Below are 144,179 nucleotides of genomic sequence, written 5' to 3' on the forward strand. Positions count from 1 at the left end.
AGGAAGATAGGCGAGCGCATGAGCTCAGCCTAGGTGATCGCCTGGCTTGAGGTTCATGCATGCCCAAGCGCTCGCCTGGCCCTTGCTTTCTCTTCACATAGGCGCTCAAACTGCCCCTCTTGTTTTCCATACCTGGGCGATTGCCTAGCCCCTCATCCACACCACACACACGTGCTCGCCTGTTTTCTCTCTTTCTCTTTAAATGCATGTGCCCTACTCATTTTTCTTCTTCTCTCTCTTGCGACTCTCTCGCAGCCCCTTATGATAGCACCGTCTCTCTCACAATCTCTCCTTCTCACCTTCGACCAACACTATAACGTCGCCACATTGCTTCTCCCTCTCTTCGCCAAGCAATGTTACTGCCTCCCTCCTCTCAAGAACTAACTTTTTCACTCTTTCTCTCTCTAAACCCGTTGATTTTCTTCTCCACCGCCACCAATAGGTAACAATCACCTCTTCTTTTTTATTTTCTTTTGTTGCTTTTTCATTTTTTTTACAATTTTAGTTGAATAAATTTTCATTTTCCATTCCTTTCTTTCTGTGAATTATTTACACACAAATAGAAATATAGCCAACAAATATTTTGGGGTGCGAAAATGGTGCGAACCAAAAATATTATCCCCAAAGCAACAATAAGACACCTAGAAACGAGGTAAGTTCACTGCAACTGAAGCTGGAACCTCTTCACAACGTAAAGGGAAAGCTATCGCTTCTCAACCTCCCCTAATACCATCTGTCATTGAAATCAAGATAACATTTAAAAGTAACACGCAGAAACAATTTTACGCTTCCTTGATGAAGAGACATGTTATACTATCTCAATACGTAGAATTGAAAGATTTGAATGAGATTAATATGCTTGAGCCTGTTACTGCAATGTTTAGAAGTATGGGATGGGAGACATTTTTGGTATAGAGCTACCCGACTTACTAGGAGTTGACATTAGAATTTCTTAGCTCTTTCCATTTTGAGTATACACAGCCAGCCGATGGAAAAATACGGTTTAGAATTTTAAGATGAAATATTAAAATATGCTTTGGTCAATTTAATGAATTATTAGGACTAGCCAAAGCGCCCCATGAACCATGTGTGTTACCATCAGATTTTGACACTGAAGATATTTGGCAGAGTTTAACGATTGGGGCCCCTCCTTATAAAAATGGTGAGGCAAAATCCTTGTTCATTGATAGATTCAGCCTTAGGATTTTGCACTGACTGTTGGGACATACACTGTTACCTATAGAGAATAGTCCAGGATCAGTTTCTAAGATCGATCTTTTTATCCTGCACTGCTTTGCACATAGACAGCAGATTAATATGGACCCTTTATTTGTGAGCATATTGTCACCACCCTACTTGATAACAAGGCTATGATAGCGATTGGTGGTCTAGTGATAGCTTTAGTGACAGGATTGACTGAGTTTGATATCACGGATCCACCCTATCCACCTATTGAGGGTAATACTAGGCTGGATATTGGGACTTGGAAATAGACATGTATGATTCAGCAGCGGAGAGCGAGATATGAGTTTATTAATAGATTTCGTCGAGTTTTACCGGTCCCTGAGGATGGAAATCCACTTCAGAGCCTCGGAGGAGGAGGAGAGAATGATTTAGAAGACCCTGGTAGAGTAGATATTTCTCCTGCGATAGTACAGATCACCTAGTGACTCGACCGCCTAAAGTGTGGTTAGACTAATATTTTACGAGTCCTCGAGAGTCAGAGACAGCAGTAGATGGAGATTTATCGACTGCTCCGACAACCCCATCCTACGTCTGCCAATCCACCTCTAATATTCTTCCCTCCATAGACCAACCACCACCTTACACCACCTGATGCTTAAGACTATTTTCAGCACATTTTCATTTTCTTTATGTACCGTACTATTTATTTTATTTGTATGTTTCAAACTTATTTCTATTTCATGTTGTTCTTTTATGACTAGCATAGAACTTTTATATGAAGAATATTTTTATTTAGTCCTTTTAGTTGATCCTACACTTAATTCAGATTTATTTTTACGATCAATATCGACACCATCAACTATGATTTTCTCTCACCCTTAATTATTCTCTTATTAAAGACATTAGGGGCAATGTCCGATTTAAGTAAAATTAGAATTTCAAAAATTTTCAAAAAAATATTCAAAAATTTCGCTTAATATTGTTACTATTCCTCAAAAATATTATCAAAAATTCTTTCTTTTAAATAAGTCAAGTAAATCATAGAACTCAAAATTTTATTTTCTATTTTCAAAAGAAGAAATAAATTTTCTTTCAGTAATTAACTCCGAAAGTCTTGATTATGCATCATTATTTCTTGTGGTTAATTCTAAAGAATTGATCATAATAAGTCGATTAGCTAGTAGGAAAATATTCACTCCTTTAGATTCTAAAACCTTCTTTATGACTCTTTGAGGTGAAATAGAAAAGAATTTTTTGTATCCTTAGGAAAATGATCTAGGCATTCTTTGAATTAGCTTCATCAAGGACCATTAAAATTTTTCCCACCCTTTGAACATTAATCCCTTGATAAGCCCCTTTTGAGCCTTAAAAACCTGAATTCTTTCTTGAGAAAATCCAAAAGTATAAATCACTAAGCCTAAAAGCCTTTATCTACCCTTTTATGTGAATTATATTTTCTGGTTAAAAATAAAAACTGAAAATGACAGGAATTTGAGATTCTTGAGGAGGAAAAAAATGATTCCCGAAAATCCATAACCAAAGGGAAATTCGAAGAAAAAGAAAAAGAAAGAAGAAAAAGAAGAAAAAAAGAAAGGAAAATCCAAAGTTCCTAAAAACAATAAGGGAATAAGAAAAAAGAAATAAATTCTAGGAAAATATACAAAGAGGAAAAGTGAGAAAATGTGATTGAAAACGAAAGAAGAACTGCCAAAAGTATTTTAACTAGAAATATCAATCACATATTACTTGAGCTTAAAGATCTTCTTTTTTTTTTTTTTTTGTAACCTCAAATTTTACAAGAGCCCCGTTATAACCTGGAAAAGACCTGTTGATTCTAAGGGATGCACAAATTCTTAATTAGTGGAGAAGAGTTCTTAAGGAATGGCTTATGAAATCTAAACAGGAGTTTACACCTAAAAACCTGTTACTATGAACTAAGTACTTGTTATGGCCATTCTTTAAATTTTCTACAGTATTTATAATATCAACATATAGGAATTGATTATTGGATGAATTTTTATTCTTCTTAGGAATTGAGCTTAACAAATTGAGTTCCTGAATTTAATATTTAGTTTGCAAGATTTAAAGAAAAAGAAAAGAAAAGAGCTTAATTGCTTGAGGACAAGCAATAGTTTAAGCATGAGGGAATTTGATACGATGCAAATACTTATATATTTTTACACCAAAATCCCCCTAATTTAACAATATAATGGCTATATTTGAGCACTTATCTTAGGAAATTTGTAGAATTACAGTTTTATGCAGGGAGGAATCTCAGAAATTAAAAAAGATGTATTCTTCATAAAATCTGCAGAAATATCGGCAATTGGAGCCGAAAAAGACCAATTTGAGAGCTAATATTATAAGTCGATTTCATAAGCCTAAATCGAGGTTGATTTGTGGAGAAAAGGAGCCCACAAACCAAGCCGGGAAGGAGAAAAGCCCAAGTCCAAAAAAAGCGTGAACTCAGGCTATCGCCTAAGCCATAGAAAAAGAGAAGAATAGACTTAGGCTATCGCCTAAGCTAAGAAGAAGAGTCTAGGAGACCACCTATGTGCACTAGGCGATCTCCTATGCCCAAACCTATATGCAAGCGATCTCCTAAGGCCATCTCACCCCCTAGGTGACCTCTTATAGCCAAGAGACCATTCAAGCAATCTTTTAAGGTGTTAGGCGACCTCATATGGCAGGCTTGCACTCATGCGATCTCTTATAGGTGAAACACTACTCCAAGCAGTCTCCTATAGATGCTAGGCATTTTCCTATGTACCAAAGCCAAATCAAGCGATCGCCTACACTAGTTCCAAGGCTAAAAGTCTCCATTCATTGAATGATGGCTCATGCTTAGCTATAATCTGATTGGACGCGATCCACTTCCCCACTTGCCGAATTGCACAGAGAAGAGTAGCCTCCAAGCATCTGAGTTCTATAAATAGCAGTGTAAGTCAAAAAAGAAAGGGGGCTGGCAGAAAAATAAAAAAAATAGTATATCACTTTGTAAAAATTTAGCATAGTTTCATGTTCGTAACCTCAGAGGTCAGGAGAGGAAGGTTGTGTGATAAAGTCTCAAACTCAACAAAAATCATACATGATCAATCATTCTCCTTTGTATTATCTGTTATGTTTATCTTCTTTGTTCTATTATCATTTTTATAAAGAAACAACCTTTTTGTAACTCCGTTCTTTTACTCTCAATAAAAGATATGGATTGCTATTTGGTTGTTTACATTGTTTTATCTAAACTGAGTGAGTAAACCAGTCATTCTGGGGATGGATTAACATTTATTACCTCCGGAATGTTGAGCGACTTTATTAAAAATTGAATCATCTATAATGTGATATAGATTTCTAGTTCAATTTATGTAAGACAAATGCTTGTAAAATAAATCCGAATCCCTTTATTTACTTGACATTAGGTAGGCAAGCGAAAGATCAAAAGATGAAGTTCAAGCACTTGAACCACATAAATTGAGCATTGATTTTATATTTACAAATAGAATAAAAGGGGCAAGCTTATTACGTATGCAACATTTGAAAGGCATCATATAATTGTTATAGTTGACTATCTCAAAAGAGGAGATAACTAACTAGAACATTCCGCCCTTCAAAAAATATATCACCGGTGCTTACTTTGTTATCGCCCACTTCCGGATGGTAATGGATCAATCCATCACTAGAATACTTTCTCATTTATAAATTCAAAAAGAAAAAAATATATATACTTCTAACTACTAACTTCTAACTGCTAACCTCTAACTACTAACCGCTAACTTTTATTTTGTTATTTAATTTCTTTTAATTTCTGCTCTTTACTTTATTACACTTTAATTTCCTGCAATTTAGTTTAGTACACTTTTATTTTATCGCATTTTACTTTTATGCACCTTTATTTTATTTAATTTCAGTCATTTATTTTTCTGCTATTTAAATTTTTGTTATTTTATTTTACACATATCTCACCCCTCTTATTGATTTTGCATGATAATTAAGTATTCAAAAGATTCTAGTACTCAATCTTTCCAATCCATGTGGATACGATATTTTATATACCACTTGAACAACCTGTTAATACTTGCAGTATAATCTCGCCACCCGTTATTAGCCGTAATGGGCCCGTTATCAACGATTTGATATATATAGATGGCCAAGTTTTACAAAAGAAGATGTCACAGTTAAAGCAGCATCAGCACAAAAGGTGCTACAAGGTTGGATCAGAAACCACCTGAGCGTAAATTAAAGGCCTATTCTAGAAAAGCAAAAAATAAAAGCAGTAGGGCAACAGGCCCAAGGCATCAAGGGCATCGGAGCTCCTCTCACAGCGCCTTGATGTGGCTCCTAAAGAAACTCTCCCACGTCAAGGCTTCAAATAGCGCCCCACAAAGATGGCCAAATTGAATGGTCACCCCTTCACACTAACCTAAAGGAGGCTACGCGGTCAAACATTAAGTTTAAAGTTAATAAACTACACCAAGAGTAAGAATTGAACTAGCAGAGAAAAAGGGAAGATATTGACACGCCCTCGGGATACTCAAGTTGTGATCTGGAACATCCTCCGGGATGGGGTAAGTGACACTGCCATGCAGACCAACGAATCAGATGTGTTGCATGCTCTCAGATAGTATATCCGACACAAGAGGAGTGACAACTCTCTAGCTAGCCCCGGCACTAATGATGGAGAAGGGACCCGCCCTTGCTCACATCTCCTGGAAGGAGGATAGATCGGGGAGGTGTTCCCACTTTGCTCAGACTCACTGAGCGAAAAATAATAAGTCATTGGTGACTATGGGTTCATTTTGGCAAAGTCTTGGTAAGGAAACAACTTACTAAGATAAAGAAACAAAAGAGAGAGCAAGAGAGTAGTGTGAGCAACTGAGGCTCCACTATTCCCCCTTAGTTATAGAAAATGGGGAGGGCAAGCCTCGCCCTCGCCCAAAAGATTAGACTTTTCGGGACTCATCCAGACTCGGAATCTCGCAAGGTTTTAGCTAATGCAACCCTGACAAAATTTCAAACAAAGTTTTATCCTCCTTGATGATGAAATTTTACAGAAAAGACCTGAAAAATTAGATGAGATTTTTACAGGATGTTCAAGACATTGCCACGACTTGCAAGGTATGGTTTTCATATCGAAATTCTAATCATAAGTGCTGAAATCGGGGTCCTAAAGATCTAACCAAGATCAGCTTTGATCTTTTGGGGCACAAACTGTTGACCATGATTTCAGCACCAAGATCTCGAAAATTCCTCTACTGATCCAACAGTGCTAGAATCGGCTTGATTGGACGTCATTTGGGCCTCGAACAAACTCCCCAAAGTCAGAAAACTCAAAAATCAAGCCAGAAAAGCTGGGCAGTAATTTGCCCTAATCAGTACCGACCTGCCCAGCGTCGATACCGGCTGAGCTCCTTCGAGCAGCCATCACGAGTACCGTCGCTGACATTACCGATACTAGCGCAGACATGCTCGGTACCAACTAGCTCGGGCTCAGCCTATAAATATGGCACTCCCGCTCATTCCAGGCACCTCTTGTTGCTTGATTGAGTGCTTGTCAAGCTTCAAAGACTCTATTTCTCCAATTGCAAATGATTCTAAGGCCTTAAAATCCAACTTTGCTCTTCTTCCTTTGTTGAGTTAAAGCTCGACTTGGTTCAAAAGTCGAACATTTTGACTTTGACTTACACTTTGGTCTTCCTTAGACTAAAGGTAAATATATTATAATATATAGGACTAATTTTGGGTCCTCGTGGCTTACCTTTGGTATTTTTGGAGAAAGACTCGACCTCCTTAGTCGTTTACAATCGTGGAGCTATGCAACTGCACTCTTGCGCCCCTTGACCTTCAAACCCCTCGACCTAGGGTATACATCTAAACTTAAAACTTTTTCAATTAAGCTCGGTCCATGATAGGTGTCATTTTTGCAGTATTTTTAATATAGTTTTAATTTGAAATTTTAGTAATTTTTATCACTTTAACTAATTTTTACTTCCTTTTAATTATAATTTTGTTCAAATCTTCCTTGAATCATAATCCACTTGATCTTAAAGAAATTTGCAAGGTTTTGGCACAGAAAAGAGCATTATAAAGCAAAACACTCAGGCTCTAGCACGCCCAGCCCGTGCACATTAGCACGCCCGTGCTAAACTTAATGGAAATCAAGTGGAGACTCAAACTCTAGCACGGCTAGCCCGTGCCTAAAAGGACCTCCGGGCGTGCTTGCCTAAGCATGCCCGTGATGCATTTTATCTTGGAAAGTCAGAGCCTAGCACACCCTGCCCGTGCTATGGCGCACGCCCGTGCCACAAATACTTCTTTGGGTGTGTTGTAGAGCACGGCCCGTGCTGAATCATTCATAGAACTCAGACTCTGGCACGCCCAAGCCGTGCTATGGAGCACACCTGTGCTACGAATGTAATACTGTCTTGAATCAAAAACGCAAGCCAGTCTCTATAACTTACACGGGCCCACCTCAGATATTTTCCTGACGTGCAAATCAAGATCTAAGCCTATTTAGGAAGATGAAAGAGTCCTAATTGAGAAGAAATCCAAGCCTAAACAGTTTGTGATCTCTAAAAAAGATTTCGTACTTAATAAGGATTCTATTTCCTAAACGGAGTCAGATTTTCTTCCAGGAGGTCTATATAAAGAGAGGAACCATTCATTGTAGAGGCATCTCTTGTTCTATTATTTTTCTACATAGTTCTCTCTCTCAAAGACTTCAAGCATCTAAGATTTGTGCCAAGATTCAAGGAAGCCATCCACGTATCTGTTGTCTAGTTTTTATTTCTAAACTCTTAATCTTGTTTTATTTTTCATTATTCACATTAATTATGAAGTTTGATTCAAGAATTATTGAGTTTTATTTAATTAATATGTCGAACTAAATCCTCATACTAGGGATTTGATGTAGCTTAAATTCTTTTTCAATTATAATATTATATTTGTTTTTCTTTGTTCAAAGTATAATTTATTATTGCACTTAATGCTTCCAGGCAGAGTTCCTCCCCTGGATTGATCTATTTCATCTATCGCTATCGGGAGAAGGGTTTTTAATATGAAAAGGGTACTAAATTACATGAGAATAATAACTTGATGCGGAAGCTATATGGTTTGACTCATGGGGGTCTTCATAAGTTAATGACCTTAGGTTATGAATTCACAAAACAAACCACAAAACTTAATGATTGAATTTATGTTTAATTGCACTGTTGGAAGATAGGTAATTAGACCGGATTAGAATAGCTAACAATACATCGGGAGAGCTTGTTAGTGATTTTAGAGTTGTTTCCCCTACTTGAATAATTAAAATTGATTAACAAACTAATAAAATAAATTGGGTAAAGTTAAGTAAAATCAAAAACCCTAGTAGTTTTAAAATCCTTGATTTCTTTTCATTTGAATATTGTTGCTTGATTTATTTCTGTTTTCTTTTTTTTTTTTTTTAGAATTTACTTTCCTTACAATAAATCTCTTATTGCCGTTTAAATAATAGTAGGTTAACACAATTTTGGTACCTAATATACAATCCCTGAGGAGATGATACTCTACTTACTTTATATTACTTGCTACGATTTCGTGTACTTGCGAAAAACCGCTGTCAGTCCATCAGGCATACAGCATGCTTTAAGCCTAGTCCGTCCAGCACCTCATAAGTCCACTTTAAGAGTGGCACCTCAAAATCCTACCATCCTAATTGAGTGCCCTAATCCTTATACAAATGAGGTAAGAATGCATACCTACGGATTTCAACCAAGGTAGTGAACCCCGACCAAACTGACCGATCGAGATATAGGGAAATGTGTCACACAACCTAGAATCCTCAATAAATGAGGCTAGAGTCGGGCTTCTCTTCGAATTACACAGTTTCAAGTCATTTATGCTTTTAATATTTGTCTATAATTGTCATGCATTATAAGTATGATCATGCATCGATAAACTGACATTCACGCAAAACGACATTTTAATTTCTTGATTAAAACCCAAACCATTAATTCAAATCAAAAGAAGCCAAAAACCTAGTCCCTGAACCCAATGATTCAAGGCTAGTGATTTTATCCTAAAAGGCAAAATTAAAATGGAATCAAGCACAGGATTTTTCTCCTTAATATTTTTCCCGAAAACAAAAACAAATTAAAATGGCGACTCTAAACACATCAAACACCATTAAAGCACTCCAAAGAGCCAATCCGACCACATAAGCGCTAAGCCGAATCATAATCAAACAAAGGGAACCGTAAGGAGTTCCTACCAGTTCCATGAAGAACCGACCAATGGGCCCGTCTGGTTAGAATCTTCGAATCTTTCCCACGGCGCTCGAGAGGGGACTCAAAAGGATGTCATAAGGTTAAAGTTATAAAGTTCATGGTGAATTTATATATTCAACCAAATTAGTCTTACAAATCAAAATTAAATTGAGGAGGAAATTAATATAACCAATTAAAATTAAAATACTTTTATTTTTTAACCAAAAAATTAAAATCCTTAAAAATATTATACTTTTATACCATATTTAATATATTCTTTATATAATTTCTTATTCCTGTTTAGAATTTAGATTCGAATAAGAAATTAACATAACAAATCAAAATTAAATTTGGACAATTTCATATTTAGAATTAGATTAGACTTTCTAATAGAATTTAGATTTAAATAGAAAATTAACATAATCAATCAAAATTAAATTATTTTTATTTTTCAACCAATAAAATTAAAGTCTTCAATGATATTTTTGTCAATCCATAAACTTTGCAAGGGTGTTTTAGAAATCCAATGCCCCCTCTATTCGAACTTTTATATATACTGGTCTTTTTTCTGACATGCGTTGCACGTTAATTATGCTCGTTATATACTCATTTTTTACATTTTATTAATTTTTATCCATACAATATTAAAGTAAAATAAATGCAATTAGTTAATTTGTCTTAGACTTTGTCTTACAAGCTACTTCTGATACTACTTCTTGTGCACTTAAATTATATCATGAAAGAAGTCTCAAAATAAACTTCAACCTCATCCCTAAACCTTATCATTCAGTCCCTAATTTATTAATGCAGATTCTTAAATCATTATCGGTGTTAAAAAGAAAACCAAACCATCACTCAATCTCTAATCCACTAACTTCAATCCTACATCAATATCTATATACAAGTATAATGAAAAAATAACAATAAATTATTTTTACTGCTAGATAAAAAAATAAGAAGATGGTCTAAGTTGATAATGATAATCATTTTTGCTATAATGTCAGTATTACTTACCCAGTACATTAGAGAAAGAAATATATGCACATACACACAAATTCTTGAAACTCCAAAAAGTGACTCAAAACAAAAATATATAGTTCTAGTTCTTTTTCAGTTTCATAAACGCTAATTTCTTTCATGTTAAACAGATTTAGAATATAAGAAAAAAATATAAGAAAATTAAAAATGCTTAATCATCAAGAGGTCATCATTTATTTTAAGGATATATAATCTCTTACTAAATTAAAGTGATGAAGTAAAAAATTAATTCAGTGACCAAAAAAAATATATATATATATATATATATATATATATTAAGAATAAAACTCTTTTTAGGACTTAACTTATGATAAGAAGCAAATTATATTAAAAAATTACCAATTGGAATTTCAAAAATCAATCCATTCTTCACTGAAAGAGCCATAATTTAATAAATTTGATGTTGATGAATAAGAAAAAAAAATAAAGTCAATAAATGAAAATTACAAAACAAATCATGCTAGGATCCAATATTGAGAAGTTAATGAATTTATTCAAGTATTTTGTTTCATTATTGTTCTAAGTTGTAAAATTAAAATAAATAAATAAGTTAATTAATTAATAAAAAAATATTACATAAAAAGAAAAGTTTTATCCTCTCCAAATAAACCATTATTTTTCCCTACAACTATAAAAAAAAGAATATATTTTTTTCTTTTTTATCTCTCTCCTAAATAAAATATTATATATATTATATTTGAAATCTATTTTTTAAAAAATATGTCCAATAAAATCATACAAACAGAAAGAAAAAAAGAATATACTTTTCTTTTTTATCTCTCTTAAATAGAATATTTTAAAATTACAATCAGAATCAACTTAAATTTTTAAAAAATAAAATATAAAAATTTTTAAATGTCTCATTATCATATATATTTATTAAAAATAATTTAACAAAGATAAAATTTAAAATTTTGAAATTCTTAATTATCTATGTGTTAATTAATAAAAAAAAAAGATTATATAAAAGAAACGTTCTATCATCTCCAAATAGACCCTCAATTTTCCTACAACCATATCAAAAAAAAAGAAATATAGTTTTGTCTTTTTTATCTCCTCCTAAATAAATATTCTATTTAAAATTTTATGTTTTTTAAAAGTATATGCAATCAAATTATACAAACATAAAGAAAAAAAATATACTTTTTTCTCTTTTTATTTCTCTCCTAAATAAAATATTTTAAAGTATAATCAAAATATTAAAAACTAAAGTATACAAATTTTCAAACCTCAGTATCATATATATTTATTAAAAAATAAATATAAAAAAGATAAAACTTAAAATTTTGAAATATTTAATTATCTATATGTATTTATTTAAAAAAATAAAATTTATATAAATTAAATGCAACCAACTAATAAAATGTAATTTTCTAATTGGTTATGACTAAGACTATTTTGGGATATTCTAAATTTCATTAAGGCAATATCAAAAATCTCATTATCCCCCTATTCTCACATTTATATAGCATAGAGTAATCTTTTTATGATGTGTATTGCACATTAACTATATTTTCATTATTCGTACTTATTCAACTTTTTTATGTTGTTGCTCATTTTTACTTGTTAACTATATTTTCATTATTCGTACTTATTCAACTTTTTTATGTTTTTGCTCATTTTTACTTGTTATTTACACTGGATCTTGTTTTTTAATATTACATATTGATTATAATTTGTCTTATATTACTCAGATTTTTATAATGTTAAAATAAAATTTCATATGAGATTAATTTAAATGTAATGGTTAATTAATAAACCGCAGTGTGTACCACGCGATATAGCAACACGATATAGCAATGATAATCCTGCAGCGGGAAAGCTATGCCGTTATTTCCTTCTTTCCCACCAGTGGCTTCAACCTCATACGATATAGCAACACGAATGAAAAAGTCTTGTAATGTATCAGTTGTGCATGAAAATCAACTGCAAATTATCTCTAATGTCGTCATCGTTAAAAATTAAAATGAAATTATAACACGTTGCTTGTTTTCGGCCCAAATTTATGTACCACACGCTGATGCATAAGAGAAGCCACATAATCTCAATATTTGCCGACTTCAAGATTTGACTACAGATTAGCATAATCTCAATATAAACAGTTCACTTGATCCGTCGTGTATATGTAACAACAAAAAATAATAACAGATTGATACATTCCGAAAGTTACAATGTTAAAGTGCTACAATAGGTAGGTAGAACTTCATATCAGCAGCTGAAATACTTGTCCTTTTTTTCACCGAGCAGGTATGTATCGATGTTTGCCAAAACCAAAATAGCAGCCAGTAGCACGTACAGTGAAACATCCATCAGTCTTCAGATTCAAGTTAAATATGGTAGAATCAGCTACAAGTTAATGCCTCCCATTTAAGCATGAATGTACATGGGGGGGCTTAAGATCAGACAATAGAAGAGCTCGACGTATCCGATGATGTATGAAGAGCCATCCAATTCCTAAAATACACAAACTTGCTCCTCTTTCAGAATAAATATATTAAATCCAGTCCATGTTAGGCCAAAAACAAACAGCACTTTCACCCGCAACTTATGTTCAATCACGAAACTTCTTGAAGAGCTAGATTTAGCTCTTGCGTCGACTTGGCAACTGAGCCCCCTCTTCTATGGCACAAAAGAAAGAAGTAGAAACAAAATGAAACTCTAGCAGCTAATCAGAATAGGCAACAACCTGAACAACGGAAAAATAAAGTATTCACCTCATGAGTTTAGGCAAGCAGCGTTTGACCTTTTCAAGTTCTACAAAGCAGAGGTTGTAACGTTGCAACCTATGAATCGAAAAAATTAAAAAACATCATCTAACTTACCATCATCGCTCTTAATAACCATTAGTTTCAAATCAAATGAAGCTGCACATACCTTTGCTCTGCTTCAATATCTACACCAACAGGTGTTGATGCTGAGACAGCTGAATAGATCATTGAACCAAATGTTCTGACCAGTTTAAGCAGCATGTCTAAAGTGATGCTCAAATGCCTAAACAAGGCAGTCAGTTAAAACAGTGGTATCTCAATCCACAAAATAATGGAATTTTTATGAAGCTGAAGCTAAACATCATCAAATTACAGTGAAGACTGAATATAGAGGAAAGTGGCATGATTGCAGTGTGAGAACTGCCAAAAAAATGCCCAATAATGCATTGACTTGCAGGTGGCATATCTCAACATAGTAATCTAACTGACCACAACCTCTACTTGCACCATGGTCTCAGATTTACTGCCAAGATACATGGCTATTTAGATTGTAATGGTTCAGGATCCAGATCTTCAAATTGGGGATCTCATTTCTGTTTGTTGCATTCAAAATCTCCAGCCAAACATTATGTGCATTCAATTTTTTCCAGCCCATCAAACCAAAGAGGAAAAAAAGGACCAACCATATCTTATTTCACGAAGTGTCCATTTGTGTAATCATTTGAAATTAAGATGGATTTGGATGGATGTAAATCATTAAGAATTCAGCATGATATCGAAACCAAATATTTATTTGAATGACTAACTATCCAAATGGCACCTAACAGAATTGAGCAGAAAACATTCACAAAGCAAGTTGTGCAACCAATATGTCTATGAAGTTGATTTAAAACTAATGCGTGATGATCAAGACACTGATGTTTTGGAGTATGGGAAAAACCAGCAGCATGATTATTGAAGCAGAAGTTATGGCATCTAATCTGACTTTTGGGCATGAAAGGGAAAGATAAGACAAGATGGGGGCTATTGAAGAGCCAGATAAAACCAAATGAAGCCTAACATACTAGACAGAGTCCAAGAATACAAAGCTAATGGAAGTTGATGAGGTCCTTTTTTAATTTTATGCAGTAGATGCTAACCATTATATTTTTATCATTTTATTTTTCAACAAAAAAATTCTTAACTGAAAATCATGTACATAAAGGTGCATTTACTGGGCCTTGTAGTCCTTGTTATCCCCAATCAAAAAGAAGGTACCACTACTACAGTGGTAAGAGAATTGGACACAAGGCTCTTAATGGTTTTTCAGGGCTTGGATCATCTTGCTCGTGGAATGGATTCCTCTTAAGACAGATTGATAACTCCTAGAAGACTTGATGGCTTAGCAGAATAAAAATAAGGTTGCCACCTCTTCCTGGTAGAACCATTAGGCCGTTGCGTTGAGCCTCAGGCATTCTACAGGTGTGCCTATAATGACTATGCAATATTTGTTCAGTAAAATAGCATGTTGAACAACTATTGACATTTTGTAGTTCTAACATTCTATCCTCTAAAGAGTTACAAAGAGAAAATATTATATTGTGTCTGCGTCCTAGAGAAAGAAAATATTGTGCTAAGTGCTGCAACAAGATTTTGGTAGTATATATATTACCCTTAAAATTATATTTATATGACTTTCATATATGTGTGTGTGTGTGTGTATATACTACTTTCCACAAAATTAACTCCTCTACAAGCAAAATTGCAGCAAGAAAAAGCATGGTAAGACATACCAAAACCTAGCATAAGAGATGTACCCTATCCTGGTACCTGCATCATGACCTAGGAGGTACCGTACATAAATTAACTATGTCTAGTGGAACTAAAATGGTTGCTCTTTGTTCATCCCCAATGGTCACAACGAGTACTTTAATCTTCACCTCCTATTACGGAACAATCTTATTTGTGTTTAGCTTGCATGTGCGGACCTCTAACTACTCAATTTCAAACTGAAAGAGAATAAAATTAAGTCCAGTTTTTCTTGTGAAAACTTGAAGGGTTGAACATGCCTTTTTACTTTATCTCCTTCCAATTGTCATATGTTAGGACTACTAAGTTGCTTGAGAGTTGCTGAGTACCAGTAAAACAATCATCTCATTAGAGCATTTACAAAAGGGAAAAATTAAATGCCATGCAATTAAATGGGACAAAAGATTTTCCTAATCCCAATGAAACAATGCCTCACCCCAGCATTTTATCCCAACCATGTAGCAAAAGCTTAGCAATAAATACACTCCAGCAGATATAAATGCAGCTGAATACAGAATCAGTCATGAGACATGTTAAAACAGAAACACTTCTGTCTTGAAACTTATATACTTGTCCACAAGAAGCACTATTTTCCTATAATGTGAAACACAGAACCTGAGATGCAGGGCTGAGTAGCAAGAATCATAATCCAGAGAAAGAAATACTAAAAAGTTTCTTACCTATCCATGTCACTTTCGAGGAGGCCAGCAAGAAGTGGTAAAAGACCAGTACAAACATCTAAAGTGACAATGTCAATTTTCTCAGTCACAACACTGACTACATCAGCAAGGACCTGTAATTCACAGCATATGAAGAAGAAATGAAATAGGTTAATTCAGATTGAATATTAAAGAAATCATAGAGCCCAAATAAAATATTAAAGAAATCATAGAGCCCAAACAATTTTGAGATTAGGATCTTCCCCTGTTTTCTCTCTTTTGAGAGATTAGGGAGTGGATGGGTGGAGATTGCTTACACCATGATCAGCCATCTTCTCCATTGCACCAATGGCCCCCTTGACATCATTTCTCTCCCAATATCTATATACAGCCTACAACGAAAGGCAGAAGAATCAGCATTTTTTCACTGGTAATATTACAATCCCATATTCCCCTATATTATCAATCAATTCTATCACTATTACTTCAATGACAGTTAATTTATGTCGATAAAAAATGGTGCCATGTGATGTTAAATGCAGAGAGCACACTACCACTTTATTCTGGCACCTGCTATAATCTCTAATACAAACTTCATGGTAATGTAATTATACACCCGTTACAGAAAACAAAATTCCTTAACCAAATTATAGATTTATGATGGAAAGGTTACACCCTTGGGTTGTATTTAGGCCCAATGGAGGACAGGAGCAATGAGAGTATACAATGTACTTTCAAAAGTAGTTCTTAGAAGTAACACATTCATGGAGAAGGTAAGTATGGGCATTTTTTGGGCTCAAAGGAAATGAATGAAGCATGCAAACTCGAGGATTGTTATACATGGAAAGGTCACTGCTTGATTTCGTTGAAATAGAATGGTACCCTCTTTATGGGAGTGGGAAATTAATGCTGTACTCAGCGGACAGTATTTCATGCACAGTTTTAAAAAGTTCAATTTCTTCAGCAAAAGCAGAAAGCAAAATATCTTTCTGCAAATTTGACCTTCATATTGCTTGGCAAAAAGGTATGTAAAACACATTTAATTATTTGTTTACATGCTTCTCACAATGATTTTAAGCTGATCTAAAATTCAAATTGTAAACTCAGCCACAATTCATAAACCAGATCTCCCAAAAGATAAAAATGGTAACAAAATTCTAGCTCCATCAGTAAGTCATTTCTATCCAACAATGACATGCACAACAATACCAGCTTAATGTCAACTTCAAATCGATCACCTGTAATTTTGCTAAACGAGACTGCATGGAGCCAAGAAATTGTTCATGTGGTTCCATTGCATCTGCAATAGCATCCTCGTCACTAATGGAAACCATTTCTTTTTCGGGAGGAGGTCCTCTCTGCTTAACCTTCACATGTTCACATGAAAATGAAAGCATATTAGCATCTTTACAGTGATATATATATATATATATATATATATATATATATATAAGAGGTTAAAAATACATGAAAAAGCATGTATTGGAGAATATCATAATAAGAAGGGAGTAAAAACATTTCAAGAAAGGATAATTCAAGTTAATCTATAGAATTCACAACCCATGTGCAGAAAGAGCGACCAAGAGAGAGACAGAAGGAAAGAAGGAAGAAGGGAGGGAGGGAACAAGGGAGATAAGAAGAGAGAGAAACTTGCTGCGGATAATCATCAAAAAAGTCCAGTTGATTGCAAAGTGGTAAAAAAAAATCCCAAAATTTAAGAACCTTCTTTGGAACTCCAGTTATAGCCATATATTCATAATGTTCAATCGCAGCAGACTTAATTTTTCAAAAAACTGAATAAGAACTTAGATGAAAACATCAGAAGAAACAAGAAATTACCAAAGTACTCTTCACATAAAAAGTTCATTGCAAGTTTTCCGCCAATGCTTACAAATGGTTAATCTCAATAATAATAATAATAATAATAATAATAATTTGATGACCAAGATAAAGCACTGGAACTTCAAATTTTCATATCTAACAGTTTAACTACGAACTTAAGACCAGTAAAACAGGATATACTGTATTGGACAGGTGCTAGGTAGGTAGTCAGGCTAGGACCTAATTATTTAATTACTAAGGGCCTCTCAGTGTCTCTTACTTTCCTAACCCTGTCACCATTTCCAAAATTGCCCCATTAGAGAGAGGATAACTCCATGCAAAAATGAGGGGTATTGCTATCCTTATTTATTACTGCAAAGCATAATTCGTAAAAATAGAAATTGGATCAGGAAAAGATTGAACAGGGGCTTCTCTGAAACAAAGGTGAAGGACCAGATAATGAAGGAACCATCAATTAACTAATATGCTATTTATCCTCCATCAGTGTGATAAACAATTTATTCTCTCTCTCTTATTTAATTCCCATCGAACAACGAAATAAAAGTACTGGAGAATCATGCACTAAGATCATCAGAAAACTTTCTTTACATAAATCTTTGCAGATAAAATTGGAGATAAAGTTTTCAATACAGTGATGACACAATTATCAAGTCTTCAGACATTGTATATTCGATATCCTTCGCAAAAGAATAAATGTGAAATGCAATTTTCAATTCTGGTATCAGTCATATAAGCAGGATAAACTAATAGACACCGTGATACCAAAGAAAAAAAGCACTAAAATCAAATTCATACAAATGACAACTTTTATTCTTTTTCACTTTTCCACGAATGACATGTGCCATGCTTCATTAGAAAAAATGCATAACATCATTATGCTACAAAGGAGTATGAGACACCAAGTTGTCAAGAGGTTGAAAAAGATATAACAGCAAGCATAAAGTTGAAATTTATTCATACAGTATTGAACGAAAGCATGTTTACTGCAGATGCTGCCCCTGGAGAACTCTCAGAAGTAGGACCCTCATAATTAGGAGATCTTCCCCTTTTCTCCCAATTTATAACAAGCGAACGCATTCTTCCTGCATATAGAGCATGTAAGGTAAGTTCAGCTTTAGGATTATCCATAAAACAACTAGCAATTGAGGTCAACCATACCTCCTCTTTGACTTTCTACAGAGATTGCATCTCTGTTTACTTTATGCCCCCGTGTCTCAACTGAAATAGATATTGCAAGTTCCAATATGAGAGCAAAGATCTTAAAGAATTCAACGCAGAGATTAGAACTGAGCGGTAGAGAAACATAAAGAAACAGCTATGATCCAACAATTCAATGCACAGTTGAGGATTCTCACACTTATAGCATATTCAACCGCAGAAATCAGCTAACTGGCCATTAGGATTCCTTTACAATATGCATTCACAGCCCTTGTTACTCCTCTCCTTCAATTAGTTTACATGTTACCACATTTTCTCTTAATTGAAAGGAACACGACATTTGTTAACCTATTTGATTTGCTAAAAATATATGAAATTGAAAGAAACATGTGCTGTTTGTGGCTTTAAACCTTAGAGCAAGTTATACTTGGCTTGAAAATTTGTAGCTGGGTGCCAAACACCAATAGCTAGAAATCATAGCTTTCTTACATATTAATTAACATTTGACAGTGCCAACTTCTGGAATTTTGAAATACTGTTCCAACCATTATGGTAATCCAACAGTGCAAACATGCAGTTGGGATCCAAGCAGCAAGTGCCAGTCCAAGCACCAATTGACATCAAAACTTCTGTATTTCCAAGTATAAATTGAAAAAAAAAATAATCTCCAGAAGCCACACATCTTAGATATTTAGAGACTAGTTGCACCAAGAAAATTTCCGCAACAAATTTCTCCTCTTGAGCAACTTAGATACAAGCAAAATGAAGACTTTTCTATGTATATAGTTCATTGATATATCACTATGTCCACATCTGTTTGCATTTTACAAAGGGAAGCCAATCAAAGACAAAACAATTTCTTTAAAGATGGTAATACTTACAATTTTCTTCCTGGTAGCTAATAGGTGGCTCTGTCATCAAACTTGGATACTGTTTTACTAGCCCTATAGGTCTATCATCTTTAATATTCCTTTCTCCCGTTGACATTCCATGAATTGAGCCTTTAACTGTAGGATAAGCAATCCTATCTACAACACTGCTCAATTCTCCGGACTTGGAACTTGGAGTCTCAGAAGAGACAGAAATAGTTGGCTGGTCCATTTCATCTCTGCTATTAGGAAACTTTCTGTAATCACTTGCCTTTGACTGCAAAGAAAATGGCATTGTTCTGCTGGCAATCCCAATTTCTTTTCTAGATTCAGCTGCTGCTGGCTCCAGCCTCATACTAGTTCTAGGGACAATTACAGGTGCAACATCTGCCTTGTTGAATATTGGAGCATTAACTGCAGATTGGGTCTTTGTGGAATTTCTCTTTGGCGCTGCTGCATTAACTGTTATTGTGCCAGCCATGGTTGTCTTCAGACCAGAGTTTAAGCTGACCCTTTGTGGTGTACTAGGTACAGTTCCTGTGGCTTCAACCAGTATGTAACACCGCAAATGAGAAATGAGTAAGAATACATCTTAGTTTAAACCAAGTTATATAAAAGCTAGAAACAACACAAAAAAGATATTAAAGCAACATACATGCCAAAATCTTTGACTCCTTGGTAGGCTCCTTAATAGGATCTGAATTTTGAGAAACTGACAACCTTCCAAGAGATTTTGTTTCCTTCACTATGGATTCTGAATTTTGTGAAACAGATAGCCTTGCCAAACTGGTCTTTGCATTAGATTCAAGCAGTATTGATTGATTCCCACTCACACCTGACTTAGATTCTGAATACCCATTGAACCGATCATCATTGGCAATTGCATACGGTTCTATGCGCTGTACAAAAGATTAAAAAGGGAAGAGCCAATACTTCAGATTGCCATTTAAGTAAAGCCACCCAACAGGTAAAAAACAAGCAAAAGACCATGCACAAGTAGAAACAGCAATAGTTACCGAAATATCTACAACCCATACTCCAACACAGCTTTGATTATATGAACATCCAAGAAGCTTCCCTTCATGAACATTGAGATCAGATAATTTGGACCATCCCACATCAACGGCATCATGGCATCGTATTGGTTCCCAAGAGAAAACCTATAAAGGCGCATATGAAATTTGCAACCTAATAAAGCTGGTGTATCGTGTTCATAAGCTAAAGAAAGAGCTTACTTTCAGATTTTCATGCAATCCACAGAGCAGTGTCCTCCCATCAGGATTAAATGTCAAACAACGCACTCCGGTGGTCTGAAACAAAAAATTGAGACAATATGCTTCCTCATTCAGGAGATAATAATAAAATATCTAGTAATGTCAATTTGTCAACACCAATTTTTCCTAAATCCTAAAATTACCTCAGGCCCTGCTGAACCAATTAGTTCAAAGGTCTCAAGGTCCCAAAACTTGACAGTCCTATCAGCAGAACCTTTCAAAAACATAAAAAATACGAGATACAAGTAAGACATGAATTCTCCAGGATACTGCAATATTTCACAGGTATGGTTTCCAACATAGTGTTCCCATGGAAAAATACAACTACATTAAAAGGAGGAAAAAGAAGATAGAGTTAATTCGCTTCAAAATTATTATATTTGTCAGGAGAAATTTCTGCAGTTAATTCAAAGTTAAAGAAGATCGTTGCTCTATATGTGAAAATGAAACAAAGAGTTAGATACATCATCATCTCGTTATGATTAGAACATTGTTGTGTAAGTTGCAACTAATTCATAGGGGAAAAGCATATAGAAAAGAATACAGCATGAGGTAACTTGTAGTATGAAATGCAAGTTACAATTGTAGAAAATATGACAAAACTAACCTGTTGCAAGAAGAAACTCATGTGGATGAAAATCTATGCACTGAACCTGACCTTCATGACACTTGAAATCATGCAATAGCTTTCCAGCAGTCAGATCCCAAAGCTACACAAAAATAGTGCCAACCACAAAGCTTATCAAATGAAGTACGAAAAAAAAACAAAAACACAAGTATAAGTGTAGGCACTTCTTGCTTCAACAAGATTTACATGGTGCAGATGGAAACAATAAATCAGCTCCTTCTGCATTGATCAAAGGGTTTTGATATGCAGAACTTGTGCTAAACACATGAAAGTATCAGGTCTAAATGCCAATCCCAAAGCATGTAAGAATAACAGAAACAGAATTTTTGCTCAACATGGATATAAAAGATGGCCGAGTTATTAGCCAACAAAACCATAAACTGCAAAAGTGAATTCCCAGTCAAAACAAGATATCCTCAGCTCCTGTTACAATTCATAACATAGAAACTTAGAAACTCCAAGTTTGGTTTTCAATTCAACACACCAGCCATGTAATACACAGCCAGAACATTAAACTGAACCTACAGAAGAGATCCCACATGTTGAACACATGCAGATGATATAATAAGAAAATGCACCAGCAGTGATATCAGAATGTCTACAATTGAAGAAGGGTTAAATTAAGGTCTGCCTCACAAAGATACCATGGAACAAAAAAAAAAAATTGATTTTCAACTTCCCATCAGAGAAAGACAACAAAAATAAAACATCTGAGCATGTGCACGTGCGTGTGTCTCCGAGTGTGTATTTGATATAAAACAAGAAAAGAAAAGTAATTAAACCTTGACAGTATTGTCCTCTCCACCAGATACAACCCAACGGCCATCTGGGGTAAATCTAATTGCATTGACCCCTCGAGTGTGGCCCTTGTATGTGTGAATGCAACCCTTTTTTCTGATATCCCATATCTTAAGATTTGTGTCCAGAGAACCAGATGCGAAGAACTCCCCAAAAGGATGAAAGTCCACAGAAATGCAATTGGATCTGTGACCAGTCAGTGTGCGAACAACTGCCATGAATCAGATTAAATATGTGAACTGAAGACACACAAAACATTACATAAGCATGAAAAATAAAAGAAAGAAATCAGCAAGTAAATTTCCCTCTATGAACTTTTTTTTTTTTTATTATTGGTAAATTCAATCAATCAATCACTGAAAAGAAAATTATAAGGAATTGATAAGCATACTCTTGGCCTCCTCTAAATCCCAAAGCTTTATGGTACCACTTGCAGCTCCAGCAGCTACTAAGACTTCTGAAGAATCAAAGCTTACTGAATCAATTCCACTAGTATGTCCAGATAAACTCTGCATATGAAGCTCGAAATGTAAGATCAGGATTTTTTCTGAAAAAAAAAAATACAAAGAGGAAGCATTTGTTGTCGAAACTCGAAACAATTTGCAAATATGCATAATTTGGCTGATAAGACTCCCATTATTAGTCATTCAAGCTACAGAAACCAGATAACAACTAACAAGACAATCAAAATAATACACCCATCAAGAAAAGAAGCATTGAAAAGCAGCAGCACGAATTGAAATTTGCCAGAATTATTTAATGAAAAGAGGAAAAAAAGAGAGAAGAAATGTGGATGAGAGCACTGACCAATATGGCATTGGGCTTACCAATAGCCCAGAGATTGACCTTGTGATCTTCTCCTCCAGTTAGAAGAACTCTCGATGATTTCCTCCCAATTTTGAGGCAATTAACACTGGAAGAATGTGCCACAAATTCCTCTTTTCGAAATTTCAAAAATGTGGTTAAGGCTAACAACTTGTGTCAGTTAAGCAGTTTTTGCAATTCATTAAACAGATAAATCAACAGAGCAAAAACCAAAAACAAAAGCAAAAATAAAAAAATAAAAAAAAAAATAAAAAGAGAGATCCAAATTGAATGAATGACGCAAAAGTTTAGATCAACCTAAGAAATAAATGAGATTTGATAGAATAAATAAAACCCTAGACAAAAAAATTAGGCGAAAACAAACAATTATAGGAGGATACGCAGCTTGTAGGCGCGTTTGGTAGTCATGGCACAAATGTAATAGCACAGAGAAGTAAAAAACCTAACAATAGCAAAGAAAAGGGGCTTTTCTCTTGAGACATTCAAATCAAATATGTTTGAATCTTCTCGGTCTTCTTGATCCCATTAATAACAACAGCAACAAGGTTCAGATCTTGCCAAATCCAACATATAATCCCCTCATTGCTGGAAAACAAGAGCAAAAAAAACACAACAAAAACAAAGCCTTACCAACTGTTTGGTAAGGAAAAAAAATACAATATAACAGCAGAAAAAGAAGAGTGAATAGTGAAAGAAACCTAACTAGAGGGGACATTGTCAGAGCAGCTCAAAAGCTTCTTCTTCGTCTTCTTCTTCTTCTTCTTCTTCTATTTGTTTGTCTTAAAGAATAGAGAGAATTTCTGTTTCTTCCTCTGTATCCACACTCAAAAATGCAGTGTAGAGCACAACATGAATACTCTAGTCGTGGTAGTGAGTGTATTATTCATTTATGTTCAAAAAATGAGAAGAAGAGGGATTTTACTAATGGGATTGAGTGTCGGCTTTGTTTGTTTCCAACAACAATAAATTTGAAGAGGAGAAAGAAATGTGAGAGAGAGAGAGAGAGGCGCTTTCACGCAATGTGTCCCTCCGTAATGATTATTTGCGGCACAATGAAAATAAATTCTCACTGATAAATACTTAAGCGTTCAAATTTATCGCTCCCAGTCGAGGGAGTTGGAACCAACAGTACCACTCCAAATCATACTAGTATGAGATTATTTTTATCATTTATATGTTTAATTTCACTCTGATCCAAAATTTGAAATTAATATTTTTTTTAAATAAATTAATATTTATTTAGTTTGTAACAAAAGATTTATTCTATGTTAATTTGTAGTTTATAAATTAAAAAGTTAAATTTTACAAATTTCAATTACACAAAATATTTTTCCACGTCTTGTAAAAAATATAAAAAGTAAAAAGTCTCAAATTCGAATTCCATTAAAATATTATTTAAAAATATGATTACTTGGATAGATAGCTCGCAATGTTAATTGCAGTCGATTAAACCTAGGTTAAATGAATTATTTTAAATAAATTAATATATTATAGATTTTGTCTCTCTCAATTATCTTATTTGCCTGATTAATCACTTTCTCACCCTAATTTATCATTTCTTATTTATATTTTTTCTTATTGAGAGAGTTAGAAGCAAGAATTTTAATATATATGTCATTTTTATTGTTCTAGCATTATTAAAATTTATAAAATCTGATACTAGAATTTTTATTATTACACAAATTAATATTTTATATTTTATATTATAAATTGAAAGTTGAGCAAATTAATATGCACTAACAATAATTGATACAATACTGAGTAGGGCAAGTGATACGGATCCACTACCACCAACCACCTATGGGGCTCAAGGGAACAAGAACCACAACAATGGCAATCCATTAGCACTTCCTAGTGGACCAATTACAAGGAGCCGTGCAAAGAAGTATGGAGCAACCATGTCCTTACACATACAAGAACAAGTTACAAAAGAGCTCCATGACCTTGCTTTCAACAAGTGCTATGAAGAACTTGAAGGAACACCTAAGTTTCTCACATTAATAGAAGCACATGTTGAGTGGGAACATGAATTGGTTAGCACGCCCGTGCTAGATGGCACACCCCAGGCCGTGCCCTCGTCTGACTTGCTGAGGAAAACAACTGCCTTGAAGCACCCCCGTGACAAATAGCACACCCTGGCCGTGCTTCCCTCTGACTCTGAAGCACCCCCGTGCTAAATAGCACACCCTGGCCGTGCTTCCCTCTGATTCTCAAGAGGGAACTCCTACATTGAAGCACGCCCGTGCCAAATAGCACACCCAGGCCGTGCTTGTCACTGCCTCTCATTAAGTTAGTTAGCTTATTTTGAGTTTTTGCTTTGTTAATGGGTTGGGCCTCCAATATTTCGGCCACCCTTGAATAATTAGCCTTATTTTGTTTAGATTTAGTCAATCTTTAGTAGATTTGGATTAGACATCCAAATCCTTAAGTTGTTATGATTTTGTTAGTCTTATCCTTAGTTGGTTTAGATTTGCTAAATCCTACTCCTTAGCTAACTCTAAATCCTTTAAGGATCTGGACCTTTTAGACTAGTATAAATAGCTTGTTATTTTGTAATTATAAACAATCAATTATTCAATGAATTAAAGACTACTTCTTCATGCTTAGGCGTGTTCATGTTTTTAGAGAGTGTGAGATTGCATTCTTCTAATTGCATCAAGAATCAAGGTAAACTTATCAATTCTTTGTGGCGTTTATCTTATTCTTTTTCTCTATTATTGGTGTTCTTGCTTCTTTAAGCTTTGGGTGCCATAGAGAGGGGTTTAGTTTGATCTTGGATCTCTTCCAAAACTTGTCATTGAGTTCATGAAATTTATTTTCATTGGGTTCCGCGTCAGTTTGGTATCAGAGCCAAAGATTAAGGTAAATTCTTATTTATCTTAGCTCTAGGATCTGTGTTTATTTGTTTTCTTATTCTTATTGTTCTTGTGTTTGTTTTCTTCTTCATCTTGTTTCTTTGTGTGATTGTTTTCTTTTGTTTAGTTTCAATTCATTTTTGCTTCAATTAAATTTAGTAATTTCGTGCTTGTTTCAATTCTGGAAGTTTAGATCTTAGATCTTGTTGACTGAAAAAAAAAAAAAAATTTCGTCCACCATTGAAATTGCTTGTGTGGATCTTGATTTTGTTCCTGAATCCAAGGGATTTGATCCTAATTCAAAGGGATTTTACCTTATTTTGTGGGATTTTGCCATATTTTGTGGGATTATTCCTAATCCTTAGGAGATTTGACCATATTTAGTGGGATTGTTCCTAATCCTAAAGGGATTTGACCATATTCTATGGGATTTAGTTATCCACTATAATCTTGTGATAAAATCTAATCTTAACTACTTGTGGATAAGATAACAAAAATTAGTTGACCATATCTTTTGAGATTAAGCAAATCTATTACAATCCTTGTCAAATCTAAGAAATCCTACTTAAATTGGGTTGTAGTTGACCATATCTATTGAGATTAAGCAAATCTACTACAATCCTTGTCAAACCTAAGAATCCTACTTAAATTGGGTTGCATTAAAAGGGACACAAGGCAGCACTCCCGTGCTTCACCTCAAGCACTACCGTGCACTTTTCTGACTTCCACTTGTTGGACTAAGATCTTACACGCACGCCCGTGCTCCATCTAGCACGCCCGTGCACGGTTCTGAACCTATTAAACAAACTGTTTTCTTTTGTTTTTCTTTGATTACTTGCTTTGTTTTGGGTAGAATTAATTAGGTCCATATTTGGTTTGCTTTGTAGTAAGCTAAATTCATACATTATATCCTAATATTGTCTTTCAAATTCTAGTTTCTTTGTTTTTGTGTGAGCTTTCTGTTGCTTCTATTACATTATTAGGGTGTGTTTGCTTGTTCACTACACTCTAATTGATCATTAAAGTAGTGCAATTTTTATGTTCTTGTGCTACTGTCCATATCGTTTTGAGTCTTCATTCTAGAATTTGTGCTTGCTTTTCATTGTTAAGTTTTATTCCTTGTTCTAAACGTGATCTTTGAGTTGATTGGTTGAACTAAGATTCTGAAGTTCAATTGGAAGAATTGCAAGGAGTGATTCAAGAGTGTAAACACGTGAGGGAGTGATTTATCAATAACCCTAAATCTTTTGTGTTTTCTTTTGAATACTAACCATGAGTATAGGCAAATCTGGAGATGGTAATGATGGAATTCCAATTAAAGATCCTCAATTAAAACTCTTCATGGAAGCAATTCAAGGACAGTTTAGAACCTTCAATAATCTTGTCCAAGACATGAGGGAAGAGTTGCAAGAGATAAAAGCTTCACAAAGCTCTAATACAACTAGAACTCGTCCACAAACTAGATTTCAAGACCATGATGTTGAAGAGAGTGAGGAGACCAATCCAAATAAACTTGATGGAGACTTGGGATCAATTAAGATGAGGATTCCAGAATTCAAAGGCAACAACAATGCTGAAGAGTACCTTGAATGGGAAAGGAAGGTCGAACAAATCTTTGAATGCCATAACTATTCTCAAGAAAAGAAATCTCATCTTGCAGCTGTTGAATTCAAAGGGTATGCTATGTTTTGGTGGGAACAATTGCTATTGAAAAGAAGAAGGAGGGGATTACGACCCGTACCACCATGGGAGCTCATGAAAGAACTAATGCACCAAAAATTTGTCCCTACTCATTACTTTAGGGATTTACACAATAAATTAGCTAGAATGGTGCAAGGAGGAAGGAGTGTGGAAGAATACTACAAGGAGATGGAGATTTGCATGGCAAGAGCCAAGATTGAAGAAGATGAGCTAATCACCATGTCACGTTTCCTTGGAGGTCTAAATAAAGATATTGCAGATGCCTTAGAGATGTATAGGTATGATACCTTGGAGGATATGATAGATATGGCCATGAAACTTGAAAGACAGAAAAGGGGGAGATCCACCAATAAGTTTTCCAACAACACATGGGGATCTAAATGGCCTAAAGAAGGTGAGAAGAAGGAATTTAGAGGTTCTAATTCTCAAAGGACAGATTCAACTTCAAAAGGTAAAGAAGCTGTCCAAACTCCATTCAAAAGCAACAAAGGTACCTCTAACTCTATAACCCCTTCTAGAGAAATTAAATGTTTTAAATGTTTGGGGAAAGGACATTATGCATCTCAATGTCCTAATAAAAGGGTTATGATTGCTAAAGATGATGGGAATATTAGTTCTGAATCTGAATGTAGTGATTATGATGATATGCCTAATTTAGATAATGATAATGATGATTCAGAAAATTTAATACTTCCTGAACATGGGGAAGCTTTGGTTGCTAGACGTGCTTTGAACATGCATGTAAAGGAAGAAAGCCTTGAGCAACGTGAGAATATATTTCACACTAGATGCTTGATTAGTGGAAAGGTGTGTACTCTTATCATTGATGGGGGTAGTTGCACTAATGTTGCTAGTGTAAACATGGTAAACAAACTGAACTTAACTTGTCTCAAGCATCCTAAACCTTATAAATTGCAATGGTTGAATGATTGTGGGGAAGTGAAAGTAACCAAACAGGTACTTGTGCCATTTTCTATTGGATGGTATGAAGATGAAATCTTGTGTGATATAGTACCTATGCAAGCTGGACATCTATTGTTGGGAAGACCATGGCAATATGATAGAAGAGCACATCATGATGGATTCCACAATCGATACTCATTGATTCATAAGGGGAAAAAGGTGGTTCTTGTACCTTTATCACCTCAAGAGGTTTATGAAGACCAAAGAAAGATACTTGAGAGAGAGAGAGAGGTTTCAGCCTTAAGAAAACATGAGAGTGAGAATCTGAGATTGAGAGAACAAAAGAGAGAAAAGAGTAAGGATGAGGGAAAAGAGGCCACAAAAATAACAAAACAAATTAATGGCCCAATTGTGAGAGAAAAAGAAAGAGAGGAGAAAAAGAAACAGACTTTTTATGCAAGAATTAGAGAGGTTAAGTGTGCTATTGCCTTGGAGAAGCCCATATTGCTTCTAAGGTACAAAGAGGTTTTATTTGCTGAAACTAACACTGACCTTGAAAGTTTGCCTTCTATGTTTGTTTCTATGTTGCAGGAATTTGATGATGTCTTTCCTAGTGAATTACCAAGTGGTTTACCACCTTTGAGAGGAATAGAACATCAAATTGACTTCATTCCTGGATCCACCATTCCAAATAGGCCTGCCTATAGAAGTAATCCAATGGAGACAAAGGAGTTGCAAAGGCAAGTTGATGAACTTATGGAAAAAGGTTTGGTAAGAGAAAGCATGAGCCCGTGTGCCGTTCCCGTGCTTCTAGTCCCTAAAAAGGATGGAACATGGCGCATGTGTGTTGATTGTAGAGCGGTCAACAAAATTACAGTAAAGTATAGACACCCTATCCCTAGACTTGATGATATGTTGGATGAATTGCATGGGGCAACTTACTTTACTAAAATTGATTTAATGAGTGGTTACCATCAAATTAGAATGCAACCAGGTGATGAATGGAAAACTGCTTTTAAAACTAAGTATGGTTTGTATGAATGGTTAGTTATGCCTTTTGGACTATCTAATGCACCTAGTACTTTTATGAGGCTTATGAACCATGTATTGCGTGCCTTCTTGGGAAAATTTGTGGTTGTATACTTTGATGATATACTCATCTATAGCAAGTCTCTTGATGATCATATTGAGCATGTTAGGATAGTGTTACAAACTTTGAGGACAGAAGAGTTGTATGCTAAACTTAACAAATGCACATTTTGTATAGATAGACTTGTGTTTCTTGGTTTTATTGTGAGTGCACAGGGTATTGAAGTAGATGAGGAGAAAGTGAAAGCTATCAAAGAATGGCCAACTCCCAAATCAGTTTCTGAAGTTAGGAGTTTTCATGGGTTAGCAAGCTTCTATAGAAGGTTTGTTAAAGATTTCTCTTCAATTGCAGCACCACTAACAGAAATTATCAAAAAGGAAGTTGGGTTCAAGTGGGAAGAAGAGCAACAAAAGGCGTTTGACACGCTTAAAGGGAAGTTGACTTCTGCACCTATACTTTCTTTGCCTAATTTTGAGAATACTTTTGAGATTGAGTGTGATGCTTCTGGAGTGGGAATTGGGGCTGTCCTAATGCAAGAAAAGAAGCCAATTGCCTACTTTAGTGAGAAGTTGAATGGAGCACAACTCAACTATTCAACCTATGATAAAGAGTTGTATGCCTTGGTAAGAACTCTACATGTTTGGCAACACTACTTACTACCGAAGGAGTTTGTCATCCATACAGACCATGAGGCCCTAAAACACTTGAAGGGTCAAGGTAAGCTTAATAAAAGGCATGGTAAGTGGGTTGAATTTATTGAACAATTTCCATATGTGATTAAATACAAGCATGGAAAAGATAATGTTGTTGCTGATGCATTGTCAAGGAGATATACTCTAATTACGGCACTTAGTTCTAAATTACTTGGATTTGAGTATGTTAAAGACTTATATGCGAATGATTCTGACTTTAGCAACATATATGTAGCATGTGAGCATGGAGCATTTGATAAGTTCTATAGACATGATGGATATTTGTTTAAGGGTGGCAAACTTTGTGTGCCTAAGTGTTCTATGCGTGAATTGCTTGTGCTTGAATCTCATAGTGGGGGATTGATGGGGCATTTTGGAATGCATAAGACTTATGATATGTTGAATGAACACTTTTATTGGCGTCATATGATTAAAGATGTAGAAAGAGTTTGTAATTCTTGTATTGCTTGTAAACAGGCCAAATCTAAGTCTATGCCTCATGGATTATACATGCCTTTACCTGTTCCTAGTTCTCCTTGGATTGATATATCTATGGACTTTGTACTTGGATTACCTAGGACTAAGCGTGGTAAAGATAGCATATTTGTTGTTGTTGATAGGTTTAGCAAGATGGCTCATTTTATTCCTTGTCATAAAACTGATGATGCCAATAATGTTGCTGATATATTCTTTAGAGAAGTAGTAAGATTACATGGGGTACCAAGAACTATAGTTTCAGATAGGGATGCAAAGTTCCTTTCACATTTTTGGAGAGTTTTGTGGGGTAAGCTTGGAACTAAATTGCTTTATTCTACAACTTGTCATCCACAAACAGATGGACAAACTGAAGTTGTGAATAGGACTTTAGGAACATTGCTTCGTGCCATTGTGGGCAAGAACTTAAAAACTTGGGAAGATTGTTTGCCATTCATTGAGTTTGCATATAATCGTAGCATACATTCTACCTCAGGTTTTAGTCCATTTGAACTTGTTTATGGCTTTAATCCACTAACTGTATTAGATCTTGTTCCTTTACCTTTGAATGAACTTTCTAATTTAGATGGTGATAAAAAGGCAGAATTGGTGAAATCTTTACATGAGAAGGCTAGAGCCAACATAGAAAAGAGGAACAAGCAATATGCTGAAAGAGCAAACAAGGGCAAAAAGAAGTTGGTGCTTATGCCAGGTGATTGGGTTTGGGTACACTTTCGCAAGGAAAGATTTCCCAACCAAAGGAAGAGTAAGCTAGATGCACGTGGAGATGGTCCATTCCAAGTCTTAGAGCGCATCAATGACAATGCCTACAAGATAGACTTGCCAGGTGAGTATGGTGTTTCTGCAACTTTTAATGTTAGTGATTTGTCTCCCTTTGACATGGATGCAGATTTGAGGACAAATCTTTTTAAAGAAGAGGGGGATGATACGGATCCACTACCACCAACCACCTATGGGGCTCAAGGGAACAAGAACCACAACAATGGCAATCCATTAGCACTTCCTAGTGGACCAATTACAAGGAGCCGTGCAAAGAAGTATGGAGCAACCATGTCCTTACACATACAAGAACAAGTTACAAAAGAGCTCCATGACCTTGCTTTCAACAAGTGCTATGAAGAACTTGAAGGAACACCTAAGTTTCTCACATTAATAGAAGCACATGTTGAGTGGGAACATGAATTGGTTAGCACGCCCGTGCTAGATGGCACACCCCAGGCCGTGCCCTCGTCTGACTTGCTGAGGAAAACAACTGCCTTGAAGCACCCCCGTGACAAATAGCACACCCTGGCCGTGCTTCCCTCTGACTCTGAAGCACCCCCGTGCTAAATAGCACACCCTGGCCGTGCTTCCCTCTGATTCTCAAGAGGGAACTCCTACATTGAAGCACGCCCGTGCCAAATAGCACACCCAGGCCGTGCTTGTCACTGCCTCTCATTAAGTTAGTTAGCTTATTTTGAGTTTTTGCTTTGTTAATGGGTTGGGCCTCCAATATTTCGGCCACCCTTGAATAATTAGCCTTATTTTGTTTAGATTTAGTCAATCTTTAGTAGATTTGGATTAGACATCCAAATCCTTAAGTTGTTATGATTTTGTTAGTCTTATCCTTAGTTGGTTTAGATTTGCTAAATCCTACTCCTTAGCTAACTCTAAATCCTTTAAGGATCTGGACCTTTTAGACTAGTATAAATAGCTTGTTATTTTGTAATTATAAACAATCAATTATTCAATGAATTAAAGACTACTTCTTCATGCTTAGGCGTGTTCATGTTTTTAGAGAGTGTGAGATTGCATTCTTCTAATTGCATCAAGAATCAAGGTAAACTTATCAATTCTTTGTGGCGTTTATCTTATTCTTTTTCTCTATTATTGGTGTTCTTGCTTCTTTAAGCTTTGGGTGCCATAGAGAGGGGTTTAGTTTGATCTTGGATCTCTTCCAAAACTTGTCATTGAGTTCATGAAATTTATTTTCATTGGGTTCCGCGTCAGCAAGCAAGCACATAGTTTTGATTTGAAGATGTTTTAATTAATTTTTTTTAAATATGCTAATTAATTAAATTAATGTTATCTTAAAATTTCAATTATTATATTTTGTTTATTGAATTTCTAATATTTATTTCTTCATATTTAACTTTTATAGTGAAAGTAACTTTGAGGATGAATTTATTATTCATTTAGATGATGATGTCTAAATATTAAAAACATTATGTTCAATTTTCAATAGTGAAAGTGAACGTTGAACTCGATCAAAGTTAAGTTACAAAAGAAAAAGAAAAGAGACAAGTTTATATATTTTAAATTTGTCAAGTTTAATGTATTAGCTAAAACAATTTTTAACAAATAATAAAAAAATTTTTAGTAATTATAAGTTTTTTTGTTTTTTGGAATTAGTAATTTATATGTAAAATGTTAATAAAATTGCACATTCATTTCACTTTTTGATAATTTTTCAATGTTAAAACTAGATAAAAGCTTTGGGCTTAATGAAGCATTGTAGAGCGGCTTATTCCACCATTATGCTATTGATTTATAGTGGAAGAAACTCATCTATGTTCGTTATGTATTATAAATTCTTGGAAAAATAATCCAGTTATAGAATATCCAGAGGAGTTATTATTTTGACCTCTAAATTAGTAACGAATTAGGTGTTGTTATGAATATTTATATCTTTTATTCAGACCAACTCCAAATAGAAAGATCTAATAATATATTTTGTAAATTTAGTTTCATTATTTAAAAAAATATGAATTTTTTTACTTTGTTAAAAGATAAGAGAACTTTATTAGCCATTAATAGTAAAGTTTTATATCTGGTCTATATGATTATTTGTAATTCTTGATATTATTATTAATGAATTACATTTAAAAAAAATTAAAACAAATAAACACAATAAATTTAAGTTGTCTATAATGCTTTTTCCCTTTTGTCCTCAACTTGGTATTAATGTATTTTATCATCCTTAAATTTTAATTTATAATAAAAGAAATCGAAATTCAATTTACGCAACACTAATTAGACTCTTATCGCATTAAAGCTAAAATTTATTATAAAGTTGATGTGGTCGATGAGTTGAAAACAATAATTTTTTAAAACCATATTAGTATATGCTATCTTAAATATAATTGATTGATTTGCATTGTACTTTAGACTACATCAGATTTTTTTAAAAAAAATATAACTCATTATTATTAATATCAAACATTATAAACACTCTATTCAGATATTAAATTTTATTATTAGAAGCTAGAGTGCACTGATCTTTTAAAAAATTAAAAGAATTGTATATATTTTTTTGAATAATAAAATTAAAAATAAAAAAGATAATATTAGATCATTTCGCTTGAAGATGACTTTGACAAAAAATATAAATCGTCATTGTAGTAGCTAGTCCTTTAATTGATTTAGATAATAAAATAATAATTCTTATGGATCTTCTATACTTAGACTATTTTTCCAAGAACTTGCAATATATGACATACACAAATGAGTTCTCGTCACTATGTATTAATAGCATCGATAGAGAAATAGATCATATTACTAGACTCCATTGGTCGAAAATCTACATCTATAAATTAAGATCTAAGATCTTAAACCAAATAAAATCAAACATTATACTTTTATTTAATAATAAACTCTCACAAAGAAAGGATCAAATCTTCAAGGAGAAATGATAAAAAAAAAAAAACTCTAAATATGGGGACAAAACAACAATAACAAGTACATAAATAGATTTATTATAGGAAAAATAGATATGAGTTTATTAAAAGTGAATGAGAGATTAGAAGAAAAAAAGAAAGAGTAGAAGTTGGATCGAAGGAAAAGTGACAGCCCCAAACTAAAATTAAGTTGAGGCAACTAGATTTTTTTGTTAATTTTAATATTACCTTTTATTTGTTGTTAGTTATGTATGTATTTAAATTTTTAGTTTTGTAAATTAATTTAGGAAAAGGAATGTGCTAATTTACATGTATTAAAAAAAAAATACTTCCTCCATTCTATATTAGATGTCCATTTAGCAATTTTTTTTCTTCTAATTTATCGTTTGACTAAATCAAAATAACATTATACAACTATTTCTAAATACACCCTTATTGTCATGAGTCAATACAATTAACTTTTTATCTTTTTTCAACCTCTTTTTGCCAACTTAGCTCATTAAATTGTTCCCTATTGAAAGTGCATTTTACTAAAATGTTAGCTTTATTAATGATTTCGCATGATTTCCTTAATACTAATGAAATTCTCTAAATGGATACTTAATATTAGCCCGTTGCCAGAGAGAGTAAATTTTTTTTTTTTACCTCTTAACTGGTTGTCCGTGTCAGCCTTTATATGAAAACTTATTGGAAATCCGGTAAGACTTGTTTTATTATATGAATTGAAGTCTTTATTTATTTTTTTTTTTGTTGTAGTAATAGGTATGATAAAGGCGTTAATGCTAAGTTGAGAGAGGACAAATAAAATTATCTCATAACATAAATTCATAGATATTTGAAGAAGAAAAATAAATGACAATCAGAGATTTTCGTTGGTCTTCTCACTCATATAAACAATAAGAGATCTCAAAAACTACTTGAATAGAAGAGCTTTTACTAATTTGGTAAGTAAAGTAAAGGCTACCCTTTATTTATAGCCTATAATATTATTTCTTGGACCTCGCAGTGAATAAAAAAAAAAAAGATAGAAAAAAGCAAATAAGAATAAGGTTAGATATTGTGTTTTTGTAGAAATGATTTGAATCTGAATCTATTACAACATGGTATATATACTTATTATTAGACCATACCTTAGTGTGCACAAAGTTTTAATAATTGATAAATATACACTCCTATCAATGTACATCATATATACTTAATTTAATTTAATTTTTACTCTTAAAATATTATTTTTAATTTTTATTGTACTTTTAATGGAATACAATTTGTGAAATCATAGTATTTAACAATTTAATACATTTTGTTCAAATAACTCCACAAAATTTGAAGGAATTGAATTGAATTTCATTTTTTATGTGTTTAGTTTAAAAAAAATTTAAACATTCAATTCTATAGAATTAATTATAATTAAAACTAATTTCTAATAGAAAAAATTAAAATATTTTACTTTTAATTACCTCATCTTCTCTTCTTAATCCTACATATTAAATATTTTACTTTTTTTGTACTAATTTTAAATAATATCGCACTAGATACATGAATTCATTATAATTACTAATTAGAATTCATTCTAGCCGAATTTAACGTCTCTAATTGATTTGAACCAAATATATATATATATATATATATATATATTAGAGAAAAACTTCTTGTCAAAATTTAAAATTTTACGCATATAAATTTGCTTAATAGTAAAGTTTTGTTTGTATACTTTCAAGACTAAAACTACAGAGGGATTTTTTTTTTTAGGATTAAATTGCAGAGTTAAAAGCCTAAAAATATATGTATATTGAATTAAAATAATTTTATTAATTTACTGAAATTTGCATATTGTGTATTTCATTATATAGTCAATTAGAGTGAGCAAATATGAAATGCATATATTTTGTGAATTTAAATTTTACGAATTATGAACTAAATAAAAATTTCATCTTCAATTATTTGGTTTTTCAATATTAGGATTTTAAAAGTATTTTTAAAATAAAATTAAGTGATTTAAATTCTATTGTTAATAAAAAATAATAAATTTGAAAAATTTTATTTCAAATGTGGGATTTCATTCTCTTCCAAAATAGTGAAATTAAGACCACAGTAAAATTTATTAATTCTATGAATTATAACCTATTCTTCTCAAATAAATAAAAAAAATTAACAAATTCATGAAATATTTAAATTTTATTACTCAGATTCTAGAAATTCTCTAACACTTCTTAAATATACAATTGATTTTTAAAATTCCAAAATCAATATATTTGATTAGTTGTACCAAACACATAACTAGCAATTCGGAATGCAAACATAAGTGGTAAAAGAAGAGAGAGAAAAAAAAAAAAAGGTGATGTCAATGTATGAAAAGTACCCAGGATCTCTCTTTCTGAGAACCAAACTACTATACCAAACGCACAACTGGCAAAAAGAAGAATAAATAAATATGAATAATAAGTTTAAAAATAAATCAATATGTCAATATATAAAGTCAGAATAAATAAATAAATAAATAATAATAATAATAAAAAAATTATCTAGACAAGCTAATATATGTGTTTATAGTTTAGCTAGAGCATCCTACCAATATTTCATGTTCTTTGTGTTTTTGTTACGATTGATAATGAATTTTTTTTTTCTTTTTTCTTTTTCTAAAAAGCGAAAACAAAAGGAAGTTATAAGTACCAATCACCCAAAATCAAAAGCCAAAAAAGCCCTCTACTCTCAAACGCTAACGGGCATTAAGCCAACTCCCTCCTTCCACAAATCAAAACCAAGATTGAAAACAACTGCTCAACATACCCCACCATATAAACTTCTCCGTAACTCACCTTTTTTATCATAATAATTGTTCATTTTAAAATAAAAGTTCTAATATTCATTTTGTTTTAAATTCTTTCTTTAACTTATTTATGTTGATTGTGGGTACCACCAATTAAGAGTGTAATTAGACTTTAAATATTGAGAAAACGAGAATAAAAATACAACTATTGTATATTTTAAAGAAGTGTGTATATATACCTGCAATCACAAGCTTTTTATAGCTCTCTCTTTTCTCTCTGGTTTTCTAACTCTAATTTTAGTTTAGGTTGCTGATGTTTATCGTTGGTAGCTCTTACCCTCTACTTTTCAATATCTTTTTGGTTTCACCTTCTTTGGCTTTTAATCTTCTTTTACTTTAATAAGCTCAAATCTATTTGTTCTATAATACATTTGTCTTTTTTTTTTTTTGTTATTATTGGTTGTTTCCATATTTAGAGTTTTTTTATCCTTTCTTTGTGAGGGTAGTCCCTTCTTTGTGACGGTTTGTTACTAAATAAAACTATGATATTTTATTTTATTTGATTGGAGACTTTAGATCTTGATTTACAGATGTGGATCTTTGATCAATGGAACCTCGTAGTGCAGTCTATTCCTCCATTGATGCTATTGACGTATAGTAGTGAAAACTCATCTATATTCGTCATATTGCAAATTATTGGAAAAACAATCCAGTTATAGAAGATCCAGAGGAGTTATTATTTTGACATCCAAATCAATTAATGGACTAGTTGTTGCTATAAAGATTTATATCTTTTGTTAAGATCAACTTCAAACGGAAAGATCTAATATTATATTTTTTGGTTTTAGTTTCATTCAAAAAGATATGAATTCCTTTGTTTTGTTAAAAGATCAACGAATTTCTTTGTTTAGTTTTAGGTCTGGTATATATATATATATATATATATATATATATATATATATATATATGCAACCCAAATTTAACTTTCAAAAAAATTTAGAATTTAATTTTTATTAAAAAGATCTTAAAATATTATATATAATTTATTGATAATTTGGAACAAAAAGTCAAGCGGAAAACCCATTTGGAAAACCATTTAAACCGAGTTCAAACCAAAACCAAGAGAAAATCACTTAATTCATATTCGGATCATACCTAACCTTTAAGTGAAGTGAACCCATTTTATAGCCAATTGTTAGAAGACAGAGAAAATCTAAATTCTCTCATCTCCTTGCTCTTCGACGCCGATAGCCCTCTCTCCTTTCTCTTTTTTATTTTTCCAGTCAACTCAATCATTTTCAATGATCGAGCACTCTAAACCCAAGTACTCAATGAGAGGAATATGAATATAACTTTAGATTGAGCTCTTGTTGCATTGTTGAACAAAAATCGAAGTTTGAAGATTCGAGTGTTGTAGTAGATTTGTTTTCCGGGGATTCACACCATTTCCAGCAAGTCTAGCTTACAAGGTAATTCTCACTCAACTCCTCTCCTTTCCCTCTTTCATTTGACTGCTTTATACATTATATATTGTAATGCCCCAAAATTTGGATCATAAAATGGCATTATTATTACCGTGTCGTGAATAATATTGTTTGATAGGAACATGATATGACTCAAGAAGGATATTAATAATAATTAATATTTATGGAGTTAATTATACTTTATATGACTAGTCTTGATTAATTAATTAAATTTAATATATGAATTTCTCATGGTTAATTATTTTATTGATAAATAATGTCCTTGGAGTATTTCAATAATTTCACATGTGTAGAGATTTAATTTATTAAGATATGATTTATGCTCATATAGATGAGTTGTGATGTCATAAATTATTTTAGTAATTTTAATTATATGGAGATTTAATTAATGGCATGACATGTGTAAATATAGAGTTTTTATAATGTATAGTTAGATATAGTGTGATGTCTAATTCTAGCCTTAGGATGAGAGGAACCTTAAACAAATCCTAACCCTCCATTTGTAAGACTAGTTGACAAGTCAACTTTATCTCTACACAATGACAAATTACCACTTTGCCATTTAATGAATCAATATGGGCATTTGGATGAGATTTTAAGACTCTAATAACCACAATTCATTTGAAAAATTACCAACCACCCTAAAATCATCTAAAGCCTAATCTAACAAGTTTACAACATCTAGTTCTTCCTCATGTAAATACTAGCCTTCCGGCTTTCTCTCTCAGTCTCTCTCTTTCATTTTCTTTACAACATACGCTACAACTTCATTTTTAAGTGAGCTCAAGCAAAAATCTATGAACACCTAAGTTAAGGACATGTAATTCTTCATCTAAACTCGGATTGTCATCATTTTGGTAAGCTTTCTCTCACTAAAACCTATTCTACCTCTTTTTCTCTCATATAAAATCTTAGTGATTTTTCAAATTTAGGCTAGAAATAGGGTTTCATGCATTTATTCATGTTATTCATACATTTATATTTCATTTTCATTAAGTCTGTATTTATTTTAGATTTTTTTAGAAGGTTTTGCTCCAAGGCTAAAGGTAAAGAGCTATGAGGCCCTAATCCAAGTGACTTTTTCGATCTGCTAAAAATGGAATCGAAACATTCACATTGAGTTGGGTTCATGGTGTAAAAGCCTATTTAATCTGATTGATTTCATTGAAAAGGAGTTACCACTTATATTTTTCATTTTAAGGAAAAAATCTAAGGGAACCCTAATTCGACTCCGAACATTGGTCCAAATGGACAAAATGTATTAATCGTTGAAAATGAGGGGGATTCGGGACTAGATTTTTAGTTTTAAAATAATCGATTAATTGGTCTAAATATTAATGCAACATGCCTTTTGTTGGCCATATAAATATAAAAGAAGAATCAGTTCTTTAGTGTTGTAGTAGAAGAAAAGTTCTGGATATGAAATCTGAATGGATCGTGGAGCTTATTTCAAAACCTCAGGTTGTGAACGATATTATTATATACTTAGGGGTGCTGTTATTATTATTAAAGGTGCTACTAATAAGACCGCAAATTCGAATACTGCAGTGAATTTGATTTTCTTTCTAGTCCTATATCTTCCAAAATAAGATTTGATCTGAAGTCGTGGTAATCAACTCGATAAATGTTCCATGAATGTCCAGTAAGCCTCTATGTTATTATTGAGAAGGATGTGATAGATCTAAGAAGAGAATGAGTCTTGTCCATTACAACTGATTTGGGAATACTTCCAAGAAGAATTTAGTAGATCTACCTCTATTACTATTGGATCATTGATTTTGGGGTTTGTGATTTTTTTAATTAAATATTTAGTTCCTGCAAATGAAAATGCAAGAAATACAATTACAAAATTTTCTTTCAATGGAAGAAAAAGTAAATGGATAAAGAGATAATTTTGTTTGAGATTGGCCATGTCTTCAAATTGAGCATATTTGTATTTGAGAGGGATAATGAGCAAGAGAGAGAAATCAAAAAGGGAGAGAGAGAAAAAACTGACTAAAAATGATGAGACATAAAAATTTAATAAAATTATTTAAGAATACCATATGTCGTCCACATGGAATTCCGATTATCGAAATTTCAATTTAACGGGCAAATGTACTTTTTTTTGTTACATCAATATTTGTTTAGGAATTTTTATAAGACGAATTAAATTCTAGGGATGACAATATGGTATCTCCTACAATATAGGAACAACGAGTGAAAAATAAGCCATTCCTTTTGAGTTAATAATTATTGATTAAGTTAAAAGATGCATGGTAAGTAAATTGATTATGAGTTTATTGATTGTATGACTTTTGGATTTAATTTTTCATGTAAGTGATGTTACATGACAAATATATGAAATTTGAATATAAATGTGATAGAATAATCTCTCTTATGGAATTTAAGTTGGTGTGATGCATAAGTAATGGTATTTCTATCCTACACCAACACACAACCTAATGCATTATAAGAAGCATCATTATACCCTATAAATTCTTTACCTAAAATAGGTAAAATTGAGACTAGAGCCTCAATCAAACACTTCTTCGGTCCATCCAAACTCTCTCCCTCTCTTGATATTCATTTGACCATTCAAATCTAACATTCTTTAGTGACTTAAAGTTAGAGATGACCTCTACATTACTGGCATCCACTGAAATGTCTTTGAAAATTACATTATGATCAAGAAAATTAATTTGTGTTAACTAAGATTCATATTTAGAAAACTTAGCATGCAACTACTTTTCTAAAAGAGTCTAAGAACAATTCTTATGGGCCTATCATCCTCTTCGATATTTCTCGAATATACCAAATGTCATAAATGAAAATAACAATAAACTGGTCTAAATGAGGTCTAAAGATTGTAATTATCAAATCCATAAATTCAGCTAGAGCATTAGTTAACCCAAATCGCATAACCAAGAATTCATAATGATCGTAATGGATCCTAAATGTTATCTTTGGAACATTTTGCTCCTTAATTCTCACTTGACATACTGGTTCCCTTTAACTGATCAAATACATCATCAATCATTAACAAATGATATTAATTCTTGATTGTGACCTTATTCAATTGCGATAAGTTATATATAATCAAAGACTATCATCTGTCCTTTTTACAGAGAGCATTGTGGATCCCTAGTGTAACACACCGAGGCAAATAAATCCCATATTAAATATTTCTTATAACTATACTTTTTATTTCTTTCTATTCACTTAGAGTTATTCTATGAGGGATAATAGAAATAAATTCAATTTTTTTTGCCATTATCTCATTTGTCAATGATACTTGCTTCTCTAGAGGCAAGCTTGATAGCTCATTTGAAAAAAAAAAAAAATCAAATGGAAAACTTTATACAATAGAATTATCCTTGATATTAGGATTTTCTACTCAAATGTCAACTATATGGGTTAGGAATCTCTCATATTCATAACAAATCAACTTTTGAGCCTAAGCCACTATGATGATAGGAGAAAGAAATAACAATCTCTTGTCCGGTATCACCACTACATATTCTTGTAACTTAAAAGCAATCTTCTTTAGATCACAATCGACCATTGCCTTTTACCTCTCTAACCAATTTATATCCAATATGTCATCGGTGTCTCTGAAAGGCATCTTAATCAAGTCTAATAAGAATACATGACCATAGGTCCTCAAAGAGTAATCATTATATAATATATTCATGATAACTTCTTGTAACATCCCTTCCTGGTTCACCCGTAAACCCGAATGAACCGAACCGAGACACTACAAGCTGGTTGAACCTATGTTCTGTCATGCTGATATCATCCTGTAGGCTAAATATGATGTCATGCTATTGCTTTCGACATTAGTTAGATACAGCTATGTACTTACTATTTGCAAGACATGATACTAGTTACCAAAATGAAATGGGCCCAACTATGTGCCCTGTACATGCCATGATAATTATAGACAGAACCAAAATATCAAAATGAGTAGCTACCCTGAAGACTGGGTCTTCAAACGATGAACTGCAACAGTTGTAAAGATGATTCTCTACGGTCCAGACCTAGAACCTGCCAGTTAAAACAAGTAACTCGCTGAGCAAATAAAGCTCAGTGGATATCTCAACTTAATAAGAAATAAATAAATAAACATGTAATCACACATATCAATATACTTTCATGATCTTACCTACTGTTCATTATGCTGTATGAATTATGCAATTTTTATTAAACATCGTATAATTTATAAATAACACAATTTCATAACTGTATGCCTCCATAAGTTTACAGCGAAACCTAAGTGATAAGAAGAACTGGATGAATACTGTATGGCTGGGCTGCTATGACCCGTATATAAATCATATCCACTCAACGGCCTGTAGCCGGAGTACCAAACTGTATGGGGCGCAGATCTGCTATCCTATGTCGTGACATAGTCTTATTTAAGTGGTTTCCACCTAACCTCAGTGGAGCATATTATTTGTATTTCAATAATACAATAAACATATTAAATTATTCATAAAAGTCATAAACCAGACTGTTTACCTGTATGCTATCTCATTCTGTATGTTTCTAACCTGTTTCATGCTTTTTTTCCGTAGACAAATACAAGTAACATCTAATGAGTAATAATGCAAACAATTGATAACTTGCATGTAAGGTAGAAACAATTGATAAATTGATAACTTGCATCCTGTACATGTGTCAAAAATTCTAGCATAACTCTTTCTGCTTAAGTCCAATTCAGGTATTTCTAAATTCTATGGTTAGCTAACACATTAGGGTAAAAATATGTCTTCTATCACTTCTCTGAAATATGTAGGTAAAGGAGTCAAATATTGAGCTAAAATAGCAACTTCCAGTCTGCCCAGCTGTTGATTTTCAGCTTGCACAGTTTGTACCATTTTGGTCATATCTCTCAATTTATAAGGCCAATTTAGGTGATTTCAAATTCTATGGTTATATAACACATTAGGGTACAAATATGTCTTCTACCACCTCTCTGAAATATGTTGGTAAAGTAGTCAAATCGTGAATTAAAGTAGCAACTTCCAGTCTGCCCAGCTGTTGGTTTTCAGCTTGCACAGTTTGTACCATTTTGGTCATATCTCTCAATTTATAAGGCCAATTTAGGTGATTCCAAATTATATGGTTAGCTAACACATTAGGGTACAAATATTTCTTCTACTAACTCTCTGAAATATGTTGGTGAAGTAGTCAAATATTGAGCTAAAGCAACACCTTCCAGTCCGCCCAGATTTTGATTTTCAGCCTGCACAATTTGTACTATTTTGGGCATATCATTCAATTTATAAGTCCAATTGAGGTGATTCCAAAGCTCATAGACAGCTAAAACATAAAGGAACAAATAACTCTTCTATACCACTTCATAATTCCATCGGTACATAGGTTCAAATTTAGGTTGAAGTTACTAGTCAGTTTTCCAACAACCTGTTTCAGCATGAATTCAATATCCAATTCATTTATTCAATGCATCCCATGCTTAATCAACATTCTCAAACCTATTACTCAACATTCAGCAACATATTTTATCACTATCATCACACTACACATATTCTCATGCAAGAAAATTTGTTAAACTAAAAGAGATATCAAACCTTCCACCAAAAGAGCTTTAACTCTTTTTCTTAGCTTCCTTTTGCTTCTACCTTTGAGTTCACCTCTCCTATACATAATAACATCTTATTAATCATCCAAAATATCACTCAAATATGAAATTCAAGAAATTCAACTTACTTGGATAGAGTTGTAGGTTGAATTTAATGCTTGAAAGGTTGAATATTAAGGTAGAAATTGGAGGAAGATTTATGAGAAGATGGAGAAGGTAAAGTGAAGGAAGAAGATGAAGGAGAAGATGGAAAGGGAAAGTGAATGGAATTTTCGGGTAACTTCTAAATTTATCTCTAATTGTATGTTATAAATTACCAAATAGTACCTAACTTTTTAATATTTTATAATTTAATACCTAAACTTTATACTTTATTTCAATTTGGTCCTAATACTTATACTTTTATCTTTATGTTTCATTCAATTAAGTCCAATGCAGTTAAGTATTTATTTTAAATCCCATTCTACCCCACTCTGAATGGCTCGAACTTGATTCTAGTTCGGCTCGACTCGACTCGACTCGACTTTATGCAACGATTCGATTCAGTAGGATGTCACACTTCCAAACCCAAAGGATTCAATACAAACCTATCATGATCCAATCTCACACGAATAACAAAAGCACGACAGGTAATCTCATCATTGATATATGAATAAGAAGGGTCCAAGTTCAATACATATATATTCCGATTAGAGGGATAAAATATACTAGCAATCATACCCTACTGAGTCTACACTAAGTCTATAACTCATAGCATATATTCTCGCTCAAGCACCTATCTATTCTGATTGGTTCATCGACTTCTAACTACCTGCAATACCTCTATCTTGGCCTATAATTTAAGAAGGTTCATAATTAATCATAGACTTCTGCAATGATCTCTTTGGCAATACAAGAGATAGTTGCTTTGGAAGTGAGACAATCCCTCACAATGTATCCTATCTCACCATAGATAAGATATACATATATAGTTAATTTACATAAGAAGTACCTCTTACCTGAACTAATAGTGCGAGAGACTGATTTAGGAAATCGCCGATGGTTTTTTCCCCTATGAAATCTACCATAATAGGTACAACTATGACTAATTGATGGAACTTATGAAAGTAATAATAAAGGTCTGAACTGTCTCTGAATCTGAGTCTAACACTGTCAGAAGTCAATAGTCCCAGCATAATAATTGAGTCTAGTAAACTCTTTCTTATATTCTATTATTGTCTTATGATCCCGTTTGAGCTAAAGAAACCCTTCATCTTAGCATCCAAATAAGCAGAGGGAATATATTTCATTTTAAACTTTCTGAGAAAACCTACCTAACTCAGAAAAAGTGGCTCAATTGTACGCTAGAGAATAGTCTTCCATCACTCCTATGTATCATCCTGAAGTAAGGATATTACATAATTATACCTCTAAGCATATTCACACTGGAGTTTCTTGAAAACTTTCCCTATCTTCTCTAACCACAGCTCTGCCTCTATAGGGCCAGTCGTTTAAATGAACTCTATAGCACCGTACTTAATCAATTCACCAAATTGTTTACTTATGGTTGTTATTAAAGATTACCTGCATTTTATCTCAATAAGGCAAACATCTTGTGACATCCCGACCCGGCAAAGCGATCCTAAGAGGGCGGGTAGAGTGAAGCTCCTGGCTAGCTTCTAGGATGGCAGGTTAGCTAGGGTAGTGGAATGCAGGACACATGAATGAATCGAATCAGATATCGAAAAGGGGAAAACTAATCATTAGAGGCGCCTTTTGGTGGAATGGTTGAAGAGTTGGAAGACATCCAGGGTTAACCGTGCTTGCTTGACGGAAATCCTAGGATAGGTGACCTCCTGGGAAGTTTCCCATTTCACCCGCGGGAGAAAACCATGCTGTTCTTGCCAATCTTCTATGGGTAAGTTGGATTGATCAAAAGCGGACAATTCTTCTGGTGATTAAAGTCAGGCGTGACAGTTGGTACCAGAGCCAGACCCACTCCAGTAGATGTATTGTTCGAGGACGAACCACGTGAAAGCTGGTAGGCCTGTGACATCTCGACCCGGCAAAGCGATCCTAAGAGGGCGGGTAGAGCGAAGCTCCTGGCTAACTTCTAGGATGGCAGGCTAGCTAGGGTGGTGGAATGCGGGACACAGGAATGAATCGAATCATATATCGAAAAGGGGGAAACTAATTGTAACACCCACCAGCCAATCCCGGAGAACCAGATGGCGAATGCCACAATTGGTGTCGGAGCACCGTCTTATGTCACTTATTACAGCTAACTCACAAATTAGAAGTGGTTAGAGTTTTATAAGGAGGCAAGTAATTAACATTTTTGTTTTCAAAAAAAAAAAAATATTTAAGGAAATTCCTATGAAAATTTCGCAAGAATTTCCCCTAAAAATTAACTTGCCACACAAAGAAAGTATACACACTTCCAATTTCTCCAAACCCCAAAACTACAATTCAACACAACATGCCACAGCACTTCTAAATATCCATCAAGATACTTAGGTTCCATCACAATATTCTAAACACATTCTTTTCAAGGAAGATATAATCATCATACACAAAAAATATAATAAGATGTTGTTTCCTTAAATAATAATAACTCTTAATAAATTATAAACTTATTATATACAACCTCCACAATACAATATTTTATATACATGCCAAAAATCACCATTTACAAAATATCCTACACAAAATGTTATATCTACTCTGATGCTACTCCTCTGGTCTTGAAAAACATCCTCCGCTCCTAACCTCTGCGTGATAAAAATCAACGCGCTGAGTGGAAAACTCACTGGTGCTAAATAACCAACAATTAAAATAACAAGAATAGCCAAGGCAAGTCTCGCAAGTGCTTTAAATTACTCAATTATAGAAATACCGAAATCACATTAATTTAATTAAAACACTTTGAAAGCAATAAAAAGATTATAAATACAACTATGTCTTCATTCTTTTATAACAAAAATAAAGTTTCATTCTTTAGTTAAGGCTCGTACTAATACAGAATGGACATAAGCAGATTTGATCGCAGTCTATGTTAGCGCCACCCCCATCACACAATCGTGGCCTATGAAAGCGCCACCCCCATCACACAATCGTGGCCTATGAAAGCACCACCCCTATCACACAAATAAGCACATCCGCCTATTTATAAGGGCTGATAACCCTAGCATATTATCATAGCTTCACATAACAAAATCAATCTCATCATACCACATTTCAATCATGCATAGTAGAGCCCAAATCAAAATCATTCTTTCACAAAGGACTTTGTTATTTACTCAAAATTCTTAATCAACACACTTCATTACTTAATACCCATCATTTCAAAATTTCTCAACTTACAACTTACAAAAATTACCACATTCTTTTTAAGATAGTATATATTTAATATAGAATAAAAGTACATAAATCAAGGAATTTTTGGCATTTCATAAACTTGACCTTTGCTGGGTTTTTAAAACATAACTTGAGTTATGGGTCTCCAAATTGAATGAAATCAGATTCATTAGAAAGCTAAGAAAACATTCTACAAATTTTATGAAGTGACCACAGCCCAGATCAATCGGTAAGATAGCAAACAAAAGCTAGGAACACAGACCAACAGATCAGACCTGATTCAGCAGAACCAAGTCCAATGTTTATTGAATTCCTACTTAACCAAACACTCAAATTAAACCAATCTAGAACCATAGAAGTCTCAAGACACAGGGCAAGAACTTTTATGAAGAACTCAGAACCTAATCTTATCATTATAGTGGTCAAAATGGGCACTCAATTGAGTGATGCATGTGGCCCCACACAACAGAGTCAGTTTGAGTGTTTCAGCCATAAGTTGAGCTATGTATCTCTAAATTGGACACAAAAGGATGGGCTGGAAAGATAAGAGGTAGAGCTACCACTTTTATGAGAACATAAGACATTATTTTGCCATTTTAGTGGTCAAAATGGACAATCATTTCGGATATACAGATAAGACACCATAACAGAACCAATTTTGGTATTTAAATCATAAGTTGAGCTAAAAATATTGGAATTAGACATAAGAATATGTTTTGGAAAGCTGAGAAATAGAGCTACAACTTTTATGAAGAAGTCAAAAACAGATGGGGAGTATAAAGGGGTCGAAAATGATGTCCAATCCCACTTGAGAACATATCTAACATTAAAATTCATCAATTTAACCAAAACATACAAAGTTCCCAAAATACATTCAAAAACCTAACCATGTAAAAACAACTTAAACAAGTATTGCACTAACCTTATTAACAAGCTTGAATAAGCTTGGAAAGCCTTACTCCTTGGCTTTCTCTTTACCTTTTGAGGATGGTTCTCCAACCTCTTCAAAGTATGAGAAATCAACATTAAAAGCAAAAATTGACACAAGAAATAGTTGGAGCATGATTTAATGCATCAATAACACGTCTAAACCATGAATTCTACTTATTAATTCACAAAACTCAAAAACCACAACTTACTTGCTTCAATGGTAACTTCAATTCTTTTTGCTTTTAATCACCAATCTCAACTTCTACTACTTAAGTCTTAAGAATTAAGTACTATTCCATGGTTTAATTAGGTAGCTTGGTGGTAATTTGGAGGTAAGAAAATGAAGAAAATGAAGGAAGAGGAAGAAGATGAAAATGGCGTTGGAGAAGGAGAAGAGAAGAAAGAAAAAGTGACTAAAAGTCAAATTTAAGTTGACAAAAGTCAAATTTTACTTCTTCATTTAATGCCAAATGTGTGGCTAAGATCAAGTCCTAAGTAATCTCATCCAATGTGTAACAGCCCAGCCCTAGTGTGATATTGTCCGCTTTGGGTGCCAAACCTGGCCTGAACCCTCACGGTTTTATTTTTGGGCTAGGGAAACCTCTGCTCTGCCAGCCCAAAATGCGTCACACTAGTTCAAGGTTGCCACCCTTTATGTATAGGACTTCCACCTTATGCGTAGCCGATGTGGGATTCGCCTAAGGTGTTGTGCCCCAAACCTGGGATGTCACATACACCCCCCCTTAGGGACTCAGCGTCCTCGCTGAGGTTTGCCCCACCACCGGCCAGAGGGACAAGGCTTTGGCTCTGATACCAAATTGTAACAGCCCAGCCCTAGTGTGATATTGTACGCTTTGGGTGCTAAACGTGGCCTGAACCCTCACGGTTTTGTTTTTGGGCTAGGGAAACCTCCGCTCTGCCAGCCCAAAATGCGTCACACTAGTTCAAGGTTGCCACCCTTTATGTATAGGACTTCCACCTTGTGCGTAGCCGATGTGGGATTCGCCTAAGGTGTTGTGCCCCTAACCTGGGATGTCACACAATGGCTCTAAATATTCCTCAAATAATTCTCTTCTACTTATTATTTAACTCTACCAGTTAATTAAATTAACTCCACTACAAGAATTCATAATTTATTTCTTAATATACCACACTAGAAATAATATTCCTTTAATACATAAACTCTCCAATAATATTCATGAAATATTTTCTACCCGCCTAAATCATGCAAACATGCTCCAAAAATAGTAAATAAAATATTAAATATGCATAGTAATTTTTCTGGACTAAAATAATACCAAGTCCCGAACTGATGGTACTATTCACAGACTCGTAAATCACTATTACAGACACTAAAAGAAAATCAGACTGTTACACTAATCATTAGAGGCGCCTTTTGGTGGAATGACTGGAGAGTTGGAAGAACTCTAGGGTTAAGCATGCTCGCTTAACGAAAATCCTAGGATGGGTGACCTCCTGGGAAGTTTCCCATTTCACTTACGGGACAAAACCGTGCGAGTCTTGCCAATCTTGTATGGGTGATTTGGCTTGATCCAAAGCGGACAATTCCTCTAGTGATTAGAGTCGGGCATGACACATTTGTTGAACTATCAGTTTAGCAGCCCAAATAAAGAGAATCGATGATGTAAATTATGCCAATCTTGTATGCGTGATTTGGCTTGATCCAAAGCGGACAATTCCTCTAGTGATTAGAGTCGGGCATGACACATCTGTTGAACTATCAGTTTAGCAGCCCAAATAAAGAGAATCGATGATGTAAATTATAATTCTATGGAGATAACCTACATCAGACTACTACTAAGGGAGATAAAATTACTTCCCGTAATTATCACCCTCCATATTATGATTCTATAGGGATATTTTTCTCAAACTCTTATCTATAGGGCACTTCCTTCAAATAATTATTAGAAAATTGTATGATGTAGATATCTAATGATTAACCGTCACTTAATATTCGAGCAAACTTATAAATACACTTTTAACTATCCAAAATTTAATCCGGTATACAACTAAACCATGCTCTGATACTAAAATAAACATGTCACACATTTTCCCATTGTAAAGTATGCCATGTCGCCCGTAATATGTTTATCAAGCACTTAGTCTACATAAGAACTCAATAAACATACTACAAGGGACTTAACTTCCCATTTACAAGATGCATAAGTTGTAATAAGTTCAAAACTATTTAAAACATTTTTGATATCATAAACCCATACTTGATAAAATGTCGAACTTAATAAATTGCCTTTATACAAAAGATATAAACATTCCACTAATCAAAACATTTTAACTAAAAGTCCTTTATACATTATACACTTACATATTAAAATACATTGATGAAACCATTACCCATAAGCGCATTAAAAGGAAGATCACATACGGGATTGTTCCTTAAAAATTAAAATTAAGACAAGTTAGTTTTAAAAAGTAAAACTTTTCTAGTGCTTTATAATGTGTATTATTACTGTAAACTTATATAGCTTTCATTTGCATTGGTATGCTCAATATATATATTAGTTACCAGTCTTTATTATACATAATACAAAATTCAACAAGATTATTCATAAGGTAATGGCTACCTCAGTAGCTCACCTTTCAAAGCTGTAGAAAGAGCTCAGTACTCTGCATGACTCTCTCTCTCTCTCTCCCCTACTTCTTCTTCTTTCCTTTTTCTTGCGATAGTATAGAAAACAACTATAGCGAAATATAAGACTTAATAGTGTACTATATAAATTACATAATATAATTATATTTCACCATTAGGTATTTAAGATGTTTAAGTGTGAAAAATAATCTCAAAATTACCTTTTTCAAGTTGATGCTTATCATTTGCTTACTGAAAATAAATCAATTAGATAGAGAGATAAATAAGCTTATTAGTTAAATCATATTCATTTGCTCACTAAAAACAAATCAATTCACGCTTTCGTCCCAAGTTAAGCGAAATGGGTTTTTGGTATCCGAAGTAAGAAATTAAAAGGAGATATTATAACATATCAATAAATCATTCACAGCTTATGTATACTCAATTCAAAGGGCCAGTGCCTTATGAACTCATCAAGACAAAGCTATCTCAACCTCAATCTATGATATGAAAATTAACAGAAGAGGGATAATCTCAACCTTATCTAAGAGGGAACAATATCATTTGCAATATCTTTCATTGCCATATCCATATGAATCACTATATCAATTTCAACAAATGAAGTGACATCAGTAGGACAATAACTATGTCATAATATTAACTTCAACAAATGAAATGATATCAGTAGGACAATAACTATGTCATAATATTAACTTCAATAAATGAAGTGATATCGGGTAATAAGCATGTCATACATTTAGCTATGGGACTTTTCAAGTATCTCCATTATAAATCAATTATAAACCATAATGAGCAACATATCATTTAGCTCAAGCACTTCTATTTTCATTCTTTCAAGATCACCCCTCATACTACAAGAGTCAATGGTCAACATCCTCCATTTTCCATTCAAACGAGTATTTCCAACCATTGTAAAAAATTTAGTATTAAATCTTTATTATTTTACATAAAACACATTTAACTTTAACTTTAATATTTTCTTTCTTTAAAATCAATTCATAATCACAATAATCATACTCGAATTCAATTCCATTTGATGAAACATTTGATAAACAAATCAGCTTTTCTCTTATTAGAACTCATAACATAAAAGCTTGGCTTTATTGCTTGTACCTTTGTAACATTTCATAAAACGTTTCTTTAAAACCATTTTGCTTATCATTTAAACAACATAAGTTCTAGATATAATGGACTAACCTGAGCTACAAGGCTCCCCATACTCCACTCCGTTACTTATTAACTTCTATTTTCAATCCTCTCCTCTTAGAAGCTGTAGCATAAAATTAGTATTCATATTAACTCCATACTACACATTAGACATACACATATTGTCATAAGGATGCAAATTTAAGTATTAGAATGTAGTATTCATGCTTTTTCTTTAATTTCTTTATGCTTGACCAAGTACCATTTGTACTTATTTTAGGCATGAATCACTTTATTTCTAATACTTAATCTCATCCTAGGCTTCGTTTTTTTTCTGTAGAATAACTTGTAGGAAAATATTTTCCATAATTTTTCATTGTTTGGAACATTAAAAGAAAATAAGTCAAGAAAAATAAGTTGTTGGCTAATGAAAAATAAGTTAGCAATTAAGAAAAATGACTTAACCTTGTTTACGTGGGAAAACATTTGCGCAACTAATTTTATAATCCAAAACTAGTGTTTTTGGTCCACCAAGGAACACTACACCTATTGGAGAGGTGCAATTGTGGGCCTGTGGTCTCTTTGAAAGTGTAAAAAATGTGCCAAGTGGCTTTTTGTTTTTGGAAGAATGTTTAAAATAATTTTTTGATAGGTTCATACTGATGCGGATCCATCATCACTCGTCACTGGATCGCAAGGAGGCATGGTGAACGACGAAGGAGATCCATTGGTGCTTCCTATTGGACCGATTACAAGGAGCCGTGCCAAGCGATATGGGGCAGCCATATCATTATTTGTTCAAGCCCAAATAACACAAGAACTTCATGATGTCGCATTCAACAAGTGTTGTGAGGAGCTTGAAGGCATTCCTAGGCTTCTAATGTTGTTGGTGGCCCGTGAAGTTGAAGCACTCCAATAAATTAGCTTGACTGCTACAGTGGAGGGAAGCACGCCTGCTACAGTGCCCGCGCCAATTAGCTTGAAGGCTTGGAGTGACTTAGGCGTGTTTTATGTGTTTTATGCTTTGTTAAACCTAGATTCCTTATTTAGTATAAATAACTTGTCTTCCTTGTAAGGACGGAATTTTTGATAAAAATTGAAAAACTTCATTTGTTCAAGCTTTGCTTGTTCCATTTGCTTAGAGTGACAGTGAGAGATTGCTTCCTCTAATTGCATCGAGAATTTAAGGTAAACTTATCAATTCGTTTGTGGCGTTTATCTTGTTCTTTGCTTGATTATTGGTGTTACCGTTTCCTTATAAACGTGGGGTGCCATAGAGCATTTAATCTCGATTATTGGTGTTTCCGTTTCATTATAAACGAGGGGTGCCATAGAGGCGAACTTACATCTCATCCTTTGATTCGATCCGTATCATTTGGTATCAGAGCCAAATCAAAGTTTTGGGGTAAGTTCTGTTATCTTAGTTAGGAATTTGAGTTTTCTTGTTGCTGGATTCCATTGTTGTTTGTCTTATTTCTTGTTTTCATTGTAGATCTGGAATTTTCTCTTTAGATCTTGCTGGATCTAGGTGTTTCTCGTTAGATCTTCTTAGATCTGGAATTTTCTCTTTGGATCTTGTTGCATCTAGATATTTTTCTCGTTGGATCTACTTAGATCTAGAATTACCTTCTTCTGAATCTTCTTGTTGTTGCTTGTTCTTCATTCAAGAAAAAAAAAAAAAAAAGAGAACAAATCAATTGATTACGTTATTAAGAATTTATAAGTTATTAAATACCAAATCTGGAGATTTGTTTGTCTTCTTGAATCTTGTTGATAAAAAAAAAAAAAAAATTCATTGTTGGACAACTAATTATTACCTACCAAATTTGAATTGGGGGACACAAAAACATTGTTGGACAACATAATCATTACCTACCTAAATTGAATTCGAAGACACAAATTGGGTCACTTGCTACAGGAACTCCCCTACCTAAATTGGGTCACTTGCTACAGGAACTTGCTACAGTCACTTGCTACAGTAAAGTGCTACAGGTACTCAGTAGCATCCGTGCTACAGTACCTTAAAAAAATTTTATTTTTTTTTTTGGGTTTTTCTTTGTTTGCTTGCATTGTTTGGGTAGAAGTAAATTAGGTCCATATTTGGTTTGCTTGTAGTGAACTAAATTCATACATTATATCCAGAATTCGTCTTTTAAATTCTAGTTTGTTTATTCTTGTTTTGAGCTTTCTTTTGCCTCTATTACATTATTAGGGTGTATTTGTTTGTTCACTACACTCTAAATTAATATAATCAAGTAGTACATCATCTTGTCCTTGTACTACCATCCATTATCGTTTTGAGTCTTCTTTCTAGAGTTTGTGCTTACTTGTTGTTAAGGTTTGTTTTCCTTGTGTTCTAAACGTGCTTTGAGATTGATTGGTTGGCTTAAAATTCTGAAGTACAATTAGAGGATTTGCAAAGAGTGGTAAGGAGTGTAAACACGTGAGGTAGTGTTTTCTTCACTTTAACCAATTTCCTTTGTGATTTCTTTGAGTACTAATCATGAGTACAGGAAAGTCAGGAGATATTAGTAAAGATGGAGGACAAATTCAAGACCCCCAATTGAAGCTCTTTATGGAGTCGATTCAAGGGCAATTTCGATCCTATAACAACTTCCTCCAAGATATGAGAGAGGAATTGCAGGAAATTAAAGCTGCCCAAAGCTCCAATACTACAAGAGCTCGTCCAAGTAATACTCCACCGATGAGATTTCAAATTCCTGAAGATGATGAAGTCGATAATCCCGGAGTTAGTACAGTTGATGGTGACTTGGGTTCCATTAAAATGAAGGTTCCGGAGTTCCATGGAAACAACAACGCAGAAGAGTACCTTGAATGGGAAAGAAAGGTTGAGCAAATTTTTGAATGTCATAATTATTCTGAAACGAAGAAGTCTCACCTTGCAGCCGTTGAGTTCAAGGGATATGCTATGTTCTGGTGGGAACAGTTGTTGTTAAAGAGAAGGAAGAAGGGAATGCGACCCGTACCACAATGGGAGACCATGAAGGAGTTGATGCACCAGAAATTTGTCCCAACCCATTACTTCAGGGACTTACACAACAAGTTAGCTAGATTGCTGCAAGGGGGAAGAAGTGTAGAGGTCTACTACAAGGAGATGGAGATGTACATAGCTAGAGCCAAGATTGAGGAGGCTGAAGAAATTACTATGTCTAGATTCCTTGGAGGTTTGAATGATGAGATTGCCGATGCTTTGGAGATGTATCACTATGATACACTAGAAGAGATGGTAGATATGGCCATGAAGTTAGAAAGGCAGAAAAAGGGAAAGTTCACAAACAAGTATTCCAACAATACTTTGGGGACCAAATGGTCCAAGGGAGGTGAGAAGAAAGACTTCAGAGGTCCTAGTTTCCAAAGAACGGAATCAGTTTCAAAAGGTAAAGAGGTTGCCCAAACTACATTCAAGGGAAACAAAGGTACTTCTAACTCTATAACCCCTTCTAGAGAGATTAAATGCTTTAAGTGTTTAGGAAAAGGGCATATTGCATCTCAATGTCCTAATAAAAGGGTTATGATTGTTAGGGAAGATGATAATGTTAGTTCTGAATCTGAATGTAGTGATTGTGATGATTTGCCTCATTTGCATGATGTTGATAATGATAATTCAGATGAGGATGAGCATAACTTGTTGTTTGCTGAACGTGGAGAATCTCTAGTTGTTAGGCGAGTTTTGAATATGCATGTTAAGGAGGAGAGCCTTGAACAACGTGAGAACATATTTCACACTAGATGCTTGATACATGGAAAAGTGTGCTTGCTTATTATTGATGGGGGTAGTTGCACTAATGTTGCTAGTGTGAGTATGGTGAATAAGTTGAATTTGGCATGTCTTAAACATTATAGATTGCAATGGTTGAATGATGGTGGAGAGGTGAAGGTGACACGCCAGGTACTTGTGCCGTTTTCTATTGGATGGTACAAGGATGAAATTTTGTGTGATGTAGTACCGATGCAGGCAGGCCATCTATTATTGGGAAGGCCATGGCAATATGATCGAAAGGCACTACATGATGGGTTCTTTAACCAATACTCTTTGGTTCATAAGGGGAGGAAGGTGACTCTTGTTCCATTATCGCCTCAAGAAGTATACACCGATCAGAAGAAAATACTTGAGAGAGAAAGAGAGACTTCAGCTTTGAGGGAAAATGAGAGTGAGGCTTCCAGTTCGAGAGAACAAAAGAGTGTTAAGAGAGAGGTTGAAAAGAAAGAGGCCACAAAAGATACCAAACAGATTATTGGCCCAACGGTGAGTGAAACACCGAGAGGAGAGAGAAAGAAACACACTTTTTATGCGAGAGCTAGGGAGGTTAAGTGTGCCATAGCCTTGAGGCAGCCCGCGTTGCTTCTCAGGTTCAAGGAAATTTTATTTTCTAACACTGACACTAACCTTGATGGTTTACCTTCTGTGTTTGTTTCTATGTTACAGGAATTCACTGATGTTTTTCCAGAGGAGCTACCTAGTGGATTACCACCTTTGAGAGGGATAGAACATCAGATTGATTTCATTCCCGGCTCCACCATTCCAAATCGACCAGCCTATAGAAGCAATCCGACGGATACAAAGGAGTTGCAAAGGCAAGTTGATGAGCTTATGGAGAAAGGATTGGTGCGAGAAAGCATGAGTCCTTGTGCCGTTCCAGTACTTTTAGTACCAAAAAAGGATGGTACATGGCGTATGTGCATTGATTGTAGGGCGGTCAACAAGATCACTGTAAAGTACAGACACCCTATCCCTAGACTTGATGACATGTTAGATGAGTTGTGTGGGGCTACTTACTTTACAAAGATCGATTTAATGAGCGGTTATCATCAAATTCGGATGCAACCAGGTGATGAATGGAAAACTGCTTTCAAAACTAAGTATGGTTTGTATGAATGGTTAGTAATGCCTTTTGGATTATCTAACGCACCTAGCACATTTATGAGGCTTATGAACCATGTTTTACGAGCTTTCTTAGGAAAATTTGTAGTTGTGTACTTTGATGATATACTTGTTTATAGCAAGTCTCTTAATGATCATGTTGGGCATGTTAGGCTAGTATTACAAGCTTTGAGAAATGAACAATTGTATGCTAAGCTTAGGAAATGCACATTTTGTATAGATAGACTTGTGTTCCTTGGTTTTGTTGTGAGTGCGCAGGGTATAGAGGTAGATGAAGAGAAAGTGAAAGCTATCAAGGAATGGCCGACACCGAAATCAGCTTCGGATGTGCGAAGTTTCCATGGGTTGGCAAGTTTCTACCGACGGTTCGTACAAGATTTCTCTTCGATTGCCGCACCACTCACGGAGGTAATTAAAAAGGAAGTTGGGTTCAAGTGGGGCGAGGAACAGCAGAAAGCGTTTGACATGCTTAAAGGGAAGTTGACATCCGCTCCTATACTTTCTTTACCTAATTTTGAGAACACCTTTGAAATTGAGTGTGATGCTTCTGGTGTAGGAATTGGAGGAGTACTGATGCAAGAGAAGAAACCAATTGCCTATTTCAGTGAGAAGTTGAACGGAGCACAACTCAATTACTCAACCTATGATAAGGAGCTATATGCCTTGGTGAGGACTTTGAGCGTATGGCAACACTACTTACTACCTAAGGAGTTTGTCATTCATACTGATCACGAGGCCCTAAAACATTTGAAGGGTCAAGGTAAGCTCAACAAGCGACATGGAAAGTGGGTTGAGTTCATTGAACAATTCCCTTACGTTATTAAAATACAAGCATGGAAAGGATAACGTTGTTGCTGATGCATTGTCACGGAGATATACCTTACTTACTACTCTTAGCTCTAAATTGATAGGATTTGAGTATGTTAAGAATTTGTATGCATCTGACTCTGATTTTGGCAATGTATATTTGGCATGTGAACATGGGGCATTTGATAAATTTTATCGACACGAAGGATATTTGTTTAGGGGCAGTAAACTTTGCATGCCTAAATGCTCTATGCGTGATTTGCTTGTACTTGAGTCTCATTGTGGGGGATTGATGGGACATTTTGGGGTACATAAGACTTATGACATATTGAATGAACATTTTTATTGGCCTCATATGCGTAAAGATGTCGAGAAAGTTTGTGATTCTTGTCTTACTTGTAAACAGGCCAAATCTAAGTCTATGCCTCATGGGTTGTATATGCCTTTACCAGTTCCTAGCTCACCTTGGGTTGATATATCTATGGATTTTGTACTTGGATTACCTAAGACTAGGCATGGTAGAGACAGTATATTTGTAGTAGTTGATAGGTTCAGCAAAATGGCTCATTTCATTCCTTGTCACAAAACTGATGATGCTATTCATGTTGCTAAATTATTCTTTAGAGAGGTGGTACGATTACATGGAGTTCCACGGACTATCGTTTCTGATAGGGATGCTAAGTTCCTTTCACATTTTTGGCGGGTTTTGTGGGGTAAACTGGGTACAAAATTACTTTATTCGACTACTTGTCATCCACAAACTGATGGACAAACTGAAGTTGTGAATAGGACTTTGGGAACTTTACTTCGTACTATAGTGGGTAAAAATTTGAAAACTTGGGAGGATTTTTTGCCATTTATTGAATTTGCATATAATCGAAGCATACATTCTACTTCAGGTTTTACTCCATTTGAACTTGTTTATGGATTTAACCCACTAACTGTTTTGGATCTTATTCCTTTACCTTTACATGAGCTCTCTAGTTTAGATGGTGAAAAGAAAGCAAAACTGGTGAAGTCTTTACATGAGAAGGCTCGAGCAAATATTGAAAAGAGGAACAAACAGTATGCTGACAAGGCTAATAAAGGAAGGAAGAAGCTAGTGTTTGCGCCTGGAGATTGGGTTTGGGTGCACCTTCGGAAGGAAAGGTTTCCCAACCAACGAAAGTCTAAGCTAGATGCACGTGGAGATGGTCCATTCCAAGTCTTGGAACGCGTCAATGACAACGCCTACAAGATAGACTTACCAGGTGAGTATGGTGTTTCCGCTACCTTTAACGTTAGTGATTTGTCTCCTTTTGACATGGGTGCAGATTTGAGGACAAATCTTTTTGAGGAAAGGGGGGATGATACGGATCCATCATCACTCGTCACTAGATCGCAAGGAGGCATGGTGAACGACGAAGGAGATCCATTGGTGCTTCCTATTGGACCGATTATAAGGAGCCGTGCCAAACGATATGGGGCAGCCATATCATTATTTGTTCAAGCCCAAATAACACAAGAACTTCATGATGTCGCATTCAACAAGTGTTGTGAGGAACTTGAAGGCATTCCTAGGCTTCTAATGTTGTTGGTGGCCCGTGAAGTTGAAGCACTCCAATAAATTAGCTTGACTGCTACAGTGGAGGGAAGCACGCCTGCTACAGTGCCCGCGCCAATTAGCTTGAAGGCTTGGAGTGACTTAGGCGTGTTTTATGTGTTTTATGCTTTGTTAAACCTAGATTCCTTATTTAGTATAAATAACTTGTCTTCCATGTAAGGACGGAATTTTTGATAAAAATTGAAAAACTTCATTTGTTCAAGTTTTGCTTGTTCCATTTGCTTAGAGTGACAGTGAGAGATTGCTTCCTCTAATTGCATCGAGAATTTAAGGTAAACTTATCAATTCGTTTGTGGCATTTATCTTGTTCTTTGCTTGATTATTGGTGTTACCGTTTCCTTATAAACGTGGGGTGCCATAGAGCATTTAATCTCGATTATTGGTGTTTCCGTTTCATTATAAACGAGGGGTGCCATAGAGGCGAACTTACATCTCATCCTTTGATTCGATCCGTATCACATACCATTGAAATATATTTTACATGATATTTTTTGCAACATGATTATTTTAAAATAATCATTAAATTATTTTAACTGTATATTTTTCAAAATATGTTAAAGCTCATATGATTTAATATATATATTTTAGCAGTATATTTTAAAGTAATTATAGTACTTATATATTGTTAAATTATCTTAATATGATATAAGCTTTATTGTTAAATAATTTAATAAAAAAATTAAATCACATTATTAGACTAAATTAATCATCATTATAGTATTTATACTATGAGAATACATTTTGAATAGAAATCTAATCATTAAATTTATTTTTAATATAGATTGCTTATGAATAATATAATAAGTGTAAATGCATTATTTTATTTGATGGAAAATTAAATTTTTTAATGTTATATCAAATGTTGAAAAATATTTTCCAAGAATGTTTTATGTAAAGCCAAACGACGAAAAATAATGTGTCTTCATGTCAAATATTTTTTATGAAAAATATTTTTCTGCAAGTTATTTTCCAGTAAGTTATTTTTTAAAAACAAACAGAGTCCTAGAATCATAAAAATAATAACTAAAATAATGGGACTTAATAACATCTCAAAAGTATGCTCAATTCATTACTAATGATAGAATACAACATTTTAATCACATGAGCAGTCTACCTTTCTTTGGCTATAACTTTAGTTTCTTAAATCCATTTGTTCTGAAATTTAAACAACCTCTTCCTCAAATCTCAGGCTACTCTTATATAAAATTTTATGAATTTTGGAGCTCATTTGCATAGCTAAATAGCTCATTTGCATAGCTAAATAGCTAAATAGCTCAACCTCTTCCTAAATCTCAGTCAAGTTTTCCAGTGAGCAGCCTGCATAAATCTAGCTATAACTTTATTTTCCTTTGTCCATTGCACTTGCCGTTTAATCAAAACATTCCCAACATCCTAACATACTTCTCTATAAAATTTCATAATTTTTGGAGTTTGTTTACCTATTTAACTAAATCAATCTTTGTGACTAAATTTTAGGATGCTCAATTGTAATAGACTTAAGCAATACTTTACTTTCTTAAGCATTCTTAACTTGCATCCATCACTAATTTGTGCATAAAAAATCTTATAACATTTAATTAACATAATCATCTTTCATATACCAGAATATCTAATCCTTAGAATATCATTCAAATGGTTAAAATTAACTAATTTGGTCAATCATGCAAACTTGACACCAAATTCACACTCAACCATTCTTAATCATCTTAAATCATCTTAAAAACACTTTTAATCACTTCATATTCACTAAGTTAGCAACAATAAATAATCACCTTATACCAAAGTTCATGGAAATAAAAAATTAAACTATGGAAAAGAAAGACGAAGAGAAAATAACTAACCCCTCCTTAAAAATCACTTGAAAATTCCTCAGAAATCATGGAGCTTCGACCATGGATAGTAAAAATGAGTAAGAGGTGCGTGACATCTTAAATAGGTGGCAATCAAAACCCTTTCATGGTAATTCCCTCCATGTCCTTTAGTTGTCTTTTTGCACCTTAATCCTTCCTTTGATTCTCTTTTCTTACAATTACACCTAAATCTTTTTTATTACTTTAATTTAGTCCGAATTAGATCTCAAACCAAGTGCGTTTAATAATCCCAAGTCCGTTAATCAGCACCATACCAAAATTAGCGATTTTCGGGATTTTTGAGTAAAATTGTGCTTTACTAGGAAATCATTCTTTAAGTCATTTTCAATTCCCTTAAATCTTTCAAATTGATCCATAAATACTTTAATTTCCATTTAATTAATATTAATACATTCTAACTATAGTGTTTCTCGTCATTCTCGATTTTTAGATTACTCGAATAATCGAAATTACTGAATAAGCTAGAATACCGAGAGCTACCAAATTGAGTATATATATAAATAATTAAACCTTAATCAAATGTTAGATGATTTAATATTAATCCATTAAATTCTAAATCAAGGTGCTAGCTTAGGGAGCTTCTTGAGCTAGCTTCTCATCATCCTCATTTTAACATTCTTCCAATTTGATTTTCATAATAAAATTGATTTCCATTAAACATCATATCTTGTAATTAATAGTTCATGTTGACCATGATTTTAACATGAGGCTATAGCAAATTCTGTAACAATTCCAACGGCTCAAGAATCAACTTAATCGGACGTCGTTTGGGCCTCGAATGGACCTCTAGAAGCCCAAAGTCCCTAAAATCAAAGGCTAGAGGCAAGGCAATAATTTGCCTTGATCGATGCTGACTAGCTCCTGGCCGATGTTGATGAACCCTAGATCGGTGCTGATCACCTTGATCTGTAACGTCCCATTTTTTCTATTGAATCGAGTCGTTGCTTAGAGTCGAGTCGGGCTGCTCCAAAACCCGGTTCGAGCCATTAGAGTCTAGAGTGGGCTAGAATGAAATAAGGAGAAGAAGTGGACTTACTTGAAGGAAACAAAAAGATCAAAATATAAGGATTAGGACTTGCTTGCACTAAAATATAAAGTTGAGGTATTAAGTTGTACCATTTTGACACTTGAGGTACCATTTGGTAATTTTCACATAAAAATCCATGATATTTTGGAGATGTACCCGTGAGTTCCATTCATTTTCATTTCTTCATCCTTATCTTCATCTTCTTCCTCTACTTTCCTCTTCCACTTTCCTTTCTCCATCACTTTTAATGGTAGTGAAGATTTTAATGGGATTCAAGCAGTAATTCAACTTCTATTCTATCCAAGTAAGTAAACCTTCTTGAATTTCATACTTGAATCATTTGGTGATATTTTTAGAGTATTCATAAGAATTCTTATTCATAGATGAAGTAAGCTCAAAGGGAAAAGGAAGCTAAGAAGAAGATTCCAAGCTTGTTAAGTGAAGGTGTGCTATCTCTTTTCGTTTAATTAATTTCCTTGCATGAGAATTTGTGTGGTGTGTTGATAATGAGAAAATATGTTGTTTCATGTTGAGTAAGATGACTGAAAATGGTGAAAAAGCATGAGATGAAATGAATAAATGAAGTAAATATTGAGTTCATGCTGAAACAGGTTTTGCTGGAAAAGTTACCAGTAACTTCACCTTGATTTTTACCCCATTTAACGATGGAATTAGGAAGTGTCATAGAAGAGTTATTTGTTCCTCTATGTGTTAGCTTTACATGGGTTTTTGAATCACCCAAATCGAAGTTGTAAATTGAGAGATATGACCAAAAGAGTACAGACTGCGCAGGCTGGAAAACACGTCGCGCGCTCGCGAATTTCATTTGCGCGCTCGCGACTTGGCCTGTAAACTCACTGACTCTCTTTTGGTGCTTTGCACGGTCGCGACTTTCATTTGCGCGCTCGCGACTTATGTTTTTATGCTCTTTTGGACTTCATTTTCAATGCAATTGTATTCCTTTGCTCAACTTATATGCCTCCAATCATTTTAAAACAAAAAGACAACATTAGAACATGCATCAAAACAACATGCAAGCATGCAAATGATGTGAAATGAGGTAAACACAACTTGTAATTGTATTCTATGCAATTGTGAAATGATGTGAAATGGTGTATGAAGTTATGAATTCTATGCAATTGTATTCCTTTTCTCAACTTGTATGTCTTCAACCATTTTAAAGCAAAAAGACAACATGAACACATGTATAAACAAAAAATGCAAGCATGCAAATGGTGTGAAACTAACATGACACAAGTTGCCCGCTTGGCGAGGCTATCAGCATACAGGTAAGCAGTAAATTTTATGAAATGATGAAGCAATTAATTTTTATGACACAAGCATGTGAAAATAACATGACACAAGCATGCAAATTATGACACAGTTATTATGCTTTTGTTTTATCTATTGTCATTCCATTAATATGCTCCATTGAGGTTAGGTAGAAACCACGTAGATAAGGCTATGTCGCGACATAGAATAGCAGATCTGCGCCCCATACAGTTTGGTACTCCGGCTACAGGCCGTTGAGTGGATATGATTATATAGGCCATAGCAGCCAAGCATACAGTTTCATCCAGTTTCATACAGTTTTCTTATCACTTCGGTTTCACTATAACCTTATGGAGCCATACAGATATCTTGACATAACATTGCATGAATCATACAGTATACTAAACAACAAGAAAGATCATCAAGGTAAAATGAAAGTATCATGATATGTGTGCTTACATTCCATATGTGAGTACATGTTTATTTCTATAGATGTATGTGCTTATATGTTTCTTTAGTCATTATGATATTCACTGAGTTTAATCAAAGTTGCAGAATTCATACAGCATAAAGAACATCAGGTAAGATCATGAAAGTATAATGCTATATATGCTTACAAGTTTCTTTATTGAATCTTTAAGGAGCCATACAGTCATGAGATGTTATTAATCATAACTTATATGATGTGACTAAAAGTGCATAAGTCATACAGCATAATGAATAGCAAGTAAGACAATGAACATATACTGTTATGTAATCTTACATGTTTATTGATTTCATTCATACAACATAATGAACAGCAGGTAAGATCATGATAGTATCATAATGTGTGATTTAAGGTTTATGTAAAGGAGTTATGAGATAAGTAGAACTAAATTAATTATGTTTATGAATTAGAAGTTTATTCGTTGCTACAAAGAGACATTCATGTTGAAATTTACTGATTCTATGAGTATCAATGCTTTATGAAATTTGTATTTTAAGTTAGTTGCCATCACACTTTGTTAAGTACGTGAATTATGAGCACCACTGAGTTTCATACTCAGCGCGTCGATTTTTTTTTATCACGCGTAGGTTGAAGATCGTGGTTGCTACTTGAAGACTTGAGGAGTACTATCAAAGCAGAAGTGCTTAATTTGGTCATAGTAGATTGAGAGTTGCATAATTATGAAGTATGGCATGTATTAAGATTTATGGCATGTATAATTATTACATTTGTCAGAGCTTATGTAATTGGAAATATAATTGAAGCATGTAATTATTTTGGTGTAAGTATTTGGAGGAAATGATTTAATATGAAATATTTGACTATAGTTGGTATGATTAGGTCATGAAGACTTGATATAGATCATGAATGACATTAATTGCTGGATATTAACTGCTATTGAGGATTTATACAATTATGACTATATATATAAAGTGTTGTTGTGTTATGATGATTAGTTGGAGATATTGAAAGTTTGAAGTTTAATTGGGAGTGTTTTATATTCATATTTAGCATACAGGATGATATCAGCATGACAAGACATAAGTTCAACCAGATTATAGCGTTTCGGCTCGGTTCATTCGGGTTAACGGGTGGACCGGGAAGGGATATTACAATTTTTGGTATCAGAGCCTAGGTTTAGGCGGTTCTCGGACTATATGTGTATCTATGTAGGAAGTTATCTGTTTTGCAGTGAGAGTATGAGTAATTTAAGTTAAAGACATGCCATATTGGTTTGATTGGAAACAACCAGCCATTGGAGAATGATGTCGTGGTAAGCGGAGTATATATTGAGGTTCTTATTGATGATTACAGGTCATATCCTTTTAGATCATTATGCATGGAGTATATGCTTAGAGAATATTGGATAGGGAATTCGATGTAGTGGTTATTGGAGATGAAATATTATTGAGGTGTTAAGGATTTGTGTGCTTTCATGAGTTGATATGAGTTCTCAATGTTATAAGTATTATGAGATGTATTTTGAAACTGATTTTTATCCATGATTGTGATAGCATGAATGACTTGTAAAAATGTTTGTTCATGAACTATGAAGTATATTGGTTTATGACTTAAACATGAAAATAACATATATGTATATACTTAAGTATGTCGGATGAAGTGTACACTTGTATGGTTGTGTATGCACAAAGCTATGTTAAGTTATGCATGATTAAGATTATAAAGGTTAAGTTGGAGTTAAATGAGGTGAATGTGAAATGCATGCATAAAATGCATGATTGTATGTACATGTGCCTATGGAAGGAGTATGTTGAGGATGAGTTGCTAGTCTTATCTAATAAGAAAACAAACTGATTCGGATTTAAGGACATTAGAATCTATTTACGAAGAGTATTGATGTTTACATGATTGTGGTTAATGGAATCTATTATGACCATTGAGATAAGCATTTTACTGGATAGAATACACATATACATATATTCATTGGTGTAGTTACATAAATGATCTTAATGATGAATGATTTGATGTGATTTGCTCTAAGAATGGGTGATGAGTATTTTTCATAAGAACTACTGTCATTATTTCAAGTCATTTATGAGAAGTGATTTATATTTATGAGAACTACTTACTATTTGGTGGAGTCAAGTATATTGTGGTGTTCATCAGCTATTTTTCAAATGTATGACTATCAGGAATAATAGAAAGTACTATGGTTATAAGAAAAGTATGGTGATTCTTAAGACGAAATCTTGATGAGCCTAGTAGTGGATCTGTATGAATTGTGGCACCTTGTGGGTTAATATGATGTAAGTATGAATTATATTCAACAAGATTTAGTTTTTGAGGTTTACAGTATTTGGTGCATTCTCGATGTTATGTAAGTTATAAATAAAGAGTTTTGTTTAATGAGAGATTCTATGATTCGAAGAACAAAAAAAAAAAAAAAAAAAAGTAAACGGTTCCTAAACACCAAATGAAGATAATTATGTTATATAAATATTGGACCATGATGATTAAGTGAAATGATGAATGCCATTGGACATGGAGAGATAGTTGTCCAACTATTGAATTGATGTTATACCAAGAAATTAGGTAAGTCAGAATGGATCTAGTCATGTGAGTGAATTAAGATTAAGAAAAGCATCAATTAAAGAGGTGAAGGAATATGAATTCGGATGATTTAAATGAGATGATAATCATTCAAAGTTTTTGTGACAAATTAGGAATCATGGTTATTAAGATTTGATGGAAATAGAAGTAAAGATGCATCAAAGTATATACAAGATCAGACTTACTATCCTTTGAGAGTTCATGAATATGTACAAATTGTGGTTTGTGTTGATCTCACTATGTGCATATGAGAATAAATTCTGAGCCAAAATGATCAAGATTTTATAAGTGATCATTCTTCAGACAGAAAAGATTGGTTAATCATTAATAGAAGTATTTATAAGTTATGGATGATTTATGGATTTATGTGAGCTATCTAAGAGTCAAAAAAAAAAAAAAAAAGAAGAAAGGTGGAATTGCTAGTCCTTAGTGAATTCTATTTGGATGACACTACCAAATCATTATGGATAAATGGTCAAGTTGAGATAATCTATATGGCACATTGCATGATTTGCATAACTTTGTGATTGTGTATAATTACTTTCATGTATTGACATTTGGAACTTTGGTTTCATTTTGTTTTGTTCTTGAGTGGAACTTGCAAGTATGCATGTATGACTATATGTATATATGCATGACAGTGGATGAGAAGAAGTACCATGATAAAAGTAAGTACCATGACGACATGAAGTTATTCACACAGTTATGAACATAAACTATGTGATCTCAGGATATGTTTCTATAATCTCATCATGCTTTATGAGAATTTACTTTATGCAAATCTTTGAATAGGCTATTGCAATGAAATGCCTTGATATGTATATGAGATGATGATATGATATGTATATGATATGTCTATGATATGCTGATATGTTTAGAATGGGCAGTATATAGGTCTTTGGATTGAGTGCTGATATGGACTGGATATATTAGCTAGTATGGATGTTCATTTGGGAGAATCATGTGGAGAACATAAGGCTAGTAAGTGCTAGCCGATGAACGAAGAATCAAATTGAGTTGGAAACTATTAGGAGAGTTGTAAGTGTTTAATGTAAGTGAATTTCGAGGACGAAATTCTTTAAGGGGGGTAGAACTTGATACGGATCGGATCAAAGAATGAGATATAAGTTCGCCTCTATGGCACCCCACGTTTATAATGAAACGGAAACACCAATAATCGAGATTAAACGCTCTATGGCACCCCACGTTTATAATGAAACGGTAACACCAATAATCGAGCAAAGAACAAGATAAACGCCACAAACAAGTTGATAAGCTTACCTTAATTCTTGATGCAATTAGAGGAAGCAATCTCTCACTATCACTCTAAGCAAAGGAGTACAAGCAAAGCTTAAACAAATGAAGTTTTCAATATTTCAAAAATCGTCTTCTTACATGGAATACAAGATATTTATACTAAAACAAGAAACTAGGGCTTAATGAAGCATAAAACACATAAAACGCGTACTGTAGCGCGTCTGAGTTCCTGTAGCACGTTACTGTAGAAAAGTCAAATTTACTGTAGCAAAGTCAAACTGATTGGCGCGGCACTGTAGCGCTTCTGAGTTCCTGTAGCACTGTAGCGCTTCTGAGTTCCTGTAGCACTGTAGCGCTTCTGAGTTCCTGTAGCACGTTACTGTAGCAGCGTGCTTTCCTCCACTTAAAGAGCCACCAACAACATTAGAAGCCTAGGAATGCCTTCAAGTTCCTCACAACACTTGTTGAATGCAACATCATGCAGTTCTTGTGTTATTTGGGCTTGAACAAATAATGATATGGCTGCCCCATATCGCTTGGCACGGCTCCTTGTAATCGGTCCAATAGGAAGCACCAATGGATCTCCTTCGTCGTTCACCATGCCTCCTTGTGATCCAGCGACGAGTGATGATGGATCCGTATCATCCCCCCTTTCCTCAAAAAGATTTGTCCTCAAATCTGCATCCATGTCAAAAGGAGACAAATCACTAACGTTAAAGGTAGCGGAAACACCATACTCACCTGGTAAGTCTATCTTGTAGGCATTGTCATTGACGCGTTCCAAGACTTGGAATGGACCATCTCCACGTGCATCTAGTTTAGACTTTCGTTGGCTGGGAAACCTTTCCTTCCGAAGGTGCACCCAAACCCAATCTCCAGGCGCAAACACTAGCTTCCTCCTTCCTTTATTGGCCTTGTCAGCATACTGTTTGTTCCTCTTTTCAATATTTGCTCGAGCCTTCTCATGTAAAGACTTCACCAGTTTAGCTTTCTGTTCACCATCTAAACTAGAGAGCTCATGTAAAGGTAAAGGAATAAGGTCCAAAACAGTTAGTGGGTTAAATCCATAAACAAGTTCAAATGGAGTAAAACCTGAAGTAGAATGTATGCTTCGATTATATGCAAATTCAATAAATGGCAAACAATCCTCCCAAGTTTTTAAATTTTTACCCACTATAGTACGAAGTAAAGTTCCCAAAGTCCTATTCACAACCTCAGTTTGTCCATCAGTTTGTGGATGACAAGTAGTCGAATAAAGTAATTTTGTACCGAGTTTACCCCACAAAACCCGCCAAAAATGTGAAAGGAACTTAGCATCCCTATCAGAAACAATAGTCCGCGGAACTCCATGTAATCGTACCACCTCTCTAAAGAATAATTCAGCAACATGAATAGCATCATCAGTTTTGTGACAAGGAATGAAATGAGCCATTTTGCTGAACCTATCAACTACTACAAATATACTGTCTCTACCATGCCTAGTCTTAGGTAATCCAAGTACAAAATCCATAGATATATCAACCCAAGGTGAGCTAGGAACTGGTAAAGGCATATACAACCCATGAGGCATAGACTTAGATTTGGCCTGTTTACAAGTAAGACAAGAATCACAAACCTTCTCGACATCTTTACGCATATGAGGCCAATAAAAATGTTCATTCAACATGTCATAAGTCTTATGTACCCCAAAATGTCCCATCAATCCCCCACAGTGAGACTCAAGTACAAGCAAATCACGCATAGAGCATTTAGGAACACAAAGTTTACTGCCCCTAAACAAATATCCTTCGTGTCGATAAAATTTATCAAATGCCCCGTGTTCACATGCCAAATATACATTGCCAAAATCAGAGTCAGACTCATACAAATCCTTAACATACTCAAATCCTATCAATTTAGAGCTAACAGTAGTAAGTAAAGTATATCTCCGTGACAATGCATCAGCAACAACGTTATCCTTTCCATGCTTGTATTTAATAACGTAAGGGAATTGTTCAATGAACTCAACCCACTTACCATGTCGCTTGTTGAGCTTACCTTGACCCTTCAAATGTTTTAGGGCTTCATGGTCAGTATGAATGACAAACTCCTTAGGTAGTAAGTAGTGTTGCCATACGCTCAAAGTCCTCACCAAGGCATATAGCTCCTTATCATAGGTCGAGTAATTGAGTTGTGCCCCGTTCAACTTCTCACTGAAATAGGCAATTGGTTTCTTCTCTTGCATCAGTACTCCTCCAATTCCTACACCAGAAGCATCACACTCAATTTCAAAGGTGTTCTCAAAATTAGGTAAAGAAAGTATAGGAGCGGATGTCAACTTCCCTTTAAGCATCTCAAACGCTTTCTGTTGTTCCTCGCCCCACTTGAACCCAACTTCCTTTTTAATTACCTCTGTGAGTGGTGCGGCAATCGAAGAGAAATCTTGTACAAACCGTCGGTAGAAACTTGCCAACCCATGGAAACTTCGCACATCCGAAGCTGATTTCGGCGTCGGCCATTCCTTAATAGCTTTCACTTTCTCCTCATCTACCTCTATACCCTGCGCACTTACAACAAAACCAAGGAACACAAGTCTATCTATACAAAATGTGCATTTCTTAAGCTTAGCATACAATTGTTCAGTTCTCAAAGCTTGTAATACTAGCCTAACATGCCCAACGTGATCATTAAGAGACTTGCTATATACAAGTATATCATCAAAGTACACAACTACAAATTTTCCTAAGAAAGCTCGTAAGACATGGTTCATAAGCCTCATAAACGTACTAGGTGCATTAGATAATCCAAAAGGCATTACTAACCATTCATACAAACCATACTTAGTTTTGAAAGCAGTTTTCCACTCATCACCTAGTTGCATCCGAATTTGATGATAACCGCTCATTAAATCGATCTTTGTAAAGTAAGTAGACCCACACAATTCATCTAACATATCATCAAGTCTAGGAATAGGGTGTCTATACTTTACAGTGATTTTGTTGACCGCCCTACAATCAATGCACATTCGCCATGTACCATCCTTTTTGGGTACTAAAAGTACTGGAACGGCACAAGGACTCATGCTCTCTCGCACCAATCCTTTCTCCATAAGCTCATCAACTTGCCTCTGCAACTCCTTTGTCTCTGTTGGATTGCTTCGATAGGCTGGTCGATTTGGAATGGTGGAACCGGGAATGACATCAATCTGATGTTCTATCCCTCTCAAAGGTGGTAATCCACTAGGTAGCTCCTCTGGAAAAACATCAGTGAATTCCTGTAACATAGAAACAAACACAGGAGGTAAACCATCAAGATTAGTGTCAGCGTTAGAAAATAAAATTTCCTTGAACCTAAGAAGCAACACGGGTTGCCTCAAGGCTATGGCACACTTAACCTCTCTAGCTCTCGCATAAAAAGTGTGTTTCTTTCTCTCCCCTCGTTGTGTTTCACTCACTTTTGGGCCACCAATCTGTTTGGTATCTTTTGTGGCCTCTTTCTTTTCAACCTCTCTTTTAACACTCTTTAGTTCTCTCGAACTGGAAGCCTCACTCTCATTTTCCCTCAAAGCTGAAGTCTCTCTTTCTCTCTCAAGTATTTTCTTCTGATCGGTGTATACTTCTTGAGGTGATAATGGAACAAGAGTCACCTTCTTCCCCTTATGAACCAAAGAGTATCGGTTAAAGAACCCATCATGTAGTGCCTTTCGATCATATTGCCATGGTCTTCCCAGCAATAGATGGCCTGCCTGCATCGGTACTACATCACATAAAATTTCATCTTTGTACCACCCAATAGAGAACGGCACAAGCACCTGGCGTGTCACCTTCACCTCTCCACCATCATTCAACCATTGCAGTCTATAAGGTTTAGGATGTTTAAGACATGCCAAATTCAACTTATTCACCATACTCACACTAGCAACATTAGTGCAACTACCCCCATCAATAATAAGCAAGCACACTTTTCCATGTATCAAGCATCTAGTGTGAAAGATGTTCTCACGTTGTTCAAGGCTCTCCTCCTTAACATGCATATTCAAAACTCGCCTAACAACTAGAGATTCTCCACGTTCAGCAAACAACAAGTTATGCTCGTCCTCATCCGACTTATCATTATCAACATCATGCAAATGAGGCAAATCATCACAATCACTACATTCAGATTCAGAACTAATATTACCATCTTCCCTAACAATCATAACCCTTTTATTAGGACATTGAGATGCAATATGCCCCTTTCCTAAACACTTAAAGCATTTAATCTCTCTAGCAGGGTTTATAGAGTTAGAAGTACCTTTGTTTCCCTTGAATGTAGTTTGGGCAACCTCTTTACCTTTCGAAACTGATTCTGTTCTTTGGAAACTAGGGCCTTTGAAATCTTTCTTCTCACCTTCTTTGGGCCATTTGGATCCCCATGTGTTGCTAGAATACTTGTTGGTGGATCTCCCCTTTTTCTGTCTTTCAAGTTTCATGGCCATATCTATCATCTCCTCTAAGGTATCATACCTATACATCTCTAAGGCATCAGCAATGTCTTTGTTTAGACCTCCAAGGAATCGTGACATGGTGATTTGGACATCTTCCTCAATCTTGGCTCTTGCCATGCAAATCTCCATCTCTTTGTAGTACTCTTCCACGCTCCTCCCTCCTTGCACCATTCTTGCTAATTTATTATGTAAATCCCTGAAGTAATGAGCAGGAACAAACTTTTGGTGCATTAACTCCTTCATGATCTCCCATGGTGGTACTGGTCGCATTCCCCTGCTTCTTCTTTTTAGTAGCAATTGTTCCCACCAAAACATAGCATATCCTTTGAACTCCACAGCTGCAAGATGGGATTTCTTCTCCTGGGAATAGTTATGGCATTCAAAGATTTGTTCTACCTTTCTCTCCCATTCAAGGTATTCTTCAGCATTGTTGTTGCCCTTGAATTCTGGGATCCTCATTTTGATTGCTCCCAAGTCTCCATCAATTTTATTAGGATTAGTACCTTCAGTCTCCTCATCATCAGGGGTTTGAATTCTAACTTGGGGACGGACTCTAGTGGCATTAGAACTTTGTGAAGCCTTCAGCTCTTGCAATTCTTCCCTCATGTCTTGAAAGAGATTGTTAAAGGTTCTAAATTGTCCTTGGATAGATTCCATGAACAATTTTAGTTGAGGATCTCTAATTGGATTTCCATCTCCGTTACCACCTCCAGATGTGCCTGTACTCATGGTTAGTATTCAAGAATAGAAAACACGAAAAAGATTTGAGTTAGTGATAAAGCACTCCCTCACGTGTTTACACTCCGCAATCACTCCTTGCAATTCCTCGAATTGTACTTCAGAACCGTAGGTTAACCAACCAATTTGAAAGCACGTTTTAGAATCAAGGAAATAAATCTTAACAATAAAAGTAAGCACAAACTCTAGAAAGAAGACTGAAAACGATAATGGATGGTAGTACGAAGACAAGATGATGTACTACTTGATTATATTAATTTAGAGTGTAGTGAACAAACAAATACACCCTAATAATGTAATAGAAGCAACGGCAGCTCAAAACAATAATTAAACAAACTAGAATTTAAAAGGACAATTTCTGGATATGATGTGTGAATTTAGTTTACTACAAAGCAAACCAAATATGGACCTAATTAATTTTACCCAATCAAAGCAAGCAAACAATAAAAAACCAAATTTTCAGAATTTACACAGAAATTGATGTCACAGATTTACTTGATATCACAGGTTGATTATCTTTAACTATAAAATTGCATGCTTGTGTATATAAATGTAGTATAGTCGGTCCAAGCAAAGTATCAACCTTTCCAGCAATGATTTGTGTTCTCTCAAGATAGGATCCCAATTTAAGTCAAATGCTTTTAGGTTGTCCAGCAATTGTGTCTTCCAATTTCAATATAGGTAGGTAATGATTATGTTGTCCAACAATGCTTTTGTGTCTCCCAAGTCAAATTTGGTAGGTAATAATTAGTTGTCCAACAATCACTTTTTTTTTTTTTTTTTTTTTTTTTTTTTGATTTGATCAACAAGATTCAAGAACACAAACAAATCTCCAGATTTGGTATTTAATAACTTATAAATTCGTAATAAATGTAATCAATTGATTTTTTTTTTTCTAACTGAAGAACAAGCAACAACAAGAAGATTCAATAGAAGGTAATTCTAGATCTAAGTAGATCCAGCGAGAAAATATATAGATGCAACAAAATCCAAAGAGAAAATTCCAGATCTAAGAAGATCTAACGAGGAAACACCTAGATCCAACAAGATCTAAAGAGAAAATTCCAGATCTGCAATGAAATCAAGAAATAAGACAAACAACAATGGAATCCAACAACAAGAAAACTTAAATTCCTAACTAAGATAACAGAACTTACCCCAAAACTTTGATTTGGCTCTGATACCAAATGATACGGATCGGATCAAAGAATGAGATATAAGTTCGCCTCTATGGCACCCCACGTTTATAATGAAACGGAAACACCAATAATCGAGATTAAACGCTCTATGGCACCCCACGTTTATAATGAAACGGTAACACCAATAATCGAGCAAAGAACAAGATAAACGCCACAAACAAGTTGATAAGCTTACCTTAATTCTTGATGCAATTAGAGGAAGCAATCTCTCACTATCACTCTAAGCAAAGGAGTACAAGCAAAGCTTAAACAAATGAAGTTTTCAATCTCTCAAAAATCGTCTTCTTACATGGAATACAAGATATTTATACTAAAACAAGAAACTAGGGCTTAATGAAGCATAAAACATAAAACGCGTTGATAAGCTTACTGTAGCAAAGTCAAACTGATTGGCGCGGCACTGTAGCGCTTCTGAGTTCCTGTAGCACTGTAGCGCTTCTGAGTTCCTGTAGCACGTTACTGTAGCAGCGTGCTTTCCTCCACTTAAAGAGCCACCAACAACATTAGAAGCCTAGGAATGCCTTCAAGTTCCTCACAACACTTGTTGAATGCAACATCATGCAGTTCTTGTGTTATTTGGGCTTGAACAAATAATGATATGGCTGCCCCATATCGCTTGGCACGGCTCCTTGTAATCGGTCCAATAGGAAGCACCAATGGATCTCCTTCGTCGTTCACCATGCCTCCTTGTGATCCAGCGACGAGTGATGATGGATCCGTATCAGAACTGTAACGTCCCATTTTTTCTATTGAATCGAGTCGTTGCTTAGAGTCGAGTCGGGCTGCTCCAAAACCCGGTTCGAGCCATTAGAGTCTAGAGTGGGCTAGAATGAAATAAGGAGAAGAAGTGGACTTACTTGAAGGAAACAAAAAGATCAAAGTATAAGGATTAGGACTTGCTTGCACTAAAATATAAAGTTGAGGTATTAAGTTGTACCATTTTGACACTTGAGGTACCATTTGGTAATTTTCACATAAAAATCCATGATATTTTGGAGATGTACCCGTGAGTTCCATTCATTTTCGTTTCTTCATCCTTATCTTCATCTTCTTCCTCTACTTTCCTCTTCCACTTTCCTTTCTCCATCACTTTTAATGGTAGTGAAGATTTTAATGGGATTCAAGCAGTAATTCAACTTCTATTCTATCCAAGTAAACCTTCTTGAATTTCATACTTGAATCATTTGGTGATATTTTTAGAGTATTCATAAGAATTCTTATTCATAGATGAAGTAAGCTCAAAGGGAAAAGGAAGCTAAGAAGAAGATTCCAAGCTTGTTAAGTGAAGGTGTGCTATCTCTTTTCGTTTAATTAATTTCCTTGCATGAGAATTTGTGTGGTGTGTTGATAATGAGAAAATATGTTGTTTCATGTTGAGTAAGATGACTGAAAATGGTGAAAAAGCATGAGATGAAATGAATAAATGAAGTAGATATTGAGTTCATGCTGAAACAGGTTTTGCTGGAAACGTTACTAGTAACTTCACCTTGATTTTTACCCCATTTAACGATGGAATTAGGAAGTGTCATAGAAGAGTTATTTGTTCCTCTATGTGTTAGCTTTACATGGGTTTTTGAATCACCCAAATCGGAGTTGTAAATTGAGAGATATGACCAAAAGAGTATAGACTGCGCAGGCTGGAAAACACGTCGCGCGCTCGCGAATTTCATTTGCGCGCTCGCGACTTGGCCTGTAAACTCACTGACTCTCTTTTGGTGCTTTGCGCGGTCGCGACTTTCATTTGCGCGCTCGCGACTTATGTTTTTATGCTCTTTTGGACTTCATTTTCAATGCAATTGTATTCCTTTGCTCAACTTATATGCCTCCAATCATTTTAAAACAAAAAGACAACATTAGAACATGCATCAAAACAACATGCAAGCATGCAAATGATGTGAAATGAGGTAAACACAACTTGTAATTGTATTCTATGCAATTGTGAAATGATGTGAAATGGTGTATGAAGTTATGAATTCTATGCAATTGTATTCCTTTTCTCAACTTGTATGTCTTCAACCATTTTAAAGCAAAAAGACAACATGAACACATGTATAAACACAAAATGCAAGCATGCAAATGGTGTGAAACTAACATGACACAAGTTGCCCGCTTGGCGAGGCTATCAGCATACAGGTAAGCAGTAAAATTTTATGAAATGATGAAGCAGTTAATTTTTATGACACAAGCATGTGAAAATAACATGACACAAGCATGCAAATTATGACACAGTTACTATGCTTTTGTTTTATCTATTGTCATTCCATTAATATGCTCCATTGAGGTTAGGTAGAAACCACGTAGATAAGGCTATGTCGCGACATAGAATAGCAGATCTGCGCCCCATACAGTTTGGTACTCCGGCTACAGGCCGTTGAGTGGATATGATTATATAGGCCATAGCAGCCAAGCATACAGTTTCATCCAGTTTCATACAGTTTTCTTATCACTTCGGTTTCACTATAACCTTATGGAGCCATACAGATATCTTGACATAACATTGCATGAATCATACAGTATACTAAACAACAAGAAAGATCATCAAGGTAAAATGAAAGTATCATGATATGTGTGCTTACATTCCATATGTGAGTACATGTTTATTTCTATAGATGTATGTGCTTATATGTTTCTTTAGTCATTATGATATTCACTGAGTTTAATCAAAGTTGCAGAATTCATACAGCATAAAGAACATCAGGTAAGATCATGAAAGTATAATGCTATATATGCTTACAAGTTTCTTTATTGAATCTTTAAGGAGCCATACAGTCATGAGATGTTATTAATCATAACTTATATGATGTGACTAAAAGTGCATAAGTCATACAGCATAATGAATAGCAAGTAAGACAATGAACATATACTGTTATGTAATCTTACATGTTTATTGATTTCATTCATACAACATAATGAACAGCAGGTAAGATCATGATAGTATCATAATGTGTGATTTAAGGTTCATGTAAAGGAGTTATGAGATAAGTAGAACTAAATTAATTATGTTTATGAATTAGAAGTTTATTCGTTGCTACAAAGAGACATTCATGTTGAAATTTACTGATTCTATGAGTATCAATGCTTTATGAAATTTGTATTTTAAGTTAGTTGCCATCACACTTTGTTAAGTACGTGAATTATGAGCACCACTGAGTTTCATACTCAGCGCGTCGATTTTTTTTTATCACGCGTAGGTTGAAGATCGTGGTTGCTACTTGAAGACTTGAGGAGTACTATCAAAGCAGAAGTGCTTAATTTGGTCATAGTAGATTGAGAGTTGCATAATTATGAAGTATGGCATGTATTAAGATTTATGGCATGTATAATTATTACATTTGTCAGAGCTTATGTAATTGGAAATATAATTGAAGCATGTAATTATTTTGGTGTAAGTATTTGGAGGAAATGATTTAATATGAAATATTTGACTATAGTTGGTATGATTAGGTCATGAAGACTTGATATAGATCATGAATGACATTAATTGCTGGATATTAACTGCTATTGAGGATTTATACAATTATGACTATATATATAAAGTGTTGTTGTGTTATGATGATTAGTTGGAGATATTGAAAGTTTGAAGTTTAATTGGGAGTGTTTTATATTCATATTTAGCATACAGGATGATATCAGCATGACAAGACATAAGTTCAACCAGATTGTAGCGTTTCGGCTCGGTTCATTCGGGTTAACGGGTGGACCGGGAAGGGATGTTACATGATCAGTACTGAATTGGACTTTGCGGTACCGATTTTGGGGACCTCGGTACCACCGCGTCCTTAACCCAATAGCCTCTTGGCTTATAAATGTGGCCCTTCGCCCCTCATTTCACACGCCTCTTGTTACTTGATCGAGAGTTTCTCAAGCATGAACGACTCCCAATCTCCCTTGAATGATTCTAAGGCCTTATAGTCTGGCTTTGCTCTTCTTCCTTAGTTGAGCCAAAGCCTGACTTGGATCTCAGAAGTTGATCCTTTCTACTTTCACTAGCACTTTAGTCTTCCTTAGACTAAAGCTATTGGTTAATTAATTCATTATTACGTAAAATCCTTAATAATCCTACTAGAACCTAATGTTCTGCTTTAGCTTACTTATGAATTAGGCATATATTTGCAAACTTAGCAATGTCCCTTTCCATGCTAGGTCACCAATGGTTCCTCTTTGGATCTCTCTATATCTTAGTTCCCCTAGGATATATAGTAAATGGTGACTCATTTGTTTCCTTCAAAATAAATCATTTCAAATTCTCATCAGAAGAAACATAATTAATCTTAAAATAATAATAACCCCTTAATATTTATTAAGAATTCAGGCACCTTATTACTTTGTATTACCACTTTCATTTGATTAATCAATAGTGCTCTAACTTGCAATCTAATCAATATTCACTCATGAGGAATTTTACTTTTCAAAATTATGCATGAATGTGACGCGGAACCCAATGGAAATAAATTCCATTAAACTCTATGACAAGTTTTGGAAGAGATCCAAGATCTAAATAAATTCCCCTCTATGGCACCCAAAGCTTAAAGAAGCAAGAACACCAATAATAGAGAAAAAGAATAAGATAAACGCCACAAAGAATTGATAAGTTTACCTTGATTCTTGATGCAATTAGAAGAATGCAATCTCACACCCTCTAAAGCAAGAACACGCCTAAGCATGAAGAAGAAGATCTCTCTTTTTAATTGATTGAATAATTGTTGAATAATTACAAAATAACAAGCTATTTATACTAATCTAAGAGGTCCAGATCCTTAAAGGATTTAGAGTTAGCTAAGGAGTAGGATTTAGCAAATCTAAACCAACTAAGGATAAGACTAATAAAATCATAACAACTTAAGGATTTGGAGATCTAATCCAAATCCACCAAAGATTGACTAAATATAATCAAAATAAGGCTAATTATTCAAGGGTGGACGAAATATTGGAGGCCCAACCCATTAACAAAGCAAAAACTCAAAAATAACTAACTAATATTTGAGAGGCAGACAGTTGCACGGTCCAGGGCGTGCCAAGGCGCACGGGCGTGCGCGCATGTATGAGTGTTCCTCGCGAGAGGCAGAGAAGTGCACGGCCTGGGGCGTGCTGATTGGCACGGGCGTGCACGCATGTATGTGTGTCCCTCGCGAGAGGCAGAGAAGTGCACGGCCTGGGGCGTGCTGACTGGCACGGGCGTGTGCGCATGCATGAGTTTCCCTTGCGAGAGGCAGTAGAGTGCACGGTCTGGGGCGTGCTATCTTGCACGGGCGTGCTTCTACAAGCCTTCAAGTCAAAGTTACTGTAGCAGATGTGTCCAACTCAACATGTGCTTTCAATAATGTGAGAAACTTAGGTGTTCCCCATGCTTCCTTGAACTTTATGGTTGAGTGGTATCGATTCCGTATCAGTGAGTTAGGCAGTTGGAATCGCGAGCGCGATTCCAACATGCGCGAGCGCGAGCGACACTCGCGAGCGCGAACCTTCACTGCGCGAGCGCGAGAAGCGCAAAGGAGAGGCAGTGAGTGTCTAGGCATGCCATAGGCTGGAAATTCAGGTTCCAACTCCACATGTGCTTCCATCAGTGTGAGAAACTTAGGTGTTCCCCATGCTTCCTCGAGCTCTATGTTTGAGTGGTAGCCATTCCGTATCATACCCCTTTTCCTCGAAAAGATTCGTCCTCGAATCTTAGTTAGAAGTTGAGGTATCCATGCTCCTTTGTTCCTTTGATCTCCATGGATGAGTGTTGGCGGATTCATATCATTCCCCTTTTCCTCAAAAGTGTTCATCCTCGAATCTGCAGCCATGTTAAAAGGAAACAAATTACTAATATTGAAAGTAATGGTAACACCATACTCACCTGGTAAGCCTGTCTTGTAGGTGTTGTCATCAATGTGCTCCACAACTTGGAATGGTTCACCTCCACGTTCATCAAACTTAATCTTTCTTTGGTTGGGAAACTTTTCCTTGTGAAAATGTACCCAAACCCAATCACCTGGTTTAAACACAACATGTCTTCTTCTCTTGTTGGCATGGTTGGTATAGCCTTTGTTCTTTATGTTCATATGAACCCTAGCCTTAGCATGCATCTCCTTCACCAATGTAGGCTTTTCTTCACTTTTAGGAAATCCCTGCAACAAAGAAACAGAACTAGAAGGTAGAGGAGAAGTGTTAATGTTGGTCAAACTATGCAAAAACTCCTTAAACCGAATCATCAAGACTGGTCTACCCTCTCTCACACTGTTTTGGATCTCTCTCTTTTTCACATACACAATTTGTTTCTTTTTTTCACTCACAATTGGGCCATTTATTTGTTTTGTATCTTTTGTGGCCTCTTTCCCTTCCTCCTTACTCTTTTCACTCTTTTGTTCTTTCAATCTTGAAGTTTCACTCTCTAATGGGCTATTAATTTGTTTTGTTTGCCCTGTGGCTTCTTCCTCCTTCTTTTCTTCATTCTTTTCTGGTTCTTTTGAACTTGAAGCCTCACTCTCATCTTCTCTCAAAGTTGAGGTCACTATCTCAGGTAGCTTCTCTTGGTCATCACATACTTCGAATTCTTGCAAAGGATCAACAAACACATTTGGCAAAGATGGATTAGGATCATCGATGGTCAAACAAACTTCTTTGCACAAAGGTACAATTAGAGGTTGAATTTGTTTTTCCTTTCCTTTTCCCTCTTTCTTTTTATTTTTACTTATCATGTTTTCACTCATTTTACTTTTACACTCCTTTTCTTTATTGACAGCTACAAAACTCATCTTTTTCTTTTCACATTGGTCTTCATACACTTCCTTTGAGGAACATGATCTTGGACTGGTCATCCATTCATCCTTTGTGAATGAATATCTATCTATGTTCTTCCTTCCTTGCTCCCTTTCTAATTCATTGTTCAAATTCCTAAAGTAATGATTAGGATTATCGACCTCTTCATCTTTAGTTGTTTGAAATCTGGTTAGTGTAGTACTAGGACGAGCTCTTGTTGTATTAGAGCGTTGGGCAGTTTTAATCTCCTTCAAACCCTTTCTCATATCTTGGAAGAAACTGTTGAAGCTTTTAAACTGTTCTTGGATTGATTCCATTACAAGTTTTAATTGGGAATCATCTATTTGACTTTCATCCTCTCTATTATCTGTACTCATGGTTAGTATTCAAAGAGAAAACACAAAAGAATTTGGTAAATCACTCCCTCACGTGTTTACACTCTTGAATCACTCCTTGCAATTCTTCCAATTGAACTTCAGAATCTTAGTTCAACCAACCAACTCAAAGATCACGTTTAGAGTCAAGGAATAAAACTTAACAATGAAAAGCAAGCACAAAATCTAGAAAGAAGACACAAAAAAAAAACGATATGGACAGTAGCACAAGAACATAAACAATGCACTACTTTAATGATCAATTAGAGTGTAGTGAACAAGCAAACACACCCTAACAATGTAATAGAAGCAATAGAAAGTTCACACAAAAACAAGAAACTAGAATTTAAAAGACAATTTTAGGATATAATGTATGAATTTAGCTTACTACAAAGCAAACCAAATATGGACCTAATTAATTCTACCCAAAACAAAGCAAGCAAACAAAGAAAAATCAAAAGAACACAATTTTAAGATAGAGCTAGAACAGAGCACGGGCGTGTGTAATTAGGCCTAGTCCAACAAGTGGCAGGCAAGATCTAGCACGGGTGTGCTTGAGGTGTAGCACGGGCGTGCTGCCTTGTTCCCTTTTTAATGCAACCCAATTTAAGTAGGATTCTTAGATTTGACAAGGATTGTAGTAGATTTTCTCAATCTCAAAGATATGGTCAACTAATCTTTGTTGTCTTATCCACAAGTAGTTAAGATTGGATTTTATCACAAGATTATGGTGGATAAACTAAATCCCACAAAATATGGTCAAATCCCTTAGGATTAGGCACAATCCCACTAGATATGGTCAAATCTCTTAAGGATTAGGAATAATCCCACAAATTATGGCAAAATCCCACAAAATAAGGTAAAATCCCTTTGAATTAGGATCAAATCTCTTGGTTGCAGGAACAAAATCAAGATCCACACAAGCAATTTCAATGGTGGACGAAATTTTCTTTCTATACTCTTTTTTTTTTTTTTTTTTTTTTAACAACAAGATCTAAGATCTAAACTTCCAGAATTGAAACAAGCACGAAATTACTAAATTTAATTGAAACAAAAACGAATTGAAACAATCAAACAAGAAAACAAACATAAAAGAATAAGATGAAGAAGAAAACAAACACAAGAACAATAAGAATAAGAAAAACAAATAAACACAGATCCTAGAGCTAAGATAAATAAGAATTTACCTTAATCTTTGGCTCTGATACCAAACTGACGCGGAACCCAATGGAAATAAATTCCATTAAACTCTATGACAAGTTTTGGAAGAGATCCAAGATCTAAATAAATTCCCCTCTATGGCACCCAAAGCTTAAAGAAGCAAGAACACCAATAATAGAGAAAAAGAATAAGATAAACGCCACAAAGAATTGATAAGTTTACCTTGATTCTTGATGCAATTAGAAGAATGCAATCTCACACCCTCTAAAGCAAGAACACGCCTAAGCATGAAGAAGAAGATCTCTCTTTTTAATTGATTGAATAATTGTTGAATAATTACAAAATAACAAGCTATTTATACTAATCTAAGAGGTCCAGATCCTTAAAGGATTTAGAGTTAGCTAAGGAGTAGGATTTAGCAAATCTAAACCAACTAAGGATAAGACTAATAAAATCATAACAACTTAAGGATTTGGAGATCTAATCCAAATCCACCAAAGATTGACTAAATATAATCAAAATAAGGCTAATTATTCAAGGGTGGACGAAATATTGGAGGCCCAACCCATTAACAAAGCAAAAACTCAAAAATAACTAACTAATATTTGAGAGGCAGACAGTTGCACGGTCCAGGGCGTGCCAAGGCGCACGGGCATGCGCGCATGTATGAGTGTTCCTCGCGAGAGGCAGAGAAGTGCACGGCCTGGGGCGTGCTGATTGGCACGGGCGTGCACGCATGTATGTGTGTCCCTCGCGAGAGGCAGAGAAGTGCACGGCCTGGGGCGTGCTGACTGGCACGGGCGTGTGCGCATGCATGAGTTTCCCTTGCGAGAGGCAGTAGAGTGCACGGTCTGGGGCGTGCTATCTTGCACGGGCGTGCTTCTACAAGCCTTCAAGTCAAAGTTACTGTAGCAGATGTGTCCAACTCAACATGTGCTTTCAATAATGTGAGAAACTTAGGTGTTCCCCATGCTTCCTTGAACTTTATGGTTGAGTGGTATCGATTCCGTATCAGTGAGTTAGGCAGTTGGAATCGCGAGCGCGATTCCAACATGCGCGAGCGCGAGCGACACTCGCGAGCGCGAACCTTCACTGCGCGAGCGCGAGAAGCGCAAAGGAGAGGCAGTGAGTGTCTAGGCATGCCATAGGCTGGAAATTCAGGTTCCAACTCCACATGTGCTTCCATCAGTGTGAGAAACTTAGGTGTTCCCCATGCTTCCTCGAGCTCTATGTTTGAGTGGTAGCCATTCCGTATCAGAATGGACTATGAGTCATGTACCAAAGATATCTTCATAATCTTTAGACTAGACATGATTGTATGATTTAATACATTAACTATTATATTAGCTTCCCTTGGCCGGTAATCATAACATAATCATTGCCTTTTACTAACTCAACCCATCTCTTTTATTTCATATTTAATTCTCTAAATAGTCAAACTCTTATGATCACTATAAATATAACACATTTTTCCTATCAAGGTAGTGCCTTTAAATCTTTACAATAAAAATGATGATTGTAGACTTCTGATCATGTATAGAATTATCTCTCTTATGAGATTTAAGTTGGTGTGATGCATAAGTAATGGTATTTCTATCCTACACCAACACACAACCTAATCCATTATAAGAAGCATCATTATACACTATAAATTCTTTACCTAAAATAGGTAAAATTGAGACTAGAGCCTTAATTAGACACTTTTTCGGTCCATCCAAACTCTCTCCCTCTCTTGACATTCATCTGATCATTCAAATCTAACATTCTTTAGTAACTTCAAGCCAGAGATGACCTCTGCATTACTGGCATCCACTGAAATATCTTTAATAATTACATTATGATCAAGAAAATTAACTTGTGCTAACTAAGATTCATATTTAGAAAACTTAGCATACAACTGCTTTTCTCAAAGAGTCGAAGAACAATTCCTATGTGCCTATCATCCTCTTTGATATTTCTCGAATATACCAAATGTCATGAATGAAAACAACAATAAATTGGTCTAAATGAGGTCTAAAGATTGTAATTATCAAATCCAAAAATTCAGCTAGAGCATTAGTTAACCCGAATGGTATAACCAAGAATTCACAATTATCATAATGGGTCCTACATGTTATCATTGGAACATTTTGCTCCTTAATTCTTACTTGACATATTGGCACCCTTTAATTGATCAAATAGATCATCAATTCTTAACAAAGTATATCAATTCTTGATTGTGACCTTATTCAATTGCGATAAGTTATATATAATCAAAGACTATTATCTTTCCTTTTTATGGAGAGCACTATAGATCTCGTAAAATAAATTACAGGAAAATATTTTCCATAATTTTCCATTGTTTGGTGCATTTAGAAAAATAAGTCAACGGAAAATATTTTCCTAGCTAAAGGAAAATTAAGTCATTTTTTAAGAAAAATAACTTCTCATTTTCGAGAGAGTAAAACGTTTTTCGGACATTGACAAACTTTATAAATCTATATATTTTTTTCAATTTATTAATCATCGTAGTCATTACTACCAGTTACCATTTACCACCGACCACCACCACTGGCCACCATCACCGGCCACCGGCGGCCACCACCACGACCAATCGGCGACTTTCATAATTTACATTTTTTGCATTCTTTTTATATTTAACAATAAAATTTTTAAATGATAAAACTTCTATTATTATTAATATTTTTTATCGTCTTATGAGATAAAAACTTTAATATTTTTAACTAATTTTCAATATTATAACCAAACAACGGAAAATAAATCATTTGGAAAATATTTTTCAAGGAAAATATTTTCCTTGAAAAATATTTTTCAGCAAGTTATTTTACGGTAACAAACGGAGCATAAGCTTTTCCTTAAGAATTTTCTCTCTCTTTTCATGGAGCTTCGACCATGGATAGTAAAAATGAGCAAGAGGTGCTTGATGAGTCATCTTAAATAGGTGGCAATCAAAACCATTTCATGGTAATTTGCTCCATGTCCTTTAGTTGTCTTTTTACACCTTAATCCTTCTTTTGATTCTCTTTTCTTACAATCGCACCTAAATCTTTTTGATTACTTCAGTTTAGTCCCAATTAGGTCTAAACTAAGTGTATTTAATAATGTCATCCCTTTTAAGCAACATCTGTCACACCTTACCCCACCGTAAGATGTGGCATGTCATCCATAATATGTTTATTAAGCATTTATTTTATTTAAGAACTCAATAAATATACTACAAGGGACTTAAATAAATAATTTAAAAACACATCTTTATTTGTTAATTAATTTAAGAAAAAAATTACTTAGAAGCAGGTTCAAAAACTCTTTTCATTTTTAAAATATATGTTTATATATATAGGGAAAGGTAATTATAAAATCATAAATTTTGGATTTTATGATTATGTATGTTCGTTCAACGTAAATAGTTCCATAACCATAAGCCCAATTGAAATGCAGTTACATACTGAACTATTCTGTTAATGCTTTTATACATCATACAAAATTCCAAAAATAAATAATATACACAATTGCTACAGTAGTAGCTCCTTTACCTACATTACACAAAAAGGACTACCTAACTTACTCTCCTGCTTTCTCCTTTCCTTTCCCTGCAATAGTACAGAAAACACTATCCCTAAGCAAATTGCTTAGTGGTGTATATATATAAAATCATGTGTAAATTTATATTTTTCTATGATTGTAAATAAAGCTTTGTATGAAAATCCTTTTTGTTTAATCTTTCTTGGAAATGATCTTTCTTTCAACTCAGTAAGGAGTTTAGTAAGAAAGTATATCAATAATAGCAATAGAAACTCTTTGCTCAAAATAAATAATTTTCTTTGTGTGAAAATGATTGCGGAACATTATAATGATAAGAAAAAAACAATTCAATTATAAGTAAAACATTCATTTAAGAGACTTAACAATATCCAATTTAGTCTCAACAGCTTAAATAGACTCAATCTGAAGGGCCATCAGTATCCTATGAGTTTATTAAGACAAAACTATCTCAACCTCAATCTGTGATTTATTTCTCAACAAAAGAGGGATAATTTTGACCTCATTTAAGAGGGAACAATATCATTTGCTTATCATTCATTTCCATATCAATCACAATATCAACTTCAACAAATGAAGTGATATTAGCAGGGTAATAACCATGTTTATCAACTGTTGTGAGACTGTCAATTAGTTTATTTATTAACATAATTAGAAACACATTGGGCAACAATCCATTTCCGCAAACACTACTAAAAATATTCATTCACCGCCACCCCTCATACTACAAATAGTAATTGGCCAACATCCTCCTTTTCATAGAAACAACTTTCAATTTAACTTTTAAAGATCATTAAAAATCATAAGGTATTAAATCATGTTTCTTTCCTTTCAAATTCATAAAAATTTTATTTCAATATTTTCCTTTTTATCATAAATCATTTTATCAAAATAAATGTGAAATCAAATACATTTTGACTTTAAACAAGTAAGAAAGGAGTATTGCACTAACCTGAATTGGAAAGCTCCCCTAGCGTTTCTCCTCTACTTATAGACTTATTTGCTAAACCTCTCTTCTTAGAAACTGTAGCATGAAATTAATATTCATATTACTTCATACTGCTCAATAAATATACACACACTATCATAGGAATGCAGATTAAGTATTAGAATGTAGTATTCATGTTTTTCCTTAGATTTCATTATACTTGACTAGGTACTACATAATCTTAATTTAGGTATGAATTACTTCATTTCTAACACTTAATCACATCCTAGAAACACATATTTATTCATTTTTCCAAAGAAATATAAAAATATTTTGTAATAAAATCCTTAATTTTCTCTATTTTGCTTTTCTTGAAGGATCACTGAAAATTTCATATTTAAATACTTTATTAGATTTAATCAAATACAAATCAAATTTTGCACTTAATTATTTAACTTATTCTTTTATTAATTTATTTCCTTATTTCATAACACAATTTATTATTTTATGAAATAAATTTAATCCTTGAATAAATCTTTCTTTTCTATAAAAAAATTTGACAACATTTTATTTATTAATTTAACTGCCCGAGTTCTTATATATCACACTTTTCAACACAATACATAGCCCCTTCATCAAGCAATTATCAATAATTTTTCGTTCGCAATTTTCAATATTTCATATATTTCAAAATGATAATATCGATATTTCTTTCTGTCTTTAATTTGCTCATTAATAGACTTAAACTGTATTACATTTTAAATTTGTGCAGTTAATAAATTCTTGTTATCTTTAATCGCTAACTTTTCTATAATTTCTAGTTTCACCTATCAATTAGAAATCAATCATTCTAATAATTTCACACAATTAACTTACAAAATTAATTTAATCTGATAATAATAATTTCTAACTTTGCAATTTGTAGTGAAATTAACAAGCTGAATTTCAAAGTATACCAATCAAAAATTGGATTCTAGACTCGGGTTTAGCACGAGGAGACATAGAATCTACCTCTTGAAGTCTCGCTAGAACATCGTTGTTGGTTGTCGGACTGTTGCCGTGCACGGTGGCTAAAAAAAGTGGGCTTTACCAGATTTGGGAAGTAATCACAACCCTTGACTTGAATTTGCACGGTTAACTCATTTCTGGTGCCCAATTATTGAGTTAATGGTCAATTTGGCCAGATGGACTCCATTTTCAGTTTGCCTTTAGGATAAAATGCACTAGCCTTGAATCATTGGGTTCGGGGACTAGGTTTTCAGCTTCTTTCGGAATGAATTAATGGCTTGGGTCATAATCGAGAAATCAAAATGTTATTTTTCATGAATGTCAATTTATCAATGCATGAACATACTAATAATGCGTGGCAATATCAGGAATATAGTGCATTAAAAGTAGTAAATGGATCAATAGTGTAATTTGGAGGGGAGCCCAATTCTAGCCTCGTCTATAGAGGATTCTAGGTCGATGGCACATTCCCCTAAATCTTGACTGGCCAGTTTGGTCGGGGGCCCACTACTGACGCGGAACCCAATGAAAATAAATTTCATGAACTCAATGACAAGTTTTGGAATAGATCAAAGATCTAGAATAAATTCCCCTCTATGGCACCCAAAGCTTAAAGAAGCAAGAACACCAATAATAGAGTAAAAGAATAAGATAAACGCCACAAAGAATTGATAAGTTTACCTTGATTCTTGATGCAATTAGAAGAATGCAATCTCACACTCTCTAAAAACATGAACACGCCTAAGCATGAAGAAACAGTCTTTAATTCATTAATTGTTGATTCTTGAAAATTACAAAATAACAAGCTATTTATACTAATCTAAGAGGTCCAGATCCTTAAAGGATTTAGAGTTAGCTAAGGAGTAGGATTTAGCAAATCTAAACCAACTAAGGATAAGACTAATAAAATCATAACAACTTAAGGATTTGGAGATGTAATCCAAATCCACTAAAGATTGACTAAATCTAATCAAAATAAGGCTAATTATTCAAGGGTGGACGAAATATTGGAGGCCCAACCCATTAGCATTGCAAAAACACAAAATAAGCTAACTAACTAATGAGAGGCAGACAGTTGCACGGTCCAGGGCGTGCCAAGGCGCACGGGCGTGCGCGCATGTATGAGTGTTCCTCGCGAGAGGCAGAGAAGTGCACGACCTGGGGCGTGCTGATTGGCACGGGCGTGCGCGCATGTATGTGTGTCCCTCACGAGAGGCAAACGTGTCCAACTCAACATGTGCTTTCAATAATGTGAGAAACTTAGGTGTTCCCCATGCTTCCTTGAACTTTATGGTTGAGTGGTATCGATTCCGTATCAACTACCTAGGCCGAAACCCATAGGTTTGCCTTCGTACAGTGTTTGTATGAGGATCAGGGTGCATGAAGTTCTACCATCAATTAGGATGGTAGGGTTTTGAAGCTGCCACTCGAGGAGTGGGCTTAAAGGGTTTGCGGGGCGGACCAAGCTTTAGTCTTAAAATTGGTTTTGTGATTTTGTTGGATGGACCGAGCTCCAAAGCATGTTATGTGCCAGACGAACCAGGCTTGGCAGTTTATAAAGAGCTAGACGGACTTCGGCTTAATTGATAAAGATTAAGTTTAGTGTGGTTATACCCTTAAATTCGTGATACGGCTGAATCTGAGCTCCACGGTGATAATCGACTAAAAAGGTCGAGCTCTCTCCATCAAGCTAAGGTAGGGCACGAGGACCCGAATTATAGTCTTATAATATTACTTAATTAATTGATTATTAATTAATTAATAATAAATTAACTAGCTAATAACTTTAGTTTAAGGAAGACCAAAGTGCATGTGAAAGTCAAAAAGATCGAATTTTGAGTACCAAGATGGGCCATAAACTCAACTAATGAAGAAGAGCAAGGTAGGACTATGTTGCCTTAGAATTATAAAAGGGAGAATGAGAGTCATTGATGCTTGAGAGGCGCTCAGTTAAGCAATAAGAGGTGTTTGAAATGAAGGGGGGAGTGTGCCTTTTATAGGCCAAAGAGTTGCTAGGAAGAGCACACGGCGGTACCAATGTCCACAAAATCGATACCTCAAAGGTCCATTTTGATACCGATTAGGGCAATTGGCAAGCTCCAAATCGACACTAATTTGGGCCTCATCGGCATTGGTTAGGGGCTGGTGGCCGCCGATCAAGGCAAATTACTGCCCTGCCCTTGACATTTGCTTTTAGGGTTTTGGGATTTCAAAGGTCCATTTGAGACTTAAATGATGTCCGATCGACCTGATTCTCACTCCATTGGAACCATATTGGAATTTCCTAGAGCCTGGTGTTGAAGTCATGGTCAACAGTTTGCCCCTCTGAGAGATCGAAGTTGATCAAGGTTTGATCTTTTGGACTTTGATTTCAGCACCTCTAGGTAGAATTTTGGTCTGAGAACCACACCTGATGAGTCGTGGGGATGTCTAGAGCATCATGTGTAAATTTTGGCTGATTTTGAGAATATTTTTCTGGAGTCAGTTTGGTCTATCTAATTTTTGGGCCCTTTCTATAATTGCCTGTCAGATCAGAAGGTGCCAATGCGTTTGGAAATTTGTCTTGGTCGTTCTGGCTAAAATCGTGCAATATTCTAAGTTTGGATGAGTCTTAAAAGTCCAATCTTCTGGATAAGGGTGAAGTTTGTGCTCCCCTTTTCTTATAAATAGGGGAGGAGGGGAGCTTCAATCATTTATACTACTCATCTATCCTTTCTTGCTTTCTCTCTAACCTTCTAGCTTTGATAAGTTATTTTGCGAAGATGGCTCAGCAATCAGGACACGTGCTTATCACTGCTTGCGCTAACCCAGAGTTCATCCTGAACGATCTGAGTACTCGCATCTAGGTCCTTGGCCAGAGCATGGTATTTCGATTGGTCCCTGAACTTTTAAACTTGTGCGATTTAGTCCCTGATTGTACACTTACTAGAGTTTAAGTCTGTCTTAAATATCGACTACTATGCATAACTCGCACAAATGTAGGTTTTCCATGCTAGGGCCCTAAGCCGATTGGTCAAGAATTCACAATTTAGTCCTCAGTCTTCGGGCAAGTTCTGATCCCAAAATCTATTCAATTTAGATTTTAGGTCTGATTTCGGCTCTAATTAAGGCCATAACCCCCTTAGGCCCTATAGGCAGCCCTGATCAGAGTCTGATTATAATTTAATGTCTTGGTCTCTAGATTTTTGGAAAATTACCACTTTGCCCTTGTGGTTTGTTTTTATTCTAATTGGAGCTGCAACCTCCTATGACCCTGTAGGTGGTCTTGAAAGGAGTTTGATAGGTTTGAAAATCCTGTTTTGAGTCTGAAGACTTATGTTATTAGTCTAAAACCTGGTTTTAAGTCTGATAACTTCTGTAATTGGTCTGAAATCCCAGTTTTCAGTTTGAGAACTTCTACAATTGGTCTAAAAACCTCGTCTTGAGTCCGATAACTTCTGTAATTGGTCTGAAAATCCAATTTAAAGTTTAAAAATTTCTGCAATTGGTCTAAAAGTCCTATTTTAAGTCTGATAACTTCTGTAATTGGCTTAAAACCCCTGTTTTGACTTTGATAACTTCTGTAATTGGTCTAAAAACCCCGTTTTAAGTCTGAAAGCTTTTACAATTAGTCTGAAAATCCTGTTTTAAGTCTGATAACTTCTATAATTTGCTTAAAAATCCTATTTTGAGTTTGATAACTTCTGTAATTGGTCTAAAAACCCCATTTTAAGTCTAGAAACTTCTGCTATTAGTCTGAAAATTCTTTAAGTATGATAACTTCTGTAATTTGCTTGAAAATCCTGTTTTGAGTCTGAGAACTTCATAGTAAATTTGTTTATGTACTATCTTCCTGTATGTGTTTTCGTACCGCCCCCGAGCGACACGAAAAATGTTCCTTTTTGTTTTTTTTGGAAAGTGATTTTATTTTGAAAAGTGGTTACAAAACATTTTATTAGATATGATGCCGATAAATCGGTCTTATAAAACATTTTTGAGTCGCCACCCATTTCTTTTGGCAATGGGACCGTTTCTAATTTTATTTTATAAAAATGACTCCATTTTAAACCCAATTATATTTAAGGCCAAATTATGAAAAGACTGGTCAGGCGCACAAATGCGATTCTGGGTAAGGGAATTGGGTACGTCGGCCCGTTGGAAGCCAATGCCGGGAAAAACCGGCCTCTTTTAACCTACAATTTCTCAGTTATTTTAGTTAGGAAAGCCAAATTATTTATCTATTTAAACCCAACCCGAATGAATCGAACCAAGTTCTTATATGGAAAATTAATTAATCGTCCCAATCAAATTCAATCATTGCATCCATAACCATCCAAATCATCCAAACCATCCAAACCAAAGCAGTTAAATCAAATAAATAAAAGACCCGCTCTTGTCTTATGGTTCAAGGCGGGCTACAAACTAAACCTAAAAATACATTCTACCCGAATAAAAATTTGAACCCAAAAACCAAAAACCCAAAATCATGCATAATTACATTTTAATATTCTAAACCTAATTAAATTGCAATCTGTTCATAGTTGGTCATCTTCGGATTTATTGGAAAAATTAAATTTTATTTTTGTACAAAAATTATTATTTTTTCGAAAGAATAAAAAATAGTTTCTGGAACCCTAGAACAGTCGCGTCACGCAGCTATTCTTTGGAAGAACAGTTACGTGACAGACCTGATAGCTGCGTGACACAACTGTTCTGGGTAAAGAAACGAAATTTTGGACATGAACAGTTCCGTCATGCATCTGCCAGATCCGTTACGGATCTACTGGCTGCGTGACGCAACTGCTCTGGTCCGAGCTCTGTTTTAAATTATTTGTTTAAAGCGTTTTTTATTTAAATATATTTTAAGACAACCTCGAATGACCAAAAACGAACAGAATACAATCTCATTATGATTAAACTACTAAAACAATAGTAAAATAAATAATCAATGAATAAACATATCAAAAAGGTGTAAAGGAATTACGTAATCCTCAGATTGAGGATTGTAAACGGCTTTGATGCCTTAACGAACAATGGTTAAGACGCTCTAGAAACTTCGTCAACAAGGATTTAAATATTCACTCTTTCCTCTCTTAATTTTCTCTCTTTTTTCTAGTTTGATTCACCTAAAATTAATATCTAATGGCAATTCTCCTTCAAACAAACTCAAAAGAGCTTCTGGAGGAGAATGTGGCCGCAGGGCGTGTTTTTTAGGGTTTCAGGATCGTTCCAAAAGTTGTCTCAAACGTGAGAAAAAGATCTATTTATATAAATAGGGCAACAGAGTATAGCTGCGTGACGCAACTTATTTACTGTATCAGAGCTGCGTGTCATTTGATATAAAAACGTCATGTAGTCTAACATAGCTGCGTGACGCAGCTATGACCCAGTCAAAGACTTAACATCTTTTTTAAATTTAAATCATTGGATTAAAAGACTTCTAGATAGCATTAACCGATTCATTCCACATCCTCATATCATCATTGGATCAGGCGGGGGCAAAAAGACACGCGTCAACAGTTTGCCCCCCCCCCACTTTATCATTAATTGTGTAAACGATTAATGTTAAAGTGGCCCATTGACGCGCCTTCAACCTTCGATTGAATGAAGTACTTGATCATCTGGTCACGTCCAAAGCTCAGTCTGATGGGCTTTGTTGGCTCCAGTCGGATTTCTGATCATCTTCAAAGCTCGATCTGATTGGCTTTGAAGTCACCTCCGAAGCTCGGTCTAATTGGCTCGAAGGATTTGATTTGACCTGAAGGCTCCAGTTGGACTACATCAGCGTTCTAAGCATCGGCAGTCACCTGGTCACATCCAAGGTCCTATTGAGATCATCTTGATCATCTGGTCACGAACAAAACTCAGTCTAATCGGCTTTGTTGGCTCCAATCGGATCTGTGATCATCTTCAAAGCTCGGTCTGATTGGCTATGAAGTCACCTCCGAAGCTCGGTCTAATTGGCTCGAAGGATTTTGTTGTGATTGCCCTGATCAACTTCGTAATCCACCATCATTAATCAGGAAAAGGATTGACTTGATCCGCTTCGTAATGCATCATCACGAGTAGAGAAAAGGATCTAAACATCAAAGCTCGGTCTGATCGACTTTGTTGTTCACCTCCTCAGCTCAGTCTAATCGGCTTTGGAGGGTTTGGTATTGAGATTGTCCTGATCAGCTTCGTAATACACCATCACTGCTCGGTGGGCCTAAACGGCTTCGTGACATCATCACCGGTTGACCTGAAAATACTTTCAAGAGAAAAGAGCAGTTTCTATGTACAAACAGATCTTGCCTTTGTTAGATGTTGGAGCATCAGCCCCCATGCATTAATAATCATAAACTTTAAAATTTGGAATTTCGCATCAGGGCAAAGAGCAATTTCTGTATACAAACATATCTCGCTTGATGGGAGTAAAGAGCAATTTCTGTATACAAACAGATTTTGCTTGGTGCAATTTCTGTATACAAATAGATATTGCTTTGTGGGTCCAAAGAGCGATTTCTGTATACAAACAGATTTTGCTTGGTGCAATTTTTGTATACAAACAGATTTTGCTTTGTCCAAAGCTCGGTTTAATCGGCTTTAGAGGATTTGAAATTTTGCATTAGGGCAAAAGATTTTATTTTTGCCCCCAGTCTGGAAACCCATCCCGGAACCAAAAATATTATCTTTTAAGCAAACCTTGAAAATTTTATTTTTTTATCCATTGCAACAATTTTGAAATTTTAGCAAAAATTTTGCTAAATTTTTCTAGTCCCCAAATTTTCAGGTATACTTTTCTTGATGCGATGCTGAAAGAAAACTTACCTGAAGGTATTCTGGTGGGTGTGATGAGTTTGCCCCCTGTGTGGCGAGTAGACGGAATTTATTTGCAGTATACGAGCCGCACATTGACTCCAAATTGCTTAGAGAAGTTGACTTGGGCTTGGTTGGGCTTTTGATGGGCTTGGGCCCATTGGCCCCTTTTCCTTATAAATAAGTTTTTCACTCTTCATTTATCACTTTTAGTTTAAACTTACAATTTAAGCTATTCTTTGAATCCTAGCTTCCATGGCCCAAATTCCCGAGATTCCTGCTTCCGGACATCCCAGTCTTCGAGGGTGCTTGAATTCTCGTGAGTCGTAACGCGCTTACCCCCGGTACGCGGCCGCTTCAATTTCTTCCGGCGCCGGGTTTCGATTTTTCGATTTGACATGAGACCGATGTGATGCGCGATTTCCAAAGCGAGTTAAGTTTTTTTTTTGATTTGGTGCGTTTTTGCCTTCTGGATGTTGCGACAGTCGCGTCACGCAGGAAGGAGATGCGTGACGCGACTGTTCTTTGTTGAGCGGCTGCGTGACGGAACTGTTCTTCATTGAACAATTGATGTTCTTTGTTGAACAGTTGCATGACGCAGCTGTTCTTTATTGAACAGTTGCTGTTCTTTGTTGAACAGTTGCGTGACGCATCTGTTCGTTCCTCCAACGGTTCTGAACCTTGATTTCAATCATTTTATGCATCATGAGACCTTATTTATTGTCTTGGAATGGCATGCCAGTTTGAATCTAGTTTATTTAGGCCATGTAAACTGATGGAAAAACACAAGAATGGAAAAATGGGTGTTAGGTTTCCCGCTGCCTTTCGATGGATGCGTTACGCGGCTGTGCTTTGGAAGAACAACTGCGTGACCCGCGTGACGCGGCTATTCTTTGTTGAGCTGCTGCGTGACGCGGCTCCATGGTTGCGTTACGCAACTACAGCTACGTGACGCAGCTGTGCCTGACAAGAGGATTTTATTTTCCTGCAAAAAACAAAACAACTGTTAGCTTATGTTTTCATTTGAATAAATTTCTTATGCAGGTCGATCTGAGTAAGGCCTGGGCTAGCGGGTCCTCCACTGATGCCTCGGCGTTTTGGGATTTATTAGACCCTCCTATGCAGGCGAGAGTGATTACTGCTGGATTTGGTGACTACGCATTGGGCCTCCGCAGGACTCAGCCCCGGTTCCCACCTGCTATGCGTTACGCCCTGATGGAGCAGTGGAACGATTGTACACACTCCTTCATTTTCGGCTTCAGAGAGCTTACGTTGACACCCGCCGACTATACTGCGATTACCGGGCTTGGGTTTGACGGCGATGCAGTTCCTTTAGATGCTCGGTACCAGACGGCCGCTTTGGGAGCCGAGCTCATAGCCACCTTACTTGGTGTTACTACAAGAACCAGGTACACTGCGCAGGGCTACGTTTCCTACGAGGTAGTGTATAAATTTTGGGCCGAGCGGATTCGAGCGAGGCTTGCAGCCTAAAGGGAGTTGCCTGAGGATGTCCGGCCTGCTGTCCTAGTGTATACTAGAGAGGAGAGGGACCAGGCAGCGAGGTCCTTCATCTTCTACATTATATCCTCACAGCTCCTCTGCACCTCCCAAAACAAGGGAGACCCTGCCGTACTGGCTTGCTTACGGGACCTGAGCCTCATCGGCAGCTACGATTGGGCTTCACTGGCACTAGCTTACCTCTACCATGGTCTGGATGTATGGACCAGGGGCAGTGGTGATTCTAACTGGCAGTTCCTCCGTCCCCTCGAGGTAAGATACCTATCCTTCCGGAATTTTTCTTTTATTTATCATTTAGCTCAATTGACACTCAACCTCTCTCTCTCTTTTTTTTTTGAAATTGTTGCAGGTCTGGGCGTATGAGTACAGGATCTACCCTGGGGGTCTGAAGAGAGATACCCGTAGTGAGGCTCGACGGATCCCTCGGTATGTGGCGCATCGCTATCATACCTATTCCAGCTCGGAGGATCCGCACTATTGGAGGTGCTACCTTAATGATAGGGCCTTAGCTGATGTGAGTATAAATAACCTTCCGAGTATCATCTTCCCTCTTATCTTTACTGCCCATTTGGCTGACTTCTCTGTTTTGCAGCTCTTCCTGACTCCATGGGAGGGGGATGCTTGGACAGCCTATGCTCCCCGAGTCCGAGCGGAGGCCCTGACCCGGTCCAGAGTCTTGCTTCGAGGTTACTGGTTGGACTGGTACTATCTAGGAGGGAGGTTCCTCGAGATCCATATCATCACAGCCCAGAGGCGAGTGCCTGTTGCTCCCCCGCGCCACATGTGCACATTGGATGGGATGACTCTGGAGGACGTATTGTTGGAGTACGGTGGCTTCCCTGCCGATGATTACTTGGAGCCTGGCGACTATGCCTCTTATCTCTCCACCCGTCTAAGGACTAGACTTCCAGATGTCCGAGAGTATTCTCAGGTAACTCTTTTGTCTTCATCAATTGATTCTCCCAACATTTTGACTGAGTGATTAACTGGGATTTCTCTGACTTGTTGCAGGATAGGAGGAGGCATCGGACTCCTGCATTCTATAGGGCACAGGCAGAGGCTGATGTTCCTGCCGGGCCTACGGGTATCGTGCCAGGTGATGTCCCCTTCCCTCTAGGTATGGAGGTTACCTTGGATCCTGCTCTGGGGTTCAGACCGACCCTTGCTATTCTAGCTGATCTCAGGCAGGTGCCGCCACAGCTACAGCTGGATCCTGAGCATGCAACACATGTAAGTATAAAAATGAATTTATTAAGTTAGAAATACTTACCTGGAGGATTCTTCACTGAATGCCTTATTTTTGCCTGTAGGTGCCTGCTCAGAGGTATCAAGAGCTGTACCAGAGATTCTGCTTCGCCCGAGCCTACAACACCGGATTGTACTTGGAGCATCATGAGATGGTATGGTCCTTTTACTTTTTGCTTTCTGCTCTCTTGCTTTGTGTACTCCTCTTAACCTTCTTCCCCCCCCCCTTTTTTTTTATTGCATAGGAGTTAGAGATCGGCAGGCTACGGAGACATCAGACCTGTCAGGCCGCTGCCATTTCTCGTCTCCAGATGGAGAATGACAGGCTCCGCACTAGATTGGAAGTTGAGGGGATTCCTTTAGATTCTACAGATGAAGGGGAGGATGATGATAATGATTCTTCGTCTGACGATGCTCCACCACCTCCTCCATCTTCTGTTAGGCGAGCAGTAGCGGGTCCCAGTCGGAGGTGACGTTAGGCTTTCCCCCATTTTTGATTGGATTTTTTTTTCAATGAATAAATCCATTGGTCCTCTTTTTCTATAAAAGCAAGCTTTTTCATTCCTTTGCTCAAATTGTATTCCTACAATAACTTTGAAACAAAAACAACACGAACCAACGTAAAATGTATAAAAACAACATGCAGTCACACAAATTATATGAAAATAACATAGTAAAATTTGCCCTCTTTGCGAGACTATCAATTCCCCCACGCTTAGCTCTTTGCTTGTCCCTAAGAAAAACATTCATCCTTCTTTTGGACTCATGTTGATCATGTTTATTTTTACCTGTTGATTTAGACTTCTTAAGTAATCTACCAAAGATAAGAGATTGAAGTGTTTATGAACCAAGTAGTATAAATGAGTATGACATCTAAAATTTCAATATAGCAAAAAAAATCTAAAGTATACAAAATCTAGTCATTCAAAATATGAGATAAACAATCCTCCTGCCCTAAAATGCAAAATAGGAAGTACTTAGGACAATTCTAGCACACGTGTATTGTTTCTTATCTCAAGGTATTTTTATGTACCCTATTTCTTTTTCACAAAGTGGTTGCATTTTATGCTCCATGCCACGTTTTTCATTCTTTTATATATATATATATATATATATATATATATATATTTTGAGAGATGTGGGAATGTAAATAGTAAGTGGTTGCATTTTATGCTCCGTACCACTTTGTTTCAGAACAGATTTCCATTATTCCCTCTATCGTATTTTGTTTTTCTCTTAAAATACCCTCACCCTTTATTGACCTGAAACATACAAGTATTATGGCTTTAGTTTCCATTTCCTTCCTGTTCTTCATTTAAGTTAGGATTCATGCTTCTCTAAAGTCAAAGATAATGTCTAGATAGTTAACTAAAGATTAGTGTTTGCTAAAGAAAAATTTCATATGTCATATCTTAATACCTAAGTTCATATAAGCATTTAAATTTCTTAACCATGGTATATTATTTAAGACTTCTATTTCAACAAGCAAAATATAAACCAATCAACACGTAGAGACTAAAACATTGAACTAAGGCAAAGAAGTTGACCCTTTTTTTTTATTTTACACACATTTTTTTTATAAGGGAAATGAAAATATAAGTCTCCTCCACACTTGAAAGACACAATGTCCTCGTTTTGGGAGGATACATGCATAAAATACAAAATCCACATGCATAAAACACACAAGAAATTACAAAAAATGAAAAATAAAAAAGGATAGAAAAGCCTTGGGCCTCTGGAGAGGCTTGATGTTTTGTTTCTGGAAATATTTCATCCACTTCCGTTCCATATGTGCTTGGTTTGCTTGGATCGTGTGTAGTTGCTGTTTCATGTCAAAAATTGTGACTTGCAAATTCTCCTGTGCTGTAAGCCATCCACTTTACTCAAAACTTGCTTCCATCCAGTGACTCGTCTTTTTCTTCTTCTGTTTGGGAAGATGATGTGACTGATGCTTTGTCTTTCCTCTGTCTTTGCACTTGCGCATGAGAGATTCCTTCATGTGATGCATGAATGTCACAACATATGAACAGTTTATAACACGTAGGGAATGGGAGTTAGGAAATGCATGTCTTCCAACCTTATCTCTCCCACACACAAGATCTGTTGGTAGAAATTCTGACATCTATTTCCTAAGATTTGGTCTAATCTCGACAACCAGCTGGGGGTTTTGAGATTGGAGAAACAAACTCTCCGAATGAATGCAACAGAACAACAGCAAACAGACTCAGGTTTTCCTTATGGGGAAGTGACTAAAGTTTTCAACTACATGCATGGGCTTTGGTCCATTGGGCTTACAAAGTCCGGGTTCCGCAAACAGGATTCGGGCTTTCACATGGGCCTACTCCTTTTGATGCACATGTAAAGGTACTAGGCTTGCGGTTGGTAAAATTGCTAATTCTCAGGTGGATGTGCCTAAAACGCAAGGTTTAGGCTGGATCCACCTTCAAAGTTAACAATGATATCGAGGGATAATTTGGGTAGAAAGTGGTGAGAAGAGAGAAATGCAGTATGAATGCAAGAACTTAGAAAAATAAAGGAAAGCAAATAAACAAACACAGACGATTAAAGAATTTTCCGACGGCTTTCTAACCAATTTTATTTACAATTTTAGAAAATCGTAGGTTTTTAGAGTTAATTCCTAATTGCAACCGACTAGTTATTAAAAAAAAATAACCGGGGATTAGTGGATGCTTCCCCAGCGGAGTCGCCAATCTGTTTTCGTACCGCCCCCGAGCGACGCAAAAAACATTCCTTTTTATTTTTTTTGGAAAGTGATTTCATTTTGAAAAGTGGTGACAAAACATTTTATTGGATACGATGCCGATAAATCGGTCTTATAAAATATTTTTGAGTCGCCACCCATTTTTTTCGACAATGAGACCGTTTCCAATTTTATTTTATAAAAATGACTCCATTTTAAACCCAATTATATTTAAGGCCAAATTATGAAAAGACTGGTCAGGCGCACAAATGCGATTCTGGGTAAGGGAATTGGGTACCTCGGCCCGTTGGAAGCCGACACCGGGAAAAAGCGGCCTCTTTTAACCTACGATTTCTAAGTTATTTTGGTTTGGAAAGCCAAATTATTTATTTATTTACACCCAACCCGAATGAATCGAACCGAGTTCTTATATGGAAAATTAATTAATCGTCCCAATCAAATTCAATCATTGCATCCATAACCATCCAAATCATCCAAACCAAAGCAGTTAAATCAAATAAATAAAAGACCACTCTTGCCTTATGGTTCAAGGTGGGCTACAAATTGAACCTAAAAATACATTCTACCTGAATAAAAATTTGAACCCAAAAACCGAAAACCCAAAATCATGCATAATTACATTTTAATATTCTAAACCTAATTAAATTGCAATCTGTTCATAGTTGGTCATCTTCGGATTTATTGGAAAAATTAAATTTTATTTTTGTACAAAAATTATTATTTTTTCGAAAGAATAAAAAATTGTTTCTGGAACCCTAGAGCAATCATGTCACGCAGCTGTTCTTTGGAAGAACAGTTGCGTGACGGACTCGATAGCTACGTGACGCAGCTGTTCTGGGTAAAGAAACGAAATTTTGGACATGAACAGTTCCGTCACGCATCTGCCAGATCCGTTATGGATCTACTGTCTGCCTGACGCAACTGCTATGGTCCGAGCTCTATTTTAGGTTTTGTCACCACTGTTCATAAATAAAAATCACTTTTCGAATCAAAAAGCAAAAAGGAACGTTTTTTGAGTCGCTCGCGGGCGGTGCGAAAACATTAGCGGCTTGGAGGGAGCTACCTGTGGATGTTAGGCCTGCGGCTCCTGCTTACACCAGAGAGGAGAGGGACCAGGCAGCGAGGTCCTTCATTTTTTATAACATATCTTCTCAGCTTCTCTGTACCTCCTAGAATAAGGGAGATCCTGTTGTTTTGGCTTGCCTGCAGGACTTGAGCCTTGTCGGTACCTTTGACTGGGCTTCCCTTGCATTGGCTTATCTCTACCATGGTCTGGATGTATGGACCAGGGGTAGTAGTGAGTCTAACTGGCAGTTCCTCTGCCCACTCGAGGTAAGATACCTATCCTTTTGATTTTTCTTCCTTTATTTTTCAATCACCCAAATTTACACTCAACTGTTTGAATCTTGTCACAGGTATGGGCGTATGAGTATCGGATCTATCCTGGGGGTCCTGAGAGTGATACCCTTGCTGAGCCTCGGCGGATTCCTCGATATCTGGTGCACCGCCATCATACTAATTCCATTGCAGAGGATCCGCACCACTGGAGGCGCTACCTTAATGATAGAGCCTTGACTGATGTAAGTATAAAGAATCTTCTAAGTATCATCTCCCCTCTTATCTTTACTGATTATTTGGCTGACTTCTCTGTTTTGCAACTCTTTCTGACTCCATGGGAGGGAGATGCTTGGACAGCCTATGCCCCTCGAGTCTGAGCGGAGGCCCTTACCCGGTCCAGAGTCTTACTTCAGGGTTACTGGCTGAACAGGTATTATCTGGGAGAGAGGGTCCTCGAGATCCGTACCGCCACATCCCAGAGGCGAGTGCCTATTTTTCCCCCTTGCCACATGTGCACCTTGGACGGGATGACTCCGGAGGATAGGTTGTTGGAGTATGGTGGTTTCCCAGTCGATGATTACCTGGTACCTGGCGATTATGCCTCCTATCTCTCCACCCGGCTGCAGACCAGATTGCCAGATGTCTGAGAGTACACTCAGGTAACTCTTTTGCCCTCATCATTGATTTTCCCAACACTTTGACTGAGTAATTAACTGGATTTTCTCTGACTGATTGCAGGATAGGAAGAGGCATCGGACTCCTGCTTTCTATGAGGCGCAGGCAAAAGTTGGTACTCCTACCGGGCCTACGGGTGTCGTGCTAGGTGATGTCCCCTTCCCTCCGGGCATGCAGGTTACCTTGGATCCTACTCTGGGGCTTGGACCGACCCTTGCTATCCCTGCTGATCTCAGACAGGCTCCGCCACAGCTACAGCTGGATCTTGAGCATGCCACACATGTAATATAATAATGAATTTACTAAGTCAGAAATATTTGCCTGGAGGATTCTTCATTGAGTACCTTTCTTCACTTGCAGGTGCCTACTCAGAGGTATCAGGAGCTATACCAGAGATTCTGCTTTGCCCGAACCTATATTGCCAGATTGTATCCGGAGCGCCACGAGATGGTATGATTCTTTTACTCTTTGCTTTTTGCTTTGTGTACTTCTCTTACCCTTCTCCCCTTTTTATTTCACAGGAGTTAGAGATTGGCAGGCTATGGAGACATTAGGCCCATCAGGCCGCTGCTGTTTCTCGTCTCCAGATGGAGAATGACAGGCTCCGCACTAGATTGGAGGTTGAGGGGATTCCTTTAGATTTCTCAAATGAAGAGGAGGATGATGATGATGATTCTTCGTCTGACGATGCTCCACCACCACCACCATCTTCTGTCAGACAGGCGGCAGCTGGTCCCTGTCGGAGCCGACGTTAGGCTTCTCTCCATTTTTGATTGCATTTTTTTTGATATTTTGTAGCTCCTTTGAGAACATTACAATATTCTTTACATTTCTTTTATTTGTAGGCATTTTGATTTTATTTATGGTATATATATACATTTTTTTTGAGACTTCGCTTTATTCCTGCATAAAGAAAACAAAACCACAGAAACAAAAAGGAGGCACCCCACTCACTTGTAGGAGTGGTCCACCTTGTTAATGCGGGCATAAATGCCCATTCACTTTATTCCAAAATGGACAAAAGACAATAAAATGAAAGCTAACCAAAACCACAGAAGCAAAAAGGAGGCATCCCACTCACTTGCAGGGGTGGTCCACCTTGTTAATGCGGGCATAAATGCCCATTTGCAAGAGTGGTCCACCTTGTTAATGCGGGCGTAAATGCCCATTCACTTTATTCCAAAACGGACAAAAGGCAATAAAATGAAAGCTAACCAAAACCACAAAAACAAAAAGGAGGCATCCCACTCACTTGCAAGAGTGGTCCACCTTGTTAATGCAGGCATAAATGCCCATCTGCTTTATTCCAAAACTGACAAAAGACAATAAAATGAAAGCTAGAATTGACACAAAATAAGAATTACCGCTTTATTCGGATGCCGCCACCGCTACTTTTTCTATTTGATTCCTTGTAGTGGCAAATTCGCACCTTATCACCACCGAAAGCAGATGCTAGCTAGCTGGTGATGAGCATCATTTTCAACCCAGTAAGGCCTTTCCTCTGCTATAAATAGGAGTTCCATTCTTCATTCTCTTCATTCCACCGCATTCGAAACAAACTGCTCTAACAACCCTTTTCTTCCATGGCTTTCAGAAATCAAGTCTCATCTTTTGTTCAATCACTTCCTGATGACCTGTGGGAGATCCACCCCATGAATCAACTAGCCTAGTTGAAAAACTTCAAAGACTTGAAGCCCGACCATGGTTTCTTGTCCTGGCTCGTAAGGCACTTAAACCCCAATACTATGGTTTTTCGATTTGACGATTCTGAAGTGAAGCCGACCTACGAGGAAATGTGCACCATAATGGGTCACCACCCTGAACAGGATGAAACTCCAGCTTTGCCCCCAGGCCCAAGATATGATCTGACCCAGGTTGCTGCTTTATATCCGGTTTACCTTCCTGGTGGAATAAATCCGGACCAAGGCCTTCCCTTAGAGCCTTTCCTAAATAGGGTTCTGTCCATGGATGCGAACCCCTCTTGGTTTCGGGCTTGTTGTTTCCTGTTGCTGAACATGTATGCTATGAAAAATCGCCAACCTGGAATTGGAGATTTCCGACTAATGACCGTCGTCCGAGACATGCAGGTGTATCGTCGCACCGTCTTCAAGATGATCATGGGAGAGACCATGTGCTGGGTTAGGGATATTGCCCTTCAGGTCACCAACTTCAACGTTCACCATCGGGGTTGTCCGATGTTACTGCAAGCCTGGGCTTTAGATAAACTGAGCATGATTCCTCCAGTCCTAGCTCGTTTAATCCCAACTTATGGTCCTGCCAATTTTCGCACCCGTTCTCAAGGACACTTTGATTTTGGCGATAACCCCGTGATTCGGTGGACTTGCCCTTGGTGGAGGATTAGACTGGTCATTGCTGGGAGCATGAACCTCAATTATGTGCTATATGCCAGTCTTGATTGTTCCATGGCCTACTTTCCAGACAAAGTCAACCGCCAGTATGGTGTCGTTCAGCGCATTCCCAGAGTCCATAACTTCGAAACCGTTCCCATGATGCAGAGTCTGTTGACCAACCTAGCTAATCATTGGCGGAATCGGAATACCTGGTACATGGGTCAGGGGGTGATGCATGACACCGTGACACCCGAGTATGTTGAATGGTTTTATTCCCAGTGATAAAACTGGGTCTCGAAGGGGTCGGTGTTTGATGATCCAACCACTGGGATGACTGCTGCTGCTGCTTTTCTTTTATTCAGTTTCCTGTATTTCAGAGGGCTATGAACTCCCAATCGTTGTATCCCTCTTTCTTTCTCTTTATAATGAATAATTCCATCGGTTCTCTTTTTATTGATTCCTATTTTCTGCACTTAGAGATAGCAAAAGACAAAAATAAATCTTTTCTTTCGAAATTATTTGCTGGATTAGCATTTGGGCCTCCTGCCCTTGGATTAAGAAATGGAAGCACATAAAAGTGGATTTTTAACTAAGGATGGAAACTTACATCTTTGAAAAAGAAATGGGGTTACCATTTTATCACCTGCAATATTCAGAAAGAGATAAAATATGCAACTCCCTCATGTATGCATGAACCTATTTAAGTGCTAGGGATTTTATTCATGATTTTTCTTTATCGATCCTTCCAAGGAAATCATCGAGAAAATGGCATTTGACCTCCCGATCGTCGTCCAAAAGAACCCAATCACTCAGGCAGGACCAACAGCCAAAAATCTTCAAAACAAATGAGCAAAGTCTGGCCAAATAAGCAGAGAGGAAGGTCTTGTAATCAACAATCATACTCCAGAAACAAAAGGGAAGAAAAATCTGAAAATCAAGCTCTTTATTGATCTTACTTCTTTCAACATCATACAGAAGTAAAGAGAAACTACTTTAATACAATAGTCGTTCATTCTAACTACTCATTCGCTATTCTTCTTCTAGTCAGGTTGATGGCATTGAGCAACCAATCGCAAGTATGTCACAAATGCATGGCATAGATTTCGCATTTAAACTAAGCACCATGCATTAATCTCAAAAATAATTTTTTATTTTTTTATTTTGTTTTTTTTATATACTCTAACTTTTGCCTAGGTCGCCCTTTACGGGTTTTCAACCTAACGAGTTCATTTCTTACCTAGGTCGCCCTTTCAGGTTTTCAACCTAGCCCCCCTTTTTTTCTTTTTTTCTCTCTTTTTTTTTAATGATCGAAATCATTATCTCAGACATAGAACCTTTTCATCTGGTCTTGATTAACGATTCGATTAAAAGGCTTCCCTTCCGTAGTGACCAAATCAGCGACACCCTTGGCCAACAGCTTTTGAATTCTGAACGGTCCATGCCAATTATGTTGGCTCAAGGGTCAATTTCTAATCTCAGATTTTGATGATTAATACAAAATAAATAAATTTAAATTATGTTATTTGTGCTAATAATATTTTATGTAGAATTTGTATGGAAAGAAATCGTACAAGGCAAGTCCTAAATTGAGTGTGAAGATAATCCGAAGACCCTAATGGTTAGGTATTTAGGATACTTTGTAGGATAGAGAGAAAATCCATATATGAGCACATAAATTAAGTTTTCTCTCAAAAATATTTTTCGAAAATTAGAATTTTTCAAAATAAATTCTTTTTATTTGTTTTCGAAAAATATTCTTTAAATCAAAATGATTTAATTTCCTAAAACTAAAGAGATTACTTCTGTAATGTTTTTGGTAATAAAATCATACACTTTTCGGAAATATCTTTTGAAAGATCTAAAGTATTTAAATTTATTTTCTTACCTTAAAAACGAAGGAGAATCTTTTTCATTTTTAGCAAGAGTATCCTTCCGTAAAAACATTTTCAAAATAATGCTGCCGAAAATATTTTGTTCAAAGGAAAGCAAAATCGTGTTTTATTCTCTTACCAAAAAGGATAAAATAAATTTTTTTGGTAACAAAGATTTTCATATCTTCTAAATAAGGAAAGAAGATATTCTGATTTCAAATGAAATATCCACTTTCCAAATGCAAGGGACACGATGCTCTCTATAAATAGGAGCTTTCACGTCTTAAGCTATGGTGAAGTAAGAGTTTTCGTTTTAAGAGCATTCTCTCGTTGATCAAATCTTTATCTCTCAAAACTTACTCTCTACCCATATTTTTCTTTTCATCTATACACTTAACGTTTTTATCTTTAAAGTGAAAAGGATTGTTACAACTACTTTTGAATAATGGTTCTGTGTTCTAATCGATTTTTTAATCTGATAAACTGTTTTTCCTGTGCTTATATATGCGTTTCTTTCTGTCTATTTAGATTTTGTAATCTATAGTAGACAGGCTTTTATTTGATAAACATTTGTGTGTAATAGCTTAGGTTAGAAGCTATTGTGAAAGAGGTTATCAAGCGACCTTCTCCATGTGTGGGATTTTAATGTCTTGAATTGAATTTCTGTACTCTGCCAAAAACAGAAAGGTTTGAGGTTAACTAGAACCTTTGGAAAATCTAGTGGGACAAAAGGGTAGATCTAGGTGTTGATCTATTACCTTGTGCTGTTGGTTTGTCTCTTACCCTTGAAAGAGATAACATAGTTGAGGATCTCGAGATGCGTCTTGGGGAGTGGATATAGGCGAGTTAGTGCCAAACCACTATAAATCACTGTGTTAATCTTTCAATTTCTGAAGTTTGCTTGATACTGTTTTTATTACACTTCTGTTTACATTTTAGAAATGCTAAAGTTGAAAATGAATATGATGTTCTAAAACTGTAATAAGTCTTATCTTTTCTGAACATTAGAACTCTGGAATTCTAATAAGTGAATATACCATGTTCTGACTGTTCTTCTGTTCACAGTATATTTCACTGCTTGGGTTTCTAATTAATTTTCTAAACTTTATGAGGAAGTTCTAATTACAATAGCTCTCCATCATAAAGTAGTTCTGATACTTGATTAAGGCTTTGTGAAACAGTTCTAACTTCAATAACTTTCTCTCACTCAGTCTTATATGATTTTCTAAACTTTATGAGGAAGTTCTAATTTCAATAGCTTTCCTTCATAAAGAAGTTCTAATATTGAATAAGTCAGTGTGAAGCTGTTCTAATCAATAGTCGCACTTTGCACCGACTTTCTATCTTTTATAAATAGAACATTGTGAGGTGATTTTAATCCATATTCTATTCTCACAATGTTCTTTGTTTTTTCGCTGCATTTAGAATTCTATATTTTGTTTAGAAATTCTAAAATTTATATCTGTTTTAAGAAAACCCAATTCACCCCCCTCTTGGGTTGTGCCATATATATACAGGACCCACAAATTAGGTCTGAATTTCCCTCCAGGATGACTCTGGGCTTCGTGATCTAACAATCTGACCAACACTAAATCTCCATTTTTCAAAGCCCTTGGATGTATCCGCTTATTGTAGAAACGAGCAATCCTTCTCTTTCTCATCTGATCCTGGAATCTAGCATTCAATCTTCTGCCATCTAAAAGTGCCAGATCTTCATATTTTTTCTTGACCCACTCTTCTTCGGTCAGACCAGCTTCCACAAGAACCCTGAGAGACTTATTTTCGAGCTCTATTGGTAACACTGCCACCATCCCATATACAAGCTTGAAAGGAGAAGCTCCATTCACTGATTTGGAGGTAGTTCGATGCCCCCAGAGTGCAAAAGGAAGTTTCTTAGCCCAGCTTCTATATTTCTTGCACATTTTGGACAGAATTCTCTTAATCTCCTTATTGGCGGCTTCCACTGCACCATTAGCTTGAGGCTGATAAGGAGAAGAATGGTGATGCTCAACCTTATATTTGTATAACAACTGACTAACGTTTGCTTGGAAGTGAGAACCATTGTCTGTAACTATGTGATGAGGAACACCATAGCGACAGAAATGTTCTACTCAATAAATCTAGCCACTTGTTTGGTAGTCAAAGTTTTGTAGGACTGAGCTTCAATCCATCTCGAAAAGTAGTCCACGACGACTAAGATATACTGATGACCATTTGTTGCTGCCGATGTGATCTTGCTAATAATATCTATACCCCAGGCTAAAAAAGGCCAAGAAGGAGTTGTTGGATGGAGCTCAATAGCAGGCAAACAATTTTTATTATCGTGGTACTGGCAGGCTTTGCAATGACAAACATAGCTGATACAGTCACCTTCCATCTGCATCCAAAAGTAGCCTTGCCTCATAACCTTTCTAGCCAAACTCATGCCACTCAAATGAGTACCATAGACTCCCTCATGGATCTTCTTCATTATCTCTTCTCCTTCCTTCTTGCTTACACATCTTAGAAGTATTCTATTCCAGGCCCTCTTATACAATTCACCATCGGCTAGGACATACTTCCAAGCCATTTTCCGTAGAACCGATCGGTCTTCTTTTGTTGCATCATCAGAAAAGGTTCCATCTTTCATATACTGCAAAATATCCGTAAACCAAGGTTCTTCTTCTGACTCAACCTGATTCACAAAATGTTCTTCATAGCATGGTATATTTGCTGTGGTAATGATAAATGGCTTCTTTGGGATCTTACTCAAATCCTGCCACGCTGAGGCTAGGTTTGCCAAGGCATCTGGGATTCTGTTATGAGTTCTATCTATGTGAGTAAAAGTGATCTTGTCAAAGAGCGCTGCTTTCTTCAACAAGTATTCAACATAGGGCTTTAGCCTATCTTCCTCAACTTTCCATCTTTCATTAGCATGTTCAATAATCAACAATAAGTCTCCTATCACCTCAACCTCCTTAGCGCATGTTACAAGAAGAGGCTCGATTCCCATAATACATGCCTCGTATTCTGCCATATTTTTTGTGACTGGGAACAACAACCTTTTGCACATTGTTGCCACCTCGCCATTGGGCACTTCTATCACAATACCAGCTCCAGCTCCATTTCTATTGGTTGATCCATCAAAGTATAGTTTCCAGACCCCTATTTCAACACATAGCAAATGGTCGTCTGGAAATTCTAGCTCCCATGGTTCATCATCTGCAATGGGATTCTCAACCACGAATTCTGCAACAACCCGACCTTTGACCGCCTTCTTTGTGACAAACTTTGCATCTACACTGGACATCTGAATTAACCATTTGGACAACCGTCGTTCTAGGGTAGGTGTTTTCTGAAGATACTTCATAGGATCAATTTTAGAAACAAAGGTGACCCTGAAAGAATCAAAATAAGGCCTCAACTTCTTCATTGACCACACTACTGCCATACATGTTTTCTCTATCAAATTATATTTCTCCTCAACAGGCAGTAATTTCTTACTAATATAATAGATGGCCTTTTCTACTCCAGCAGTATCTGGCTGTGCCAACATAGCTCCAACTCCTACATCCTCTACAGACAAGTACATAATCAAAGATTCTCCCGTTCTAGGAGAACTTAACACTGGTGGATTCATCAAGTACTCCTTATATGGTCAAAGGCCTTCTTACAATCCTCGTTCCATCTGACCGGCTGGTTCTTCCTAAGCAACTTAAAGATTGGAGCACAGGTAATAGATAATCTGGAAATGAACCTGCTGATATACTGGATCTTCCCCAAGAAGCTTCTCACCTGACGCTCTGTTCTCGGCGGTTCCATGTCTTGAATGGCTTTTATTTTATCTGGATCAATCTCAATCCCGTTAGGTCCCACAACAAAACCTAACAATTTCCCCTTCATTTCTCCAAATATGCACTTTTTGGGGTTGAGTCTTAAATTGTATTGTTTGACCTGGGCGAAGAACTTTTCCAACATGTCCGTATGTTTTTCTTGTGTTTTTGTCATGATCACCATATCATCCACATATACTTCCAATCCTTTATGGATCATATCATGAAACAAGGTTATAGCCATTCTCTGATATGTTGCTCCGACATTCTTCAACCCAAACGACATCACCCTATAACAGAAGGTCCCAAAATCGGTAGTGAAGGTGGTCTTGTGCTTATCAATTAAAGCCATCAGGATTTGGTTGTACCTAGAGAATCCGTCCATAATGGAATAACATCCCATTCCTGCAGCACTGTCGATCAGAACATCTATATGTGGAAGTGGGAAGTCATCTTTGGGCGATGCTTTGTTTAAATCTCTATAGTCGACACAGACTCTTAGTCTCCCATCCTTCTTAAGCACAGGGACTATGTTTGCTAACCACTCAGGGTAATGCACTACCTCCAAGAAACCTGCATCTAGCTGCTTCTGAACCTCAGCCTTGATCTTGTCTTGCCACTCTGGTCTGACTCGTCTTCTTTTCTGCTTTACTGGCTTGATATTTGGATCGGTAGGGATGAAATGCTCTGCAATTGACCTATCGATCCCCGGCATATCAGCATAACTCCAAGCAAAAACTTCTGAATTTCTCTTGAGACATTCTTGGAGATCCTTTCTGAGCTCAAGCTTAAAGTCTGATCCAATTTCGATTATTTTGGGATCTTCGGCAGTGCTTAGGTTAAATGCAAAATGATGCAATGCATTTATGTCAAATATGCGTGTGGTATAATCAATGCCATGAACATGACAATTAGGAAAACAAGAAAACAAGTAATTAAAATTCACTTCCATTGATTGAAATAGTAAAGGAAATCCATCCAAATCGTTCTCAAAACAACATTCAGAAAAACAAAAAACAGGATTAAGAGCTTGTTCAATACATTCATCACAACTATCTTTAATGGCTTGTATGACTTCATCGGCACTAGGAGCATCCTCGGTCTCTGGTGATACGGATCCATCATCACTCGTCGCTAGATCACAAGGAGGCATGGTGAACGATGAAGGAGATCCATTGGTGCTTCCTATTGGACCGATTACAAGGAGCCGTGCCAAGCGATATGGGGCAGCCATATCATTATTTGTTCAAGCCCAAATAACACAAGAATTGCATGATGTTGCATTCAACAAGTGTTGTGAGGAACTTGAAGGCATTCCTAGGCTTCTAATGTTGTTGGTGGCTCTTTAAGTGCAGGAAAGCACGCTGCTACAGTAACGTGCTACAGGAACTCAGAAGCGCTACAGTGCCGCGCCAATCAGTTTGACTTTGCTACAGTAAATTTGACTTTTCTACAGTAATGTGCTACAGGAACTCAGACGCGCTACAGTAACGCGTTTTATGTGTTTTATGCTTCATTAAGCCCTAGTTTCTTGTTTTAGTATAAATATCTTGTATTCCATGTAAGAACACGATTTTTGAGATATTGAAAACTTCATTTGTTTAAGCTTTGCTTGTACTCCTTTGCTTAGAGTGATAGTGAGAGATTGCTTCCTCTAATTGCATCAAGAATTAAGGTAAGCTTATCAACTTGTTTGTGGCGTTTATCTTGTTCTTTGCTCGATTATTGGTGTTACCGTTTCATTATAAACGTGGGGTGCCATAGAGCGTTTAATCTCGATTATTGGTGTTTCCGTTTCATTATAAACGTGGGGTGCCATAGAGGCGAACTTATATCTCATTCTTTGATCCGATCCGTATCATCTGGGGCAGCTTTTTCTTTCATCTCTGTGCACTTTGACATCTCCAGCATCTTCCTCTCGGCTTCCTCTGCATCTTCTACTGCTAGCGATGATTAGAGGATCCTCGCCTTGGACTTCTGCTCTTGAATCATCTTTGAAGCTTCATCCCCAATCCTGAGAAAGTCTTCAAACTCTGACATCTTCTGGGACCATTCTGAGCCATTTCCTGCTTGAATCATGCCAATCATAAATTGTGTACCATCCACTAATTGCTCAAAGGAAGGCTCTGGAGACTTGATGATCTGTTCCTCAAAATTTGTCATAAAAATTTCCAAACCTGGATACATCTTTCCTCTGCTCTGAAACCTTCCGGAAGCCTCTGGGGTGAAGAAAATCCTGTTCAATCCCGGTTCTTTCGTCGGAGACTGAACTTCGCACTTCTCTTTCTTCCTATTCTCTGAATACCCCAAACCGTATCGGTGCTTCTGACCACATGAAGATGGTACTGGTTCAAACCTGCCCTGCAAATCTCGGCCTAACCCCTTGCCGTACTTCCACTGCATTTTCTTCATCATCTTTCGAGAGAAAGGGCTCATCCTATTAACTGTACTTTTCTCTTCAGTGATTATAACATCATCAATTATAGCCACTTGAAAACCAGATAAGGGTACAGCTGCCTCTAAACCTTCCACAGCAGCCACATTTAGCTCTTCCTAAGCATTAATTGTTACAACATCAGTACCCCAAGGTATCTTGACCTTTCTGTGCAATGTGGATGGAATCGCACCCAAAGGATGAAGCCACGGCCTTCCTAACAGCAAAGCATAATTAGCCAAGATGTCCAAGACTATTATTTCCTCCCAACTCTCTACTACTCCTATTGAAATCTTTGCTCTAAATGTACCCTTAGCACTACGCATGGTGTTATCATAAGCTTTTACAACCATGGTATATGGCTCGAGCTCCGACTCTTCAATCTTGAACTTGGATAACATTTTTAGCGGATAAACACACAATGCTGACCCATTATCAACCATCACATTACAGGTCTCTCTTCCATTAACACCAACCTAGATGTACAGAGATTTGAAATGGTTCCTACCTTCGGGAGGAAGATCGGAATCAAAGAAGTTACCTCACCTATCCTACGCTGCAGCATGTTGGTCATATCCACACTTTGGATTCTTGCAAGAACTTTGACAAATGTCATAGCCTCCAATAGAGCTTCTCGATGTTCTTTCGAAGCTATCAATAAATCCCATAATGAGATGTCAGCCTTAGTCCTTTGTAATTGACTTAGTACTGAATTACCGTCACCCCGCTTGGTACTCTGTTCTGGCTACTTTCACCTATTTCAATAACCTTCTTTTGTGCTTTACCCGCTTCAACTTCCCTTGTCTTCTCTTTAGGTTACTCTTCACCCTTCTCTGATACCTTCTTTTCTGTCCCATCAATAACAATTCCTTTTCCTCTGACCAGGGAATTGTTGTCATGATTGTACACACGACCGCTCCGGGTCAAACTCTGGACGCCAACTTCATTCACATCATCATCACTACTATAATACCACTGGTCTGCTTGATCAGCCAAACTGTTTTGAATTGCTAGCTTAACCTGTTCATCTTCATTGTCTGGTATCTTCCTAATCTTAACTGTGATGCTCTTTTCTATCTTGACCTCCACTGGCTTCCTTTCCACTTCCTCTTCACTGCTGCAGTCATCCCAAATGTTCAACATGGCACACATCCTCTCTTCCAACTTCGCCTCTGCCAATACCAACTCTTCAGGCAAACCACTTCCAATCGCATTAACTGATCCACCTATTTGAGACTTGTGAGATGGATAGTTATATTGGTATTGCGGCAAAGGATTATTCCGTGTGCTCGGCTTATTACGCTCAGAAGGCTTGGTGATCTTCCCACTATCTATCAAATTTTGTATATCATGCCTAAGCTTGAAGCAATCATCGGTAGAATGACCTTTACATTGATGATACTCATAGTCTCGATCAACAAACCTACCCCGAATAGGCTTAGATGGATTAATTGGTAACTTTGACAACACACCATTCTTGATGCAAGATCTCATAACCGTGCTTAAAGGTCTACCTAAATCAGTGAATTCCCTTCTCATTTTCTCATTAACAACTCCAACTGTATTGCTACTCCCTGACTGGTTTGTAGCAACATTTCCAGCATTTCTATTCTGATCACCGTAGGAAGACCGGTAATTACCAAACCCCTGGCTTTTCTTTTTCTCCTCGTTGTACAACTCTTCAATATTTAACCCAGCCCTTTGTACTAGAGAAAAGTCGGTGAGAGGTTGAGCCAACATCCTCTCCTTAAAGTAAGGTAATAAGCTTCGGTTAAAAATCCTGATCAACTCTTAATCCTTCGGCCTCGTCTGGACCATAAACAACTTTGTTCTCCATCTTCTGTAGTAACCAGAGAAGCTTTCATCCCTCGCTTGCTTCAAACTTTCCAAATCACAGAGACTAAACTCATCACTATCATCTGTTTTAAAGTGCTTGAGAAAAGCAGTTTGCAGCATGACCCAATCTCTCTGTATCTCCACATCCAAACCGTCATACCATTTCCTATAGCTCTGGTGCAACGTCTGAGGAAATGCCCGCAACACATCTTCTTCATCATACCGGTTCATTTAGGCAACACGAATGAACTCAGACAAATGAGACCTTGGGTCATTATCTCCTTCGAATAAAGTATGTTTAAAGGTCTTAGAAGAAGTAGAACTTGTGGGCTTCAACACATATTCGGCCACATGGAAATTGGTGACTGGAACTTTTTCTTTTAAAACAGACATCTTCTCCACCTTATCCTTCAATTCTGCTAACTGTTTTATCAAATTGCTCTCACCCGGAGCAACATTACCAGCTGATGCTTGGTTACCCGAAGTGGGTTCTGGAGCCTCCCTTTCCACAACTAGAGGGGAAGATGATTGATTACTCGAAGAAGGAGGAACCTGATTCTGTGCCCTCTCTTGAGCAAAAGCAGCGGCTATTATATCAGATATACCCCTTAACTGGGCTGGAGAAAAACCGATCTCATTCACTTTACCGTCAGCCATCTCAACCAGATCTGAATCAAAAACCGAAATAGACAAACTTGAACTAACCACAGAACTAACCGGAGCAGGCTCGGGGATTGGGGACACTCTGACCAAATGTTGACCAGGACGTCAGTGCCAAACTCCCGAGGTGATTTCCCGGGACGGATCAATTCTGGCTAATAGATAAAAGGACCTGAGTTAAAGGAGGTTCTGCATGTATGCATGAAGAATATAAGCACATAGGATGAGAAATGCAAATCTAATGTGCTAATAACCGGTATGGAAATAAGATCTCGTTTTTGACGACTGGACCTAAAATTCGGCATGAATAACATAGCAATAATTTACTTTGTACTCAAACATTTCTGGCATTATCTGTCGTCGACTGTTCCTTTTGGATTTTACAATCGGCTATTTTCTCTTGAGTCCTTAATTTTTTCCTTGGAATGAAAGAATTTCCAAACGGGATATTTCTTATTATTTTTTTTGTTTTTGTGCCCTTACTTTTTGCCTTGGAACGGATGGTCCCAAGCAGGATCTTATTTTGATTAATTACAAATTTTTTGCAATCTCACACTTACTTTCAAATAATGCGAGAAATGTGAAAATTCAAAAGAATCGCAACACCCTTATAACTCCCTTTTCTTTTGGGTATTAATTCACTATAAACGAATGCATTATGTTATTCAAGACGAATTAGAGGTCCACTCTCAAAATCAAGATCAAACGTTCATACCGAAGATTAGCTCTTATTAATGCATGGCTGAAACAAAAATATCACGTGATGCATGGGTGTCACAGCATATGAATAGTTTATAACAAGCAGGGAAAGGGAGTTGGGAAATGCATGCCTTCCAACCTTATCTCTCCCGCACACGAATTCCTTTGGTAAAAATTTCGACATCTGTTTCTTAGGACTTCGTCTAATCTCGACAACCAACAGGGGGTTTTGAGATTGGCGATATAAACTCTCGGAATGAATGTGACAGAACAATAGCAAACAGACCCAGGTTTTCCTTTTGGGGAAGTGTCTAGGGCTTTCAATCTACATGCATGGGCTTTTGGACCATTGGGCTTACAAGGTCTGGGTTCTGCAAAAAGGATTCGGGCTTTCACGTGGGCCTACTCCTTTTGACGCACCTTTTAAGGTACTGGGCTAGCAGTTGGTAAAATTGCTAACTCTCGGGTGGATGTGCCTAAAACGCAAGGTTTAGGCTGGATCCACCTCCGAAGTTAACAATAATACCGAGGGATAATTTTGGGTAGAAAGTGGTGAGAGGAAAGAAATGCAATATGGATGCAAGAACTTAGAAAAATAAAGGAAAGCAAATAAACAAACAAGGACGATTAAAGAATTTTCCGATGGCTTTCTAGCCAATTTTATTTCCAATTTTAGAAAACGTAGGTTTTTAGAGTTAATTCCTAATTACAACCGACTAATTAAAATAACCGGGGATTAGTGGGTGTATTCCCCAGTGAAGTCACCAATCTGTTTCGCACCGCCCCCGAGCGACTCGAAAATGTCCTTTCTCTTTCTTTTTGATGGAAAGTAATCTTATTATGAAAAGTGGTGACAAAACATTTTATTGGATACGATGCCGATAAATTGGTCTTATAAAACATTTTGAGTCGCCACCCATTATTTCGGTAATGGGACCGTTTCCAATTTTATCTTCTAAAAAGTGACTCCATTTTAAACCCAGTTTTATTTAAGGCCAAATTATTAAAAAGACTGGTCAGGTGCACAAATGGGATTCTGGGTAAGGGAATTGGATATGTCGGCCCATTGGAAGCCGACGCCAGGAAAAATCGGCCTCTTTTAACTTACGGTTTCTAATTTATTTTAGTTAGAAAAGCCAAATTATTTATTTACTTAAATCCAACCCAAATGAATCAGACTGAGTTCCTACATGGAAAATTACTTAATCGCCTCAATCAAATCCAATTATCACATTTAAAATCATTCAAACCAAGAATTTAAAATCATTCAAACCAAAGCAGTTAAATCAAACAAATAAAAGACCCGCTCTTGCCTTACGGTTCAAGGCGGTTTACAAACCGAACCTAAAAATACATCCTACACAATTTGAAATCAAACCCAAAAGCCCACAAACCAAAATCATGCATAATTATTATTTAGCATCTAACTCACTTTTCATTTTTAATTTAATTGAATCCTAAACATGCAAATTACTAACAAATCCATAAATTTAATTTCATCTTTCAATCAACCTGAAATTGTAAAATTCATACAAATAAACATGCAAAATTACATTTTAGTACTCTAAACTTAATTAAATTGCAATCTGTTTATAATTGGACATTTTGGATTTATTGGGGAAATTAAATTTTATTCTGTGCAAAATTTATTTTTTTTTTTAAAAAAAAACAAAAATTATTTTTGGAAATCTTAGAATAGTTGCGTCACGCAACTCCTAGATCCGTGACGGATCTAGTAGTTCCGTGATCGAACTATCCCAGGAACTCCAGATTCGTTAGAAACTCATTTTTAATCCAAAATCTGGAAAATAGAACATTGTATATAAAAAAATAACATTTTGGATATGAACAGTTCCGTCATGCATCCTCCAGATCTATTACGGATCGAGTAGCTGCGTGACGCAACTGACCTGGGTAAAGAAATAAAATTTTAGACATGAACAGATTCGTCACGCATCTGCCAGATCGGTTACGGATTCATTGGCTGCATGACGCAGCTGCTCTGGTCCGAGCCTATTTTTCAAATAATTTGTTTAAATCGTTTTTTTATTTAAATATGCTTTAAGAAAATCTAAAATGACCCAAAGATGAACGAAATACAGTTTAACTAAGATTAAACTACTAAAATAATAACAAAATAAATAAAAAATAAATAAAATAAAAATACAAAAAGTATAAAGGAGTTACCTAATCCTCAGATTGAGGATTGTAAATAGCTTAAAGGCCTTAACAGATGATGGTTAAGGCGATCCAGAAGCTTTGTCAACAAGGATTCGAACACTCATTCCTTTCTCTCTTGATTTTTTCTTTTTATGATTTTGTTTTAACCCTAATTGATATTTAATGGCTATTTTTCTTCAAAGGAACTCAAAAGAGTCTCTGGAGAAAAACGTAGCAGAAGATGTGTTTTTTAGACGCTCTAAAAGCCAATCCCGTCAACTGAGAGAAAAAGACGAATTTATAGAAGTAGGGCAACAGAGGATAGCTGCGTGACGCAGCTTACGGCTACGTGACGGATCTGCTAGCTGTGTGACGCAGCTTTCTTTCTGGACCACAGCCACGTGTTGCTCAAAATAAAAAAAAACCGTTATGTCATCATTTTTGGTGACATCATACAAATCGGAGCTGCGTGACGCAACCGACAGTGCCGTCACGCACCTGATAGCTACGTGACACAACTCTAACGTAACCAGAAACTTAAAATCGGTTTAATTTAAATCCTTGGATTAAAAGACTTCTAGATAGCAATAACCCTTCATTTCGCATCCTCGTATCCTTATTGGATTAGGTGGGGGCATAAAGACACGCGTCAACAGGTGTTTAATTTCGAATATCTCTAGCAACATTTTTACTTCTGCTATGAACTAAACTCCATTGTCTGTCACAATATGATGGGGGATTCCATATCTATAGATCAGGTTCTTTTCAATAAATTTGGCCATTTGCTTGGCACTTATGTTCTTAAATGATTCTGCTTTAACCTATCTTGAGGAATAGTTTACTGCAACCACTATAAATTCGTGCCCATTAGATGCAGGTGGTGAAATCTTGCCAATGATATCTATTCCCCAAGCTACAAATGGCCATGGCGAATAGAAGGATGTAATTCTAAAGGAGGAATGTGACTCAGGTCTCCGTGTGTCTAACAATTTAAGCACCTTTTCATAAAAGAAATACAATCCCTTTCCATTATTGACCAAAAGAAACCCTGTCTGAGAATTTTCTTAGCAAGCGCTTTTCCGTTCATGTGGGTATCGCAAACCCCTGTATGGAACTGTTCTATAATCCCTTCAGCTTCTTTCTTCGATACACATCTTAACAATATCCCATTTGACATTCGTTTGTACAACTAACTGTCTAAGGCTGCAAATTGTAATGCCAAATGTTGTATAGCTCTTCTATCGTCTCTCGTAGCTGAATCTGGGTGTACCCTTTTAGTCATCCAATGCAAGGCATCACAAAACCATGGCTCCTCTTCTTCCTCAATATCCATAATCTTTTCGCGTTCATAACACAAGATGCTATCCGAAGACATCATAAATGGTTTTTAGGCATTATTGAAATCTCTTCCCAAGCTGATGCTAAGTTAGTCAAGGCATCTAGTACTTAGCTGTTTACTCTGCTTGTATGTGTGAAAGTTACCTTTTTGAAGTTTTGAGCAACAATGCACAGATGGTTAATGTAAGGCTTCAGCCTGTCCTCTTTAACTTCCCAATAGCCGCTAGTGTGCTCGATTATGAATTTCGAATCACCAGTAACCTTAACTTCTTCAGCTTTAACTGCAATTAGAGCTTCTAACATAAATAGGCAGGCTTCATATTCTGCCATGTTATTTGTGACTACAAACTGTAACCTCTTCAACATCAAGATAACTTCTCCTTGTGGGGATTATAGCAAAACGCTACTCCGGCTCCTTTACTATGAGCTAAACCATCAAAGTAGAGCTTCCATCCTTTCTTTTCTATCAAACTCAAATGTTCATCAGGAAAAAATCGATCCCCCATAGTTCATTGTCTTCAATTGGATGAATTGCTAGAAAGTCTGCAACTACTCGTCCTTTAACAGTTTTCTTTGTGGCATATTTGATGTCAAATTCTGACAATAGGATTAACCATCTTGCTAGTTTCCCCACTAGTGCTAGTGTTCCATATAAATATTTGATTGAATCCATTCTTGATACTACTATCACTTTATAAGATTGAAAACAGTGTCGAAGTTTTCTAGTAGCCCATACCATTGCTAAGCAAGTTCTTTCAATTAAGTTATATTTCTATTCATTTGGAAGAAGCTTTTTAACTCAAGTAATACACTGCCTTCTCAACACCGGCTTCATCAGCTTGTGCTAACATGGATCCAATTTCGGCATCTTCCATAGTAAAGTATAGAATTAAGGGTTTCCCTAGCTTTGGTGGGCACAAAATTGGGGGACTTGACAAATATTCCTTGATTTTGTCAAAACCTATCGGGCAGTGATTGTTCCACTGTACTGGCTGATCTTTCTTTAAAAGCTTGAAGATTGGATCACATACTTAGATAACTTCAATATGAACCTGCTAATATACTGAATCTTTCCCAGAAAGCTGCTCACTTGCTTTTCCGTCTTGGGCAGCCCCATTTCTTAGATCGCCTTCGTCTCGTTTGGATCGATTTCTATTCCTTAAGGTCCTACTATGAATCCAAGCATTTTTCCGGAAGTTAACCCAAACATACATTTCTTTAAGTTCAACCGCAACTTGTATTTAATCACTCTATCCATGAATCGCTCAATGGCTGTTGGATGCACTTCTTTTGTCTTTGTCATGACAATCATATCATTAATATACACCTCTAACTCCTTGTGGATCATGTCATGAAACAATGTAGTTGTCATCCTTTCATAAGCAGCCCCGATATTCTTTAAGTCAAACAGCATCACCCAATAGCAGAATGTACCAAACTCCATCACAAATGTTGTCTTGCCTTTATCAAATAATGCTATGAGAATCTAGTTATATCCTGCAAACCTATCCATAATGGAGTAGCCTCCCATCACCGCTGCACCGTTGATCATGATATCAATATAAGGGAGAGGAAAATCATCCTTCAAAGATGCTTTGTTCAAATCCCTGTAGTCCACACACATTTTGACCCTTCCATCTTTCTTAGGAACTGAGACTATGTTTGCCAACCATTATGGATAGTGAACCACTTCAAGAAAACCTGCCTCTATCTATTTGGTCACTTCCTCTTTAATTTTCTCGGCTCATTCTAGTCTTAACCTTCTTCTCTTCTGATTCACTGGCTTGGCTCTAGAATATAGAGGAATTGTGTGTGCAGCTATAGACCTATCTATCCCTGACATATCCTCATAACTCCATTCAAAGGCTTCCTTTTTGTCCATGAGTAGACTTTAAAATTTTATATTTAACTCTGGCGTTAGGTTTGGCCCAATTAATAGAATTCATGGATTATCTTTTATGCCAATATTAAATTCAAGCATGCATGATGAGTTAATGTCAAATATGCGCATGTGCTTATCTACTCGATGAAGGGAACTATCAGGAAAGATATCAAACAAGTAAGTAAAATTAAAGTTCATTTCATTAAATAATAAAGAAAGTTCATTATAATAAGATTCATCCTTGACAAAAATCAACACATGAGAAGGGGTCTCAGCTTCTTTAAAGCTCTCTTCTATGTAGGCCCAGATCGCTTTTAACACTTGATCTACAAGGTCCTCTTCTTCTTCAATGCTCGCATTCCCTTTATTCTTCTATTCCTTCCTCTCTTCCTGGGTAGCTAGCCCCTCTTCCGGTTCCTCTTTCTTTCTTTCTTCCTCGGCCGCTTGTGGCCCCTCAACCCCCTCTTTCTCGGGTATCTTCTCTTCTTTTTTCTATTATTTCCCTTCCTCAAGCTTTAATCCCTTAGGCTCAACAGCAAAGATATTGATAACATCCGCAAAGATTTCTAGATCGGGGTACATCTTTCCATTGTGCTCAAAAGGCTCTATTGGCAGACATAAAGAGGAATGCTCAGTTGAACAAATGAATCGTCCATCCATGTCTAACCAGTTGTATGTTCTCTTTGATGTGCTTCCAAATTTATACCCTAAGTCTTATGGTCCCTTTGAGTGTGGACTTTAGGTAGCTTTGTAATGCCTTGCTGATTCTTTTTAAGCCCTTATCCTTGTTCATAATTCATCCTCTTCATGATGTTGGAGATAGTGGGCCCCATCTCAATGCTAAGCACATCAATCTGAAAATCGATCCATGGGAGGATTACTTGCTTGTCCACATTGAGCATTGCTATGCTTCTCTCACTAGTAGTAGGTATGGTGATTGACGCGGAACCCTATGGAAATTTATTCCATGAACTCTATGACAAGTTTTGGAAGAGATCAAAGATCTAAATAAACTCCCCTCTATGGCACCCAAAGCTTAAAGAAGCAAGAATACCAATAATAGAGTAAAAGAATAAGATAAACGCCACAAAGAATTGATAAGTTTACCTTGATTGTTGATGCAATTAGAAGAATGCAATCTCACACTCTCTAAAAACATGAACACGCCAAAGGCATGAAAGAAGAAGATCTCTCTTTGATTAATTGATTGAATAATGTATGAATAATTACAAAATAACAAGCTATTTATACTAATCTAAGAGGTCCAGATCCTTAAAGGATTTAGAGTTAACTAAGGAGTAGGATTTAGCAAATCTAAACCAACGAAGGATAAGATTAACAAAATCATAGCAACTTAAGGATTTGGATATCTAATCCAAATCTACTAAAGATTGACTAAATCTAAACAAAATAAGGCTAAAAATCAATGGTGGCCGAATTATGGAAGGCCCAACCCATTAACCTAGCAAAAAATCAAAATAAACTAACTAGCTTAATGAGAGGCAGTGGCTTGCACGGCCTGGGGCGTGCCTCAATGGTAAGGCTTCCTTCGCGAGAGGAAGAGGCTTGCACGGCCTAGGGCGTGCTAGTTGGCACGGGCATGCGTGCATGTATGAGTTTCCCTCGCGAGAGGCAGAAGAGTGCACGGTCTGGGGCGTCCTAGTTGGCACGGGCGTGCTTCAAATCAAGTGATGTTCCTTGAGAGGCAGAAGCTTGCACGGCTTGGGGCGTGCCACCTTGCACGGGCGTGCTATCCAATTCAGGTTCCCACTCAACATGTGCTTCATTAATGTGAGAAACTTAGGTGTTCCTTCAAGTTCTTCATAGCACTTGTTGAAAGCAAGCTCATGGAGCTCTTGTGTGATTTGTTCTTGAATGTATAAGGACATGGTTGCTCCATACTTCTTTGCACGGCTCCTCGTAATTGGTCCACTAGGAAGTACTAATGGATTGCCATTGTTGTGGCCCTTGTTCCCTTGAGCTCCATAGGTGGTTGGTGGTAGTGGATCTGTATCAGTGATGATTTTCTCAATGTAAGGAAATTTGATTTTTTGATGTAGCGTTAAAGGCACACCTCCCAAGGAATGATACCATGGCGCCCAAGTAGCAAAGCAAATGTAGAGGGGATATGAATGACTATAAATTCAGTCTCCTTTTCAATCGACCCCACCTTGACCACTGTTTTGAAGATGCCTCAACCTGTCTCTTAGAGTCGTCATATGGTCTAATCACAACGTTAGAAGATTCCAAATTAGACAACTCTAAATTGAACTTGGAAAACAGCTTTAATGGACAAACATGCAGAGCTGACCCATCATTTATCATCATATTCCCGGTCACCCTTCCTATGACCTTAGCCTTAATGAACAACGCCTTAGTGTGATTCCTTCCTTCAGGAGGATGTTCATCATTAGAAAAAGTGATAATAAGGGAATCATGGTGCACTATCCCCATAAAATCAGCTAGAGAAATGGATGATGAAATCGGAATCTCCACCACAGCTTTTAGCAAAGCCTATCGGTGTTGTTTTGATGATACCAACAGATCCCATATGCTTATGTTTGCATGGGTTCTTTTCAATTGTCTCATCAGGGCATCATGTTCTACTTCCTTCTTTGGCATATCCAATGAGCTCGCTTATTCTTTTTCTTCCCTCGGCTTGGTCATAGCTGGCTAATACACTCGACCACTGCGGGTCACATGGCTCACTACTCTTGCTTCTTTCTCATCCTTGCTACTCCATACGGCTAGAATAACGAGATTCACCTCTACTTCATCTTCACTTCCAACCCAAACTTGCACGCTTTGTTCCAACCACTCCTCATCACTATCCAACACATTTAGCACCATCACATAAATTTATTCCAACGGCATCTCCCTCTCTCTTTCCTCCTCTCTTCAAACTCGGCTAGCACCTCCTCGGGAGTCTTTCTATACTCAACCATATATAAGTTCTTAGGAGGCGGCACGTTCCTAAGTTTCGAAAGTGGATTAGTCCTCGTGCTCGGCCTTGATTTTTTTGGATTTGTCACTTTATCGCTGTCGATCAAATCTTATATCTCATGCCTCAATCGTGAGCAATTATTAGTCGTATGGCCCTTATGATGGACGGGATGAGTTGATGTGAATTGCCCGACGGATGGGCTTTGATGTTATATTGTTGAATTGTGGTTTAGTCAAATTTTTGGGGAGTTTCTACTGAAATTTCGGTAGAATCTAGGCTACACATAATTAATAAGTTTATTTAGATTGATTCTATAACTTGATACATAATAAATAAAATGCTCTAATTATTTTATTATTATCATTATTTAATTAATTAATTTTTTTATTATTATTGTTTATTATTATTATTATTATTATTTATTTTATCATTGTTGTCTGTTGTTAATATTATTTATTTATTTATTTGAATTTGAGTATGGATGTCTAATTGAGCATTGCATTACGATGTTTAATTGATCAATATGTTTGCATTTAATTGCAATACTTGATTAATTGTGTTGTGATAATGCTATGCCTTGTTTGTGTGGAGTTGGGATGAAGTGGGTCACCGTGGGCTTGTGAGAGCGGTCCACGAGACCGTTGACCGTATGAGAGATCGGCACCCGTGTGCATCTGATGATATGATATGGATAATATGGATAACCACAGTGTGGCTTTCTGTTGGTATGGAAAAGAAAAGAGAGAATGGAAAAACAATGAAAGGGCTAATCAAGTGAGGATTAGACCGGTCGGCTATGTATGGGGGATCGGCTCCCTAGTGCACACGTTATGAGAAGGTAGGCCATGTGTAAGGACGGCTCATTGGGGGTTTCGGTGATGCCATAGACCAATTTCCACGTGATGTGATTATGTGAAGTTGATAATAAGTGTGAGTGCTGTTGTTATGTCATTTGTGTGACTGTCTGCGTGAGCATTTACTAATCGGACGACTAGATTGATATATTTATACATTTGTGTGAATGCGTGTATTGTGCAATAATTATTACTCCTTAGAAAATTTACATGTTTTATTTAATTTTTCAGGAAGTAAGTTTCTCTTTAATTCGATTTAGGCTATGTTTCTTCACCGCAGGGCTATAAAGAAAATTTTCTAGTTCCATAATTATTTTGCTATGTAACTATATGTATAAAAAGCTATGTAAATCAAACAGTTAGTGACTCTGCAGTTGTAGAATTTATATACATTTAGTCGTGTATTAATATAGACGAAATAATTCTGTGAGCCCATATTAAAAATGTGATATATTGTAAATTTGACTCAAATTGTGGAATGTTGAATATGGTAAATTTGGGTTAAGGTATAATAAAAATTTTGAGGTTTATTTTTCTTTTTATAGTAATATGGGCTGAATGTTTGAAATTTATATTGAAATAGTAGATGTTAGTGTTTCAGGCTTACTACGGACGTCGGGAGTCTTAAGCTTACCTGGGCCCTAGTGCCGGTCCGGCCCATGGAAACGGATTGTGACAATTAAGCGTAAGGAGAAGAGACATCCTGTAACCATGAAAAAATAAATTAGAATTAGGGATTTTTTTTGGGTACTCAATTGAAATTATTTTAAAATATTTTGGTGTTTTAAAATGTTTGGATACTCAATTGAAATTGTTTTAAAATATTTTGGTGTTTTAAAATGTTTGGGTACTCAATTGATGTTTTCCAGTCAGCACTCAATTTTTTTCTCATATATAATAAATAAAAACAGAAAATTTCAATTCATAAAACAAATAAAAAAGCAGTGGTTTCATTCGATCTTAAGCATAAGGAGAAGAGACATCCTATAACCATGAACAATAAATTAGAATTAGGGATTTTTTTGGGTACTTAATTGAAATTGTTTTAAAATATTTTGGTGTTTTAAAATGTTTGGATACTCAATTGATGTTTTCCACTCCGCACTCAAATAGAAAGAATTGAGAAGTACAGAGAAATTATTATTATCCCACTATGTAATAACGTGAAATTATAAATAATTTGCCTTATATGTTTTAAATTAAAATTACATAGTTATGAATTTTAGGAAGTTTTTGGACTTCTATATTCTGTTTCCTCTTAAGACTCTTTTTATATAAATAAAATTATTTATATTTCATATTTAATTGTTCTTCTACCTTAAAATTAAATTATTTTATTATATATAACTGCAATTATTACAGTTTTAGTATGTTCTATATAAATTCAATTATTTTGATTTAAATTTACAAAAAAATTTAAAACTACTTTAATTTCGAATTTAATTAGAAAAGAAATTAAAATACATTTTTTTATTCACTAGGAAGTCCGATAGTACTTTACAATAAGGAGTAGTCCTCCCAAAGGAATCGATTAAATTAGATACATAGATTATATTATGTCAAATACTTATATTATATTATATTAGATGCATAGATTATTTGAAATGAGTTGAGTGCTAAAATATTATTTTAGCATGCTTATTTCATAATGGCCTTAATTATTTTAGCGCGCTAAATGAATATATAAATCAACAAAGAAGAAACCTCCTATTTGTATACAAGGCATGAAGCCGAAGATGTTCAATCCAATTGAAATTATTTATTCATACCAATAATAAGGAAGACACCACAAAATAATTCTACAAATGCCATGAACAAGTACAACCGCTATTAAATCCATTATTATTGATGTGTAGTATCAATAAAGTGAATGTATAGTGTGTAATGCTAATAACAATGATACAAATGTAATTATATCTTAAAAAAAAAAAAAATCACAACTATTGACAATGTATAGAGTGTGATTGTTGCATCAAATATATGATCTTCAGGACTAATTAGAGGTCTGATGAAGCTTATAATGATCCCGTTTTCTTAGATTCACCTTCAATCCATTTTTCATGTACATAGTCAAAGCAAGCTTTGGAAGCACAGGATGATCTTTTACTACTTCCACGTGGTACCGATATATGATAGAGGCAGCAACAAATTTCATTTGATAGTAAGCAAAATCTTTCCCTAAACACAGGCGAGGGCCACCATTGAAAGCAGTGAATTTGTATGCAGATTCGCTTATGAAACGCCCATCTTTAAGCCACCGTTCCGGCTTGAACTCCCTGCAATCCTTTCCCCATATAGCCTCCATTCTTCCCATTGTATATATTGCATATATCACTTTTGTTCCTTTCTTCAAGACGGTCCCATCTGGGAATACGTCGTCTTCAATTATCTATAACATCAGAGAAACATTTTTTTATTTATATATGTAGATATATAAATAAAAAAATTTGTTGTTAGGTAACCAAAATATTGACCGGATAATTAATTGATTAATTAATTTGATTATTTGGTTAACCAATTAGGTAATTACAGTACCAAAAATATTCACGAGCCAACAAATATTCTCAATCCTATAATAATGCAATGATTTTTATGATATTGACAATCTAGTTTTCGTACCACAAAGGGCCTAGGTGTTGACTTTACTATACGCTTGGGGAAAGTTAGATAAACATCCACAAAAATATCTAGCTCCACTAAATTAAATTAAATTGTTATTTCGAAAGAAAAAGTTTCCATTAAAATTCTCTTTCTTCCGTTTTAAAATATAAGTTATTTTTAATATGTTATTTTATTTTAAAGTATAGTTCGTTTTACATATTTTAAAAATTAATAAATAATTTTTTTAATATTAGGTTTGTTTATACTAAATGTAATAAATACTTCACAAGTAATAATTAGTTTTAAGATAAAAAATAATTTGATCAAATTACCTTTGAGCTTATTATTATTTAAGAGAATTAATTGTCTTCTTGATCCTTATGCAAAAATTTTAATATCTATTCTCATTTTTGTTTATTATAAAATGAAATTAATTTGTAAACAAATATTATTGTTTTATCCTTTATATACTCAGTAATCACACACAATCGAAATACAGAAATTTATAAAATTCTTATTTATCCAAGAATTATGTTATTAAAAAATGTTTAAGGTTGTTTACCTCCTTGTGATCGACTGGCACTGACGGGTACAACCTCAGGGCCTCAGATAAAGCAGCTTGCAAATATTCCATCTTCTTTATCTCCTCTGGCGTAAACACCAATGGAGTTTCGGGGTTGAAATGTTCTCTCTCCATAATTATCTTGTATATTTCAGCAAGAATTTTCTCCGCCACTTGCTCATGTTGATCAAGAAGCCAGAAAAACCAAGTCAAGGCCACTGAAGAAGTGTCTCTGCCAGCAAGAATGAAATTTACACAAATATCCCTCAAGAACTTGTCCGAAAATGGCTGTTCATTCTCATCTTTCAATCCCATAAACACTGTCAAGAGGTCTGATCTTTGCTCATTATTAATATACTCAGTTTGCAAAGACAGTTCTTTCTTTCTTGTTCTTATGACTTGTTGGGCAAATTCATCGACTCCTTTTATGGATGCTCTTAGCTTCCTTTCGGTTCCCAAATCAAGATACCTCATGGCTTTCCATATACATGTTGGAGTAACAAAACGCAGCACTGTGGCCTGTGTTGCATCTTCAAAGGCTCTAGCAAATGGTATTTGAGACAAACCCAAACTCAAACAACCTGGATCAACACCAAAGGCTATCATGCAGACATTATCGAAAGTGAGCCTCAATAGAATATCCTGTAGATCAATAGATATGAAGTCATTAGCTGCATTTTCCAGGACTGGTAAGAGCCTAGAATGGACAAGTTCATTCAATGACTCCGTAGTTAGTTTCCTGAACTTAGCAGAATGGAACTCAATGCTTGCCGTCTTTCTTTGTCTCTGCCACGTCTCATCATCCGCGTTGAATATCCCATCTCCGAGTAGATCACGAAGTGTGTCTCGGAAGTATTGGCCTTTAGGGAAATAAGTGAATCTGGTCTTGAGAAGATGCTCAATATTTCTGGGATCTGCAGTCACTACACAATTGAGACTGCTAAACCATGGTCCTCTGAATCTAAAAGTTCCATTTTGCTGGCAAAGTACATCGGAAATCCACTCGTACATGTTACTTCGAAGACCAAAAACCAAAGACGGTAGCATACCTAAAACCGGCCATACTGGAAGGCCGTAACGTTTCTTGTGCCTTAGAGAATGTATGGCAATGAACACCAAAATAGCAAGGATAAGTTCTAAAATTTGAATATCTTGCAAGAAAAAGAAAACGACTCGCCGGGATATGAAGTTGACGGCAAGGTCGTCTGAGAAAAAAGGGGATGTGAGGTTGGTGCTGGGCTTGATCATGGTGTTAGGATGATAGGAAATGCAGAATGGTCGGTTATAGGTGATGCCGTGGAGGTCATGTGTTATATGGGAGGGAGGGAGGGAGTATAGTAATTTGTATTTTTCTTGGCGTGCAGTTTTTGGCCCAATTGGTATGATTTGGTGAGCTGCTGATTCTTTTCATGTGACTAAACTGATTCTTTCGTACTTTTCTTCAATTGGTTGGTTTTATATAAGAATTTAAATCTGTTAGTGATTGTGTGTCAAACAAGAGTTACTACTAAGAGGCTTGCGCTTGACCCACCTTTCTCCTTTTTCAGTTGATTTAGGACAGTTTTTGGACGATGGGAAGTGGGTGGCGACAGTTAACCTAAGTTAAGTGCAACGATTTCCAAATTCTTCTACTTGTTTCATTGATAGCTAATGCGTTTTTATTAATGCAAAAATGGAAATTACAATGTGCGATATCGTTACATGTAATCAACATAAATAAATAATTAATTATATAAAGCCAAGAGATAATTATTATATCCATTTTTTTATAAAAAAAATCAAAGTGAACCAAATAACGAATGGCACCGAAGTCGATTTATTTTATTTTTTTTTGAAATAAGTTAGCTTGCTTTTTAAATTTATAAAGCCCTAACTAACCAAAAAAATCACTACAAAAAAATGCGCTTTTGCGACCAACTATATTGCCATGATGTTACGATCAATTGTGATGAATGTTAAAGTAACAAAGATTTAATATTCACCGACGGATTTGTGACCATACTGCGATAAATTTAGCGATGGAATTGCGACCGCATGCAGATCGATCACTAATTCTAGTGCTAATAACTTCCGCCCGTTTGGTTTCTACTTACGACCTCATTGCGACGAATTAGTGACGGATTTGCGACCGTTTCACAATCCATCGCAAAATTGCGCACTACAATTCAGCACAAAATTTAGTTTTTGGTTTACAAGGGATTTGCGACAGATATTTTTGCGACCGACTATTTTGATCGCAAATCGGTCACAATTTGTTTGATTACAAATCGACATCACAAGATTAAAAATTGCGACCGATTTTTAAATGATTTGCAACCGACCCATCGGTCACAAAAAATTAGGGCTTTATAACCCCTAGGTTGCCTTGGTCGCTAGCACAGCGCGCATTGGTCTCCCGTTTTCTCTCCATTTCCTGCAGCTGGTTCCTCCACTTCCACCATTTTTGTTGGTCGTTGTTTGCTACTGCTATCACCGGACATCGCCACTGTTGCCGGAGAAGACACATCGTCAGCTGGTCAGGTAGGTGCTCTTACCCTTTTATTTTATGTTTGTTTTTCTTGCGTTTTTTTTTTTTATGTTGCAAAGTAATTGAAATTTGATTTTATTTTATGTTGATTTTGTTATTTGTTATTTGTTATTTTTTTGTTTTTTGTTTTCTGTAAATTTTTTTTTATTTTGTATGAATGTTGGTGAATTTATAGTATTTTTGGTAATTTTATAGTATTTTGTTATTTGTGTAATTTGTAAAATTTTTTTTGTGTGAATGTTTTTGTAAAATTTTTGTTTGCTATAATTTTTGTATGAATGGATAATATTTTTTGTTGTAAAATTGTACTAATTAATGGATAATAGAAAAATGACCTTAAATCTGAATTGTAAAAAATAATGCACAATTATTAGAAATAAGTGTAATTTGTAAGAAAAAAAAATAATGAGTGTAACTTATAACAAAAGTTATAGTATTTGGTGCAAGAAATAAGTTATAGTATTGAAATAATTGTAATTTATAAAAAAAATTAATGAGTGTAATTTAATACTAAATAAATTTTATAGTAATCAAATTAATGAGCGTATTGAAATTTATTTTTTAAAAATTACTTTATATTAATTTGTGTTTTTATTTGAGTGAAAATCACATGAATGATGCGTTTGAGTTGGAGGCCTAGTAGTGGCCATTTTTTACTTTGGAGAATGTTGGGATTATATAGAAGTGTTTATGTGAGTGTGTTTTGACTTGAGATTTGATTATGTTATGCCGAAATGTTGTCGAAATTTTTAAAAAAATTGAATGTGAGGAATCGTACACTTACTGATATTATAGTAAGTTTAAATATATATAGTTAACCTTAGTTAGAAATAACCTTAGTAAGTTTACATATATACATAGTCACCCTTGTTATAGAATAATTAGTAACTTAGAAATGTAAATGGAACATTACTTTTGGTATGTTATAAGGATGATTTAGGACTAATGCAATTACATAATTTACACTTTATAAACAGAGTGTTCATTACGTAAAAAATGCAGACTAATCGAGATTGGATGTACTCGAGGTACAAGGTCAATGAGATATTAAGAAAAAAATTCTTGCAAGGATTGGAATCGTTTATACAGTTTGCAGTTAGTAATTGTATGCTCCAAAATTTTCGAATCTTAAAATAGTATTATTTTATCGAGTCATGAATGGTGCTGCAGAGAGAGGGATAATATTTTATTTAGACCCGAGGAAGATATTGAGTATAATTAACTATGGATGGATAGTGATTTACCAATCTATGAATAGTACCACTGGTCTGTGAATAGTACTATCAGTCCGGAAGTTGGTATTATTTTCATCCGGAAAAATTACTATCTATTTTTATATTTTATTTAATATTTTTGGAGTATGCATACATGATTTTTATGGGTAGAAAGTAAGTAATGAATATTTTTGGAGAATTAGATAATTAGAGAATGGTGAATTATGATGCTTTATTAATTAAGAAAATTTGAGGAATTATTTTTATGGAGTAAATTGAAGAATTTTGTGGTGATAAATAATATTTTGAAAAAAGTTAATTGGAAAATATTTGTAGCTATTAGATTAGATTACTATTGACTCAATCCTAGCCACCCAATTATGGAACGAGACTAAAAAGACCTTTGATTACTTTATATAAGTCAACACTCATATAATTGAGCAACCACTTTTCATTGTCTTCTTCTTCTTCTCCTCCTTAGGCGTCAACTTCTTCTTCTTCTTCTCCATATTTTTCTTCAATTTTTACTTACTAAATCCACCAAACATATTCCATTAAACTTTGATTAAGTAATAAATCCTAGAGAATTTAGGTTGAGAAGTGGTTTTTGTTGACTAATTTCAAGAAATTTGGAGATTTTCTACTTGAGCCAAAGGTTGGGGAAACCTTCTAAGAAGGTGTAAGGCAAAGCTAAGGCTTAGGAAACTTTAATCCAAGCTTGTTTTTAAGGTTAGTATTCATAAACACACTTACCTTTAATTTTTGATTTTGTGCATTTATGCTATCATGTATATATTTTGGGATTTTGTATGAAATGATTGATTTGTTGAACTTTGGTTGCAATAACATGCTCTTCGATGATTTTTGATGAGTATGTAGTATGTGGTAGAAATCTCTACCATGTAACTTTCTCTTTCATGTTCTTTGATGGTTAAAGTTAACTGAATTTGGGGAAAATGTGCTATTGGGTGAGTTTAAGGACTATTTTTTTTCCTTTTTGTTTTTCATTTGTGTCTGAGCTTTTCATAAAAGTTGTAGGTATACTTCTTAGCTTTCCAAATCATCCTCTTGTGTCCAATTTGGATATATATAGCTAAACTTATGGCTAAAAAATCCAAACTGACTTTGTTATGTCGGGCCACATGCATCACTGAATTGAGTGCCCATTTTGACCATTATAATGGCAAGATTATGTTCTGAGTTCTTCATGAGAGTTGTTTCCATGTGTCTTAAGAGTTCCATGGTTTTGGATTGGTTAATTTGAGTGTTTGGATAAGTGGGAATTTAATAAACATTGGATTTGGTTCTGTTGAATCATGTTTGGACTGTTGGTCAGTGTTTCTAGCCTTTGTTTACCATCTTACAAATTGATCTGAGCTATAATCCCTTCATAAAATTTGTAGCATTTTGTCTTAGCTTTCTAGTGAATTTAACTTCACTCAATTTGGAGACCTATAACTCAAGTTATGCCTTAAGAACAGCAAATGTCAAGTTTATTTTAATGCTGAAAAATTTCTATGTCTTGAAACATAGGTTTATTTAGATAAAAGTATGTAAAAATCAGTTGTGAGGAAGTTTCTCTTGATTATTTATATGTTTTAGGATTTATTTGATAAAAAAAATAAGACAAGTTTGAAAATTTTTGTTGTGGATATGTTTAAATGGATATAAATGGCAGAAATTTTTGGAAATTTCGGGAAAAAGTGTGGAATTGGTTTAGATAATGCATGATGAGGGTTGAAATGGATACTTTGTTGCATAAGAGTTATGATAGTATGCTTGATTGGAGAAGGAAATCCCTCCCCTTGGTTTTCATTAAGAGGCCGAACCACTTTAGGGTGGTAAGGCTTACTTAATTATTTTTTTTTTATGTTATGGTATATATATATATATATATATATATATATATATATATATATATATATATAAGTATGATTATTTTGATAACTTTGGTATGTTTAGAGTTTTAGAAAAATGGGAATTTAAAGTGTATGTGCTTTGAATTTTGAATAAAGAAAGTATAATTTTATATGATAAATTTCATTATGACTTTAAGAAAGTTTTAAAAGAAAAGGAATTTATGAGAAATTTCCTGTCATGACCCATTTCCGTGGGCCGGACCGGCACTAGGACCTGGGTGGGCTTAAGGCCCCTGAAGCCCGTAGTAAGCCTAACTTATTTAAATCCCACATTCTATTCATAATTATGGATTCAGGCCCATTAACTTATTTCACATATGTATCCAAAATACAGTTCATATATTTAACATAGACTTTTATTATTTATTTACAACCCACCTAGAATACAATTGCGGAACTCTACCTTTATATTTACATCGTTATTTCTATCATTAACAGTCTTCTATAATAAGTGTCTCAACTCCATAGGGCTTTCCTTTCTTTCTATTACCTGGAAAAAAATAGTAGGCAGGGGTGAGCGCCAAACTCAATGAGTAGGGTTAGATAACCCTCTCACCCCACACAATCACACAGATGCTAAAATATTTTTATCTGGTCACCGATTAATTATATGATCATGAAGTTTGTCACACAAATGGCAATACAACAGCAATCACAATTATTATTACCTTCATATAATCATGTCACGTGGAAATTAGTCAGTGGAGTCACCGAAACCCGATGAGCCGTCCTCCCACATGGCCTATCCACTCACATGTGCACCAGGGAGCCAATCCTCCATTATGGCTGACCGGTATAATCCTCACACGACCAGTCCTCTCATTATTTTGCCAGTCTCTCTCTTTTTTTTATATATATCAACAGGAGGCAACCCGGTCGTCTCCATCAAATCTAGATCATCAAGCGCTCACAACAGGAGGTCACCCTGCGAGCTGCAATCAAATCTAGATTATCAGGTGCGCCCAATAAAGAAGCCAACCTATGATTTCAGTATAATCCTCTTTTTTTTCAAGCATGCTAACATAACTCTTATGCACCAAAGTATCCATTTCAACCTCATTATGCATTATCTAAACCAATTTCACACTTTTTCCCAAACTTTCCAACAATTTTTTTCCATTTATATCCATTTAAACATATCCACAATAACACTTTTCAAACTTGTCTTATTTTTTTATCAAATAAATATTAACACATACAAATAATCAAGAGAAACTTCCTCACACCTGATTCTTACATACTTTTATCTAAATAAACCTATGTTTCAGGACATATAAATTTTATAGCATTAAAATAAACTTGACCTTTGCTGTGTTCTTAAGACATAACTTGAGTTATATGTCTCCAAATTGAGTTAAGTTAAATTCACTAGAAAGCTAAGACAAAACGCTACAAATGTTATGAAGGGATCATAGCCCATATCAATTTGTATGATGGTAAACTGTTTTCGCCGAAATCCCGAACCCCGGAAGGATTCCGAAAAACATCTTTTTATTATTCATTTTATTGTTTTTTTTGGAAAAAGGTGATAAAAATCTTTTTGGATGTGCAATGCCGATAAATCGGTCTTATAAATTATTTTGAGTCGCCACCCATTTTTTCGGCAATGGGACCGTTTCCAATTTTATTTTATAAAAGTGACTCCATTTTAACCCCTTTTTTTATTTAAGGCCGATTATTTGAAAAAACTGGTCAGGCGTACCAAGTACGATTCTAGGTAAGGGAATTGGATACGTCGGCCCGTTGGAAGTCGACGCCAGGAAAACCGGCCTCTTTTAACCTACGATTTCTAATTGATTTTATTTTAGAAAAACCAATTTATTTAATTAAACCCGAACCCGATTAAATCGAACCGAGTTCCTATGTGGAAAATTAATTAATCGTCCCAATCAAATCTAATTATCACATAGCAATTATTCAAATTAAAGCAATTAAATCAAAGAGATCAAACCAAATAAATAAAAAGACCCGCTCTTGCCTTATGGTTAAAGGCGGGCAATAAACCGAACCGAAAATATTAAATCAAATAAATAAATGACCCGCTCTTGCCTTATGGTTCAAGGCGAGCAACAAACCGAACCTAAAATACATTCTACCCGATTTAAATCCAACCCATAAACCCAAAATCATGCATATTTATTATTTAACACTAGAAATGCAAATTGTTAATAAACATGCAAATTAATCTTAAATATAAATAAGTCAACAAACTTAATTTTATTTTTCATTTAAACATAAATTGCAAAATTCATATAAATAAACACATAAAATAACATTTTAGTATTCTAAGTTTATTTAAACTGTAATCTGTTCATAATTGGGCATTTTCAAGTTTATTGAAGAAATTAGATTTTATTTTCGTATAAAATTTATTATTATTATTTTTTTATTTTTTTTTATTTTTCTGGAAAAATCGATGAACAGTCGCATGACGCAACTGTTCTTGGATGAACAGTCGCGTGACACGACTGTTCTTCATGAGCCATGAATAGTGAACAGTGAATAGTGCATAGTGAATAATGCACAATCGCGTGACGCAACTGTTCTTCATGAGCCATGAATAGTGAACAGTGAATAGTGCACAGTCGCGTGACGCAACTGCACAGTCGTGTGACGCAATTGTTCTTGGATGAACAGTGAACAGTTGCGTGACACAACTGTTCTTCCAGGAACAGTTGCGTGACGCAACTGTTGTTCATCCAGGAACAGTTGCGTGATGCACTGTCCTAGCCCAGAATTCATTTTTAAATATTTTATTTACATTATTTCTTACTTAAATACGATTTAAAGACATATAAAATGGCCAAATATGAACAGAATATAATTTAAAGAAACTTAGATTACTAAAACCACAAAAATATTGCTAAAATCACAAAAATATAATATATAAAAAAAATACAAAGAATGTTAAGGAAATTACCTAATCCTCAGATTGATGCTTGCAAATGGATCGAATCTCTTAACAAATGATAGCTAAGATTTCCAGAAGCCTTTCTTTCAAGGATTTAATTGTGGTTTCTTTATAGTGTGTTTTTTAGGGTTTCAAAATCGTATTCCTCTCCTTTTTTTTTGTTCTCCTCCCTGTCAAAATTGTGAGAAAGAGATGTATTTATAGGGTAAGTCAGGACATAGCTGCGTCACGCTACTGTAGCTGCGTCACGCAACTGTAGCTGCGTCACGCAGCTCATTTTCACAGTGGGGTGACGCGACTGGCAGTCGGGTGACGCGACTGACCCAACCAGAAACTTAAAATTGGTTTGATTTATCCTTGGATCAAAAGACTTCTAGATGGCATTAATCCATTCATTTTGCATCCTCGTATCATCATTGGATCAGGCGGGGCATAAAAACACGCGTCAACAGTTTGCCCCCCCACTTTATCATTAATTGTATAAACGATTAATGTTAAAGTGGTCCATTGACGCGCCTTCAATCTGGTAATCATCCTCGAAGCTCGGTTTGGTCGGTTCGAAAGATGTTTGATTGATTTGATCATCTGGCCACCTATTCAGCTCGGTTTGATCGGCTTTCATCGGCTCCAGTCGGATCTATGAATAACTCCAAAGCTTGGTTTGATTGGCTTTGAAGACACCTCCGAGGCTCAGTTTGATCGGCCTGAAGGATTTGAATGCCCTGGCCAACTTCGTAATACACCATCATTGACCGGGAAGAGAACCCAAATAGCTTCGTAATACACCATTACTGTTCGGTCACTGAAATTGTCCTGATCAGCTTCGCAATACACCATCACTAATCAAGATTTGAGTCAACTTCGAAATACACCATCATTGACTCGATTAAGGATTCCAAAGCCCTGTTTGATCGGCTTTGTTGTCCACCTCCTCAGCTCAGTTTGATCGGCTTTAGAGGATTTGAATAGAGATTGTCTTGATTAGCTTCGCAACACACCATCACTAATCAAGAAAAGGTCCAAGCAGCTTCGCAATACACCATCACGGCTTGGTGGGATTTGAGATTGTCCTGATCAGCTTCGCAATACATCATCACTAATCAGGAAAAGGATTGACTCGATCAGCTTCGCAATACATCATCACTAATCGAGAAAAGAACCCAAACAGCTTCGCAATACATCATCACTGCTTGATGGGATTTGAGATTGTCCTGATCAGCTTCGCAATACATCATCACTAATCAGGAAAATCATCACTAATCGAGAAAAGAACCCAAACAGCTTCGCAATACATCATCACTGCTTGATGGGATTTGAGATTGTCCTGATCAACTTCGCAATACATCATCACTAATCAGGAAAAGGATTCACTCGATCAGCTTCGCAATACATCATCACTAATCGAGAAAAGAACCCAAACAGCTTCACAATACATCATCACTGCTTGGTGGGATTTGAGATTGTCCTGATCAGCTTCGCAATACATCATCACTAATCAGGTAAAGGATTGACTCAATCAGCTTCGCAATACATCATCACTAATCGAGAGAAATGATCCAAACAGCTTCGTAATACACTATCACTGCTTGGTGGGACCTATCGGCTTCGAGAAACCATCACCGGTTGACCTGAAAAATCGTTCAACAGAAAAAGAGCAATATCTGTGTACAAACAGACCTTGCCTTTTTGTTAGAAGAATGTTGGGACATCATATGCCCCCATGCATTAATTATAAATTTCAAAAGATTGCATCAGGGCAAAAGATTATACTTTTGCCCCCAGTCCGGAATTCCGACTTAGGACCAAAAGTATCATCTTCTTAGGTAGACCTTCAATGTTTATTGTCAAAATTTGGTTTGAAAGGTTTGCAAAAATTTAGTAAAAATTTTAGGCCAGAAGAATTTTAAGCCTGAATTTTCAAGTATACCCTTCCTGATGCAGTGTTTGAGAGAAAACTTACCTGAGGGTAATTTGGGCAATTTGATGCTCCTTCCCCCTGTGCGGTGAGTAGACAAAATCGCTGAAGTGTACGAACTGCATATCGACGTCAAATTGCTTGAACGGGTCACTATGGGCCTTACACGGACCATTTGGGCCTCATGGGCTTAACGAGTGTGATGGGCCCCTCCTTCTTTTGGACTTAGAGAGGTGGGCTTGGGCCCAGCGCTTACTTATAAGTAAGTTTCTTCTAACCATTTTCATTTAGCAATTGCACCAAATGTTCTTTTCTGTGCTTGCAAGTGCCTGCTCAGAGGTATCAGGAGGTGTGCCAGTGGTTCGGCTTCGCCCGGTCTTACATCGCTCGACTCTATGCTGACCGCGACGAGAGGGTATGTATCTCATATGCGTTACTTTCTTCTTCTTTTGTCTGCATACCCTTCTTACATATTTCTGTTCTTACAGGATTTGGAGATTGGGTGGTTGCGGAGGCACCAATCTCGCCAATCCAGCGCCGTTACCCGATTCCAGCTGGAGGTGGATCGACTTCGGACAAGGTTAGAGGTGGAGGGGATTTCACTAGACTTCTCCGGAGAGGATGATGATGGTTCCTCATCCGATGACGCACCACCATCCCCACCCCCTTGGGCAGCTGTTGGTCCGAGCCGGAGGCGTCGCTAGCCAGGGTCCTGTCTTTTGACCATTTTTGAAACATTTTTGTAGTTTGTAGGATTATATGTACAGTTTTATTAATTTTATGACATTATTTTACATTTTTACAGTATATTTGCTTTTATTACAGTATCGTTTATACATGTATTTCTTACAACTTGTGAGATCTGATTCCTGCATAAACAAAATACAAACACAAGAACACAAAATAGCGGTATCCCACTTATTCACAAGAGTGGTCCACCTTGTTAGTGATCAATGAACCAATTTATTGTAAATGAATAAATGGAATGAAATGAAATAAAAGACTAAATAAGGAACTTAAAGTGAAACACGACAAAAATCAATTAGAAACAGAAGTGGATCGTAGTACTTACCTGACAGGGCAGTCCAATCGGTGAATGCGGACGTAATGGCTCAACCATCCTTTCTCGGTTAATGCGATCATAAAGGCTCAACTTCCTTATTGTAAAAACTGTCCTTCTTGTTAATGCAGGCATAAATGTCCGCCAACTGGAGCAACCTATGCATAAATGCTCTTCCAACCACTATTGACGGTAAATATCAGGTCTGATAATGATGGTGCTTCGTTCATGAAACCCTTTACACTTCTATAAATGAAGGCTTCCTTTTATGGCCTCTTCACACCCAGCATTCAAAACAAATCAGTTTCTTAGATAATCCTTTTCCATGGCTTTCAGGAACCAAGTTTCATCCTTCGTCCAATCCATCCCTGACGAGTTATGGCAGATTCCCCCTATGGACCAACTCGCCTGGTTGAAATATTTCAAAGATCTAAAACCCAACCATGGCTTCTTGTCTTGGCTCGTTACGCACTTCAATCCTAACACCATGGTTTTCCGGTTTGAAGACGCTGAAATAACTTCGACCTATGAGGAAATGTGCGCCGTGATGGGCCATCATCCTGCACAAAATGAAACTCCAGCCCTGCCCCCAGGAGCCAGATATGATCTAGCCGAAATTGCGGCCCTGTGCCCGGTTTACCTTCCTGACGGCATAAACACGGATCAAGGTCTTCCTTTAGAGCCTTTTCTGAGTAAGGTTCTGGCCATGGATCTAGATCTCTCTTGGATTCAAGCTTGTTGCTTCTTGCTGTTAAATGTGTATGCCATGAAGAACCGTCAACCCGGAGTTGGAGACTTCTGTCTTCTGACAGTTGTTCGTGACATGCAACTGTATCATCGTACCGTATTCATGATGATCATGGGAGAAACGATGTGCTAGGTCAGGGATATTGCCCTTCACATCACCAACTTTAATGTTCATCATCGTGGTTGTCCAATGTTGCTGCAAGCCTGGGCTCTAGACAAGTTAAGCCTACTTCTTCCTGTCCCAGCTCGTTTAATTCCAACCTACAGTCCTGCCAACTTTCGGTCTCGGACTCGAGGACATTTCGACTTTGGGGATAACCCGACAATTCGGTGGACTTGTCCCTGGTGGAGGATCAGGCTGGTCACTATTGGAAGCATGAATCTCAATTATGTGCTGTACGCTAGTCTAGACCGTTCCATGGCCTATTTTCCCGACAGGATCAGCCGTCAATATGGAACAATTCAGCGTGTTCCTAGGATCCATAACTTTGAGAGCGGTCCAATGACACTGCATCTGCTGACCAATTTAGCTAACCGTTGGCGAAGCCGAAACACCAGGTACCTAGGTGAAGGAGTGATGTAGGACACTGTGACACCCGAGTATGTGAACTGGTTTTTTACCCCATGATGATGTTAAGTTCTGCAAGGATCGGTGTCTGATGGTAGCCCTTAATGAAATAAATGTTGTTATTGCTTTCTCTGTCTTCTTTTGAGCTCGAGCTTTGAGCTCCTATTTAATGTATCTGCTTTCTTTGAATCAATGAATTTGCTGATTTTGCCTTTATTAATTCCTTCACACATGGATAACACCAGACAACAAAACTTTTCTTTCGAAATTATTTGTCGTGGTAGTTATTCGGGCCTCATGCCCTTGGGTTAATAAAGAAATGCTCATAAAAATGAATTATTTGATATAAATACAGAAGCTTACGCTTGGGGAGAACAAGAATGGTATGACTATTTATTACCTGCACAGATCAAACAAAAACAACATATGCAACTTCTTTATGTATGCATGAACCTACATGAGTACTAAGGTTCTATCCATGGTTTTATTGATCTTTCCAAGGAAATCGCCGAGAAAATGGCACTTGACCTTCTGATCGTTGTCTAAGAGAATCCAATACCCGGGCAGGACCAACAGCTACACATCTTCAAAACAAATGAGCAGATGCTGACCACATAGGCAGAGAGGAATGTCTTGTAATCGACGATCATGCCCCAGAAACAAAAGGGAAGAAGAATTTGAGAATCAAGCTCTTTATTGCACTTACTTCTTTCAACATTATACAAAAGTGAAGAGAAATTACTTCAATACAATGGTTATTCATTCTAACTACTCATTTGCCTATTCTCCTTCTAATCAGTTGATGACATTGAGCAACCAGTTGCAAGCATGTCACAAATGCATGGCATAGATTTCGCATTTAAACTAAGCACCATGCGTTAATCTCGAAACTCTTTATTTTTATTATTATCATTTTTTTATTATTTTTATTATGCTCTAACTTTTGCCTAGGCCGCCCTTTCGAGTTTTCAACCTAGCGAGCTTAATTTTTGCCTAAGCCGCCCTTTCGGGTTTTCAATTTAGCTTTTTTTTTTCGAAATCATCATTTCAGACGTAGAATCTTTTCATTTGGTCTTGATTGACGATTCGATTGACAGGCTTCCCTTCCAAAGTAACCAATTCAGCGGTACCCTTATCCGACAGCTTCTGGATTTTGAATGGTCCATGCCAATTGGGTCTGAATTTCCCTCCAGGGTGACTCTGGGATTCGTGGTCTAACAGTCTGATCAGCACTGAATCTCCACTTTTCAAAGTCCTTGGATGTACCCGCTTACTGTAGAAACAATCATTCTCTCTCCGTTTTTATTTTTTTATTTTTTTTTTGTAACAAATAACATGTCATTCCTACAGTACTGTCACTCAGGACATCCATATGTGGAAGAGGGAGATCATCTTTGGGCAAGGCTTTGGTCGACACGGGCTGTTAGTCTCCCCCTTTCTTGAGCATAGGGACTATGTTCGCTGACCACTCAGGGTAATGCATTACCTTCCCAGAAACTTGCATCTAGCTCTTTCTGAACCACAGCCTTCATCTTGTTTTGCCACTTCTAGTTTGACCCGTCTCCTTTTCCGCTTTACTGGCTTGATATTTGAATCGGTAGGGACGACATGTCTTGTAATCGGCTTATTGATCCCCCGGTATATCAGCATAACTGTAGACGTTCTTGGAAATCGTTTTTGAGCTCAAGCTTAAAGTCTGATCCGATTTCGATTATTTTTTGAGATTTTGGGCGGTGCTTAGGTTAAATGCAAAATGATGCAATGCATTTATACCAAATATGCATGTGGTATAATCAATGCCATGAACATAACAATCAGGAGAAGTAAGAAAACAAGTAATCAAAATTCATTCCCATTGATTGAAATAGTAAATGAAGTTCATTCAAATTGTTCTTAAAGCAATATTCAGAAAAACAAAAAGAAAGATTAAGAGCTTGTTCAATTCGCCCATCAACTAACTTTAATGGCTTCCGGGCGCCGGCTTATTATGCTCAGGAGGCTTGGTGATCTTCTCGCTATCTATCAAATCTTGGATATCATGTCGGAGCTTGAGACAATTATCAGTAGAATGACCTTTACACTGATGATATTCACAGTCTTGATCAGTGAACCTACCCCTGAATAGGCTTAGATGGATTAATTGGCAACTTTGACAATACGCCATTCTCAATGCAGGATCTCATGACTACGCTTAAAGGCATGCCCGAATTAGTGAATTCCCTTTTCTTTTTCTCCTTAACAGCTCTAACTGTATTGCTACTCCCTAATTGGTTTGTAGCTGCATGACCAACATTTCTGTTATGATTACTGCTGGAAGACCAGTAGTTACCAAACCCTCGGCTCTTCTTTTTCTTTTTGTTGTACAGTTCTTCAAAATTCAATTCAGCCCTCCGTATCCTTAGATCCAGGCCGTCATATCTTTTCCTATAGTTCTTGTACGATGTCTGAGGAAATCCTCGCAACACATCCTCTTCGCCGTATTGGTTCATCTGAGCAACACGGATGGACTCCGACAAATGGGACCTCGGGTCATCATTCTCCACAAACAGGGTATGCTTCGAAGAAGTAGAATTTGTGGGCTTCAAGACATACTCTGTCACATGAAAATTGATGACTGGATCTTTTTCTTTCGAAACAGATATCCTCTCCACCTTGTCCTTTAGTTCTGCTATTTGCTTAATCAGCTCATTCTCAGTCGGACTAGCATTATCAGCTGATGCTTGACTACCCAAGGTGTGTTCTGGAGCCTCTCTTCCCTCCACTATAGGCTGATTACTTGAAGTAGGCGGCACCTGGTTCTGGGCTCT

The 144,179-nt window shown here is 36.0% G+C and overlaps 3 protein-coding genes across 5 annotated transcripts; 1 reads left to right on the forward strand and 2 right to left on the reverse strand.

The window, feature by feature from the left end:
• Positions 1–12,488: 12,488 nt before the first annotated feature.
• LOC149499041 (katanin p80 WD40 repeat-containing subunit B1 homolog KTN80.4-like) lies at positions 12,489–24,073 on the reverse strand. 3 transcript variants are annotated; one of them, XM_089721126.1, is made up of 19 exons: positions 23,716–24,073; positions 23,393–23,597; positions 22,995–23,125; positions 22,579–22,696; positions 22,172–22,398; positions 21,369–21,471; positions 20,905–20,975; positions 20,723–20,797; positions 20,504–20,647; positions 20,143–20,386; positions 19,500–20,030; positions 18,619–18,678; positions 18,421–18,542; positions 16,857–16,985; positions 15,936–16,010; positions 15,640–15,752; positions 13,338–13,454; positions 13,178–13,246; positions 12,489–13,079 (listed from the first exon to the last, which is right to left on the reverse strand). In XM_089721126.1, the coding sequence occupies exons 2-19, from the start codon at positions 23,418–23,420 to the stop codon at positions 13,019–13,021; spliced, it is 2,418 nt and encodes an 805-aa protein (XP_089577252.1). In that variant the 5' UTR covers positions 23,421–23,597; positions 23,716–24,073; the 3' UTR covers positions 12,489–13,018. The 3 variants fall into 3 exon arrangements, with proteins under 3 accessions (XP_089577252.1, XP_089577246.1, XP_089577250.1); XM_089721120.1 differs by having other exon boundaries at positions 12,489–13,082; positions 23,716–24,072; XM_089721124.1 differs by having other exon boundaries at positions 12,489–13,082; positions 23,711–24,072.
• Positions 24,074–38,284: 14,211 nt separating this feature from the next.
• LOC110010009 (uncharacterized) lies at positions 38,285–102,209 on the forward strand. Its single transcript, XM_089721762.1, has 11 exons — positions 38,285–38,640; positions 52,933–56,739; positions 96,054–96,449; positions 96,603–96,779; positions 96,877–97,041; positions 97,120–97,458; positions 97,539–97,757; positions 97,838–97,927; positions 98,018–98,209; positions 101,704–101,826; positions 101,910–102,209. The coding sequence occupies exons 2-11, from the start codon at positions 54,784–54,786 to the stop codon at positions 102,207–102,209; spliced, it is 3,957 nt and encodes a 1,318-aa protein (XP_089577888.1). The 5' UTR covers positions 38,285–38,640; positions 52,933–54,783.
• A 24,878-nt stretch (positions 102,210–127,087) lies between these two features.
• LOC105638680 (cytochrome P450 86B1) lies at positions 127,088–129,871 on the reverse strand. The gene is made up of 2 exons (XM_089717517.1): positions 128,512–129,871; positions 127,088–127,737 (listed from the first exon to the last, which is right to left on the reverse strand). Exons 1-2 carry the CDS (start codon positions 129,757–129,759, stop codon positions 127,342–127,344), a joined length of 1,644 nt encoding a protein of 547 aa, XP_089573643.1. The 5' UTR covers positions 129,760–129,871; the 3' UTR covers positions 127,088–127,341.
• Positions 129,872–144,179: the final 14,308 nt, after the last annotated feature.

The sequence above is a fragment of the Jatropha curcas genome, chromosome 1 (genome assembly GCF_041381405.1).
Source record: "Jatropha curcas cultivar XTBG-Jc1 chromosome 1, XTBG_Jcur_1.0, whole genome shotgun sequence".
NCBI classification, from domain to species: Eukaryota; Viridiplantae; Streptophyta; class Magnoliopsida; order Malpighiales; family Euphorbiaceae; genus Jatropha; species Jatropha curcas.

Excerpts from the sequence above, each read along its gene's own strand:
- LOC149499041 (XM_089721120.1), bottom strand. The coding sequence starts at position 23,420 with ATGACTACCAAACGCGCCTACAAGCTGC. Across the intron at positions 23,126-23,392 it reads CAAACGCGCCTACAAGCTGC|AGGAATTTGTGGCACATTCT; the intron begins GTATCCTCCTAT and ends AATTTCGAAAAG. Across the intron at positions 13,083-13,177 it reads TGCTTGCCTAAACTCATGAG|AAGAGGGGGCTCAGTTGCCA; the intron begins GTGAATACTTTA and ends TTTGTGCCATAG.
- LOC110010009 (XM_089721762.1), top strand. The coding sequence starts at position 54,784 with ATGAGTACAGGAAAGTCAGGAGATATTAGTAAAGATGGAGGACAAATT. Across the intron at positions 96,450-96,602 it reads AGGGCTACGTTTCCTACGAG|CTCCTCTGCACCTCCCAAAA; the intron begins GTAGTGTATAAA and ends ATATCCTCACAG. Across the intron at positions 101,827-101,909 it reads AGTTCCTCTGCCCACTCGAG|GTATGGGCGTATGAGTATCG; the intron begins GTAAGATACCTA and ends ATCTTGTCACAG.
- LOC105638680 (XM_089717517.1), bottom strand. The coding sequence starts at position 129,759 with ATGATCAAGCCCAGCACCAACCTCACATCCCCTTTTTTCTCAGACGAC. Across the intron at positions 127,738-128,511 it reads TGCCAGTCGATCACAAGGAG|ATAATTGAAGACGACGTATT; the intron begins GTAAACAACCTT and ends CTGATGTTATAG.